General features: G+C 38.5%; 3 protein-coding genes and 2 long non-coding RNA genes across 30 annotated transcripts; 3 read left to right on the top strand and 2 right to left on the bottom strand.

Moving 5' to 3' along the window:
• Positions 1-7213: 7213 nt before the first annotated feature.
• Positions 7214-13168, bottom strand: LOC110940346. Of its 21 annotated transcripts, none has more exons than XR_002593038.2 (13): positions 12977-13168; positions 12658-12888; positions 12291-12402; positions 11294-11389; positions 11070-11181; positions 10799-10874; positions 10661-10713; positions 10333-10558; positions 9999-10154; positions 9403-9890; positions 8537-8769; positions 8310-8444; positions 7214-7479 (listed from the first exon to the last, which is right to left on the bottom strand). It is a non-coding gene; the product is annotated as an uncharacterized LOC110940346 (long non-coding RNA). The 21 variants fall into 21 exon arrangements; XR_002593037.2 differs by lacking the exon at positions 10661-10713 and having other exon boundaries at positions 9403-9465; positions 9768-9890; XR_002593044.2 differs by lacking the exon at positions 10661-10713 and having other exon boundaries at positions 9403-9436; positions 9768-9890.
• Positions 13169-16905: 3737 nt separating this feature from the next.
• Positions 16906-19354, top strand: LOC110938737. 2 transcript variants are annotated; one of them, XR_002591639.2, is made up of 6 exons: positions 16906-17043; positions 17132-17240; positions 17311-17415; positions 17822-17959; positions 18566-18696; positions 19013-19354. It is a non-coding gene; the product is annotated as an uncharacterized LOC110938737 (long non-coding RNA). The 2 variants fall into 2 exon arrangements; XR_002591640.2 differs by lacking the exon at positions 17822-17959 and having other exon boundaries at positions 16909-17043; positions 19013-19352.
• A 1859-nt stretch (positions 19355-21213) lies between these two features.
• LOC110940345 (translation initiation factor IF3-4, chloroplastic) lies at positions 21214-26442 on the bottom strand. Of its 5 annotated transcripts, XR_002593031.2 has the most exons (13): positions 26229-26442; positions 26032-26125; positions 25059-25952; positions 23514-23553; positions 23361-23420; positions 23227-23279; positions 23042-23097; positions 22838-22871; positions 22322-22394; positions 22140-22232; positions 21896-22066; positions 21443-21549; positions 21214-21338 (listed from the first exon to the last, which is right to left on the bottom strand). XR_002593031.2 is itself a non-coding variant. In XM_022181897.2 (12 exons), the coding sequence occupies exons 3-11, from the start codon at positions 25298-25300 to the stop codon at positions 21914-21916; spliced, it is 804 nt and encodes a 267-aa protein (XP_022037589.1). In that variant the 5' UTR covers positions 25301-25952; positions 26032-26125; positions 26229-26442; the 3' UTR covers positions 21214-21549; positions 21896-21913. The 5 variants fall into 5 exon arrangements, 4 of the variants coding, with proteins under 4 accessions (XP_022037589.1, XP_022037588.1, XP_022037591.1 ...); XM_022181897.2 differs by having other exon boundaries at positions 21214-21549; XM_022181896.2 differs by lacking the exons at positions 21214-21338; positions 21443-21549 and having other exon boundaries at positions 21738-22066; positions 25059-25307; positions 25677-25952.
• A 22114-nt stretch (positions 26443-48556) lies between these two features.
• Positions 48557-49903, top strand: LOC110938736. The gene is made up of 2 exons (XM_022180858.2): positions 48557-49179; positions 49248-49903. The coding sequence occupies exons 1-2, from the start codon at positions 48659-48661 to the stop codon at positions 49804-49806; spliced, it is 1080 nt and encodes a 359-aa protein (XP_022036550.2). The 5' UTR covers positions 48557-48658; the 3' UTR covers positions 49807-49903.
• Positions 49904-53650: 3747 nt separating this feature from the next.
• LOC110942947 (probable carboxylesterase 18) lies at positions 53651-82197 on the top strand. Its single transcript, XM_035989881.1, has 3 exons — positions 53651-53716; positions 79918-80502; positions 81775-82197. Exons 1-3 carry the CDS (start codon positions 53651-53653, stop codon positions 82195-82197), a joined length of 1074 nt encoding a protein of 357 aa, XP_035845774.1.
• Positions 82198-144179: the final 61982 nt, after the last annotated feature.

The following is a 144179-nucleotide window of genomic DNA, read 5'->3' as shown; positions in this document are numbered from 1 at the left end:
AGTTGGAGGAACAGCAACTGCAACATGCGTTACAACAATCTCAAATGGAACGCATGATACAGCTGCAAGAAGAGGAAAGGGCCCACAGACAAGCGTGGGAGGAAGAGGATGCTAGACGCCGGAATGCACAGGCAGAGTTGGACCAACGCCGATGGGGGGCGTTGGCTTTCTCCAATCAGATGGCAATTAACAATTTCAAGGTACTCCATGACCAAGAACGCCATCAACGAGATTATCAAGCCGGGCTTCCATATGCTGAACATTCGGGGTGGACTGATTACCCCAACCTTCCTCATCCGCGAGGGCCAGCCGATCCAATCCCTCACTGGCCCGAAGCAGTCGGCTCGAGTTTTGTTCCCATGCCATACCAACCGCCACCCCAACAAGAGTCAAGCCCGTTGGATAACTATAGGGATATGCTTGAGGCCCTTACTGGTTATCCGTACCAGCCGAACCCGCCCGTGAACCCCAATGAGAGATATCAGCGGTAGAGGCAAGGTACGTTTTTTGTTGTTGTTGTTGTATATTATTAGTTTAGTTTCGTTTTTCTCATTTTGATTATTTAAATTGTTGCCTAGTTAAATGAACTTTGTGGGTGTGTTCCCTATATAACCCTCACGAGACCGACTCGTCCTCCCGAGCTATCGGGAGGTTTAAAGGGCTTGTTGCATACGCTAAATGCAACCGTGATTCCTACGAAAGTGAGTTAGGATTGTTATTGTTGTAAATTATTTTTCCACATAAAGTTAAAGGTACAATAATGTATGGCTTGGTGATAATTTCATAAAAGTGGTAGAACTAGGTAACTAACAAGTTTTGATGGTTGTGAGAAGCATGCTTCTACACGAGGGTTAAGATTTGTAGGTACGCTATGTTCGTGAGACGACCGCTTGATTGAAAAGATGAAGAGCACACGAGGAACTAATGAAAAACCAGGTGCATACGTTTCTTTTTACCTTTGATTTTTTAGTTAGCAAATAAGTGGATTGTATTTTGTATTCTATTTTCCGGGGTGTAATTTTGGGGAGGTTAGCCGTGTCACATCCCTTGTGCTTTACAAACTCTAGTTCTTACATATTGAGGACAATATGTACCTCAAGTGTGGGGATGGGGGAGTAGTAAAAAATTTTCGATTTTGACCCGTTCATTTAAATACTACACATTGAGGACAATGTTTACCTCAAGTGTGGGGATGGGGGAAAATTTCAAAAATTTTTCAAAAATGTCTTGTTTTCAAAGCAACCTCAAAAGCACAAGTAATCAAGTCAACGAGGGATGTCACAAACCATTTGGTCTTTTGTCATGGTCAAGTTCAAATTAATAAGCATATCGGGTATTTAGTGGGTGGTTATTTGAGAATAATTCGCCTAAGGAACTAGCAATGTATGCATATCACATATCATACCCTTATACGTGAGGTTTGAGCCTTTCTACATCATAGATTCACATTTACATGTTTCTTTGTTGAGTGGGCCATTAGTCGCGTATTGTAGAACTTGCAACTTTTGATACATTCGAGACTATAGACCGAATACAAGCACGAGAATGATTAAGGCATTAGGTAAACCTTTTTCTTTTACACCATTTGCTTACCTTTACCCAAATGAATCCCCTAGTCGCCCACTTTGAGCCTAAACCTTTCATTTGACCACCCTATAGCCATGACCGTAAACCTTTTTCTTTTAAACCCGTGTGATGGAAATTCGATTTTAGGATTATTTGTTTGTTTAGTGGTGGTTTATAGATTCAAAAAAAAAAAAAAAAAACAGAAAATGTTGCGAAAAAGAATGAAAAAGCAGTGAGAAAAACACAAAAAGATGTGCTAGTAGTTTATTGAATAAAAGGCGAAAGTTTTTGCCCATGTTGGATGTTTATAGTTTGCTTTTACTTAGGATAGTCTGTTGTAATAAAATTCGAATTTTTCATCACCATAGCCACTTAAAAATATCCTATTCCTACCCTTCGCCTAGCCCCGTTACAACCCATCAAAGACCTTTTGACTTGTGCTTAGTATTTGTGTTCGATAGTGGAGAATGATTGAGTTGCAAGCCTATGCGGGTACGTGTTCTATTTGGTTTTGAGCGATTAATTGTTGAAAAGCTAACACATTACACATGTTAGCAAACTTTAAGCCGAGTGGAGAGCACATTGTGAGGGATATGCATGATCTGTTAGTTTTACGGGCGGGTTAATCTTGGGTAACCATGTGGGTATTTAAAGCACGTCACCGCTAAATACATTGAATATTGTAAAGAGTTTGAACTTTAGTATGACATTAGACCTTAACCCTTGTCTCGGGAATGGGATGTATATTCGTTGTTTGACCCACGTGAAAGTGAAAAGCAGATTTGCTTGAGGGCAAGCAAAAGACAAGTGTGGGGATGTGATACGTGGTTGAAAACCGGTGCTTGTAATCGTTTAACTTGATGATTTTACATAAGTTTTAGTTCCGAATTGCCTACTCCTAATTAGATTTGTGTTTTGCAGGTTTATTGGAGTTTAAGGAGCTTTCGGGAGCTTTACGGGTCACCGGAGCGAAAACGGAACCACCGGGAAGCGACACGGGTCAACCGGAAGCAAGGAATGCGAAAAAACAGAAAGATAAACACCCAAGCACCGTCGCCGACGCCCACTTGGGCCGTCGCCGACGGTTTTCATATATCTCCGTCGCCTAAAAATGTCCGTAGACAGGAAGTTAGGCCGTAGGCCAAAAGTAAACAAGTAGGCACCGTCGCCGACGGGGCTTCAGGCCGTCGGCGACGGCTCATCAATTGTTTGATCGCGAAATTATGTGTTTGGGGGTTTAGAACGAGTCAATTGGGGTTGTTGGCCATCAATTCGGGAGTTACAACTTATTTGGAGTTTGAAAACAGGTCTTGGAGCCATTATTCAGGGATCCTTTATCACCACTTCATCTCCAATCAAGATTCCATCTTCTCAACAACCCGAATCATCATCCAATTCCAAACCCTAGCTCATCACCATTACAATCATTCAACCATTCGTCCATCCACCATAATCACTCACCTAAAACCCTAATCCTCATCCATCAATTCACCTTCAAGCTTCATGATGATCCAATTCACGCTTCCAACATCCGGTGATCAAGTTTCTTCGATCATGCTTGGCTAATTTCTTGGAGGTGTCACCCCGGTGTAGACTTTTGTAAGATTTAGGGTTTATTATGTTTTGTTGATTGTTTTGTGACAACTTGAATTGCGTTTGAATCTTAGACAATTGTCCTACGTTGGTATTGAATTTGCAAACTGTCGAGTGAATGATTAAATTTGACTTTGTGAAATGAATGCACGTATTTATGCTTTGTCTTTTGGTAGGATTTGTTAGTCCAAAGTAACGAAGTGTATCATGGTCCGTTGTTTACGACGTTGATAGCGATTGACACCTAAGCTTTGTGATTGCGACCCGTTAACGAACTATTTCAAGTAAAGCTAATTAAAATACATAGTAACCCTAAGTCTTGCAATTGTTGAAACCGGGTGTGAGCCTTGTTTTCTTATTATTGTTTAAACAATCATTTTCACTTCTTGCATTTAGTAGTTAATTTAGTTAATTGCTTTAGTAATTTCAATTCACATCTTTCAATCAAGCAAAAATATACAAAAACAATATAGCAAGCTTCATAAAAGTGACAACTATTCATAATTCAATCAAATCCGCACACAAACCACATACTCTTCGTGGTTCGACCCCTTGCTACCACTAGCTATTTGTTAAGGGTAATTAGGGTATATAAATATTATCTTTGACCGGAGCGCGACACTTCGATCAGGTTTCGTGGGAGATTGTTACTAAACGTATTAAAGAAGGTGGGTTACGGATAGCGCCTCTTGAGGTCAATAATAATGCGATGTTAGTCAAGTGGTTGTGGAGGTTTCTTAATGAGCCTAATGCGTTGTGGAGAAGAGTAGTCGTTTCCATTCATGGCTCTGCTAGGGGTTGGGGTATTGCGCCTATTAACAATGCCATTCCGGGCGTTTGGAAAAAATTGCGTTACTTTCTGGAATAAACATAAGGTAGAGGGGGTCGGCCTAAACGGTATTATTCGTGGTAGTCCCGGGAATGGGAGGCAAATTAGATTTTGGTTGGACACATGGTTGGGGAGTGAGCCGCTAAAAGTTACTTATCCTACTCTCTTTGCTCTCGAGAAGTCTAAACGTGTAATGCTTGCTGCTCGTATGAAGGTTATAGGGACATGCCGTGTTTTTTATTGGGATTGGGTTAGAGTTCCGATCACTACTGAAGAGGTCATTGACAAACAATCGCTAGAGGCTCAATTGCAGGCTATTAGCTTGGACGGTAGAGAGGATAGGTGGGTTTGGTCTCATGGCTCGAATGATGGGTTCGAAGTAGCCGCTGTCAAGCAATGGTTGCGTGGTTCGGATAATGGTGCATCTACTTTCGGGTTTCATTGGAGTTCCTGGGCCCCAAACAAATGTAATATTTTTATGTGGCGCGCGTTTTTGGATCGCCTTCCAACTAAGATGGCTCTTGCTCGAAGAAACGTTGCCATTGATAACCAGTTTTGTGTTTGGTGTGAGGCGTATGAAGAAACTATAGAGCATGTTTTTACAGGTTGCGTTTTGGCTTTGGGGGTGTGGAATGCGATTTCTGTTTGGTGCAACATACCTAGACCGTTTGTTTTTCACGTCAAGGATTTGGTGGATTTACATGATCATAGTGGAGTGCCGGGGGTCAAGAAAACGATCATTCATGGCATCATTATCATTGCATGCTGGAGATTATGGCGAGCCAAGAATGATAAGGTCTTCAATAGTAAGGCGTCTAATGTGGTGGATATGGTTGAGGATATCAAGACATTGGGGTTTTTATGGTACAAACATAGGTTTAAGGGTGGGGTAGTAGACTGGAACCGATGGTGTTCCTTTGATGTAATGTAATTGGTTGTTTTGTATTTTCTTGGTGTTCGGCTTCTTTCTCCGCCTTGGAGATAGTAGTTGGTTTTGGTTGGTTTTAATGAAGTTCATTTTTCAAAAAAAAAAAAAAAAAAAAATCTAACCATCAACAAAAAAAGACAGGACACAACATAAAGAAAAATTAACGGTGCGTGGCATCAAAGTTTTAACAAAAATCAAATGTTTTTCAACTGCTAGCTATAGAAATAGACAGAGAACACAATATAACTTCTTTTTTAATGTTGATATTAATGTTTGACCCGATCTGACCCGGCCCGAATCGAATCACTGACGTCCGACCTGAACATACACCTCGAAACTACGCGATAGAAAATTTTTTTTAGGCACGTTACCTTCCGACCCCCCGAACTTTTTTTTCAAGCTTCGCAACTAGATACCGGGGTATAACCATATGGTGTAAAACTACAGTTTACTCACTAATTTATTTGTTAAAAATGTGAGCAACTTTTAATACAAGTCACCTTCCAGGTAACACAAACGATGTCACAGAACTTATAGATGTTATTGGTGTTTGCATGTTTGGTTTATAAACTATTGTTAACCGGTTCGATTTAAAAATTTCATAAATTCATGACTGCTTGATTCAACATGGCTTATGGAACAAGTTGAATAGACTATAAGCACCCACCCTAATTTAAAATACTACTTTAGACACCGGAAAAAAAATAAGCGACCCCATTGACCAAATGATGTACAATTATAACTACCAATTGGACTAATTATCACATGCTCAATGTGTGTATTTATATAGATACTAGGAGGGTGTCTGCGCGATGCGGCGGGACGACACTTTGCATTGGAACACTCGTTTCTGTTAGTTTTCTTATTCGTATAATATTTATGATAACATTATTGTGGTGGATATATGTCATAAGTTTACACATATGTAAAAGTTTTGTTTTTTTTTTCAATGTTGCAGAAATCGGCCTAGGCGGCCGATTAATCGGTGCTAGGCGGTGAGTTATTGACTAATTTTAGCTAGTCGGTCCAATTAGGCGGATATGGTCAAAATCGGTCTTAGGCGGTCAAAATCGGTCCCAGGCGGTCAAAATCGGACTAATCGGTCCATGTTTTACAACCCATTAAACACAGAATTTGACCAATTTTTGAATCTAGCTCATTGTTTTACAGCCCAAATATTACTTATAAACATATTTTAACATTTAATTTTAGGTATTTTAACATTTAACCCCATCTATCTTTCACTAGTTTACATATGGTTCCTAAACTTTTAAATTTATTAATAAAAAGTATAAAGTTATCTCCTAAACTTGTAAATTTATTAATAAAAAGTATAAAGTTATCTATATATATAAAAAATTTGTAAAATTATACTTAAAAAGTCCAATCCGATTAATCCCGATTAATCCCTATTAATCCCGATTAATCCCTAGGCGGTACCTCACCGCCCGACTAGCGCCTAGAGCCTTCTACAACATTGTTTTTTTTTTTTTAAATTAACTAGGTTATTACCCGGGATTGCTTCACGGGCTAGAGAAAGTACTTATATTGTTACTATTTTTTGTTAATGCATAAACTTGACGGTAACTTCAAGTGTTGTAGCTGCCCAATCTTCCTAACTAATACGGGATCTCTGTTCAAATAAGGTGCATAAAATTGTTGTACTCTACATATGTTTATATTGTTTTCTTGCATTGGTTATGTGTACTCTAACCAATAAATCCAAGACCAACATTTTGAGGAAAGACTGTAGCCTTTTAAGCATTATTATGACCATGAACAACATGAATCCCATAGATTAAAAATATCCCTAAACGTGTTGGTAAAAAACCCTTTTCGAAACCGTTAACCATGTTAACCCATGCCTCAAGGGTTGCTTGTATGGATGGAACACTACCTCCACCACCTAAGACACTCCCTTAGATCACAAGATAATTGAATCAATATAGAGTTTATATAGTAGTGCCGAAACGGTCCGTTAATAAAACGAATATTATTTTTACCCTGCCGTGTTGCGGGAAAGGGGGTTACAATTTAGGCGCCTATGTTCGAGTTGTGTTATTGACAATTGATTTTTACCACTCGGCAACAAAATTTCCTAGATGCGACTATAAACTGTAAAAATCCAAGTATTACGATTCAACTCATACCAAACAATTACATGCATATATCCTACACAATTTGTCCCAAAAATATTACTCTCAGCACATATCATTTCCATTTATTTCATTATTGGCATGAAACAGGGTAGAATAAAAGGAGTTAATAAGTCGATCATTCTTACAACCACATTTGCATTGACTTCATAATTTAACCAAAAAATCAAGAAAAAATAGAGGTAAAAAGAACAACCTTGACAATATTATGTTACAGCAAGAATATTTGCCAATAGAGCTTAGATCTTACTTTTTTGTATCCTCATATTCGGTAACATGGTTATAATCATAATTTTATAAGATTGTCTCAAAAAGATAGGCTGCATCTTGATCGATTTTCTATGCTCTGGGCACTCTCATATTCCACAGCGATACCAAACTCATCCTGAAGCACTCACAATCTCATCCTGCGAATAAGATTCACAAAAAAACAGATAAACAAACAAGATAATAGTGAAACTATAACATAAAGTTTATTCATTTATTAATTTGGAGTTGGTGTGTCGAGTGAATCAGCTTCTAGTGAAACAAACTTTGATTGCCCGGTAAGTCGGTAACTGAAATTTCATCATTTAGAGCCAACCTTTTTCACGGTCTCTAGCTTGGCTTGCAAAAATATGCATGAAATGAATTCGTAGAATGCTGACTCAGGCTGGGCCGGAGTCAGATAGATCAGGCCCAACATAAGGGTACTCTCGTCAAATATACATCAACATTAGAGAGAAAAATGAATATACATGGGTTTGTGTTTTATCTCAAACGGGTCCAATGAAAGCAAAAGGTCAGCTAAATTGAGAATGGGTCATATGAGTTAAAAGTCGCCAATTTTTTAATGCATATTAGCTACTACATATCTTTTTTTCTAAAATATTGAAGTTATTATTGTAAGAAAACAATAAAACTATTCTGGTAATAATAGTTGGACAAAAAGAAGTGTTTAAGAGGTGACCCGTTTGTTAGCTAACTGGTCCGATTGACCTGTATTGATCTTAATAGAGATGGAAGAACCACTAAAAAGATAAAAGGTTCATTTCGTGCATATTCCAGAATCACTTAAAACACTAACTTGAAGGAAACCACCGCTAAATTGAGAAAATCGATCTGATTTGGGCTTCGTTCTCATTCGTGTATGGTCCTTTTGTTTGTGTTTTTCATAAACATGTGCTATTATCACGAATTCTGGTAACATGTGTAACAATCAGCCAATCAAAAAACACATTATGTTGATATTGCTTACAAAGTTTCAAAGATGACCAAGCTGTCATGGTTGCATTCTTTTCAGCTTACTTCTGGTTCACCCGTAAATGTACCACGACATGCTTCCTTGCTCCACATACCAAAATTCTGTCTCTTTGAAGCTATCCAATATTTCCTGTAATAAACGAAGAAACGGAATTTTGTTAACAATCACAAATTTAAAGAGAATCATATCTTGATGTGAGGAAAAGGGTGTTTTGGTCTTACCAATAAGAGGGGAGCGCGTCGAGCTTCTTTAACGCTGGAAGGTTGATATAAATATCCGACCTTGGTCGGCTAGACATCATCTCCATGGCTTTTCCGTTCTATAAACTATGTGACATTGGGATAAATTCAACGATGTAATCATAAACCGAGAGTAAGCAGTTCATCTCCCGTTTCCACATCATCTTCTTCTCGGGATGCAACGGCTCTAACTTTTGATGTTGGCCAACCATTGACTTGAGAATAACCATTGATATATCAGTCGTTGAATTCAATTACATGGAACCAATAAAACCAAGAATCTAGCTTTTGACGGACACTTAAACAAAGAACTAAATCATATAAATCTTCTTGCTCAGCAAATACTCTCAACCATCCATCATGCACTTTATATGCAAATCATCAAAATATGACTCATTTCATAATAATATTAACTAAAATGCCAAAATATTTAATAAAAAGTTTAATAATACATACAGTGAAATCCATAAGCTTAGGGTATAGCTTCTTCATTAAGTTGACAAGTTTCCCAGTGAACCCTCCCATTGCTCTCTCTCTATGTGTGTCTAGCTTCTTTCTTAGTAAATTAAATTTCTTGTACATATGAAAATTGTAAAAACAATCATAAAAGTGAAGAATTAAGATTTTAAATGACTAATTATCAATTCTGAAACTAATGTTAGAAACATACTTCAAACAAACTGGAAACCCTCAACATTAATCATCACAAACTTGAGAATTTTTGTCACTTCAATTAACTATAAGTCAATCCCTTTACTTTCTAAATCCAAAATTGACCCAATTATTTTGACCCATCTAGCTCTAAAAGGATAGAAAAAGCCAACTCCACAAGACAAATCTATACACACCTTAAGCAAGAGCCAAGAGGATTGATGTATCCAACTGAAACCAGTAATACATGCATTTTTTCCCTGCAAAAGTGTTAGAAAATGCAAAAAAAAATATGCATGCACTACCATTATCAGTGAAGAACAGTTTACAACTTCATTATCTATCATAATTTGTATCTACAATTGCATATCATGGAATATGAACCAATAGAAACAAAACATCTTTTAAGAGATAGTGTCGTCTGACTTTTTAAGGATTCACAAGTCTTGATATTTGACCCATATATACCCAAATTATCCGTATTAGTTTCAATATACACATAAGTGACGGCTACAGCTACGACCCATTTCGACCAAAACAATAGGTCTAAGCAGTATATTACCTCACTAATAAAAGTTATCTTCTCAGTAAGTAAAAAAACCCTAGCTTGCCACTGTCGTTGTAATGTTGTTGCACTACCAATCATAGAAACCCTATTGAGGGCTTTCTTCCCTAACAATCAAAGCTACAAAATAGTACAGAGGTAAACCACGCAATTGTAAGTCACCATATAAAATAAATCTGGAAACACAACTCAAGAACCATAAACTAAAATGAATGCAATTGGACATACCTATTGTTCGGACCAATGTTGTGGTTTAAAAATTTGACTGCAGACCTGCATCGGAGTTGCCGGAACCAAAACTGGACATCCGACCATTCCCGAAACCCTCCATCAGTTAGCTAGTGTTTGTCTCAGTTGTAAACCATCAAACCAGCAGCTAAAGATCTGCCAATACCGCGACAACAAAGTTAACATATAAGAACAAAAAATACTATTCATAAACCATCTATATCATTCCACACTTCAAACACAAAAATCGAAAAAAGAAAAAAAAGAGCATTATAGAAAGCAAAACAATCATTCAGCTTGACATTTCATCGAACACTTTGAAGGCAGTATAAACCTCTTAAAAAGCTTTGGAAATGATATCATCGTGAAGAGCAACATATTTTCAGCAAAAATAACAACTGTACAACCTCGGTCCACCCATTTATAGACAGGAGCAGTGGCACGAGACCGGATGTGAACACGCAGACATCACATACGTGAAGTGCTAAGGTATTTATGTAATACTTTTTATATTTCTGATCGGTTATATCATCCCATGCAATTAGGTAGGTATAGCTTTGCTGCGATACAAAACATAGCACAAATGTAATTAGATTATACATATAATTGAATAATATATTTAATGCAAAAACAAATATAAAAATTAAAAAAAAAGAACATACAAGATGAATATAGTCAATACCGGCCTATCACTGAAAACACCTTTCAGCGCGGCCTACAAATCGGCCTAGTCGGTGAATCTTTAAATTCAACATGAAAAAATAAAAAGAAGCCAAAAATACGAACAACATAAATGTTACCTGGAGCTGATAAGTTGAGTAAGTAGAGTAAGAGAACTCCATCAGGAGGTAGCTCATCAAATACGGTGGCCAGAACCTGTCATCGAGAGCAAAAAACAAAGTCACATGCCTTACAACTTGACAACCTACATACTGTTATTGATTTTAATGTTTATAGAAAATTTAAAGCATAAGTTTATAAAAAATCTCCTGATACAAATTTCTTACAACACAACTTTACGTGGGTTAGGTAGCAATATAGAATCAGAAATCTCCTGAGAATAATTAACACCTTGACCACTGGCAGAAGCGGTTCCACTTAATTTGTAGAATGAACCATCGGATTCCCATTCTGTACACTAAAGCATTCTGAAGTTGTCAAGAGTGAGCTCAGAGAACTTGACCTGATTAAGAAATTTACAGGGCATGATAAAATTCAAAATGCAGTACAGTAAACGGAAACCAAACAATGTATTCAAAAATACAAATTTCTTGTTGCTACTGAATTAACCCAACCTCATTAGGATGGTAGTTGCAAAGATTTGCTAACACAGTAGTAACCGTGGCAAGATTGGACCAATTATTTTCACAGTATGATACTGATGATGAATCCTGAAGGATGATTTTATATAAAGATTCAGCAATTTGATGAGCATTATAAGCTAGTGTACACTGATTTACAACTACTCGTAGGCTATAGGCTGCAATCTTTTAATTTGCAGAAGAACATATATCAGAATGTGAACTCACATAAAAACATGAATTATGAAATATAAACTGGACAAATTATAAAAGTAGAGGTAAGACTTCCGGACCAGTTAACATTATGTTCGATACCAAACGGGTTAAACGGATACGACTGTAAAAAAGCTATAATCTCTAGACCAGTGAGTTACAGATTCATAAACAATATTAGTATGTAAATACACACAATATCAATTTATTTAAGCCACAAATTATCTTAGACATTATTACCAAGTAAAATTGTTTACAAAAGAATAGTATAAATGTGCAGGCCCAAACAGTCCTACATAGCACAAATGAATCCTTTTCCCCACCACTACACAATCAAACCAATAAGTTCAATATAAACCATAATCAAATATGTAAACAATAATCAAATGTACAAACCAAAATTGGAGAATAAAATCATAAGAATATAGAGAGATTACTACCATAATCAGTTATAAACACAAAATTGAAGCAATTCATACCTTTGGGCGAATCTGTAACAATTCTCTTATTGAGCATCGCAAACATGGACGATTAAGTTAACTTTATTATAAAGACTGTCTGAAGTAAAAAAATTAGAGATTTAATCGTGCATAGAGATTTAATCGTGCATATATATAGTCTATGAACTTGTGTTAACAATACACCAACAAACATCAACACCAACAAATTTTTAAACCACACATATAAACACATAACAATGTATCATGCCATTCTAAAAATAAAAAAAATCAACAAATAATATTCCATGTCATTCAATAAACCACACATACAAATGTACCTTTTTGGTACCTCTATTTAACACCTTTTACTTGTTGCAAATTAGTGGCTGACAACATGAGTTCCATAGGCTTCCCTGAGTCAAGCTCGTTTTTCCAAACCTGTTGCATACTCTGTTTTTTGTAACGAAACATGCAATGTACAGAAAAATTAGTGAATAGCATGCTACTACTTTCTATCTTTTGTTCCCATCCCATAGCCATCCATTTTGACTTTTCAACCCAACATTGTGTTTACTGTAAAAAAATAATAATCAAAACATTTCGTAAATTTGAGCACAACTTTTTAACAATTAATGAAATTGAAATATAAAGGATATGCATTCTTAAGAACCCTAATTCAATTGGACAAAAAGGATCAAAACTTACCGATACCCGGCCGAAACCACAACTGGTCAAAGTTATGTGGTGGAACCCTAGCCGCCGCCGCGTTAAACCACACCCATCATAAGACCACAACCGGAGAAACCCTAAATCAACCTATGCCCTTGTCATCGTTCCTTTTCAGGCCACCAGCACCATTATCCTTGTAGTTGATTAAACAATCACAGTTGTAGAAAAATTGAGATGGTGAAAGGAATAAAAAGCCATACCAAAAACCTGGAAGTTCGTCGGAGGAAGAAATCAGTGTAAAACGGAAAAAGAAAACTTACGGTTTAAGAATCCGAAAAGAGGATACAGAAGATACCAGAGAAAGAACAAATATTGACTCGATTGAAGATATCAATCGCTGGAGAGACACTTCAACTTGATCTTCGTTTGTTATTCTTCGCAAGACACTTCGATTGCTGGACCGAATTCATATTATTGATGAGGATTCAAAGAAGAATTTTGCAATTGATAATGGGGATTGAAAGAAGGATGGATTGTAACATGCGGCTGTTAGGGTTTCTTGTGATGATAAATTATATATAGGGTCCGAGTACATGGGTTCGGGTTGCTCAAAATGGGGTCCGCGTGAAGGAAAAAAAACCCAGATCATTTTCCCGCCAAAACCAATTCTGAGAAGCCCTAATAACGCGCCACGTCAGCCCAAATCTTCTTGTTTATTATATATAATAGATAATCAAAAGACAAAAAATATTGTTTTTTTATGAAAATTAATAATCAAAAGACAAAAAATAAAAGATAAGTTGTTATAATTGTAAAGTTTGTTTATTTTATTGGTTAAATGATAAAGTATAATTTTATTCTTTAAAGTTCATAACTTTTTCTAAATATCCACATAGTACCCATCCAATAAACTTTAAGTTTAAAATTTTTGTTTTTATAAAAATAAAAAATAGTATTTGACTCGTAAGTACGTTTAGAGTTTTAACTTAAATTGTTAAATTTCGGTTTTTTACAAATATAAAAAATTTATATGTTTATAAAATTTCAATATCTGTTTTTATAAAAAAATAGGATGATAAGAGTTTATATCTTTATTAACTTTATATCATATTAAGTTCAAATTTTTAGTTCCTAACTAATCTTATATGTATGAGTCTACTTTTAACTAATAATCCCTAAAAATATGCAACACAATCTACTACTATGTATCTAGTCAAGTTGGTAAATAATTATTTTAGAACTGACTAATATTATCTATAACAATATAGTTGAACTTATAATTCCTAAAAATTTGCAACCCAGTTTAGAATTTATCTAGTAAAAATTGTAAATTTCTGGAGTATTTTATTTATATTACTTGTTATAAAAATGTTTATAAAATAATTAATTTTTATTAACTTTATATCATAGTAAGTTCAGGTTTTTAGTTTAGCTTTAAAGTTTATTACTTTATTACTTTTTAATTAAGAAATGCAAATTATTAGATTAATATCCAAGAATAACTACAATATTTTATAATTTCAGTTTGACTATATCTAACTGCAATATCTATTTATTGCAACTTTAGGATATTAACTTATATAAGTTCAGTTGACTTGTAAATTTAGGATATTAACTTTATTTTAAACTTTATTAGTATGGTTAATAACTGCATTATATTAACACTAAAGATAAAGTTCAAATATAAAATAAACTTTATTCATACGTCTAGGTCAAACATAACAACTGAAAATGAAAAAAAAAATATAAAAACACTTGATATATTTCATATTAGACTGCATGAAATATGTTCCGCTTCTGAATTGATACTCGACGTATTTTTAATCGGGTTTTCTGGTTTGTGCTTGAATCGGCAGTATCTTCTAATTCCTCTTCTTTGTCATTGTCCTTAGAATCGTCTAAATTAATAATCTCACTCCATTTCCATTAAGAGAGTCTCTTGGATCTCTTCCTTTGAGTCTCAAACTTCCGATCCCTATGAATGACAAAAATTAAATACAAAAGTTAAAAAAAGATTAAATAAACCTTAAAATTACATATTTACTAAATTCACATTGAAGATTAAACTTGTATGGACTAAACATTGTACCATAAGAAAATAATATCAATACTTTTATCACCATCATCCTGCAATAAAACACACATATAATAACATAACGAACATGTTAATATGAAAGATATACGCAAAAATAATACTTAAAAACCAGCAAAATCAATACCTTAGAAGCTTGTTCGACAAATGTGTTGTTTAAATTGGCATGTTCATCATGCAACTGAATCTGAAAAATCAAATAAGTTAACATTCACATAAAAGTAAATAAAAGAAAAAAAATATTCACTGTTGCGATATAACAAAACTGACCTTTCGCAAGAATTGAATTCAGATATGGTTCCATTTTTTTTTAACTTTGTTTAGCAATAGATATAGGAGTGTCCTGCTATATTTATAGTAGTAACTATAGAACTGCATTAGGGTTTAATTTTAGATTTTCCACCCATTTATTTAGGAAGTTTGTTGTGGTTAGTTTTAAGTTTTTATAAGATATATCTAAGTATAGATATTAGGCAGTTTTAATAAAATAAAATGTGACAGAAAATATCTTCATTTTATGTTACGGTACTTTTAATTCCTTTTGTTTTTGTTTGCATAGATGGAGCCCATCTTTGTAGATTAGGCACATTAGATCACAAGTATTAATTACTTGTACATTAACGCATAATCGACTTGTACCTTTTAATTTGTGCGTCGATATTGAACAAGACAACTACCGAAACGTCGACAAAAATGTGTAGGTTGTGATGCTATCTTTGGATTTTTTTTTTAAACAGTATAGTTTATAAGATATGTCAAGAATACTTAAAAAAATGATAAGTTTGTTATGGATGAGTGAATTGTAACTAATTATCTATAATTTTGTTAAAACCTTAGGGATTTAAGTGTAATATTTTTAGGGGCTAAAAAATAAATAATGTTTAAAGGACCAAACTACCCTCATTTTAGTGGTCTTTCTATAAATAAAGAGGGGGAAAAGTTCTTTTTTTTTTGTATCTTAAAATGCCCCTCTCTCATGCATTATAATATAGTATAGATAATCTTTTGCCAATCAAATTTTATTTTTCTAACTGCTGATGATTAATTTAGCAACAAGTTTACTTTATACAAAACCTTTTAAGGTGTTAATAAATTCACTCTCTTTTCTTTTATTTTTATTGGTTACACTTCCCCTTAAAATTTTAAAATAAATACAACCAAACCTTATATTTTTTATTTTTTATAAATTGCTTGGGCTTATGGCTCAGTGATTATGGAAATGAGAGAAAGACTTCTGGCCGAATGGTCTCGAGTTCGATTCCTGATCCACCCGGGTTTTACCGGCTCTGCATTGTCGTGCCCAGGGTGGGTGCAGGGTCGGGTTTTTCCCGGAACTGGTGACATGGTGGGCTAGGGGCTCCGTACGTGCAGGTTGGGCTGCCGCAGGCTACTTTTCGGCCAATGGGTGCCGCGTACAAAGTACCCGGTGATTCTTATGTTGGACGTTAAAAAAAATTACTTTAGGAATTCATCTTTTTTCCTTAACCTAGTTCTTTTTTTTCTTTACTAAATCTAATAGATTAAATATCTATACTATATTATAATGCATGAGGAAGGGGTATTTTAAGATACCAAAAAAATAAGAACTTTCCCCCCTTTATTTATAGAAAGACCCCTAAAATGAGGGTAGTTTGGTCTTTTAAACACTATTTATTTTTTAGCCCCTAAATTTATTACACTTAAATCCCTGAGTTTTAACAAAATTATAGATAATTAGTTACACTTTTCCCCCTCCACAACAAACTTATAATTCTTTTACGTATTCTTGTCATATCTTATAAACTATAATGTTTAAAAAAAAATCCAAATATAGCATGACGACCTACACATTTTTGTCAACATTTCGATAGTTGTCTTGTTCGGTATCGACGCGTGAATTAAAATGTACACATAAATAATACCTTAGTCAACAAGTGATTAAAACCCAATGTATGGGTGGGGATTAAGACCCGACATACTTTTAGTTATCATCACAAATCAAATATAGATTAAAAGCTAAAAGCACTATATTTTTAAAACTAAAACTGTTATTGAATAATTAATTAATTTTTTTTAACATTTGTTAGTAAATATAAACTAAACTTCCTACTTTAAAGGAGTAACAAACTTCCTACTTCCTACTTCCTACTTTAAAGGAGTAACAAAATTATGTAGTTATTCAAGCGGGAATTTTTTTTTTTAAATTTAAACTCTCAATTGCAGTACTAAATTTTATCATGTAAATCTATACTTCTATATCTAAACGACGTACATTAATCGACAATCATCAACCGGAGAATGGACAATTATCAATATATCCTCATTAATCGTAGACTTCAGCTTCGATTTTGGTATGGTATCATCTATATTTCCTCATTTTCTTGCCTCTCGGTGTTAAAATACGAATCTATTCTCATTTTTCAGATTTGATTTGTGTAGGTATTTATAAAACAACCAGTGGCAGTGACACCATTGATGCCCTGGCCAATCTTACCCTTAAAAAGCTATTAGTTTTTGTTTCAGTCGACTTGTATTTTCATTTGATTTGGTAATTTACTCTTTATTATTATTTTATTATTTTTTTTTTGCTAATGATTTAGGAATGGTGCCAATAACAGGTTTACAAATTGGGTTCCTTGTAATGGTCTATTGTTACTCTTGTTTGAGAATCAGTTTCTAAAGGAGGTCATCCATCCAATCCGAGTTGTGTCACGGGAATATTGGTAACTTTTCTATATGCCCATCCAACACACTCATTTATCATGAAGTTACATTCGTTCAAGACTCCATTAACTATCTTGCATGCTTATGGTTTTATATTGGTATCCATCATTTGGGGTTTCAGTTTTCTTTACATTGCCCACCAGGTGTTTGATAAATTCCCTTAGTGAAGTTTTGTTTAGGAATTCATTGATGTTCTATAAATCATATACACCATTTGCTAGGTTCGGTTCCTTAGATCAGCTGTGTTGGTGCTCAATATGAGACTAATAAATTGTTGCTCGAACAGTTTCATTCCATAGGATTTTTTATATCCGATGTAAAATGAGAAAAAAAGTCAAAATACTGTTTAACTTAGTTCCCGTTTCAAGAATTTAAAATTAAATATTGATTTTTATGTATTTGTAGATCTAATAATGAACAAGCACAACTACAAAACTATGTTAGTCTGTTATGTCAAAGAGAAAGAGTCATTTCACATTGGACCTGCATCGAGTTGGTCAACTTGATTAGTTCTCGACTTTTCAAATTAATTTTTGATGCCAGGTAACTTGGTTACATTGAAAGCTTTAGAGTATTATTAGCAACTGAATCTTCTTTGCACTTGACGGTTTTGCTGGAACTATTTTTAGTTGAATCTGATTGCTATTTTGATAAACATCTAAATTTGTTTTGTTCTTGAATAGTTTTCTAGAATCTACTGATAGAAACTGCTACAAATCGCTTTTTTTTAAGTTCTTGAGAAACTTTGGTAAACCAACTCTCGTATAACTCTAATATAGATAACATGCGCTCCTTAAAGTAACAAACTTTCTTAAGGGATGAAAAGGGATCTTGATTGTTTAGGTAGCTCAAAAAGAAAAAAAAACTAGGGTCCCGAATTTGTACTTTGTTTTGAGCCGTTAAAATGGTTAAGTCGCCTCTGTCACAAGGCCTATGGACCACAAGATCAAAATTTTAGTATCTGGGATGAAATTGGCACTACACAACACTAAATGGTTCACACTATTAGACTATATACATTTATGTAGCTTCTTGTAATTTAGGAAGTGATCAATGTTCATGTATGTTAGGTAGTGGTGCTCATTGTATATAAGCATTGGTATTTTACCTAAATGAAAATTATTTAATTCATGAATTTGTATAATGCAGGCAATAGACCATGCAGGTCATGATAAAGCAATTGTTGTTAGAGTTGGAAGCTGTTGACAAAGCTACCGGGCAACTTGCTAGACTTCTTTGGAAGGCAGAGTCATCCGGTTAATTGTTTGAACCTTCTTAAGGTAATTATATTTATTATTTCTTACAGATTAACCTTGATTTATCTTCGAATTATAGATAGTTTGACCTATCTAATTTATTATTTATCTACGAATGGGTTTAGTCATGTTTGGTTTTATCTATAACGGGTCGAACGGATAAAGTTAAAAATATGTGAAAATAGAAATGAGTGAAAAGGATCCCAAGTTGTTTTAAATGCGAAGTCCTCCTAAACGTTTTGTTGAAGGCCTACATCATTATTAAATTTTATATGATTTGTGGTTGCTTTGAAATTCACAGATCTAAGCCCCAATTCTTCTATTTTTTTCTTGAAATCAGATTGGAATCACGAAACCTACTGGTTTTGCTTTCAAAGGTCTGACAGGTAATGAGGAACAGTTTATCCACAGCCATCCTCCTGCTCTAACTGTCACTGCACGGAGGCAAGAGCTCGAAGTCGTTCCTGATGCACCTAAAGACGTACCAAAGGTTGTTAATTGTTTTAATAATTTATTTCTTAATTGTTTGAACTGAATTTGTTGTTTGGCAGATTTCACGAGCCACATGATGTGGAATCATGTTGTAAATGTTGACGCGTTGCATTGTAATACTTCGTTCGACTAATAGAAAACAAGTGGCGCGTTGTAAATTGTTGTCCCCGCCGCATCGCGCGGGCACCTTACTAGTAATATAATACACAGCACATTAAATTGATTGGGAACTAAAATCTCGAGGAGCACCACTCGAGCTAAACCTCAATTTCCCAAACACAAAATAATGTTAATGAAAAGAGTGAACTGCCAAAATGGTTTCTGAAGTTTGATCACTTTTGTTATTTTAGTCCAAAACTCAAAGCTTTTGAATCTGGGTCCTTATGGTCTCAATTTGTTTGCCATTTTCATGCAAATTAAAATCTGGTCAGATTTTTCAGTTAACATCCAGTTTTTTGTCTTTTTTCTCCCTTTTATGGAATGGCAAAATGGTCTTTTAACATTTTATTATAAATTATAATAAATTAAAAAAATTGACCATTTTGCCCTTTATTAAAAGGGAGGAAAAAGATAAAAATGTTGGATGTTAACTGAAAAATATGACTTGATTTTGCTTTTGGATGAAAATAGCAACAAAATTAAACCACAGAGACCCAAATTTAAAAGGTTCAAGTTTTGGACTAAAGTGGCAATAGTGAGTTAGTGACCAAACCTCAGGTACCTGGCAGTTTGCTCTAAGGCTGGAAGGTGTGGAGACGCCTTCCCTCCACCTCAGCCATCTATAGCACCCAAGGGGCTCCATCACCACACCCAGCATTTTAAGAGGGGGCGCCATGGTTGAGGCGCTACCATGGTAACGAGCAGATTAATGTGTTCAGGTGGGGCCCACAACATGTCATCCAATCAATTGTTGTTTTTTAATTTTGTTTAATAGGGGCTCCATCCACACCCTGCAAATTAAAGGGGAGCTCCATGGTTGACGCGGATCCTACGTGGCCTGATAAAGCCCCTAGGGAGCTCCAACTACACTGTCCAACCTAATGAAAAAGAACATCTTAAAGATAGCCAATGAATTACTGTTTTACACTAAGTTAACAAGGTATGCAGATCATCTCATACCAAAAAATGATTCAGTAATAAGTTAATATCTCATGTTATCATTTTCATATAGTAATTAACAAAGAATTCTTTAGATACATTACTTTCAATGATTAGGCTATAGGGTGTGGTCATGACTTTCGGGGTCACTATCACCCAAATCCATCATCCGAAATCACTACCCTAAGGGTGTGTTTATGACCCAAACCACTATTCTCTTATTTTAATTTATTATTGTAAAAAGAAAAAGGAAATATTGAAAAAAGAAAAAAGAGGGTGATGCAGCAACCCATGCCCCTCACACTCTTCAGCCTTGTAGGTAGACTGTTTTCTGAAGAGAGACTGTTTTCTTGGTGATGTGGCGCTTAACACACAGGATGGATCCGGGGTTGTGGCAATCACAACAGGGAGGTCTCCCCTCTCCCTTTACCAAATTAAATCCTTTTATGTTTCTCGGGTTGTAAATCTTTGTAAATTTAGAAGAATAGTGTTGTGAATTAATAATGTAAAAGCCGTGGCGAAAGTTTTAAAAGGGTTGAATTTGAAAAGTTTTAAACTTATAATTTTGGAAGGGGTATAAAAAGTTAGAAGAGAAGGTGCATTTAGCCACACCAAAGGTTTTATCGAGAGATTCATTAGACTATATAAAATAGAATAAAAAAGAGAAGTGATTCCAAGATTCTGAAATTGGATATATATTTTATATGATAACTAAAACTGAAAATCAACTCTAATCAACTCTAACCAACACCTACACCTGCCACTATTTCTCATGCAACACATGGTATGGTATTGCTTAACAATGAAGGACTTTGTCAGCAAGTCAAATATACTTCCCACCATCTTTTTAAACACTTTCGTACAATGACTTCTTCAAACATCCCCCCCCCCCCCCCCAAACCACACACACACACACACACCCAAATATAAAAAATAAAACAAACATAAATCTAATAAAAATCTTTGCGTCGGGTAAGCACTTCTGGCACACCAAAAATTTATGTGAGGTACTCAAAAGATATGCATGAATGAATAGGAACCCACGCGCTAAGCACATCTCCACGTAGACGAAATCCCTAAACATTTAACGCGTCATAATATACTACCATGCAGACACAAGCACGTGTGACTTATGAAATTGAAACTATGACCAATCGACCATATCATCGTTAAAATATACCTCAAGGGTTCCTACAAGATTTCCCCTTATTCAGTTGAACACATGATATCCGTCAAAGCCTTTTAAAATTCTGTTCTCGAGCATTAAACCGATTTACTGAGCTAGCCCTGCAAAACATAACAAGACCTAAACCACCAATTCATAACTCAACATGTAATGGAACAGGGATACCACTACCTAAACTTCTAACCTCGACACCACAAATCTACGAGATCCACACCATATAATTAGTTGATATGGCAATCCAACATATGCAAGTAAATACTAAATAGTTACAAGCTGTTATACAAAGGAATGAGCTATAAATACAACACATATGAAGATTTCTACTATTGGTATGAAGTGTAAATAATATTCTTTGCATGGACATTATATATATGATACAAGTTACAAACTATACACGATTGGGAAATACCCGTTGACTCGATTTATAAACAAATTGAAGATTAGCACCTCGTTTAATAGTCGTACTCATACGCTTGCTGTTGCTGACACTTCTGTCTCGGTTGACTTGGACTTTCTTTTTTTCTTTGGTGGTTCTTTTTGTACAACAACAACCTTGTTTGGAATCAATACCATGAACATGTTCCTGTCTCTCAAATTTTTACTTTCCTCAATGCCTAGCTGCAACATCATTCATCCATCAGAGGGTATATTAAAAAAAAAAGTTGTTTCAATGAAAGGGAAAATTGGGTACCTCCCCGATGTCATTGCGAAAACGGTTCAATAGCTCAATAGCATTTTTTCTGAACTCGTTTTGACGACCCTTTAAATTCACTATAACCTTAACCTGAGATCGGTTACCCACAAATCAGGACAATATGGAAAGTAAGAAATAATATATGATAGAAATTTGAAAAAAAAAAAAAAAAAAAAAACCTTGTCACCGTCCTTGAGAAACTTTTGAGCAGCTCTCAAACGTACAGAATAATCATGCACATCGATGTTGTAACTGTCAAGAATAGTGATATAATGAGGCAATTTCATATATACAGCTGAAAACTTGCATGATATCATATTTGCCTGACCAAAATAATTAATGTCAAAATACACATTCCAAATACTTAAATATTCAAATTTACCCCTTTCATCAAATACAATTTATAATATGACCATTATACCCTTCTCTTTCTCCTTACACTCCAAACTCTCATATCGTAATGCAAGCTTTAAGGGTAGGGTATAAATGTCATAAACTTGTAAATGGGTATACATGATATTATGATTATTTGTTATGAAACTATGATTTTGTACAAAGTTTTGAGGGGATATATGAAATGATCCCTATAATATATGATTAGCAAAACAGCCCAAGAATACTTTTTAATCTGTTTGTAATGATGTTGTTCTTTATATAAAGAATGTTTGCTATCCTGTAAAACAGAATTTTCTTACCCCATTTTGAGCTCCTTCTGATCCATGCGAAGTGCTACAATTAAAGAACAAACTTTGCTCAGCATATACATATACATACACACATACATATATCTATATATACATATACTCTTTTAAAAAAAACTGAAACCTATGCACGAAACAAAATCATAATAAATAAAGAAATAGTTGAAAAGTTGCACACGAGATAGAGAAGGCATCAACCAGCACTTTTCTTCTGCTGCTCTCTCTTCTTCTTTTGCTGTTCGTATCTATATTTGCTGGTGAAGAACATTGTTTAATCGATAATCAAGACGATGCCAAAAATTGGACGAACAAAAGGCAGCTAAAACATAATTACCGCAAGTAATATTTTTATCAGGAAATGCACAGAAGAAGATGCAACTTACTTGTAATCCATCAACTTGACAACAGGTGGATCTGCATCTGGAGACAATATAACCTACAAAAGGTATAGTTCAAAAGGATTAATAATAAAAATAATATAAAAAAGCTAATGCAAGTATTTGAATAATATGCATACAAGGTCAAGTTCAGCATCTTCAGCCATCTGAATAGCAGCACTTTTAGATACTATACCGACCTATCAAAACAAGTGGATCAGTCCCACCAACAATCACATAAACGTAGACATGAATTACCCGTAGAACAGCAAAAATGGTAGCAGAAAACTCACCATATTTTGCTGATCATCTATCAGCCTCACTGTATTTGACCTAAATTATCCAATGAAAAAGATAGTACTTCATACTAATGCAATTAGAGTGCAAACTAAGTCTGCTTTACACACACTTTGGAATTAATATTATCCTGCTTACAATCATACAATTCCTATAAGCAAAAGTACCAACTTTATGCTTATGCTCATGGGATGAATTTCAAATTCAAATAAAATCCTTGGTTTTAAAAAGCGGGAAGCGCACCAAGGCGACAGGGTCGAAAACCAAGGCACAAAGCGCAAAAGCGTGCCACTTTTGGTGAGCAAGGTGCAAAGTGTTTATGTATGATTTTGTTATATATATTTCATAGGTTTTTAGCATCCTCTATCTAAAATTTAGCTATAACTATGCTTTATTTATAAACTATAAATTATAACTTAATATATAAATTCCTTACATGTACAACCTAAAAAGCATATTGTACAACATCCTAGTGCATAAAAAAATGCCATGTACATGAGGCGAGTGGCTAACCTGCGCCTTATGCCAAATTTTCGCCTGAAAATCGCGCCTCACCTGTGCTTTATGTACAACACTCGCCTTATGTCGCCTGAAGCGCAAGAACATGCGCCTGAGGTTACATTGCGCCTAGGCGCGCTTATTATTATCAAATCTAATTTGGCTATTTGAGGATCATTTGGTTCAGATTCTATCACTCTATACAAGCATAATCTCCCAAACATATAATACTGGAAATTGGTTATAAACTGGCAGGACATCCTACAGTCATGGTGCCTATAGGCTTATGTACTCACGCTCAGATTCTTCTGTTTTAGCACATAGTAATTTCTAAAGGATGATTAAAAATTGATTTACAACTTCACCAAAATTGATATCTATACTAAACTTATATAGCAATTACTAAAATATCGGATATCGGTCAAGGACCGTTATTTGAGATCTAGGTTATCTAGGTGAGATATCGGTAATTTTAATATAATGCAGAATTTTTATATATAGCAATTTAACACCAATAATTCAGTGATATATCAATGATACATCGGTTATATCGGTCAAATATTGGTGTCTGGTGATATATAACCGGTCAAATATCGCCGACAATATCGTTACCGAGACTGATATTTGACACGGATATTAACTGCATAGATTATTACAACAGAAGGTGTTTTTTATGGTTGAATATACACCAAGGGTGAAGGGAGTGGTTAAACAGGTGAAAGTGGCAAACTTCAAAATCGACCAATCAGAGTGTGCCATATCAATCAGTGTGAAGAGTTTAAACTTTGGCGAAAAGTGTTGGCAGTGGTTAAACAGTTGAAAGTGGTAAACTTTATATATATATACACACACATCAACACATACACACACACATCAATCATCATCATTCTCTCTTTCCCGATCGGTGATGCCTCCCCGCTATTTCAAGTTTGCCGAGCGGCAAAGGAGGCCGGCGGCGGTGTTGCCGCGCGGCAAACTCCTTTGCCGTCGAGTTCACCGCTCCACTCCCTTTACCCTAAGAAATGGCAAGAGCGTAACAGTACCTGATAGTGGAGAGATCTAGGGCTTGATCATCGTCATTCTCCTGAGACTGAGAGCGTCTGGAGTCTTCCAGACGTGAACTACTTCCTCCTCCATACCGGCACGTGATCCGATCGCTGCAGGCCACGTATAATTTGGGGAATTGCAGGCAGATACCGGAGAATTTGGACTGCAAAGATTTTATTGTTATTGGTTGTTTGAAAGGCGGTACGATACAGGTGGTGGTGGTGGTGACTCTAGCCATACAGTTTCTGCGATACAAAAGACGGGGATTTAGGAGGGACAGGTGGTGGTGGTGGTGGTGGTGTTGTAGTGGTGGCCCCGGTGGTGGTGGGGCAGACGTTATCCGTTTTTCTTTGGCTTCAGAATGGAGGCATTGGGACAAACTAATAAAGTAATTATCATGTAACGGGCCAATGACAATTCAGTGAATTTCAAGGATTGTCCTTTATTTTTATACTCATTTTCAGACGTTGTCCTTTATGTTTAAAATTGATGAGTTTTGTACTTTATCTTTTAAAATTTATCACGTTTTGTCCTTTTGACATAACCCAGTTTGATTTTTCAGTTAAATGTGGTCATGTGAGGGTAGATCTGTCATTTAATGCCTCTTTTAATACCTAAATTATCATCTTCCCCAATTTCATTCTTCATGAACCCTAGTTAAAAAATTCCCCCAAATTAAAATCTGACTTTCCACCCAAAACCCAGTTCTTCTCAAGTGATTCCCCAATTGAAGATTCAAGACTCATGAACGCCCAATAGAAGAAAACCCTTGCTGGTAGTTGAACTCCGGGCCCGCTAACTGAAGTTCACAGCTGATACAACACTCTCCTAACACACCACTAAGATGCTTACATGTTTCTTCTCGTCTGATATGCATGTGCAACAAGTCCCTAACATTTAATGGTCTATGTTATAAGAAATACTGGTCAACAGTTATACAAGCGGATGCTATAGAACAAAGAGACTTACAAATGATCGGTTATAAAGAAGAGGTTTAACACCTTTCCGTCTGGCGTAGTCATGACTTTTGAACCTTGAACTGTTAACTCGAGCTCACACAGCACTTTCGTGACATTTATAAATATGCAAATTCCGTATCAAAACAAGTGAAAAAAGTTTTATAAATGTGAACTGAAATCTAAAGGATAAGATTAGCACATGGTTACCATGTACTAGCCCTTGGAGGTTGAGGGAGAAGACCTTTAACACATACAACAGAGGCGATTTGGAACGATCAGGTAACTGGCTCAGAAAAATCGGTGTTCATGAGTCTTGAGTCTTCAATTAGGGAATCACTTGAGAAGAACTAGTGTTTTGGGTAGGAAGTCAGATCTCAATTTGGGGGAAGTTTGTAACTAGGGTTCATGAAGAATGAAATTGGGGAAGATGATAACTTTGGGTATTAAAAGAGGCATTATCTACTCTCACATGACCTTCACATGACCACATTTAACTGAAAAATCAAACTGGGTTATGCCAAAAGGACAAAACGTGATAGATTTTAAAAGATAAAGTACAAAACTCATCAATTTTAAACATAAAGGACAGCGCCTAAAAATGGGTATAAAGATAAAGGACAATCCTTGAAATTCACTCTAATCTTAATCTTATCAACAACTTTTGGTAGATACTAGTGGCGTCTCTGAGAATTCACGTAGCTTTCCGCAAAATTCTATATGTATCTATGAGATCGAGTATGGAATTCTATATGCTTTAACGAATTTTTTTTTATTTTTATTTTTTAAAATCATATTAGTATTGGGTTGAGCCCAATAAACCTAATGTTAAATTGAGTAAATTATAAAGCATAAAAAGGTATTTGATAATGGGCATCTATATTGGATTTGTATGTGTTTACAATTTTTTTTTAAATAACACACACACACAATATATATATATATATATATATATATATATATATATATATATATATATATATATAGGGGGCTGCTAAAATGAGAACCACCCCGAGTTGTAAGAACCGCGAGAACTACACCCCAAGGAGCGCCGTTCGCCGCGATTTTTTTTTTACAAGTAGATGTGTGCATTATAAACACGGCCGTAAAAAATCACGGCGAACGGCGCTCCGTGGGGTGTACTTTTTTACACCTCAAGTTTGGTGTTTTTTAATTTTTTTTCTTTTATCTTTTTTTTTTCACCAAACTTGAGGTGTAAAAAAGTACACCACACGGAGCGCCGTTCGCCGTGATTTTTTACGGCCATGTTTATAATGCACACATCTACTTGTAAAAAAAAAATCGCGGCGAACGGCGCTCCGTGGGGTGTAGTTCTCGCGGTTCTTACAACTCGAGGTGGTTCTCATTCTAGCGGCTCCCTATATATATATATATATATATATATATATATATATATATATATATATATATATATAGGGAGAGGTTCATTTGAGAAAAATCTTCTTGAAAGAAGAAAAATAAATTAATCTAGGCCTTATATTGTTTTGATCAATGGTTGTGAATCAAGATATAATTTTTGTTTACTTTTAATTAATGCTTTAATTAATAAGGGTAGGATAGACATTTTGATGTAGAATACTAATAAATATTAAAAGGGTTACTCAAGTCTTATTAATGCCACCATAATTCCCTCCTTCACCACCATTAATGTGTTGTTCCTACGTCAATTTTATTAGAAGTGACCAAATTATTTAAAAGTGTTAGGGTCCTAAACATATTTTATTATGAGTCGCAAAATTATTTAAAAGTGTCCTCATGTACCTTACACCAAAACATTGTTTTTATGGTGTAGGAAACGTTTAATATGTAGGATCATGTGCATGTGCATTATTGTTTTTATTGTCTAAGGTGCAAAACTATTTTATAGGATGACTCAATTAATGATTAGGGTTCATTAATTTGAATAGAAAAAATAAAGAATAGACTCATTAAATGATTTATTCAAATTACTTTTATACCCTTTATTTTTTTGCTCTTAATTTATAATTTCTTCTCATTTGAACTCTCCACTATACAGGGGCGGAACTAGCATTCAACGAGCCGTAGCACGGGCTATGGCTCAACTTCGTATCAGTAGTGTATTTTTTTCGTAGGTTTTATACATAGATACCCCTAAACAACTACGAGGATACCCCTAAGCAAATGTTAGGATACCCGGTTGACGGAATTGCAGCGGCATGTAAAAGGGTAGAAGATGAAGATGTATTAATTAATATAATAAAATGAGCCTTGGGATAATAAATGGAAAGGCAAAAATACTATACAAAAGTCAAAAGTCACATTTGATCAACTCTTCAGCATTTAGTTTATTTTATTTATTGTTATTATCTCAAGAGATTCCCTCAATATCTTGAACGCATATTTTTTTCACAAACATTACTTATACATGATATTTTTTTCTAAATAACCAAAAAGCATAACAAGTTAAAAGTGAAAATAATACATAAAAAATATTAAAATAGTTCTTTTTTAAATTAATATACAATTTAATAAATTGTCTTTTTTGTTTAAATATAATGAAATATTATATAAACAAAAAAAATATGAATATTTTATCTAAAAGATTATACGAATATATGAATAAGAAAGTTTTTAAACTCTAATTATATGAAACTAAAGATAAAAGTTTTAGATACGATTCATTCTAAAGTCTAGGATTTCTAATATTGAAAATTCATACCGTATAAGATTACATGCTTTAACAAATATCGAAGAACAATGAGTTTTCGGTTCTTTGTGTTGTTGAAGATAATTTTATAACAAACTAAATATTATTTACAAAACTTCTAAATAACATTTAATGTTTTATAAAAAAAAAATTGATAGTGTTCTCGTGTGTGTGGTACCCCATTAACAAAACAAATATACTCAACGTGTGCTTTAAAATGTAACATTATAATTATATTTGGATTCTATAATTAAATTGCTTTCATTCTATTACTTTATTAGAGAGAGACACTATATTATAAAGTATAGATTAGAAAAAAGTTGAATAGAGAGTGACAATATATTACAAAGTATGGATTAGAAAAGGTTGATTAACAATTTTGTTTTTTAATACTAGTTTAACAACATCATATTAATAAATAATTTTAATTATATCTTATCTAAAAATATCATTTTATAATTTCTAAATCTTATATATTTTTTTTTTATATAACTTGTGTAATATACGAGTCTACAACCTAGTCGCATAGGGCCCCTAAGGGCTCTCGAATTCTCAGGGATGAACCTAGGTAAAAGAAAAACTTAAGGGCCCATTTTTACTAGCCGGTACAGGTGCTCTCAAATTCTCAGGAACGGGTCTAGATAAAAGGCTTTTAGGATACCCCTGTAGTTTTCTTCTAGATCCGCCACTGCCACTATATATATAGGGTAAGGTTCATGCGAGAACCACCTTTATTGCGAGAACCGCGAGAACCAATGTGAACACAACCTAAAATAGCTAAAAAAAACATAACCCCCCCCCCAAACCTAAACCCCCCTCCCCCACCCCCTAAAAACCTAAACACCCCCCCCCCCCAAAGCTAAAATGCTAAAAACCAAACCCCCAAAAAACCTAAAAAATCTAAAAAAAAAATCTAAATTTTTTTTAAATTTTTTTATGTTAAAATCGCTACTTTTAGTAGAAAAAAAAAACAAAAATTAAAAAAAAATTTGGCTACTAAAAGTAGCGATTTCTATACAAAAAATATTAAAACAAAAATTGTGTGTTTTTTAGCTATTTTTAGGCATTTTTGGTTGTGTTCACATTGGTTCTTGCGGTTCTCGCAATAAATGGTGGTTCATAACAGATCATTGTCATATATATATATATATATATATATATATATATATATATATATATATATATATATATAGGCATGGTTGCAGAAATCGGCCTAGGCGGCCGATTAATCGGCGCCTAGGCGCTAGGCGGTCATCTACTGCCTAATTTTGAGCTAGGCGGTCAATTAATCGGTCATGGTCAAAAATCGGTCAAAATCGGTCCTAGGCGGTCAAAATCGGTCCTAGGCGGTCAAAAGTCGGATTAATCGGACAATATTAGTCGGTCAAAATCGATAAAAATCGGTCCTAGTCGGTTCTAGGCGGTCCTAGGCGGTCAAAATTGGTTAAAATCGGTCAAAATCGAATCATACTATCTGAAACTTGAAGTATTTATGTGGATTTTGAAGTATTATTTTTATATTATTGGGTATATATATAAAATTTTGAAAAAATACATATAAAAATCCCATTCCGATTAATCCCGATTAATCCCGATTAGTCCCGATTAATCCCTAGGCTGTACCTCACCGCCCGACTAGCGCCTAGCGCCTTCTACAACATTGTATATAGGGGAAGGTTCATTGGGGAACACTGAAAAAGTGGGGAACAGCGGGGAACCGACATAAACGAACTCCAATTGGACTCATTCCAGCGGCGTTGGAACAGGCTCGTCGATCCCTAACTAAGATCTCTTAACCCTAAATCCTAACTCCTAAACTCTAAACCCTAAAGCTAAAAAATAAGGCTAAAATCTAAGCTAAACCGTAAAATCTAAACTATAAACCCTAAAAGCTAAACCCTAAAGGCTAAACCTAAAACTAAACCCTAAGGCTAAACCTTAAAGTTAAACCCTAAACACTAAAGCTAAACCCTAAACCCTAAAACTAAACCATAAAGCTAAACCCTAATGCTAAACCCTAAAGCTAAACCCTAAAAGCCAAACCCTAATATATTTAGGGTTTAGGGGTTATGATTTAGGGTTTAGGGTTAAGAGATCCTAGTTAGGGTTCGACGTGCCGGTTCCAACGCCGCTGGAATGAGTCCAATCGGAGTTCGTTTGAGTCGGTTCCCCACTTTTTTAGTGTTTCCCAAAGAACCTCACACTATGTGTGTGTGTGTGTATATATATATACATATATAGAGTAAGGTTCATGCGAGAACCACCTTTATTGCGAGAACCGCGAGAACCAATGTGAACACAACTAAAATAGCTAAAAAAACCTAAAAAAAACCCTAAAAAAACCTAACCCCCACCCCCCAAAAACCTAAACCTCCCACCCCCCCCCCCCAAAAAAAAAAACCTAACCCCCCCTCCCCCCAAAAAAAAAAAAAAACCTAAACTGTAACATCCGACAAAATGGGCACCCCAAATACGACCCGTTTTGAAAATCTGAAACCTAACCTTTGAAACTGTAGAATTTTTCATGAATTTAAAATAACTGATGCGAGATTTTTATTTAGATATTTATTTGGTTAAAAATCAATATAGTTAATAATTTAATTAATCTAATTTAAAAGTTTAATTATATGTAAACTAGTTAGTTTGTTAGATTTTTTTATAAAAAAAATGAGTTCTTAAGGTTGCATAACCTAACCAAGTAAATTTCTATGGTTAGTTTGTTAAAAATAATAAGTTATAAGTTAATAACTTAACAAACTTAACCTTTCTAATTAATTTGTTTTAAAAGAAGTTTTCGTTAACTAAGTTATAACTTAGTTAGCTTAGTTAGTTAAACTCCAGAGACTGTTTGTGTTAATATTGAAATTTGGAGAAAAAAAAAAGAAACACAAAATGGTAGACCGTGGGACTCGAACCCGGATCTCACCGTTAATCAAGTGAACGCTGTACAACCCTAGACCATGAAAACGGCTAAAGTAGAGGTCATCATATTGTTTGTAAAATATCAATTCTAATTTGCTAAGAAAATGTAAATAGATAATTAAAACTATAATATAGTAATTATAGAATGTGATATTTTGATTATGTCATGATTTTTTTTATTCTATAGTAATTCACTAATTTGCAAGCATCACTACCACACTAACATGGAGGTGATAGTGAATGGGTAGGCACGAACAGAAAAAAAAAAAAAAAAAAAAAAAAAAAAGTAGTCAAAGTCAAGATTTCTAAAGTTACAATATATTTCCTTTTGAAACAATCATTGCCGCCAAAAACGTCTGCAACTATGGAAAGCATAACCAACTTCTCGTAATTATCAATAATTGATTCAAGTTTCCTTAAGAGAATGAAAATCACAGCCTGTAACAATCATCGGCCCGACCGTAACAATCGAAACCCATTTTAAAACGTTCCTTTTCCTTGTGATTGGCCACTGACTTCTTGAGTTATAAACTAGTTCCGCGTTTCCTTTTCGACGTCAACCATGAATCTAGACTACAAACCGAAATCATTCATCCTTTGTTTTTTTTTTCGGAAACTTTATTCAATGGAGCTATAAATTGAGGAACTAAGTTTCTACATTCCTGTCTCACATTCTCTCGACACCCTCACGAAACCAAACCGTCCATAGCCACCGGTACGTTTTGCCACCCTCTCACCGGAGGAAGCTTGCACTTACCGGAAACACGAAAGCAACCGGAAAATCCAGTCGTCGCCGGAGAACCTTCAACTTGCCGAAGCTATGAGAACTCGTCGGAAAACATCAGTGAAGTGAGTGGTATACATCCTATCACAGATCTGCGAGATACTCAGCAGATTATTCTCTAGCTCAGCAATGTAGTTAACTCTCTCAAACGTCACAATCCCATTGGATAACGTTCCTTCACCAATAATCCTTCCTCCTTGATTACCCGCAAAACCAACATAACCTCCATTGATATTCTTCACATCATATAACAATGCAATCTTCCCTGTCATATGTCGAGACGCTCCACTGTCCATAATCCAGCGTGAAACCAATCTCGGAAGATCTTGCACATATAACAAACATGATTTAAAACTTCAATAAGGATGCCGATTCATGCTTCACGATCAAGGAAGCTCCGACAATTCAAACTGCTTAGTCAAACATCGTGGCCACCCAAGCCTCATCAGTCTTGGGTGTAACCTTGACAGTTTTAACTCTCGCAACTTGAATTTTAAAGTTTTCAGCCTTCAAAGGTGGAAAATTTGCATCACAATCAATTTTAATTGAATCCTCAGAAGGTAAAATCTTTTTCTCAGTTTTCGGTTTCCAAACTTGTTGAGATAATGCAACCCGTTTGTAAAATTTGTCATTTTTTGTTACCGACTTCTTTACGGGTTCATTTTTCACTTTGATGTTGTCATTTTTCACACTCTTTTTCTCAACAACGATTTGTGCTTTACCCTTCACCTCAACTTTCTTCTGTTGAGTCTTCACAGTTTCAGTCTTAGGCTTCACGTTGGTACACTTTCGTGCAATGTGACCAACTTGATTACATCTGAAGCATGTTCGAGTATCAACCACTCGACTTGTGCCTTCAGACTGAGCCTGTGAAGCTCTCTTCTCAAAAAATTCTTCATTCGATTTTGAAAAAAATTTTTTCTCTTCATCAGCAAGTGAACTCGAACTGTTCACAAACTTTTTGTTTTCAACAAACCTTTTGTTTTGAACATTTCCTCTCTGATAATTCTTACCACCCTGATAGTCACCCGACCAATTGTTTCGTTTGTTATTATAAAAACGCGGTGGAACACCAGATTTCTTGTAGTATGATTTATCTTTCGCAAAATTCATTTGTCTCTTTGTTTGACTCAGATTGTTCACTTCTGACAAATCAACTTCAACCAACTTGAAAACATTTGTCAATTTGTTCATATTTACATTCTCAATTAGAAACTCTGAATCTGAAAACAACTTATCAGAACCCAACATCTTGTACATGACAAGATTCGATTCTTCATTTAAGTTGTTCTTGGACTTTTGTTTCGGAATGTATTTGTCCAAGAAACATCCATCTTCCTCAGTAGTGTCACTGTCCGTTTTTAGCACATTTTCAACAACACTTTTTACAACATCATGTTGGACACTATCGTCATCGAAAGATGTGAACGTGACATCAATTGAATCCGGAAGTTTCATTTCACTTTCTTCTCCAATTTCAACCAACCCATTGCTTTTTCGTGTAATTTTCCAAAATCGGCAGTGGAACTCTATGAAAACCCACCCCGGTTCCATCGGAATAAACATCTTCGCCAGCTTTGTTTTTCCCGATGGGTTTGGGAACAATGTGTTGCAAAACAAAACTTGCGGAGCTGTAACTGTTAAGCTTCAACTGGATTCGCTCGTTTTCAATTACAGCCTGTTGAACTTTAAGTTTGAGTTTCGCGATTTCATCCAGTTGTTGGTTGATTGATTCTTCTTTTACTCTAAGCACTGCTTTTAGTTGAATGTTTTCTTTATAAGTTTTACCATTTCGATCATCATTATCTTTCATTGTGCTTTTGAGTTTTTCAAACTTCTCAGAAATCTGACGGTTTTCAAGAATTAACTTTTCATTTTCTTGTTTAATTCTTTCATGATCAATTTTATCATTTTCAATTTGGTTAGTTAATTCTTTTATCCTTTCAGTTCAGGCTTTAACCCTTTTGTCACGATCAAGAATTTGATCCTCAATGCTTCTGACTTTTGCTGTCAGATCATCAACTTTCTTTCCGTTGAGATACGTGACTGTATTACAAAATTTGCACTCTTTGATGCAATTTTTGCAATCAACATTTCCATCAATTTTCTTACCTGACACATTTGTTGACAAGTTTGAACTAACCTGAGCTTTTTGACTCAGACACGGAGTTAGAGTCTACCTCAAGTGCCTTAGCAGCCAGCACTTTGTCAGCCATTTTTCTGAGGTTTTCAGCAGTTAACTCCTGCGTTGTGTCAATAACCCCAGTATCAATTTTTTTTGACTTCTCTTTCTCTTCTATCTCCTTCTTCTCTTTCTCTTCTTTCTCTTTCTCGTCTCCAGTTCCCCACCATTTATTCTGCCAATAATCATCCTCATCTTTGAACTCCTTGATTATAGCTTCCAGATCAAGAGTTTTGTCATCGACCGCAATATTTCCATCTTGATCAAGATAACACTCCCTGTCCGGATCCCATCTTCTTGCTCTCTTCGCTTCCAAATAGATACCAGATATTCTAATTATTCTGTTTTCAGCCAACATTTTTCTGTATTTATACTTCTCCTCTTCAGTTTGGTTATCTTTCCACGGAACAGGTTCATTCTTTGCCATGAAAGCGTAACCAACCGCATCTTCTTCTGGTAGAACCTCTTCACTCCAATTTACCCTTCATTATCGTAAATCACCGCAAGAGCTCTAGATTTCTCTCTGTTGTCTTCAACCTTCTTCAATCTAGGCGGCTCAGACTTATTCTAATGATAAATTGCCTTCTTGTAGTAATCCTCTCTGAATGGGTTCTCCGACTCATCAGCATATGCGTTTCTGCATTCTCGCTTGAAGTGACCTTTCTGTTTACACTTGAAGCACGTCACCTTGGACTTATCAAACCCCAGCTTGATAGATGGACCACCAATTCTCTTCCTGCCGGTTATTTCCATGAAACGCTGTGCTCGACGAACAGCACTGGCCATGCACCACCTTATGTCAATTAGTTCCATTTCTTCAGGATCTATTTGATCATAGTCCTCTTTCGTTAGGTTGGTGTTGCCTATCTTCCCTGCTACTAACCCTTCATATGACTCTAACACAGATGCCAGGAAAATCATCTGTTGTTTAGCAGACTCCTCGTCAAAATTCTGAGCATTCTTTAAGTCTATTGCGATGTTGCATTGAAAACGATTCTTTCCATCAGAATGACTTGCAGATGATGAAGATCCACTGTGATAACCACTGTGATTTCCACTGCTTTGACCACTTTGACTTTCTTTGCTAGTTGTGGACACGTTCTCAGCAGAAAACGCAGTCTTGGGAGAAGTTGCTTTTGGCATCATGCTTTTTGGATAATACAAATCCAAATTCTGCTGGTAGGATGAGTGATTGACTTTGAATGTCTTCTTTAGTTCCAATTTGTGACTTTCGAGTTTCTTAATCAGCAAATCTACAGTCAACACTTCTGGCTCTTTGATAGTATTTTTCAGCATCAGCGCATAATATCGCCAATCCATTTCGTCTGGTAATGAATCAAACAATTTGTCTACTAGCTCATCTTCAGGATACTTAATACCATGTCTAGCTAGTTCCAGCTTCAGGTGTCCAAACCTCTCAATCATTTTTGAAACTGATTCATTCTTTAAACACCCAAACATATCAAACTCTTTCCTAAGTAGTTTCATTTTGTTTTTCTTGATTTCTTCACTACCTATACATTTCTTTTCTAGCTTTTTCCAGAGATCTTTTGCATTTGAATAATCGATCAATGAGATTATGTCTTCCCGGACGGACTGAAATAACAATGCCACACATTTTTGCTCAGCCACAAATGATTCAATCTCCTCAGCTGATGTTAAAATTTCACCTTTTTTGTTTCCATTGTGATAACCGTTTTTTAGACTCTTCCAACTGGGAAATGCAAATGCCATCAACCAATCTTCAAACTTTCTTGACCACCGACTGTATTCCTCGATAGCCATTAGCTTTGGAGGTTTATTGAAGGTTCCAAAGGCACTTTCAGATTCCCAAGCTTCCGTTAACTTTTTCTTCGCATTTGGCGGGTTCTCATTCGCATTGCTAGACGAAGTATCATCGTTTCCAGAATTTCCAGAGAATGCGTACATGTCGCTAAACGGGTTCAAGAAAATATCATCCATCTTGAATGTACCTGCAAAATCAGCAAACACTTAGAAAAATTTTCGAAGTTTTGAAAAATGTACACTTGAGTGAAATCAGTATATGACTGATAAGTGAAATCAGTAAATGACTGATAAGCTAAATTAGCTAATGTCCCTAAAAGCTAAATCAGCTAATGTCCCTAAAAGCGAAATCAGAATGTCTCTAAAAGCGAAATCAGAATGTCTCTAAAAGCGAAATCAACTTTTAATGTCTTTATGAGCGAAATTAGGGTGACATATGAGCGAAATCAAGAAACTTTATGTCCTTTCGAGCGAAATCAAGCACTTAATGTTCCTACGCTCGAAATTAGGATGTATCTATAAGCGAAATCAGGCACTTATAAACGAAATCCTTCGATGTCCGTAAAAGCGAAATCAGGTTTAGCCAATTTTTACCATTTTTAGTCCGTATTTTAACCTGATTCTTTCTAGGGTTTGTTATTACTATGTTTTACACGTTATATTCAAAATTCAGGCCATTTCAACCATAGGAACCAATTCAAATCGAAAAAGTATGAGAGAAAGTGAGTAGAAGTAAGAGAATCTGGTAGAATCAAGCTGTAGTAGTATGAACTCCTCGTCCTGAGCTCTGATACCACTTGTTGGACCGTTCTATGACACGAAAAGTCAGTTAAGGCAGTTCATCTTTGCGTATAAAGGTGGAATCAATGTACACAAAGTAACAACAGCTTCTCCTCTTTAATTCCTTCTCTATTGATGCTTTCTGAATGAATTTTGACAGAGTTTCGTTACCAAGCATATGACTAGGTTTCGCTCCAAGTTACAAATGAAGACACACATCAGGGTATTTATAGATCTGCTGATTTCGCTCATATGACAGACCTTATGAGCGAAACCCCATGTGACGAATAAGCTAAACCCCCATATGAAAAATAAGCTAAATCCTATGTTCCTATGATCGAAACCTACTCTAACATATGTACACATAAGCGAAATCCCAACATTAAACCCTAATTTTGACTTTCAAGCTCCAATCTTGACTATCTTGACCTAAGACTTAATGCAAACGTAGTCAACAGATATTCCGTGCACCAACAGTCGGGCCTAGTCGAAACTAGTCGGCAGCCAAAAATCGACGATTCAGGCAAAAACCATTTATGTTCCGGCCAAAACCTCTAAATTCCAGCCAGCTTCCAACCAAACCATGTCAATTCCAACAATTAATCTTGTATACTTAAAAAAATGAGTTGATTAAGAGTTAAAACCTAGCTACTTCAAATATTAACCTATAAAATGTGTATATGTATACATAAAACTGAAAAGTACATATAAAAAACTCAATCCGATTAATCCCGAGTAGTCGCTAGTCCCCACCTCACCAGCCGACTAGTGACTAGCGAGTTCTCCAATCTTGATATTATCCTAAAAATCACTTTTTCTATATCCTTTTCAATTAAATAATACTTTTTAATACTTTTATCATTACATTTTCTCTCTCTCTTTTACGCACAGTCACTTTCAAAATATATTAAAAAGTTATAAAGAGTGAACAGTGTCACATCAAATTTACAGATGAACGGTAACGCTTTTTCTCTCCTCTACTCACAACCATTTTTCATAAAATAAAAACCTCCCTCACATAATTTGAGGGGTTAGATATGTTTTAATTTATGACTGGATGATTAGTATTAATTTATACGATCAGGAACATGGACTAGGGTTTGAATAATTACACGTTACGAACCTTTGATTAAATACTTGAATGCTTAATATTTAAAACATTGTCTGTATAACTAGTTAATGTGGATTAGAACTTTGTAAAGTTCGATTTGCGTAATTGGATTGGTGATGACTTTAAGCGATAGTTGTATTTATTATATTAAAAAAAACTTGCTTCGAAGTGTCTCGCTATGAAAGTTCCGGATCCGGTGGGTTTAGACGGAAGTTTGGATATGTTAGTGCTAATTCGGTAGAAATCTCGTAAGAATAGTCATAAGCTCGGAAGCACGGAAACGCCAATTAGGTGTCGTCTCCCGTCCCGGAGACTGCTAGGGGACGGAAACGACACGAGGACGACCAGGAAACGTCTTCGGCATGTTGGGTACAGCGTGGAAACGTGCTGCAGAAGGGGACGGGGTTTGGGGACGTGCAGGAAACGTTTTCGTCAAGTTTCCTTTTATTTTTTTGTTTTAAAAAAAAGATTTTTTAATCCTATTCTAAAATAGTGCCCCCTCCTATTCAAACATACCAAGCGACGATCAAGTTTTAAAACCCTACACTCCCTCTGCCGATCCTCTTCTTCTTCTTCTTCTCTTTTCCTATTCAAACTCCAAAATTGTGGCTTCTAATGAAGAAACACAAGGATCATCATCATCTATAGATGAACCTCTATTGTGGGATTATGTGGAAAAACTAGAAAAGCAAGGTTCAGGAGGAACTTGGAAATTCAAGTGCAAAGTTTGTGGTGAAAATCGACAAGGATTGTATTCAAGAGTTAGAGCACACTTGCTCGGTTTAAAAGGTATGATTTTGGTTGTTGTTTAAAACTAGTATGTGTGTAGAAAAGGTTTTAAGGCAGTGTGTTGTTATTCTCAGTTTCCTTATCATAGATTGCGTACTACTTTAACCGTCATTAAGGCGCATGAATCCAAAGAAGTTCGTACCTTTCTACAACTGTTTCAATACAGAAGTAAAGCCAGTAGCTTGATGCGATATTGCAGGCTGCAACTATTTTTGCTGTGAAATATGCTTAGCTAAGATGCAAATAAATTACTTAAAAATATTGGGAATTATTAGCAGTTGGCTCTTAAAGTCAACATAGGCATTTGTCATCTTAGTGATGAAGGCATTCATGTTGACTCTTAAAGTCAACATAGGCATTCATGCTCTTTTTCATTGTTGACTATCTAATGATTAGTTGATTATTGTTGATTTGTATAAAAGGTAGTGGGATTGCTATCTGCAAGAAAGCAACACAGAGTGATAAAGTTGCAATGAAAAAGTTAGAAGATGCATATGAAGAGAAAAAAACAATTCAAAAGCGAAAGAAGTCGGGTTGCCATGTGAAGCTGGCAATCCCTTAAAGAGGAGAAAACCCGCTTCAAATCCTATTCAAAAAGCTTTTGGTGTGGAAATAAGGGACCAACTTGATGAGGAGATAACAAGGATGTTCTATACTGGAGGTTTACGTTTCAATCTTGCAAGAAACCCGCACTACCATAGGGCTTTTCAGTTTGCTGCAGAGAACAAAATTGAAGGGTATGTACCTCCTAACTATAATAGGCTTAGAACAACCATGCTACAAAAGGAAAAGGAGAATGTGCACAAGTTATTGGAACCGATTAGGTTATCATGGAAAGAGAAAGGTGTGTCTATTGTCAGTGATGGTTGGACAGATCCTACAAGAAAGCCTTTAATCAACTTCATGGCTACCTCAAGTAATGGTCCTTTATTTCTAAAGGCGGTTAATTGTTTTGGAGAATTCAAAGATAAGTTTTTTATTGCTAATCAGATGAAAGAAGTTATCAACAAGATTGGTCATGAAAATTTTGTGCAAATCATCACCGACAATGCATCAACTTGTAAGGCGGCTGGAGAGATTGTCACGAGTGAGTTTACTCGCATCTACTGGACACCATGCGTGGTACATACGCTTAATCTTTGTAACACCCCGAAAATATAAAACTTTATATTAGAATTATAAAGTATAAAATAAACGAGAATAAACTGACTAGGACTAGATAACCCAGTTAGATACAACTTTGTGAAACCAAATAAATGGATAGGAACTCCTAAATTAATACACGAAACAATAATTGAGGGACCTAAGTTACAAAGCTGGAAACTTGGGTGATTATAATCAAAATAACACACACCAAACACACACTTAGGTGTGTTTGGTCGAACAAGAACACAGGGGGTGACACAGGCTCCCCACCAAACCCTAGTGCATGTTAAACTTGATCAAATTGAGAGTTCAAATCAGCTCCAAATCGATTTTCAAGCACGAATTAGTGATCACCTTGTTGAAGGGATCATAAGGTATGCAGAATTTTGATGTTTTGATCCATCTTAAATTATAGGTTAATTGTGAAAAACTGAAATTGAGCTTGATTATGTCTTGCATGGATGAAATTAGAAGTAATATGACATCTAGGGATAAACCCTAGATGATTTCTTGTTAAAATCTAGCATTATACTTGTGGGGTTTATAATCACCATTGTAGGTGATTAGTGAGTTTGTAGAAACTAAATAAACACTAGAATTATGGTTCTTATTCTAGTGAAATCTGAATTCATGTGGTGAATCTGAAATTATTGATGTTAAAATTTAGTATAGATTTGTTAATTGAAGTGAATGTAGATGAAAATAACATGTCAAGAACCTAGTAATGGTTATGTAATCTGACCCGCTAGGTGTTTGTTAAAACGCCTAAGTGAGGAGTAAAACGTTAAAGATCGGACAAAAACGCAGATTTGAATATCATAATGAATTGTCCGATTTTTGGTTATAAAGGGTTCTAAATTTGGTTGTGAATGGAACTCTATAGGTAAAGAATCCGGGTCGTCAAGTGGACAAGCCGGAGGTGATACACGCTTGAAAGGTGTGCTTTAAAGGTACGTAACCATGGTTTTGTTACATTATGTTTGTTATGTATTTTTACTAATAGACTTGAATTTAGAATAGATTATGAATTTGGATGTCTAGTTGAAGTGACGAAGATCACTAGATAAGTAAATGGTTTAAATGTTAGTTAGAACAAGTTTGGTATGTTGTAAAATGGTGGTTCCCATTAAACAACCAAACGGGTCAAACAATGGTCGAATTTTGTAGTGTTGAAGTGATTAAAACATCACTCATTAAAATTGAGTTATAAAAATATAATCCATGGAATGGACATGATACGCTAAGATTGACAAGCCCGGGAATTGGTAATTATGGTTAGAAACCAATGTCGATAAATTACGCTAGTATGTAACTTGACCCGTTACATTAAAGGAATTGTTGTTAAAGTATGCGTAGTTGCATTGTGGATTAGAACTTGTGTTGCTTTTAGTGACCGTGGTCGTTACTTGAATTAATAGGGTTAGAATTGATAAGGAACCGTTTGGTAGTCATCATATTGGAGGATTCCCACAAGATGAGCCAACGGGTCGAATAATAGTGTAAATTGTAGTATTAGTGTCTCAATTCGTTAGCAATGGCGACATTAATCATAAGAGCATTAAAACATGGGATTGGTAAGGAAATGCAAGTGATGCTAAGCCCTGGATGATGGGCATAAGGCGCCATAAGCTTACTAGTGAAATGGTAGTAAAAAGGGTAAAGTTAGAACAGGTCGAATAAATGCATAGTGACATTTAGCCGTCCGGCCCGTAAATCGAATTTTCGGTATGATAATTGTAATAGGCACGTCGATAATGAATTTACAGATGTGTAGGAAAAAGAATCACCTAAAACAGACTTACGAGTCAAAAGTTATGGCTAAACGAAGTTGAAAATCTGAATTTCCGGAGCTGGCAGCAAATGCAGGTCACAAACCTGCACTTGCTGGAAAAGCGTTTCTCCCGCGCCACGCGACAGGATCCTTTAGATCCCCCCCGACACGCGATAGGTGCCGCGATACGCGGCATAATGAATAGAACCTGCCGCGACACGCGGCAGGGTAACTTTTGAAATTTTATTTTATTTTTCATGTTTCGATGACGGAACTTGTTTACATGTACTATATCAATGTCAAAACTAACATTCTTAGTGGTTTTGACCTTAGGTGACAATGGGGATCTTACGGATGGCGATCAAGCAAGTTTTTGAAGAACCGAACACACTTTAGAAGCTTCCGCGATATCTAAACTTTATTAGAACATGTTTTGTATGTAATCAAATTGCTAACATGTTATGTACTTTTAGACTAGTTGATGGTTAACTAGTTATGAATTCTTAAAGCCTTGTGTTGGTAACTTACCTTATAATTCCGTAACCTTTTATTTAAAATCTTCTAAATCTTGAATAAATTCAAGTAGTAATTAAAAGGGTGTTACAAGTTGGTAATCAGAGCTCAAGGTTGTCAACAAAGTGTTCGGTTCAAGCTTGATCGATCGTCCGGTAAGAATTAATTGCTTTAGTAGACTTATTAGAATACTAGAAAATGGAAATTTGATTTGATATGCACGGGAAGTGCGTGTTTACACACCCAAACCCGGAAAAGTGCATTAAACATAAATGGTTTAAGCAAGTGGTGAACTTGGCTAAATCAAAATGAATGACGCATATGTTATAGATGAAATGTTTAACAATTAGTATAAACATTTCAGTTTCAAGATGACGGAAAGATGGGAGGAGTGTATAAATACGCTCGAACCCGGAAAATACACTAAGTAAGAAAGGTAAGGCAAGATATGTACTTGACCAAACCGAAAAAGAATAACACATTACTTATGATTAAGTGAGTGTGATATAAATTTCCGTATAGTAAGATGGAAATAAATTAAATAATTATTGATTAACCATTATGGATGTTTCAGTTAAAGAAATGTCTGGAGTAACCGGAGATGATTCGACATCTCAATTGAATGAACAAATGAAAGCTAAGATTTCCGAGGCAGTCGGAAAAGCTCTAGAAAATAGTCTATCACAGTATATTGATAGATTACAAACCACAATCGTGCCGGTGGTGGACGATATGATGGCTGAATTGAAAGACAGCATATTACAAGAAATAGAAGAAAGGAGGGTGTTGGATATGAATCCAAGTTCTGTAAAGAAATCCAAGTCTAATAAAGCTCCCAAGAAATAAGTTACTAAAAGTGTGTTACATCAGTGTAGATTTTGTGGAAAAATTCACAAGGGCACATGTGGTAAGCCAAGACATAAAGAGTCTAAATGTCCAGAGAGGCTTGGAACCAAAGACACAACCGACACAATGTCTAATGCCCAGAAGTCAAGGACAAGGTCGTTTTATATAGCAGCCACAGAGGCTAAAGCTGAACCTGATGTCATTTCAGGTATATTTCTTGTAAAATTAATTTAACACAAATTTTATTCGATATGAATGCGAATGATAGTTGCATAAGGGCATATATGGGTAATGAAATGGGTGAATTATGTAAAAGAAATACCTATATAAATGTGTATATATATATGTATATAAGAAAATAAATAAGGGTGAGCATGTGAAGCCGAGACAAAAAGTAATCCCGATGAAAATTGCAATGGGAAGGTGTGCGCGTGCACTCGAACCCGGGAACTTAATGAAGTGAATAAATGTGGTAACAGGAAGGAGTGCAATTACGCCCGAACCCGGAAATTGCAATAATAATAGATGGCGAAGACAAGGTTATAGATTTGGCCGAACTAAATAAAACGCGTAGGATGCGTCATTTACATCAACAAACGATGTGGATAAACTTCATGCAACGATAAACAATAATAAAATTTAATGAATTAATTTTGTTATTGTTTCAATAAGATTAAGGTTAAAGATGAGAAATTAAGACGCGGACCGAGAATATCCGTGAAAAAGAAGTTAAATGAATGATACGTATTATTCGTTACTATGAATAATAAATTATCAATAAATGCAAATTTAGAAACTTGTGTATGGGTAACCATCCAAGTAATACATTATTAATCAAATCCTCATAAGGAAGAACGATGATCGCAGTAATGGATGTGATTGGGTAAAAGCCTAGTAAAATAAACTTTATGAAAGTGTTAGAATAAGAACGGGTAAACCCCAAAAGCCGTATTACCATAATAGTAGTTTACCAGATAAGACTTAAGAAATGGGCTTTCGGAACATTAGTAAAAGAAACAGACCTAAGGGTCGCTAACAACAGAAAGGTGGTGTTCGGAACGAACAAGCAAAATGCTTGATAATAAAGGTAAAAGGAAACCGGATGTCGGGAGCGTGCTACATTAAGGTAATAAGCCCAAGGGAAGGGATAAGAATCAAGGTAAATAAAAATATAAACCAATAAACAAGAATGTTAGGGAATAAGGGTAAAGTTTGACTATCATAAGCGATGAAGTACACACGAACAAGTCAAACAAGACGAATGAAAGAATAAAAGACTTGGAGGAATAAGGGCGATGGAATGCGCTAATACTACTGAATAAATCGAAACGAAGTCTTAATGAATGCCGGAATGGCTGCTTTGATAATGAATTCGGTAAAATACCCGATTGATGGGTAGGAATACGGATATCTACGTAAACCAAGGGAAAGTGTCGCAGATTAAAGGTCAAAAGACTTGGATTAAGAATTAGCACTAAGGACAATAAAATTTCGCAAAAACAGAAATTTTGATAGTTAAGTTCAACTATTTTAATACTGGACGGACCGAATAAAGTATAATACTTGATATTCCAAGTAAGCGCAACCCGAATAAGGAAAGTGCGAAGTATTACTGAACCAATGAAACTGAAGTATTAAAAACATTAAGATAAAGAACCCGGGTAACGAATTGAAAGGAAGTATGAGCATAAACCAAATAACGGAACGAGTGGGATAAACCGACGTGAAAACGACGTAAGAAGTCATAGAATCGGAAAGACAATCCGAAAGAAAATGAGTATAGCCTTAGACTACGGTCAAGGTCAGATGAGTTTCAAAAGCGAAAATAAATTATTCTAAACATAAAAAGGGGGTGCCTTGACGCCTTATGTGTGTATATATATATGTAATTAAATAAAGACATAAGTAGAGGATGATCTACGGGATCACTATAAACTTCGGGTTATAAACAATATAAAGGTCTATGGGGCGAAAATGACCCTCGGGTCACAACTAAAAAGAAACAAACCAGAGGATCTCATCTTGAAAGGGGGAAGATCTAATAAAATAGCCTACGAGGCAAAGTGAGGGAACCTACGGGTCACTTGGGGTTAAGCATGGGGACTGGTTACAATTCCCCGCGCAATATAATAGCGGAAAAGAATAAATTCTTGTCGTCAATTCCTGGATATGAGTAATTGACACAAGTTAAAGAGATGGACGTTAAACTAAAATTCAGTTTTAGTAAGAAGTGGCGTTTGACAAATATGAATATTATTGAGAAATTAGAAAATAGTTAATATTGAAGAACATAGGCCTCAACACTGATAGGTGTGAGACGCTATGTTCGAGAAAAGATTCTTGATATTGAAAAGCTTATAAAAACTTAAACATGACGTGATGCGATGTGATCACAGTCACAAGAGTGATATAGAAATACAAGATATAATCATGTCGTAACATGAGTTACGGGATAGGAGATCATGAACTCATGTAAGGCCGAATATGGCAATGTGGGAGACACGAATAACAGAGTGTGGAATGACGGTGATTAATCAATCTAGCCGACAAGACCTTCCAGAGTCAAAATAGTGACGTGACTTATACAAAACACTTGCCAGTATAAGACTAGTATGGGGCGAACATGTTAATGAACTCATACTATCGAGTAGTAAATTGATAACCCGGTCAAAAGGGTGATAAGGATAGGAAATAAGTGATAAAAGGTTACGGTCCAATAGGACATGTGCCTAAAAGTCGCACATGTCAATAAGAATAAGAACCTTATGCCGGAAAAGAAAGAATGCCTTGAAAAAAAAAACGAAACTAAGAAGGTTAGGTTCAAACCAAAGGCCTACTCAAAGGAGGTTTCGGGGACGAAACCCTTTTTAAGGGGGGTGGACTTGTAACACCCCGAAAATATAAAACTTTATATTAGAATTATAAAGTATAAAATAAACGAGAATAAACTGACTAGGACTAGATAACCCAGTTAGATACAACTTTGTGAAACCAAATAAATGGATAGGAAGTCCTAAATTAATACACGAAACAATAATTGAGGGACCTAACTTACAAAGTTTGAAACTTGGGTGATTATAATCAAAATAACACACACCAAACACACACTTAGGTGTGTTTGGTCGAACAAGAACACAGGGGGCGACACAGGCTCCCCACCAAACCCTAGTGCATGTCAAACTTGATCAAATTGAGAGCTCAAATCAGCTCCAAATCGATTTTCAAGCACGAATTAGTGATCACCTTGTTGAGGGGATCATAAGGTATGCAAAATTTTGATGTTTTGATCCATCTTAGATTATAGGTTAATTGTGAAAAACTGAAATTGAGCTTGATTATGTCTTGCATGGATGAAATTAGAAGTAATATGGCATTTAGGGATAAACCCTAGATGATTTCTTGTTAAAATCTAGCATTATACTTATGGGGTTTATAATCACCATTGTAGGTGATTAGTGAGTTTGTAGAAACTAAATAAACACTAGAATTATGGTTCTTATTCTAGGGAAATCTGAATTCATGTGGTGAATCTGAAATTATTGATGTTAAAATTTAGTATAGATTTGTTAATTGAAGTGAATGTAGATGAAAATAACATGTCAAGAACCTAGTAATGGTTATGTAAAAATCTGACCCGCTAGGTGTTTGTTAAAACGCCTAAGTGAGGAGTAAAACGTTAAAGATCGGACAAAAACGCAGATTTGAATATCATAATGAATTGTCCGATTTTTGGTTATAAAGGGTTCTAAATTTGGTTGGGAATGGAACTCTATAGGTAAAGAATCCGGGTCGTCAAGTGGACAAGCCGGAGGTGATACACGCTTGAAAGGTGTGCTTTAAAGGTATGTAACCACGGATTTGTTACGTTATGTTGGTTATGTATTTTTACTAATAGACTTGAATTTAGAATAGAGTATGAATTTGGATGTCTAGTTGAAGTGACGAAGATCACTAGATAAGTAAATGGTTTAAATGTTAGTTAGAACAAGTTTGGTATGTTGTAGAATGGTGGTTCCCATTAAACAACCAAACGGGTCAAACAATGGTCGAATTTTGTAGTGTTGAACATTAAAATTGAGTTATAAAAACATAATCCATGGAATGGACGTGATACCCTAAGATTGACAAGCCCGGGAATGGGTAAATATGGTTAGAAACCAATGTCGATAACTTACGCTAGTATGTAACTTGACCCGTTACATTAAAGGAATTGTTGTTAAAGTATGCGTAGTTGCATTGTGGATTAGAAGTTGTGGTGATTTTAGTGACCGTCATCGTTACTTGAATTAATAGGGTTAGAATTGATAAGGAACCGTTTGGTAGTCATCATATTGGAGGATTCCCACAAGATGAGCCAACGGGTCGAATAATAGTGTAAATTGTAGTATTAGTGTCTCAATTCGTTAGCAATGGCGACATTAATCACAAAAGCATTAAAACATGGGATTGGTAAGGAAATGCAAGTGATGCTAAGCCCTGGATCATGGGCATAAGGTGCCATAGGCTTACTAGTGAAATGGTAGTAAAAAGGGTAAAGTTAGAACAGGTCGAATAAATGCATAGTGACATTTAGCCGTCCGGCCAGTAAATCGAATTTTCGGTATGATAATTGTGAATTTACAGATGTGTAGGAAAAAGAATCACCTAAAACGGACTTACGAGTCAAAAGTTATGGCTAAACGAAGTTGAAAATCTGAATTTCCAGAGCTGGCAGCAAATGCAGGTCACAAACCTGCACTTGCTGGAAAAGCGTTTCTCCCGCGCCACGCGCCAGGATCCTTTAGATCCCCCGCGACACGCGACAGGTGCCGCGATACGCGGCATAATGAATAGAACCTATCGCGACACGCGGCAGGGTAACTTTTGAAATTTTATTTTATTTTTCATGTTTCGATGACGGAACTTGTTTACATGTACTATATCAATGTCAAAACTAACATTCTTAGTGGTTTTGATCTGAGGTGACAATGGGGATCTTACGGATGGCGATCAAGCAAGTTTTTGAAGAACCGAACACACTTTAGAAGCTTCCGCGATATTTAAACTTTATTAGAACATGTTTTGTATGTAATCAAATTGCTAACATGTTATGAACTTTTAGACTAGTTGATGGTTAACTAGTTATGAATTCTTAAAGCCTTGTGTTGGTAACTTACCTTATAATTCCGTAACCTTTTATTTAAAATCTTCTAAATCTTGAATAAATTCAAGTAGTAACTAAAAGGGTGTTACAATCTTGCATTGAAGAATATATGTTCACCAAGGAATGTGGGAACCAATCAAACAACATATGATGAATACAAATGGATAACAGAAGTTCACATGGATGCGGTTGCAATAAAAAACTTTATCATGAACCATAACATGAGACTCTCCATTTTAAGCAAGTTTACTCCTCTTAGATTGCTTTCGGTTGCTGATACTCGTTTTGCTTCAATTGTTGTGATGCTTAAGAGATTCAAACTTGTCAAACGGGGTCTACAAGCTATGGTCATAAGTAACGAATGGGCTTCTTATAGAGAGGATGACACGGTGAAAGCTAACTCTGTTAAAGAGAAGATTTTGGATGACGATCGGTGGGATAAAGTATCATACATTCTTAGTTTTACTGAACCGATATATGATATAATTAGAGTTTGTGAGACCGACAAACCATGTCTACATTTGGTGTATGAGATGTGGGATTCAATGATTGAGAAGGTGAAGGCCGAGATCTACAAGAAAGAAAAACTTCCCTTATCTGCTCGTAGTATCTTTTATGATGTTGTGCATCAAGTTTTAGTAGCTCGGTGGACGAAGAATAACACTCCTCTACATTGTTTAGCACACTCTTTAAATCCAAGGTATATGATTTAAAATTACATGCTTGGTTTCTATTATGTATTTATATCTTTACTTTTAAATGTTGTAGATATTATAGTGACGCATGGTTACTTGAGGATAGTAAAAGACTCCCTCCTCATAGGGATGGAGAAATTTCACAAGAGAGGAAGACTTGTTTTAAGAGATTGTTTCCTAATGATGATGAGCATGATAGAGTCTTGGAGGAGTATGCTTTGTTTTCAATGAAGGCTGGTCCTTTTGAAGATTTAACATGTATTACAAAGATGGATACTATGGAACCCAAGTCATGGTGGGCTAACTTTGGTGCTCAAACCCCTCTTCTCCAAACTTTAGCTTTTAAATTACTTGGACAACCTAGTTCGTCTTCATGTGCTGCGCGAAATTGGAGCACCTATGCATTTATCCACTCGCTTAGGAGGAACAGATTGACTACAAGTCGTGCTCAAGACTTGGTTTACATCCACAACAATCTTCGGCTTTTGTCTAGGGCCCCTAATGATGTTGTAAATATGTGGGATGTGGGTGGAGATGCTTTTGACTCGATGGAAGATGTAGGATTTTTGGAGTTTGCTGATCTTTCATTAGATGAACCAGAACTTGAAAGCGATTTGCTTGTTAACGTTTGATTAGATTAGGAAGATATGAGATTTTTGAACTTTACATCAATATATAACTATTTTGGGGTTTTGTGTTACATTATCTTTAATATATATTTATTTTTTACATGTTTTTATTCCCGTACCCGTCCCGTCCCCGCTTATTTAATTTTTTAGTTTTGCCGTTTTCCGTTCCCGTACCCGTCCCCGTCCCCGTACCCCGTTCCCTTACCCGTCCCAATGCATCATAGGTCATAAGTAGAAGGTTCCATTTATACTGAAAGAGCATACATCACTTTACAAGCTGAAGAGAGCATCATGCAATCTCTCCAGCATATCCCATAAATTCCAAAACTCAACAAATTCTAACACATAACACTATATATATATACATGTGGTTTGGTGAGGATGAACAAGTCCGCGTGGATTAAGCTTGTCCGTACGGATGAGTTCTCATCCTCTCCAACATGTCATGTGTTCGTTTCTAACTCGTAACTATACAATATTCAACACACGTTCTATCTATAGCCTATTCGCACAGTGGCGGACACATAATATATGCACTAACAAATTTCCCCCTTGTACGTCATTGTCGAATCTTGATCTTCAAATATGAGAGTCGTGTTTGAATATTCTGCAACTTCAATCAAGCATTGATATCTTCAATTAATTCCCCCTTGAGTGATGATTCGGGCTTGCATTTTCTCCAATACTTAGATTTCAAAAAACAAAAACCCATAAAGAATAACTTTAGATATATTAGATTTTTCATTATGTATTTGGAATGCTGATAATGTAATGTCGTTTTGTGTACTTTTCTTAATTATATAAAATTTAGTTTGATTATCTTTTTTTGTACGACCCGACTTGACCTAAATCAGACCGTAAAAATTTATAATATAACGACAAACAAAGTACCTCTAAAAGTTTCCACCCAAAAAAAATATTTCCTTAGTCTACCACTGGTTTACTACTATCATTATTATTATGTTTTGTCAGTTTATTTTTTTTAATTATGTTAGTCACATTTTATGTTAGCTGGATTATTATGATATTATACACGCAAAAAAAAAAAAGTTTCTGAGAGAGCAGGTGTGGAGTTAAAGAGTAAATTGCCAAATGGTCCCTGAGTTTTGGTCACTTTTCCCACTTTAGTCCAAAACTCAAACCTTTTGAATCTGGGTTCCCGTGGTTTCAATTCTGTCGCCATTTTCATCCAAAAGCAAAATCTTGTCAGATTTTTCAGTTAACATCTAGCTTTTTTTGTCTTTTTCCTCCATTTTAATGAAGGGCAAAATTGTCAGATTTTTTTAATTTGTTATAATAAAATGTTAGAAGACCATTTTACCCTTCATTAAAAGGGAGAAAAAAGACAAAAAAAACTGAATGTTAAATGAAAAATCTGACCAGATTTTGATTTTGAATGAAAATGGCAACAAAATTGAAACCAGTGACCCAGATTCAAAAGATTTGAGTTTTAGACTAAAGTGGCAAAAGTGACCGAACCTCAGGGACCAATTTGGCAGTTTACTCGGAGTTAAATGTCATTTTAGTCCCTGTAGTTTGAGCCATTTTGCGAATTTAGTCCAAAGGTTTCGTTTTTTGTTTGTACGTCCAAAAAGGTTTCACCGTTGCCATTTTAGTCCACTGGGTTAACTTCACCTATTATTTCTGTTAATGAGAAGGGCAATTCGGTCATTTTATATGGCTGAATTACCCTTCTGGTTAACAGAATTACATATAAAATGACCGAATTGCCATTCTCGTTAACAGAAAAAATGGATGAAGTGATCCCAGTGGACTAAAATTGCAACGGTGAAACCTTTTTAGACCCACAGGCAAAAAATAAAACCTTTGAACTAAACTGACAAAGTAACTCAAACCACATAGACTAAAATAGCATTTAACTCGTAAGTGTGTACCTCTAAACTCTACCGATACTATAAGCGAGATTTTATTGAGTATTTTTGTTTGTTTGTTTGTTTATTGAGCCTCGTGTGAGTCCTCGATTGCCCGGTCAATTCTTTCGACATATTGATACGTGACGTTTTATTTTATAATAAAAAATAAAGTTACAAAAGGACTAGTGGTTCGCTATGTGTAGTCATTCTCAAAAAAAGTCATACAATATTCCTTGCACCTATCGTTCAATTCCTTCTTCTCTATCATCCATCCTCAAAATCCTGATCCATCATTAATCATTTACATCCATTAGGATTGTTTCAGACACTTGAAAATGCTAATCATCTCACGACCGCAAATTTGGATTAGTGTTTGATCGTTCCTTGTTTGTGTTTATAACGAATGATTTATTTATGTATAGTTATAGTCATATTATGATGTAAACTTAGTGGTTGATTTTGAATGCAAGAGTGCTCTAATATAATCTTTCCAAACGTATAAATTCTAACCATTCGTGTAACTTAGACCATGTGTAAATGGACTTATGGTTTTATTATTTTTAACCATCAGGTCATAGAGTGCACGCTACATCACTAATAGCACAAAACCACTTTTTTTTTAGATTTGTGTGTAACTGTTTCACAAATTTTAACTACTCGTTACCTGTTAAAATAACACTTAAATAAAATTAATAAAAAAAAAGAAACAAAGACTACTCAATATTTTTCAATGGGTCTCCAATTTAATTCATATTACGCATATGGTTGCAAAAGTCGTTAGGAGCTCCCTAGTCGGTTGACCGGGGAGTTGAGAGTACTCGTCCTAGGCGGAGAGTACACGAGGAGTACTCGGACATGCCAAATTATAAAGAAATTAGTTTTCAGAAATTAAATATATGTCAAATAACATAAATTTACTAATAGATATAACAAAACACGTGAAATTGATATTCATTCTTTAATATTATAGGCATAAAAATTACGGGTTATTTTATTTTAAGTCAAACTCGGCCCCAGTTGACCTACTAGATCCGATTTTGGCTGATGTTGACCGCATTTGATCGATTCCGAGTAATTAATCGGAGTTGAAGAAAGTCGCCTCGGCAGCCTACCTTGTAGCGACTACTCGCGAGGTACCCGAGCTTGGAGACCTTGTTTTACAACCATGATTATGCCTCTTTTAACTTTGGATAACGCCCTATATGGTAGGGGCACAACTTTAACATCAATCATCATTTTACAAGTTGGGCATGTGGTCCTTACCACCCATTAGTGTATGTGTAGTGGGGCGTTATATGCCCTCATAAAGCCCCTATAAAGCCCCAAATACCACTACGAGGGGCTTTATGAGACAAAAAAAGGTGGGTGGCACTATATATATGGCGCCTGGTGGGGGAGGATTTAAAAAATGGACCAATAAAAAAAGCAAGTGTTTTTTTAATTAATTAATAAAATTGAAAATTAATAGTTAGGTAATAATAGGTAGAGACTTTATAACTACGGACTCTAGTGATATAACGTCCCATAAAGCCCCTGTGTGACGTAGCACGACACGTGTCGCATAACGCCCCACAAGGGGCTTTATGGCAGGGAGGGTTAAGTGTGTAATAGTCTTCTTAATCCATACCATTCACTATTAGGCTAATATAGATCGACTCATCTCATATCTACCTTCAACATATAAATATTTATCATTAGCATAGCACGTAGTTACAATAGCTTCCAATAAGCTTTATTTCATCGAAAAGTAATCAAGTTTCTAAATACCTTTGAAGTCAATAAAAAAATGCCTTAAATTTAAATAGAATCTTGCGGTGTTTCTATTTATCATCGGGCCTACGGGTTAACTTGGCGAAAAGTAGCATATTTGGGGTAGGGGTAAATCAAGCGCACGTTCACATGATGGCCTCAGTACTAATGTCAAACCCGGCATCTTCCCGTTCAAGCATTTAGGCCTTCAAGTTGGTGCCAATATGAACTTGATAAAAAATTGGGACCCGGTTGCGAATATGTTCAAGAAACGGTTAGCTTTATGGAAGGTAAATACCCTCTCGTTCGGAGGTCGAATAACGTTGGTGAAGTCGGTTTTAAATGCTCGACCAACCTATTATTTCTCATTGTACAAAGCTCCTTGTCATGTGATCAAACAATTGGAAAGGCTTCGCAGAGAATTTTTATGGGGGGTATCCCCGATTCAAAACAAAACAAATTGGGTGGCTTGGAAAAGTATTATGACGCCAAAGGATTTTGGGGGCTTGGGGTTCGGGTCGCTTCGAGAAGCAAACATGGCAATGTTGGCGAAGTGGTGGTGGAGGTTTAAAGTGGACCAAAATAGTTTATGGAGAAAAGTTATATGGTGCCTTCACAATAATTCGAGAACTTGGAACTTCATTCCGGTAAAATTGTCTGTACCTGGGCCTTGGAAGCAAGTGGTAAAAGTTTCGAGTGATCTTGAAGCTCTCAATATTAATATTTCCAACCTTTTTCGCGGTACTCCAGGCTGCGACAGTGTCATTTATTTCTGGTTGGAACCATAGCTGTTGGAAGACCCTTTTTGCAGCAGGTACCCAAACCTTTTTCTGTTAGAGCGTCAAAAAAATGTTTTAGTCTCGGATCGGGTGATGGTGGTAGGTGGCGAAGTGACGTTGGAGTTCAACTGGGTGCGACAGCTGGTACACCCAACAGAAGTCGCGGAATTCCAGAGTCTTTCTGCTGCAATTGGGTTCGGGTCGGGGGTCGACAAGTGGGTGTGGAAACCTGATCAGTCGGGGTATTTTTCGGTTGCGAGCTTTCGCCGTTTGATTGAGCGGATGACTTTCTCAGATATGGGAATTCAGTTTGAATGGAATGCCTGGGTACCTCTAAAAGTAAATTTTTTGGTGTGGCGTCTCGCTTTAAACCGGCTGCCAACTGCAGAAAATTTGGAGCACAGAAATATTATTATTGAAAATGTGAGGTGCAGTTTATGTGGTGAAATGGATGAGACTTCCTCTCATCGTTTTGTAGAGTGCCATGTAGCTCAGAATGTATGGGATTTTGTGATGGTGTGGTGCAAAATTAGGCCTTTTTTCATTCTTGAATTAAAGGACTTGATTAATGTTCACAACGGATACCGGGGATCAGCAAGGTGGCGTAGAGTTATTTGGTCAATCATCTAGGTAACCATTTGGGTGGTGTCGAAGTCTCGGAATGAGAGTGTATTTAGACACAAACAAGTGAATTTGGGGAGGATAAAGGAGGAAATCAAGACGCTAAGTTATCTCTGGATAAAGAATCGGGCTAAGCGCGTCACTCTCTCGTGGGAAAATTGGTGTAATTAACAACTATGAGCGTGTAATTTTGTTTATTGATTTTTGGTGGCTGTAATCATCTCGGTTAAACGTTTGGTTAACCGGGTTTGTTTTATTCAATAATGTGACATTTGTGCTTGTAATCATTGTGAACAATTCAGTTATCAATGAAATAAAGTCATTTGATCACAATGTTTGTGTAACACCTCGAAAATTTACGTCCAATAATGCGTTGACACGTGTCATAGACTTTGGGTATGTGAAAATATACTTTAGAGGGACTAAAGTTGACAAACAGTGAAAACTATGGGACGTAAGGGTCCAAAGTGTCAACAATGGATAAATAGACTCTATAATAACCCTACATGGTGTTTATAACCCTAAACGGATAGATCATGGAGCATACGAAGCGGAAAATGCACGAAAGTGAGGAATTACAAACTACAGGGACTAAAAGTGTCAACATGTTGAATTTATACCTCTGAGTGATCTTTTAGCAGCCCCAAAGCTTTGTAATGCTAGAATATACTCACTAGAATATGTGGTAAAAATTTCATGAAGTTTCGTTATCGTATGAGAAAGTTATGGCCAAAACCGTACTTGAGGGGTTAAAAGCGTCAACGTCGAATTTCATGACTTTTCGGGTGAGCGCAAAGTTAACCGAGGACTTTACCATGTTGGTAAATGTCCCAAGGTTCCTAAAAATCAAGTTTGAGGGTTTACGGGTCAAGATAAACGGCAAAAACCTCGCGTGCGAAGAACAGGGACCAAACTGCAACATTTAACAAAGTTGTGAGGTTCTGCAGACCCCAGGCGGCCCGCCTGGGCACCCTTAAGCGGGCCGCGTGGCCTGCCCAGCTCCAGAATTTCGCGAATATTAGTTTTTGGGTCGGTTTTGTGGGTTGTATACAGCTGGTTTCACCTCCAAAACTCACCAATAGACTTACATGCAACATGGGACACCTGTGGCCTTCTCCTAACACCTGCAACACCTTAAATTAGATCAAAATTCTTCATTTGAGGGCACTTGAAGTTGTAACCAAGAACACTTGAACATTCAAAGTTCACAAGAACAACTTCTGGAGCTTCCTGGACGACAAGGCACCTTCATAGTGATAACTAAGCTTCATTAGGACTCTTGTAAGCATTCATAACCTTTTATAATTCGTTCTAGCTTTGATTATTAGCCGAAAGTCAATCCGTCGTAGTTATAGTTTGACTTTTCGATTAAACGAAAATGGCTCAGTCATTTCTCAAATTGAAAGTACCTACAAGTTGGTATTTATGTGGGAAACAAACCCTCAAAAGGGTATTCTCTGATTCCCACTCTAAGCATGCTATTTGTCAAGTCAAAGTTGTTCTTAAAAAGTCAACAGAACTTGTTTTTGCAAAATATAGCATAAATGGTAATGTAGATGACATGTAATCAGTTTGATCATCAAAAATAACTTTATAATAATATGTTTTATCATGATCAACCCGACATACTTTAGTATAAGCCCGGATTGGAACTGAAAGTCTTACAAAACGACTTTTTCTTTGACTCTCGATTCGGATCCGTGCATGCATGTTTGAGATCTGCATTAGAGCTTATTTTAGACCATTTTTATTTATGTGTAACTCTCTGGAATTTTGCAAATTGATTCCATGCTTAACCGATTCATATGCATGTTTCCGATTTATGCTTAAAGTTGACTATTTTGCCCTTTTTGTTATAAAACGTGATTTTTGGAAAAATGAAAGAGTAGAAACCTTTATTACTAATTTATAAACTTGCACCAAAAATTTGATATCAGTTGGAGGTCCAGATTTCGAGTTATGGCCGATATCGTAAAACTATAGCTTTACGTTAAATAAACGGCGCATTTAGCGTATAACCTATTTAAGGCCACTTTTTGATATAAAACTTTTCACCCACTGATGATATATAATATTTTGGGATTTTTGAAGATTTTTATTTAATTTTTGGCTGATCGTATCATAGGTCTCTAAGTTGATTCGGTTAATACCGGTTTTGACCTTTTAAGCCATAAAATGAGTTTTATGCATCCTTTTGACCCCAAACCTTTTTCTACTGACTTTATTTGTTAAATTATTTTGAGCATTCTGGAAATATAAAAATCTCAGCTTTCTTTTGAAAACCCGGAAACGGCTCTAAATCGCCTTTCTAAGCGTTTTTAACGCATAGTATGCGTTATACCCATATTAAACATATAAGGATTATACCTACTGATGTATTTAGCATATTTTTATAAAATAACAGTAAGTATAAGTTTTTGAACTCAGATTTCCATTTTTGACATTTTTAGCCCTTGTGAAATTACCAAAATACCCCTACGGCGCATAGTTTGATTTTAAATGATAAGTTTTGTTTACGGGTCATACTCTACTGTTATAATGTGTCAAATTAAGTATATTTACTATATAAATCAGATCTGTAACTCAGATTTCCAATTTGACTCTTTTATAATCTTTTAAATGACCAAAATGCCCTTATGAGGCGTAAATTGAGTTTAAATTCATTCGGGGCATAATAGAACATAACTTGCTGATATTATAACACATTTAAAGCATATTATCTCAGGGAACTTGCATATGACTCTTGTGGTTACCCGTAACGCTCTTTTAGCGTTCGGTTCGGTTTATGTAACTAGTTTGCATAAATTGGCCGAAACGGGTCAAACGCTATCATTTTTGTCTCAAAATCCAGAATGTATTTAGCATACCCATATTATACAAGTATTCAAACTTGTCGGGTCTAAATCACGTTCTATCCGGTCTTCGCTTAATCGTGCGCTTGAGCCGTATCGTCCTTAAAACTAACCGGTCTAAGCTTAGGCTTAAATAAAGACCCGTTAGGAATCTAATAGGATATTATAAACCTTTGTTCCAGAATAGGAGGCCCAGTAAAAGTTACCCTCACTTGCCAATTGTGATTCATACTTACTCAGGTAAATGCTTTTAACTTATTTTCCCTATACGGGCTTGGGGTAAGGTATATAAAATACCGCTTGGTCCGGCATCGAATCATTTAATCGTATAGTGGTTAAATCCATTGAGATGACCCTGTTTTGAATGTGTTTTATTACTTGAAGCCTTTGGGGGGTTAATGACCATGTCCCGGATATCCTTGGCATTATCTTACGAGATGGCCACGACCAGAGCACGGGGTGTAGGCGTACACCCGTCAGTGTATAACTCTATATTGTGGTGTGTCTATTAATCTTTAACCCGGTCTGCGAATCGGGCTACTGAACGCGGAGTAACATGTAAATCCATTACAAGATTATATTGCATAATTATCCCAAGTTATAAAAAAATATTTTATGCCATGTGCATTTAAATCAATTTTCAATCATTTTCAAAATGAGTCAGTTAAATTGTATTTACCAGTGTAAACTGACGTATTTTCCCAAAAGGTTAAGTGCAGGTACTACACGTACTAGGCTGGCTGTCTCCTAGAGCGTCCACAATAGTCTCGCAAGCTCGGACGACAATAAAACTGTTGAACAATATCTTATTTCATTTTGATCCGCCTGTGGACCCTTTACATCCCGTTTGTAATACTTGATATTACTTTATATCGGTTTGTAATATATTTATCTTTTGCTTCCGCTGTGCATTTAAATATTGTGTTGTTTGACTATGATGATATCAACTACGTCACTATACTCCCCACCGGGCCCACCGGTGACACGTGGAAATTCGGGGTGTGACAGGTTGGTATCAGAGCCAACATTGAGTGAATTAAACACTAGCTTTTGTGTTTAATCTCAATGACACGATAGCACATTCTTTAACCTTCCGAGTCTAGACTTAACATAGGAATACTCTCGACTCTGTTCAGAGGTTTGTTACTTTCAATTATATATATTTTAACATGTCGCCAAACAAGGAGCTGTAGTGAAATTTCTCCCCAGTTGAAGCCTAGGAAGGGCCGAGCTCCGTATTGCGACTAGGATTAATGTACCACCGAGAAGAAGGCATTCAGAAATAAAATAATGAAGAAGAGACTCCTTTTACTGAAGATCGTTTCCTTAGAAGTCTTTATAACAGTATTTATCTTTTGGTCCCTTTGAGGACAACATCATTTCTTTTAAGTTCCTTTTAGGACAATTCGGTATTTTTATAATCATTGGAATGCTTTATCAAAATTTCATTTATTCAATATATAAGAATATAATATATGAAATAAATTAAAGTAACATTCCTTTTGCAAGATCTACCATTATTATAAAATGACAAAATCTAAAAGGACAAGACCTAGCCTCGTGTCATGTTAAGACCCGGCCAAGATGGCAGTTCCTCAATTGAGATTCAGATCCTTATTAACATTTCAATTTAAAATTTGTTCTGCGTTAATTATAAACTCAGAATCTTAAGAGTGAAACCTAGCCTTCGGATCAATTATAAGACCGGGCCAAGATGGTAAGACCTGTTTAAAAGATTCTTATCCCTGTTAACATCTGAAAACATGTTAACACTCCTGGCAAACGTGGTTCGATAAAATCACATAAATCATCCCTAGAATGGGTTATTCCAAACCTTCCTTATTAAAATAATCATCCCTTAAGGACGAAGTGCCACGGGCTATAATACACTGTCCGATTGCGACATCGACAGTTGTGATCTTATGAGATTCCCCGTCCTAAGGGGGTGAGCTATGCTCAAAACCCTCTAGACGATAATCTGGTCGTCATGTCATTATTATGACCGCTAAACAACAATTGATTCCAAATTAAAGTACTAATCCTGTCGTTATGTCATTATTATGACCGCTGAATGACAGTTGATTCAAATTAAGTGCTAATCCTGCCGTCATGTCATTATTATGACCACTGAACGACAGTTGAATAAATTAATGGCACTGATCATGGCGTCATGTCATTACTGTGACCGCTGAACGTATCGTCAGTGCAATGACTATATGTCTTAACATCTTACGAGATGTTAATTGATATGCCCACGGGCCAGAAATTTTAATAAAGACAGTCGTAACCTACAACTCCCTGTCAAGAAAAGGCAAGAACACGTTCAAGCCTAAATACCTTAATTCTACAAAATCAAGGTTGGTAGTATAAAGTTGTCCCTGTGACTTGGTTTTTGTGCCATAATTATATTTTATTTAGGATAATTATAATGAAAATCCTGAATAAAATGGATATCATTCTTTTCCTGCCGGTATAAATATTAAAAGAGAATCTTAAAAGGTTGACCTAGCTTGAATGTCATTGGAGGCCTAGCTAAAATGGTAAAACCTGTTTAAAAGAGATTCAGATCCTTATTAGACACTTGAAAACGTGTTAACACTCCCGACAACAGTGATACGATAAAATCACGATTGTCATCTTTATATTAGGAGCTTCCAAACCCCTTTATTTAGCCTATATAATCAATAGGAATCATGTCTAACAATCGTCGAACATGATGTGCACATCTAAACATCCACCTGGGATGTATACCTACGGGCAAAGATGCATACATGAAAACGATAGTTTTATTTCATAACTTCTTGTCAAGACAATGAATTATGAAATTTTCCGATCCAAAGGAATCATTGATTATGTTTTAAAATTTCCCTAGTGACAAGGCATCTGTGCCATCGAAAAAGTCCTATGGAACAAGCCGTTGTGCTATATAAGATGTCACTATGACATTGACAGTCGTGACTTATGTCCCCTGTCTAGTAAGTATAAAGGATTTTACTCCATTTAAACGCCAAAGATGGTTTATTTAAAAACCTAGGCAAAACATGATCAAATAAACTTAATACTATCTATTGGCCTATATGGTTTGTTTGCACCATGGCTATTTAAATTATCAAGTTCGACAATTCCCCATAATTAAGTAAGCTATTACTTCTTGGTTTGTAGCCTTCGAAGCATCATCATGGCCGACCCCTCTGAAACTCCCAATCATCCAGTTAATCAGAATGATGATGCAAGACTGAATTTAACGAGCACCGAGTTACAGGCTATGATAGATATGGCCGTAAACAACGCTGTGGACCGTGCGTTGAAGGAACACTAGCGAAAGTCCGATGACACCCCGAGTAAGGGTTGTAAAAAGGGTAAGGCCAGTTCAAACTATAGCCAGTTCAAGCCAAAGGAGGCAAAACCCGAGTGTGAAACCTGCGGGAAGAAGCACTTTGGAAAGTGTTTCTATGAGCAGACCAAGGGATGTGTCATCTGTAAAGAGGTGGATCCCGAGACCCATGAATGCAAGGACTCGAAAGACAACCAGCAGTTAGGTAAAAAGACCAAATGCAAAACCTATAAGAAAAACCACCTCGGGAAATGCAGATTTGAATCCCGACCTTTACTCTGTGGAATTTGCAAGTCCAAGGAGCATAAGACTTTGGATTGCAAGAAGTTGGGAGACGCAACCTGCTACGGTTGCAAAGAAATAGGGCACATCAAAACTAACTGCCCGAATAAAACCAAGAAGCCTGGGGAGACTAAGAAGAACAACGCTGGAAACTCTCAAATGGATGCTCAAGAAGCTAATCAGGATGCCAATATCGCAACAGGTAATTCCTTTATCATTAACGCTCATGCTAGAGTATTACTTAATTGAGGATCATATAAGTCTTTCGTAGACAATGGATTTTATAAATCTTTAAATCTACCTGTTAAAAACTCTAAGCGTTAAGCATAAAGTAGGATTGGCCAATGGTACCCCAGAAACTGTTTCAGCAATATCAGATGGATATATCCGTTAGGAACCATTCTTATCCTCAACCCTTGTTTCCGCAGTATAGGAACTCGATATAATAATAGTAATGGATTAGTAATCCCGTAACCAAACCTATAGTAGAGGTAATAAGAAGCAAGTAGTTATCGAGATTTTTATGTTAAGCCCTTGGCAATTCAAGGAAGACTCATGGTAAGGACTGCCTGAGCACTTGTTGAATCTGGTATTTAATACCAAAGCTTCGAGTAGGGAAAACTCGTATAAGGCAAACAACAGTCGCAATGCTGGAGATGCGACAAATGTTAACGGTGCATCAAGAGTGAACCTCCATGTTAAAGGAGTTAATCTCCAAAACCAAAGTTAACACAGTTGATAGAAAGGTTATGAGAAAACACATGAGATGATTCAAGAAGCCAAATGTTGTTTACTCTAAAACACATGTCGCTACTCAAAATAAGAGCTTTATTCATACTCCATATGCGAAGAATGACCCAAATATAATCATATGCGGCAAGGAGCCCATTCTTTTAGGATGTACTTAAAAAGTACTTCGTCTCTTAGGATGTACTTATACAGTATTGGGATGGTCCAAATTTTAAGGACCTTATTAGAAAAACCTGGTATCCGTTTTGCGAAGTGGAAAAGATGGAATAAGAATTTTTCCGACCCTCATAAGGGCTATAAACTATCGGCAGTAGGTTACAAACATTGATTCATTGGTTGAAATAGTGCTCTTATTCGGCTAACCTAGAATTTAAGCATAATGCACTATATATATATTATGATTTAGCATCAGCAATAAAAGGGCACACTAAGGTTTCAAAGCCTGCTTACTATGAATCCATTATGGATCCACCTCAGCTACTCACGTTTTATAGATTAAGGAATAACCAGTCAAGATCGAAACTGCCCTACAAATTGTCAAAGATCTTATAGCTAAGTTTAAAAGGATTAAGAATGGAGGTGTTTAACCTTCCTGATGAATAATTAGAGGCAGTTCACATTAATAATGACGCCAGATAAACCCTTATTGTGATTCTTTTGGTTAAGGGTTACGTTTGGATTCAGGTACTGCTAAGTCTCTCATAAAATTTTAAGCTTAGCAAACTTTTAGAAAATATCCCGTAAGAACCCCAGATATTAAGTGTAAGGTAAAACTTACAAGCAAGATCGTAAGAACCATTTCTTCTGTTCCCATCAGAAACCTTCAGCCGTAATTTTTTTTTTTTTTTGAAGTATCTTCTCTATAGAGGAAGTGCGTCGGCATATACAGTTGATATCTCCTTGATCTCAATCGATTGCGAATACCAGATGGCATGATAAAAGCGCCATATGGGGATTTGTGTATCTTAACATGTTCCATAGATTGCTTCCATGCCTGATCAGTATGGAGGTTTAATGCATGGGACCACAAAGATATCCCGATGGCCATATGGTACTAAAGTCAACTAATGGTATTCAAAGAAGATATCCAGAATGGAAGTTTTCATGCAAATGTTCCCGATTAAGGAAATTCGTGGACTTATAACATAAATGTGTCATTTATATGACTCGAGCAATGATGGATGAACTGGAGCCTGAGATTCGGAAAATCTCTGTAACCTCATTGTATCTTGATTTTCCCTGTTTACCTCCTGAGAGGCAGGTAGAATTAAGATTCATATCCCATTTAGGGTTGTATCTTTATGAATCTCCAAGTCGGCTAGTACCATCATTGGATAATTCGAAACCCCAATTAAATAAGTTTTGAAAATAAAGAATTCATATAGCCTAACCCTATATTCTAAGAATTCGATATAGTTAATTAAGAAAGACGGTTCATTTTACTTATGCATTGATTATCGCAACTCTAATTAGGCAATAATTAAGAACTTCCATCAGCCGCCCAAGATCGTCGATTTATTCGACTGACTGAAGGGATTAGCTATCCCTTAAGATTAGTTCTAAGCAGTGATTGGAATAACCATCACGCCTTAAGATAAGCTTTTCGATAATAGTTGTTATATAAGTATCAATGCTGCTCCTTTGGGAGACCTTGTATAGATAAGATGTTAAACATCTATTGCTAGACAGAAAATTGGTAAGTCCAATTATCAGGATCTAAAAGTTGCCTTGGAAACAACGAATAAGATCGAGCAAATCCATAACCATCTATAAGTTGCCAGTATTCGGCAGAGAATCAAGGATTCATGGAAATAGCAAACCTCCTAAGTTCTTGTTAAGAAATAAGGTTCAACAAAAGATATCACCCTGGAAAGGTGTGCCAATCTGTTAATTGTCAGGCTAGTAAGCTCTGAATATATGAAATCATTCGAAGTAATCGAATATATCAGGATCAAATAACTTATGAGCTAAAACCTATTTAAGGAGCTTGGTGGAGCTCGCAATGTATTACACCCTAAGGATTAAAGGATATGTTTCGCCAATAAGTCAAGAAGCACTATCACATAACGGTTGGCAGACAGACGGACAGAGTGAGCGTACCATCCAAACATTGGAAGACATGCTTCGAGCATGTGTGATTGATTTAGGTGGCAGTTGGGATAACCACCTACCCTTGATAGAGTTCTCCTATAAAAATAGCTACCATACTAGTATTAAGGCTGCGCCTTTTGAGGCCTTATACGGTAGGAAGTGTAGATCGCCTATATGTTGGGCAGAAGTTGGAGATGTCCAACTATCAGGACCAGAAATCGTTTTCGAGACGACGGACAAGATCGTTCAGATTCGCGATCGTTTGAAAGCTGCCAGGGATAGGCAGAAAAGTTATGCGGATCCAAAGCGCAAAGATTTTCACTTCGATGTAGGTGATAAAGTGTTACTTAAGGTATCGCCCTGAAAGGGGGTGATGCGATTTGGTAAGAACGGCAAGCTAAGCCCGAGATACATAGGACCTTCAAGATTGTTGAACGTGTCGGGTCAGTTGCTTAAAAGTTAAACTTGCCGGAAGAACTTAGCGCTATTCATAATGTGTTCCATATCTGTAATTTGAAGAAGTGTTTCGCTGACGAATCACTGGTCATACCGCATACAGATATACACATAGATGAAAGTTTAAGATTCGTGGAAAAACCATTGTCGATTGAGGATCGACAGGTGAAGAAGCTTCGGAAGAAGCATGTACCTATTGTTAAGGTCAAATGGGATGCCCGTAGAGGTCCCGAATACACATGGGAAGTAGAATCCACGATGAAGGAAAAATATCCTCATTTGTTCCAGTAAATCTCGAGGTCGAGACTTCTTTTAAGGGGGTGAGGATGTAACACCTCGAAAATTTACGTCCAATAATGCGTTGACACGTGTCATAGACTTTGGGTATGTGAAAATATACTTTAGAGGGACTAAAGTTGACAAACAGTGAAAACTATGGGACGTAAGGGTCCAAAGTGTCAACAATGGATAAATAGACTCTATAATAACCCTACATGGTGTTTATAACCCTAAACGGATAGATCATGGAGCATACGAAGCGGAAAATGCACGAAAGTGAGGAATTACAAACTACAGGGACTAAAAGTGTCAACATGTTGAATTTATACCTCTGAGTGATCTTTTAGCAGCCCCGAAGCTTTGTAATGCTAGAATATACTCACTAGAATATGTGGTAAAAATTTCATGAAGTTTCGTTATCGTATGAGAAAGTTATGGCCAAAACCGTACTTGAGGGGTTAAAAGCGTCAACGTCGAATTTCATGACTTTTCGGGGGAGCGCAAAGTTAACCGAGGACTTTACCATGTTGGTAAATGTCCCAAGGTTCCTAAAAATCAAGTTTGAGGGTTTACGGGTCAAGATAAACGGCAAAAACCTCGCGTGCGAAGAACAGGGACCAAACTGCAACATTTAACAAAGTTGTGAGGTTCTGCAGACCCCAGGCGGCCCGCCTGGGCACCCTTAAGCGGGCCGCATGGCCTGCCCAGCTCCAGAATTTCGCGAATATTAGTTTTTGGGTCGGTTTTGTGGGTTGTATACAGCTGGTTTCACCTCCAAAACTCACCAATAGACTTACATGCAACATGGGACACCTGTGGCCTTCTCCTAACACCTGCAACACCTTAAATTAGATCAAAATTCTTCATTTGAGGGCACTTGAAGTTGTAACCAAGAACACTTGAACATTCAAAGTTCACAAGAACAACTTCTGGAGCTTCCTGGACGACAAGGCACCTTCATAGTGATAACTAAGCTTCATTAGGACTCTTGTAAGCATTCATAACCTTTTATAATTCGTTCTAGCTTTGATTATTAGCCGAAAGTCAATCCGTCGTAGTTATAGTTTGACTTTTCGATTAAACGAAAATGGCTCAGTCATTTCTCAAATTGAAAGTACCTACAAGTTGGTATTTATGTGGGAAACAAACCCTCAAAAGGGTATTCTCTGATTCCCACTCTAAGCATGCTATTTGTCGAGTCAAAGTTGTTCTTAAAAAGTCAACAGAACTTGTTTTTGCAAAATATAGCATAAATGGTAATGTAGATGACATGCAATCAGTTTGATCATCAAAAATAACTTTATAATAATATGTTTTATCATGATCAACCCGACATACTTTAGTATAAGCCCGGATTGGAACTGAAAGTCTTACAAAACGACTTTTTCTTTGACTCTCGATTCGGATCCGTGCATGCATGTTTGAGATCTGCATTAGAGCTTATTTTAGACCATTTTTATTTATGTGTAACTCTCTGGAATTTTGCAAATTGATTCCATGCTTAACCGATTCATATGCATGTTTCCGATTTATGCTTAAAGTTGACTATTTTGCCCTTTTTGTTATAAAACGTGATTTTTGGAAAAATGAAAGAGTAGAAACCTTTATTACTAATTTATAAACTTGCACCGAAAATTTGATATCAGTTGGAGGTCCAGATTTCGAGTTATGGCCGATATCGTAAAACTATAGCTTTACGTTAAATAAACGGCGCATTTAGCGTATAACCTATTTAAGGCCACTTTTTGATATAAAACTTTTCACCCACTGATGATATATAATATTTTGGGATTTTTGAAGATTTTTATTTAATTTTTGGCTGATCGTATCATAGGTCTCTAAGTTGATTCGGTTAATACCGGTTTTGACCTTTTAAGCCATAAAATGAGTTTTATGCATCCTTTTGACCCCAAACCTTTTTCTACTGACTTTATTTGTTAAATTATTTTGAGCATTCTGGAAATATAAAAATCTCAGCTTTCTTTTGAAAACCCGGAAACGGCTCTAAATCGCCTTTCTAAGCGTTTTTAACGCATAGTATGCGTTATACCCATATTAAACATATAAGGATTATACCTACTGATGTATTTAGCATATTTTTATAAAATAACAGTAAGTATAAGTTTTTGAACTCAGATTTCCAGTTTTGACATTTTTAGCCCTTGTGAAATTACCAAAATACCCCTACGACGCATAGTTTGATTTTAAATGATAAGTTTTGTTTACGGGTCATACTCTACTGTTATAATGTGTCAAATTAAGTATATTTACTGTATAAATCAGACCTGTAACTCAGATTTCCAATTTGACTATTTTATAATCTTTTAAATGACCAAAATGCCCTTATGAGGCGTAAATTGAGTTTAAATTCATTCGGGGCATAATAGAACATAACTTGATGATATTATAACACATTTAAAGCATATTATCTCAGGGAACTTGCATATGACTCTTGTGGTTACCCGTAACGCTCTTTTAGCGTTCGGTTCGGTTTATGTAACTAGTTTGCATAAATTGACCGAAACGGGTCAAACGCTATCATTTTTGTCTCAAAATCCAGAATGTATTTAGCATACCCATATTATACAAGTATTCAAACTTGTCGGGTCTAAATCACGTTCTATCCGGTCTTCGCTTAATCGTGCGCTTGAGCCGTATCGTCCTTAAAACTAACCGGTCTAAGCTTAGGCTTAAATAAAGACCCGTTAGGAATCTAATAGGATATTATAAACCTTTGTTCCAGAATAGGAGGCCCAGTAAAAGTTACCCTCACTTGCCAATTGTGATTCATACTTACTCAGGTAAATGCTTTTAACTTATTTTCCCTATACGGGCTTGGGGTAAGGTATATAAAATACCGCTTGGTCCGGCATCGAATCATTTAATCGTATAGTGGTTAAATCCATTGAGATGACCCTGTTTTGAATGTGTTTTATTACTTGAAGCCTTTGGGGGGTTAATGACCATGTCCCGGATATCCTTGGCATTATCTTACGAGATGGCCACGACCAGAGCACGGGGTGTAGGCGTACACCCGTCAGTGTATAACTCTATATTGTGGTGTGTCTATTAATCTTTAACCCGGTCTGCGAATCGGGCTACTGAACGCGGAGTAACATGTAAATCCATTACAAGATTATATTGCATAATTATCCCAAGTTATAAAAAAATATTTTATGCCATGTGCATTTAAATCAATTTTCAATCATTTTCAAAATGAGTCAGTTAAATTGTATTTACCAGTGTAAACTGACGTATTTTTCCAAAAGGTTAAGTGCAGGTACTACACGTACTAGGCTGGCTGTCTCCTAGAGCGTCCACAATAGTCTCGCAAGCTCGGACGACAATAAAACTGTTGAACAATATCTTATTTCATTTTGATCCGCCTGTGGACCCTTTACATCCCGTTTGTAATACTTGATATTACTTTATATCGGTTTGTAATATATTTATCTTTTGCTTCCGCTGTGCATTTAAATATTGTGTTGTTTGACTATGATGATATTAACTACGTCACTATACTCCCCACCGGGCCCACCGGTGACACGTGGAAATTCGGGGTGTGACAGTTTGTTTGTTTATGTTTGATGTTTTTCATGTTTTGACTTTTATCCAATTTCAAACTCTATATCGCTTTCTTGAGAATTATACGCAAACTGGTGCGTAAACGTAATCAGTTAAATGCGACAGATACTCCGGAACAACTTATGCTTAACATACCTTAAATAACCTTTACATAACTTAGAAATAAGTTTTGAAGGCTTTGGTATGGCAAAATCAAGTTTATTCGCTTATAGGGACTAAAATTGACAAACTGCGAAAGTATGCCAATTTAAACTGTAACGAACATTCCGGAACTTGGCCATAAGTTAAACACACCCTAAATATCCTTTACATAGCTTATAAATAGGCTTTGAGGGGTTCGGTGTGCTAAAATAAACTTTATGCTCATTCAGGGACTAAAAGCGTCAAAAAGTGCATAAGTTTGCATTTTCGCGCATAGCTTACGTTCTGAATACATCCAGACATCCAAAAAAATTTATGTAATCATTAAAATATTATGTCTTAGTAATTGGCTTGTCAAAAATCCGTTCGTCGCGCAATTTGGATCGTTTTTGCGTCCGTTACGACTTCCGTCGTAATTAACCGAACAACGCAATCGTACGGCCAAACGAACCGACATCCGGCATACTTTTGAGCATGTTTCATGTTCCCTATACTTTAACATCCTTGTAGAGCTTAGAAATAGGTTTGACGGGTGTTAGAAGTGCCAAAACACGACCATACGCGCACAGGGACCTAAACTGCCAAAACTGAAATTTATGCTGGTCTACAGGGTCCTTACGGACCGTATGGGTGTGCTTACGGTCTGTATGCCATGCCCAGATCAATAGAATGCTTTCCAGCCATTTACAGCTGTTACCCACCTTGAGCACATGGTTTTTGGGTTCCTATGGGCTGGTTTGTGTGCCCATCAAGGTACCAAATCAGAATGCGGCAAGTGTACGGCTTAGATCGTGCCCCCTTCTCCAAGAAACGATCTTAACGGTAGTGCTACACCTATAAATACCCCCATGCCTTGCCCATTTCCCTCACATTTGAATCTGATTCTACACTCTCTAAGTGGAAGTATATGCTTCCTACCTGAGAGTGAATTGGGTTCGAATCTTGCGGGGACCATCTGTAAGTATTCTTTCACGTTTTTCGTTCGTTTTAGCGTTAAAGTCAAACTGTGTTTGACTTTCTGCATTGACCAGTTTATGGTCAACGCGAAGTTCGTTTGAACTTCATAACGTGAGCGTAATCACGATGGTTATAGTCCCTAGTAACTATACCTACTGATTACCATGTTATCTAGGCTCAGTGACGAGTCGTAGTTTCGGCCAAAATGCGTTTTCTCGCGTATTTTGTAACCAAACTACTCTAGGGTATTAAAACCGTTTGTTTTAATACCAAACCTGTTTTCTAACTTAACTAAACATGTTTTAGCATGTTTAGCTCGTCACTTTTAGTTTTGTGCTTATTTAAGGTCTTAAAAGTAAGCGATCTAATCAATCGCTTATACTTTCGAACCCAACCCATTTGGTTGACCATTAGGATCCGACCAAACACTTTGGGTGACCATAGTTGTATAGGGAATAACCTTACGAGGTTATACCTTATGGTCACGTCGTTTAAGTAGTTGCATGATAAGTAGTTTCTATGCCTTAGGAAAAATTACCAAAATACCCTTTTTGCCCTAAAATTCATTTTAAGCCTATGTAACATAACTTTTGACATCTAAACTGATTTAGCAACAATATTAAATATATCAAGGCATATCTTTCTTGTCATAGGGCTACTTAGGCGTTCCAAACACATTTTACGCGAACGGCGCGTTAAAGTAGCATAAGCTACCTAAGCGGGTCGTAATGGGTCAAAAGCATTTAGGATAGGTTTCGTTTTAGTATGTAGGCTTTGTCAAACCATATTACATAAGTTCCCACACTTATTTGGTTTACAAACCCTCGTACTACCCGATCCTCCGATAGGTCCGTTTATTAATGTAGATACCTATATTAGGTGTCGTTTGAATCCGTGATCTTCTAGCTTGCTTGGCGGACTTCTAGCTTGCTTGGCGGATATCTAAAGTCTATTGAGCAATCTCAAGTGAGTACATAGTCCCCTCTTTTACTGTTTTTCAAACGTTTTGGGGTGAAACACATGTGCCTAGTTGTTACTTTCATGTTTTCCATGTATTTATATCATATACTTGCTATGTTCATTAGCACACTTATAGTACATGATTTCATTATGTTTTGCTACGTATGTTTACTTGACATGCTAGCACATTGTTTTACATTACATTTCTTTTGCTATGTATGTTCATTTAACATGCTAGCACATTGATTTACATGACTTAACTGCTTTGTATGTTAACTTAGCATACTTAGTACATTGTTTTCATACAACATGTTTACATTTGGTATAACATTTGGTTTGCATAAACGGAACTTATATACATTCATTAACATTAGCTACGCCGCTCGGTAGTAAGTAATGGTACTATAGGACTTGACAAATCCCGTTCCTGACATCCTAGGTTTATTTGGATGAAAGGAATGACTGAATCTGAAAATATTTCTTTTGATAACCTTTACTTAGGGTTATCCGCCTGTCTCAAGGCTTGAATGTATGCGTTAACTTACCACATAAATGTTTGTATCACTAAAACATGCTTTTACTTTGCAAAACATAACTTTTTGATATACTCAAAATACCTTGTTTTGTACATTTATACATTTGGTTTAAGTGAACACATTTTACTTAACATACATAACATTTGTTACACATACATGACTACATGACTACATTTTGGACTTTTAAACATATGACAATGGTTTACACAAGAACATTTGATGGTTGGTTTAAACATGGACTTTATTCATTGGTGATTTGTTTAAGTGACTTATGTAACGAGACGTGTGTAGTATGATACAAGCATGGTGGATACGCCACTGGTACTTCCTATATATAAGTGCTTGTATTATATTACATGTCGTAGCGTTACTTAATTCATTTAGTTTGAACTTATACATTTTAAGAAAATAACATATTTTTCACAAAACTTTGTTTTACAAAAACAACTTGTTTTATACAACTTATTTTTACTTGGTTATTCATTTAACCATACATTACCCTTCTATCTATACATATCATTTTTATCACTTTTCAAATGATTTACAAAACAAAAACATTTTACAAGGTTCATGACTAACTTTTATTAAACATTTTCTAAAACCTAAGTATGAATCCTATTTTCACAAAAACCTATGTTACTCACAGGCATTTTTATGCTGACGTACCTATTTTCACATGTGTTTCAGGAGCCGTTGCTTAGGATGATGATCGTGACACTAGGGCGGACTTGGGCCTTAGTGACATAAAATGAAGAATAGACTTAGTTTAATTATGAACTCATGTTTCTTTTATTTTAAGACAATATAACTCTTTGGTTCTTGTTTTGAGAAAATGAAATTCCACCTTTGGTTATGAATAAAATATTATTTTAATTACCATGGTTGTGGAACAATAATTCTGTTACAACACTCCCCGATGTTTCCGCCACGATTTGATGTTTTATAGGGAATTAGGTTATTAGTAATGCTTTGACCTAGACGATAACCTTTCTAGGACCCCAACACAAGTTGTCTTGTGTTTAGATCTTAAAACATGCACTTCACCTATCCTTAGGTGATCACTAAAAAAACAAGAACCCAGTTTTCTGAAACGATTTTTGAAAAAAAAACAATCTTCTGTTTTTAAATGATTTATTATATGGTTTTGAACCCTTTTGATTTTTTTTCAAATTGATTTTGAAATTTTATCATTTGTTTTTGAATGATTCTTTTGGCCTTGTGCCTTCAAGTTTTCAAAATCTCGTCAAAGTTTTGGGTTCTAAATAGTGTGAACACGTGCAAACTGGAAGGGTGAATGCCTGTACCCTGGGTTTTCTGTCTAAGGCTAGAGTGTTCGTACAAATCCACATAATCGGACCAGTCACTCTTACTTGGGAACTCCTGGGGTGAGTGTTCACTTATAGGAGAGCATGTCTTCGTTAAGCAATATTTTTGGACCCATTTACTTTGACTAGTCACCGTGTGTAGTTTGTCTGCTTTGTGATACAGACAACTGACCACCATCTTTGCCTTTGTTGATTTTGTTTCCTGTCGTTCTTTTCATCTAATCATCTCACTCGTTTCCTCTCATGTTTCCTCTTTTTAGCATGCCTCCTCGTCGTGAAAACCCGTTAACAATTGCCGAAATGGCAGACATTCTGGCACAACACATGGCTGCCGCACTCCCAAACATTATAGCTCAAGTGAACCAAGCCAACAACAATCAGAATGCTCCTTGTAACTTCAAGAGTTTCAATTCGGCTAAACCACTCAAGTTCAGTGGTACCGAAGGGGCAACTGGGCTCCTTCAATGGTTCGAGAGCATTGAGAGTACATTCCGCCACGTTCTGTGTCCTGAGAATCGGAAGGTCGAGTTTTCTTCAAGCGTGTTTCAGAAGAGGGCGCTTACATGGTGGAACAGGGTTATGAGAGACCGTGGTGCAGAAGTTGCTTTGGCACAAACATGGGCTGAGCTGAGAACTCTTATGATGAGGGAGTTTTGTCGTCGTCATGAGCTGCGAGCGTTGGAGAGGGAGTTTGATGACTTGAAACAAGAAAGTGGTGAGCACAGGGCGTATACTGATAGGTACGAGGAGTTAAGCTTACTTTGCCCAACAATGGTTACCCCACTCGATAAGGCTATCGAGAGGTACATCGATGGTCTACCTGACTCCGAGCAAGACATCGTTACTGGTAGTAATCCTACCACTGTCCGTCAAGTGATCGAGTTATCTGCGACGTTGTCTGAGTCGCAGATTCGAAAGGGTAAGTTGCACAGAAAAGGTGACAAGAAGGGTAAGAAACAGGAGTCTGACAAGAAGGATAACAAGAAAGGTAAAAACAAGAAGGGAAATGATGCGGGATCTTCAAAGGGTTCTAGGAAGTGGAAGGCTTCCCAAAACTATGCCGTTACTGCACAGGCTCAAGCTGCACAAAATCAGCCTGCGCAACAACCTGCCAAGAGGCCTTATCTTGGCAATGCACCTTTATGCAACAGGTGTAACGGCCATCATCAGCCGCACCTCCAATGTCGTCAATGCACCAACTGTGGCAGACCTGGTCATCTTGCTGCCACCTGCCGTATTCCTGCCAATCAGAATCGGGCAGCTCAGAACCCTGCTCAACAAGTTGCTCAGCCTCTTACTCAGCAACAAGGTCAAGCAACACGACCTCACTTCCCACCAGGCTCTTGTTACAACTGTGGGGATCTGACCCACTACCGTAACCAGTGTCCAAGATTGGTGAATGCGAATCCAGTTCAGGCTCAGGCTCGAGGACGAGCTTTCAACATGAATGCACAAGAGGCGCAAGCAGACAATGATGTGGTGAACGGTACGTTCTTTGTTAACAATCAACCTGCGTCTGTTCTTTTTGATTCAGGGGCCGATAACAGTTTTGTGTCGTTGTCTTTTGAGCCCTTGCTTCGCGTGTCTAGAAAGAAACTAGGTAAGCCTTTTACAGTCGAAGTTGCGAGTGGTGAACCCGTTGTTCTTGATTCTGTTCTTCGCAACTGCCAGTTGAACCTTAACAACCATCTTTTTCCTATTGACCTCACGCCTATGCAACTTGGAAGCTTCGACATTATTGTGGGTATGGATTGGTTAGCCAAACATCACGCAGAGGTAGTTTGTTTTGAGAAGATCGTTCATGTGCCGCTCTCGTCAGGTGAGATCCTACAGGTTCGTGGTGAGAAACCTGCTAGTAGCCTCAAGCTTATGTCTTGTTTTCAAGCTCGGAAGTATCTGTGAAAGAACTATGTGGCCTTCTTGGCACATGTTACAGCAGATAAGGGCCAAGGTAAGCCTATGCAAGATATTCCTGTTGTTCAGGATTATCCGGAGCTGTTTCCTGAAGAGTTACCTGGTCTACCCCCTGCACGCCAAGTCGAGTTCCGTATTGATCTTGTACCTGGTGCAAATCCCATTGCCAGAGCTCCATATCGTCTTGCACCGTCTGAGATGCAAGAGCTATCTAAGCAGCTTCAGGAGCTTTCTGACAAAGGTTTTATTCGTCCTAGCTTTTCACCTTGGGGTGCTCCCGTTCTCTTTGTCAAGAAGAATGATGGATCCTTCAGAATGTGTATCGATTATTGTGAGCTGAACAAGCTCACCATCAAGAATCGATATCCTCTACCTCGCATTGATGATCTCTTTGACCAGTTACAGGGTGCTACTTGCTTTTCGAAGATCGATCTTCGTTCTGGGTATCATCAACTTCGTGTGCATGAAGAGGATATTCCCAAGACAGCGTTCCGCACTCGATCTGATATCCAAGCACGCATTTCTCAGGCTCAACATGCTTGTGTTTCACAAGATTTGATGGGTAAGGAATTACCCTATCACATTAATCCTGATCTTATGCTGAAGGAAGATGGATCGTATTATTTCATGGACCGTTTATGGGTCCCAAGCCAAGATGACCTTCGCACCTTGCTTATGGACGAAGCCCATAAGTCTCGCTATTCTGTTCATCCTGGTTCAGACAAGATGTATAAGGATCTTCGTACTCGGTATTGGTGGCCTGGTATGAAGAAGGACATTGCCTTGTACGTTTCAAAGTGCCTTACTTGTCTCAAGGTTAAGGCTGAACACCAACATCCTTCTGGTCTTTTGGAGCAACCAGAGATTCCAGTTTGGAAATGGGAAAACATCGCTATGGATCTCATTACTAAACTTCCGCGCACAAAGAAAGGTCATGATGCCATCTGGGTAGTTGTTGATCGTCTTACTAAGTCAGCGCATTTCTTGCCAATCCGTGAGGATTTTTCTGCTGAAAGGCTGGCCAAAATCTACGTGATGAAATTGTATCTCGACATGGTGTTCCTTTGAACATTATTTCTGATAGAGATGCTCGCTTCTCTTCTCGTTTTTGGAGAACCATGCAATCTGCTATGGGGACCCAACTTAATTTGAGCACAGCTTATCATCCACAAACAGATGGCCAAACTGAAAGAACAATCCAGACTTTGGAGGATATGCTTAGAGCTTGTGTGATCGACTTTGGTGGTAGTTGGGATTCACATCTCCCATTGATTGAATTCTCCTACAACAACAGTTATCACTCCAGCATCAACATGGCTCCTTTCGAGGCTCTCTATGGTCGAAAATGCCGTTCACCAGTCTACTGGAATGAAATAGGTGAGGCTCAGCTTACTAGACCTGACCTCATTCTAGAGACAACTGATAAGGTTAAGAAAGTTCGTGATAACCTTCAGACAACTCGAAGCCGTCAAAAGAGTTACGCGGACCGACGACGCAAGCCCTTGGAATTTCAAGTCGATGATCGTGTATTACTTAAGATCTCACCTTGGAAAGGTGTGATCAGATTTGGAAAGAAAGGAAAACTTGCACCTAGATACGTTGGACCATTCAAGATCGTCGAAAGAATCGGGAAGGTAGCCAACAGACTTGATTTACCTCCTGAACTTGGTAATGTTCATCCAACCTTCCACGTATCCAATCTCAAGAAGTGTCTAGCTGATGAGAACCTCCACATACCGCTTGACGAGATTCGTGTTGATAAAACACTGCATTTTGTTGAGAAACCTGTGGAAATTATGGATCGTGAAGTCAAATGGCTTAAACGCAAGCGCATTCCTTTGGTTAAAGTTCGCTGGGAATCTAAACGTGGACCTGAGTTTACTTGGGAATGTGAAGATCAAATGAAGGCAAAGTATCCGCATCTATTCTCACGAGTTTCCTCTATACAAATTTCGGGACGAAATTTCCACAAGTAGGGGAGACTGTGACATTTGTGCTTGTAATCATTGTGAACAATTCAGTTATCAATGAAATAAAGTCATTTGATCCCAATGTTTGTCTGTTTATGTTTCATGTTTTTCATGTTTTGACTTTTATCCAATTTCAAACTCTATATCGCTTTCTTGAGAATTATACGCAAACTGGTGCGTAAACGTAATCAGTTAAACGCGACAAATACTCCGGAACATCAACTTATGCTTAACATACCTTAAATAACCTTTACATAACTTAGAAATAAGTTTTGAAGGCTTTGGTATGGCAAAATCAAGTTTATTCTCTTACAGGGACTAAAATTGACAAACTGCGAAAGTATGCCAATTTAAACTGTAACGAACATTCCGGAACTTGGCCATAAGTTAAACACACCCTAAATATCCTTTACATAGCTTATAAATAGGCTTTGAGGGGTTCGGTGTGCTAAAATAAACTTTATGCTCATCCAGGGACTAAAAGCGTCAAAAAGTGCATAAGTTGCATTTTCACGCATAACTTACGTTCTGAATACATCCGGACATCCAAAAAAATTTATGTAATCATTAAAATATTATGTCTTAGTGATTGGCTTGTCAAAAATCCGTTCGTCACGCAATTTGGATCGTTTTTGCGTCCGTTACGACTTCCGTCGTAATTAACCGAACAACGCAATCGTACGGCCAAACGAACTGACATCCGGCATACTTTTGAGCATGTTTCATGTTCCCTGTACTTTAACATCCTTGTAGAGCTTATAAATAGGTTTGACGGGTGTTAGAAGTGCCAAAACACGACCATACGCGCACAGGGACCTAAACTGCCAAAACTGAAATTTATGCTGGTCTGCAGGGTCCTTACGGACCGTATGGGTGTGCTTACGGTCCGTAAGCCATGCCCAGATCAGCAGAATGCTTTCCAGCCATTTCCAGCTGTTACCCACCTTGAGCACATGGTTTTTGGGTTCCCATGGGCTGGTTTGTGTGCCCATCAAGGTACCAAATCAGAATGCGGCAAGTGTACGGCTTAGATCGTGCCCCCTTCTCCAAGAAACGATCTTAACGGTAGTGCTACACCTATAAATACCCCCCATGCCTTGCCCATTTCCCTCACATTTGAATCTGATTCTACACTCTCTAAGTGGAAGTATATGCTTCCTACCTGAGAGTGAATCGGGTTCGAATCTTGCTGGGACCTTCTGTAAGTATTCTTTCGCGTTTTTCGTTCATTTTAGCGTTAAAGTCAAACTGTGTTTGACTTTCTGCATTGACCAGTTTATGGTCAACGCGAAGTTCGTTTGAACTTCATAACGTGAGCGTAATCACGATGGTTATAGTCCCTAGTAACTATACCTACTGATTACCACGTTATCTAGGCTCAGTGACGAGTCGTAGTTTCGGCCAAAATGCGTTTTCTCGCGTATTTTGTAACCAAACTACTCTAGGGTATTAAAACCGTTTGTTTTAATACCAAACCTGTTTTCTAACTTAACTAAACATGTTCTAGCATGTTTAGCTCGTCGCTTTTAGTTTTATGCTTATTTAAGGTCGTAAAAGTAAGCGATCTAATCAATCGCTTATACTTTCGAACCCAACCCATTTGGTCGACCATTAGGATCCGACCAAACACTTTGGGTGACCATTGTTGTATAGGGAATAACCTTTCGAGGTTATACCTTATGGTCACGTCGTTTAAGTAGTTGCATGATAAGTAGTTTCTATGCCTTAGGAAAAATTACCAAAATACCCTTTTTGCGCTAAAATTCATTTTAAGCCTATGTAACATAACTTTTGACATCTAAACTGATTTAGCAACAATATTAAACATATTAAGGCATATCTTTCTTGTCATAGGGCTAGTTAGGCGTTCCAAACGCATTTTACGCGAACGACGCGTTAAAGTAGCATAAGCTACCTAAACGGGTCGTAACGGGTCAAAAGCACTTAGGATAGGTTTCGTTTTAGTATGTAGGCTTTGTCAAACCATATTACATAAGTTCCCACACTTATTTGGTTTACAAACCCTCGTACTACCCGATCCTCCGATAGGTCCGTTTATTAATGTAGATACCTATATTAGGTGTCGTTTGAATCCGTGATCTTCTAGCTTGCTTGGCGGATATCTAAAGTCTATTGAGCAATCTCAAGTGAGTACATAGTCCCCTCTTTTACTGTTTTCAAACGTTTTGGGGTGAAACACATGTGCCTACTTGTTACTTTCATGTTTTCCATGTTTTCATATCATATACTTGCTATGTTCATTAGGACACTTATAGTACATGATTTCATTATGTTTTGCTACGTATGTTTACTTGACATGCTAGCACATTGTTTTACATTACATTTCTTTTGCTATGTATGTTCATTTAACATGCTAGCACATTGATTTACATGACTTAACTGCTTTGTATGTTAACTTAGCAAACTTAGTACATTGTTTTCATACAACATGTTTACATTTGGTATAACATTTGGTTTGCATAAACGGAACTTATATACATTCATTAACATTAGCTACGCCGCTCGGTAGTAAGTAATGGTACCATAGGACTTGACAAATCCCGTTCCTGACATCCTAGGTTTGTTTGGATGAAAGGAATGACTGAATCCGAAAACATTTCTTTTGATAACCTTTACTTAGGGTTATCCGCCTGTCTCAAGGCTTGAATGTATGCGTTAACTTGCCACATAAATGTTTGTATTATTAAAACATGCTTTTACTTTACAAAACATAACTTTTTGATATACTCAAAATACCTTGTTTTGTACATTTATACATTTGGTTTAAGTGAACACATTTTACTTAACATACATAACATTTGTTACACATACATGACTACATGACTACATTTTGGACTTTAAACATATGACAATGGTTTAGACAAGAACATTTGATGGTTGGTTTAAACATGGACTTTATACATTGGTGATTTGTTTAAGTGACTTAAGTAACGAGACGTGTGTAGTATGATACAAGCATGGTGGATAAGCCGCTGGTACTTCCTATATATAAGTGCTTGTATTATATTACATGTCGTAGCGTTACTTAATTCATTTAGTTTGAACTTATTAATTCATTTAGTTTGAACTTATACATTTTAAGCAAATAACACATTTTTCACAAAAACATATGTTACTCACAGACATTTTTATGCTGACGTACCTATTTTCACATGTGTTTCAGGAGCCGTTGCCTAGGATGATGATCGTGACACTAGGGCGGACTTGGGCCTTAGTGACATAAAATGAAGAATAGACTTAGTTTAATTATGAACTCATGTTTCTTTTATTTTAAGACAATATAACTTTTTGGTTCTTGTTTTGAGACAATGAAATTCCACCTTTGGTTATGAATAAAATATTATTTTAATTACCATGGTTGTGGAACAATAATTCTATTACAACACTCCCCGACGTTTTCGCCACGATTTGATGTTTTACGTGGTCGGGGTGTGACAAATAAAATCTTTGTTTGCCGTCAAAAAAAAGAACACAAATTAGTTGTTCGGTTTTGATAAAAAAAAATTATAAACCAAATCGTTAAATTTTGTGACCCCACTGAATGAATTTAAGCCAGCCATTGCAGATTAAAATAAAAAAGTTAACAACTCAGAATTGTGTATTTTGATCCGTTCCCCCTATACTTATTTCCATGGAAGCTGCACCCAAAACTCCGGCAACTCTCTCTGTCCTGGAAAACACGAATTTTACTTTGGTTGTTTTCCACCGCAACACACGCTGCAAGACGAAAAGACGGCACCGTCAACCGCCGTCTTCTCAATTTCATACAGTTCCGGGTCCCACCGTCCTCCAAACCTATCAACCGCGTCAAGACATACGACGTCGTCGTGGATCCAACTCGCAACCTCTGGTTCCGCGTATTTGTCCCCACCCAACACTCCTCAGACGATCTCCCGCTCATCGTTTTCTTTCACGGTGGCGCGTTTGTTTACTTCGCCCCGGACGTGAAGGTCTATGATGATATGTGCCGCCGGATGGCGAGAAAATTGGCTGTGGTTGTTGTTTCAGTTGATTATCGTCTTGCACCGGAGTATCGGTACCCTGTGCAACATAATGATTGCTTTGATGTGATGAAGTTTCTTGATGATGAAGAGAATAAGTTAAAATGGTTGCCGGAAAATGTGAATATTTCAAGTTGTTTTCTTGCCGGTGATAGTGCCGGCGGAAACATAGCTCATCATGTTGCTCAAAGGGCTTGTGAATCCAGTTTCCGACAACTTAAGGTACATCAATCGTTAGATTAACAAGATTGTATGATTAAGCCCGATAGTGTTCGGGTTAGACTCCCTAGAAGTCTTGTATATTGTTCTACATACATAAACGATAAACCTTTATAACCTTACCGGTAACGAGTAATTTAGTCGGTGGCGAAGCTAACTCATTAATTTAGATGTATTATAAAAAAGTAAAAAAAATTACCGTGCAATCATACAATAATAAAAAAACACGATAATAAAAAATTATTTTGGGGCTTAGGCTCATCATCATCATCATACTCAGTAAATCCCACGAATAGCAAAGCAAAGGTAGGGTCTGAGGAGGGTAATATGTAGACAACCTTACCTCTAGGAATAGAGGGGCTGCTTCCAGTGAGACCCCCGGCTCGATAGTAGTTTTGAATCAAGCCTTGGACATAAGGCACATAACACTCAGCAATCGGGACAAAGACCGATTAGTGCATGTACCCTTTTGTCTTTCAGCTATCAACGCCAACACATGATGCATGATTAACCGTCCTCAGTTTTTAACGTTATTTTCATGAAATTTGTAAAATAACGTTAAAATTAGTGCACTTTTACTTTTGCCCCCGATGGCCCACACATATATACATTATACTCGCATACCGCAAGCGGGGCGTATTTTGGGGCTTAGGCTATGTTTATCAATTCGGCATCTTTCAATTATATCATACTTAATTTCGGGCATAACTATTGTAAAAGGTTTGGGCTTAAAAAAATGGAATTTTAATTTAATAAATTAAAGGTTAATTACTTTTTGAGTCTCTATGTTTTAGTGGTTTTAACCACTTGAATTCAAAATAAAAAAGTTTAACGCCTTAAGTCTCTAACCGCTCATTTTATAACGTTTTGAGTCCAATTTTTTAACACTTGTACTTTAATTTTGGATTCAAGTGGTTAAAACCACTAAAACACAGGGACTCAAAACGTTATAAAATGAGCAGTTAGAGACTCAGGAACGTTAAACTTTTTTATTCTGCACTCAAAAAGTTAAAACCACTAAAACACATGGACTTAAAAAGTAATGAACTCATAAATTAAAGTATCATATTTTTTAGAGGTATCCTTTATATAAAAGAAAAAAAATCACTATAAAGATGGGGTTGCCCGTGATACCATTCCTTATACTATACCTCCGCCACAGAATTTAGTTGTTCGATGTCTCTTTTTCTCTATAAACCAAACCCTTTTGTTCAAAATTTGATAGATTATCGTGTATAATTCCTTCATTCGATCCAACTCGTATGATGTGTTAAGGTAATTGGCTTGGTGGCGATTCAACCATTTTTTGGCGGAGAGGAGCGAACAAATTCGGAAAAAGAACTCGAAGGAGGCCCTGTGTTGTCGTTGGAGCGAACATATTGGTATTGGAATGCATTCATGCCAATGGGCGAAGGCTACACCCGCGACCATCCAATCATCAACGTTAGCGGTCCAAAGGCGGTGGATATATCACAAATGGATTTTCCGGCAACCATAGTGGTTATGACAGGGTTTGATGCTCTAGTAGACTGGCAAAAAAGGTACTATGAGTGGCTGAACAAGTCCGGCAAAGAAGCTTATTTGGTGGAGTACCTAAACATGTGTCATGGTTTCTACGTTTTCCCGGAGTTGCCAGAATCCGAGCAACTATTATCCGAAGTGAAGGACTTCACTCACAAGGTTATAGAAAAGCTTTGAAACAATGACTCAGGATTTTATTGCATGGAATCATTGGCGGACCCAGGATTTTTGGACAATTGGGTCCCATTTTTCCGGTGTTCAAATTTTTTGGATCGGTCGTTGTTCGGGTCGGGTCGAGTCGAGAAACATAATAGAAAACAATATGATAACTAAATTACAAGTTTCATTTACTACACATTCAGCGAAATATAGGTGAGAAAAAATTGAAATAGGAAAAAAAAAAATAGAGTGATTAATTTAAAATCAGGTTTAAGAAAAAAAACACAAAAAAAACGAAACAAACAGGTATCAAACCCAGGACCTTTTGTATGTAAACAAGGGGTTTTACCACTGCACCAGGCTCACTGTTATTGTTATGGGGTCCAACTAAATTATTTTATAGGGTTCATAGAAAATTTTATATACCGCTTCTACTACTTTTTAAAAAAAGATTGAGGTCTGGGAATCCCTTTCCGCTTAACTTGGGTCCGCCCCTGCATGGGATGAAATGGGAAGATATGCATAACTTCTTAGGAAATTTGTGAACGTACACCTCCTTGGAAATGATCTTGAATATTATATATATATATATATAGGAGATGTTTTAAATGAAAACCATTTTTATTGTGAAAACTCGAAAACTAACTAAAAAAAGCCTAAAAAACACACAAATTTTTTTTTTCAATTTTTTAATAAAAATCGCTGGTTTTTATATATAAAAAAAACCTTTTTTTCAAATTTTTTTTTTGTGTAGTGCACATGTGTAATAATACACATGTGTAGTACACATACACATGTGTAGTATTACACATGTGCACTACACAAATTTTTTTTTTTTTTTTGAAAATTTTTTTTATATAAAAAAACCTGCGAAATTTGGTTTGCAAAAAAAAAAATTGTATGTTTTTGTTGGTTTTTTTTAATTAGTTTTCGAGTTTTCACAATAACTAGTGGTTTTCATTTGAACCTTCCCCTATATACATACATATATATATATATATATATATATATATATATATATATATATATATATATATCTCTTGTATAAAAACTAGTTTTTGCCCCGTCTAGGTTACGGGGCATTAAGCCGAATATTTCTCTCTCATAACATATACGTCTTTGTTTCGGTTACTTGTACATACCACTTATAACATGATCTCAGAAAAAATTACACCGAGTCAACAAATTAAAACAAAACACTACAATACTTTTGCAAAAAAATAAAAAATAAAAAAGACAAAAAAAATAAATAAAACACTACAATACTTTTATAGCTTTTATAGCTGTCTGGCACTATTTCCCTCTATGGGTAATGGAGTATATAGAATAACATTGCACATAACACTTAAAAAGTAGCTATGTTCAAATAAATTATTGTTTCGTTCATCTATGCTACAGAAATTGACTTTTCGACAACGAACATGATTGATAATTTAAGGCTTTAAGCCACAAAAAATGAAATTTATTTTCACAAAATTTCGTCACTGATCTCTTCTAGATCTACTACGAATAAGATTTGCGATAGCTAGTGCCTCTTATAATCTGTAGGAAATTATAAAGATAATATCCTTAAAAGATTTCTTTGTTATTTTTGGTTGAAAACAATTGTTACAGACCCAAGCCGTCAATGCCAGAGACACGAATGTATGCTGGTTTTGGGCATGGTTACTCGGTTTCGAGTTTTGAAGATCAGAGGCGTCTCTGAGAATTCACGTACCCTGTTCGAGATTGAAAAAATGTGCCCTTCTGTTATGTTTTGTTATTATTTAAAAAAGATCAAATCAGTATTGGGCTTAATAAATCTAATTCCAAGTGGGCTAAATTCTAAACCATAAAAATGATTTTTAAATTGGCATATATTGAAAGTGGTATGTGTTTACTATTTAAAAAAAAATAACATATACGTATTGGATTATTTTTTTAAATCGCATGCCCCTCGAAATTGTGGGCCTTGTGCGGAGGTCCTCCCCACACACCATAAAAGCTTCCCATGTTGAAGATCTTTTAAGATAAAAACAGCTACTCAACAACTTAAAAATTTTTGAATATATTGCAGATGTATTATGAAGTTTTATTCTATCATACATAATGAAGCATATCCTTTTAAGTTGTATCAAATCATTTCATGTTACTTTTATTAAGTTAATTTCAGGTGCAAACAACCTTATCCTACAAAACGTACGAAAGACATGAAAAAGGAAAAAAAAATGCGGTGGCATTTTTCGTAATTATTTGCTCGTAGGGTAATTATCAAAATTATTCTACAAATGATCTTGTAGGGTAATTTTATAAAATATTCTTGTATGGTAATTTTGATCCTGTAGGGTAATTTTGTAAAAAGTTCTTGTAGGGTAATTTTAAAACTTGCAAAGTAATTATGATACTCTACAAAATTATCCTACAAGATCAAAATTATCTTATAAGATCAAAATTAGCATACAAGATCATTTGTAGAGTAATTATGATACTCTACAAAATTACTCTACAATATCAAAATTACTCTGTAAGAACATTTTAAGTTGGGCAATTTTGATCCTTATGTAGTTATACACTTATTCTCAACTCTCTTGAGAAGTGGATCAGTCTTCGTCTTCATCCTTCAGATCTTACCCCGTCTCTGTGTAACTTTCCCGTGATTGTTCATTTGGAGCCCTTCCATCTGTTCGATACGAGCATTGTTAGCGGAGTCCGGAACTGATCGGAGTGATTCTTTGTTTTCCTTTGGTTTTGTCTGGGATATCCGGCTCTTGATTGCTTAGTAGGTCTGAGATTGGTCGCGGCTATTGATATAGTTCAGCTTGATCGATTCGAATCCTATTAACCTATTAAAGACCCGTGATATCATTCTTTCGTGTTTTCTCTCTATGGATCGACGGGGAAGGAGGGGTCATTATGGGAGGCAAGATCCGGCATCGTTGCAAGAGTTACGTAGGAGGAAGCAGGAGGAGAAAAATAAGATTAAGAATTCGCGTCAATACAAAGACGATAGTTGGAATACTGTTCTCAGCAGATATGAATCAAGACAGGAGAAGAAATTCGTCAACAGGTTAATTAGACTCCGCAATGCTACCTCCTTTTATATATCCAATCTGCCTGATTCATGTAATCGGACAATGTTGTGGAAGGATTTTGAATACTTGGAGAATCTGGAAGATGTGTTTGTTCCGTTTAAAATGATAGAGCGGGCAATAAATTCGGTTTTATCAAGCTTTAAAACGTAAATGAACTGACAAGTTGGATATAGAGAAATTAAAAGAGGTTAGAATCGATGGTGCGGTGATTGATGTAAATCTAGCAAAATTTGATAGAGATGGATCTAAGATCGAAAAGCAAAACACGGGGGAGAGAGTCTCGGTCTTCTCTAGACTCAAAGTGGTGGAACCCGAATCTGAAACTGTTAAACATCCAGGTAAGGTGGTATGTAATATCAGGAGAAAAGAACGTATAGATCAGTCGTATGTCCGAATAGGAGTGTCATTACTGAAAAGATTATTGAGCTACCCCCAATGAACGTAGAGACAAAGAAAAAATGGGAATATAAGTCTCTGATTGGCGAAGTCAAGGATATTGACATTCTTAATGATCTTAAAACTCATCTGTCGGGGATTATGGAGGAAGGTCTAGAGTTAAGATATTTGGGAGGACTTAAAGTGATGTTATGCTTCAGTAGTCCGGTGGAAGCAGAAGAGTTTCATGTCCTTAAGGTAGAGGAGTGGGAAAAGTGGTTCTCCGGGCTCTACGTTTGGGAAGGAATCCCTCCTATTTTCGAGAGAGTTGGGTGGATAAAGATTTTGGGGGTGTCGCTTTCTCTTTGGGACAGACATGTTTTCAATAAAATAGGAGAAAGCTGTGGTCGTCTACTAGTAAAATCGGAAGCTGAGGCAATCGACGGAAATATGGCTGAAGAACGTTTGGCAATTTTGGTTTAATCCGGGAAGAGAGTAGCTGAAGAAATTCAGTTAAAATGGAAGGATCAGGTTATTAAGGTTTGGGTGGAGGAGATTTCGGGACAGTGGTACTCGGCTTTTTTGGAGTCGAAAGAGTCGGAAATCTGCTCTCCCGGTAGATCATCGGTTTTTGGAAAGACTCCAGCATCCGACAGGGAAGAAACGAAAGGTTGCATGGCAGACTCTCCAATTTCTTGCATGGGAAAATCAACAGCCACTTCTCCCCACAATTTCGAGGTACACATGCAATATAAGGGGGCGCATAGGGAACAGGTTCAGCAGTCTTTCGAAAATAATGAGGAGAGAGAAGAGATGGGACCCGAAGTGCAAATGGGGGAAAATGATAGTCCAATTGATGAGCCCAATACTAATTCTCCTCGGCCCAGCTACATCACAACCAGGCCCAAAAGAGTTGTTAACCCAAATTCCCGGCCCGCAACTATATTATTCCCGACTTGAATCAGGGTGTGGAGAACTCAAGCAACTCTGACCGTTTCATTATAGAAGAAATTTTCAGGATGGAGAGAGAGAGAGAGAGAGAGGGTGTCACACTCCAACCGATGGCGGAAACATCGGGGCGCGACACTAAGCGTTCAGATTGCTCAAGAGATTCCACAACACTAAATTGTTTCAGTATTAATTAACTAATTTCATGCAAAATTGTCTAAACATCAATCACCATCACGAAAGTATCAAATACATAACATTCAAATATTGTTCAAAATTCTTGATTTAACTAGATGAGTTTCTAAGCATCATCCTAGCTTGTTTCTTCAGTGTCCAAACTTATCAACCTGCAACATGTATTAAAATACTATCAACAAAATGTTGGCGACTATACAAGTTTGAGTACATAATAGCATAATAGTTTAAAACGTTCCAAAACTCGTATCCGCCATGAAAACATGTAACAAGTTTCACCAAGCTAAGCTAACGCAGTCCCTACGTAACACGCATTTCCAATGCAATTAACATAGCAATCCCAAGAGTCAAGCGGGAGCTATAAACGTTCATTGCCTTTCCCAAAGTCTAACGGGAGTGTCACACCCCAACCGATGGCGGAAACATCGGGGCGTGGCACTGAGCGAAACAGATTGTCCAGAAGTTTCCATAACAACTATGATTACCAATTATTTAAAGCATCATGTCCCATACCATGACATAAAAAGTAACATAATTATTGCAGACAAAATCAAGTCAATTGTTCTGTTCCGGGACAACTCAGATTTCAAATACAGACAATTCGTCTATTCGTTTCTAGACCTTTCCTAGCCTCGATTTCACAGCAAGCCAAGCATTTAAACATCTTAAGCACCTGCCACATACGTTAAAGTAAAAGTTAATACATATAGTGTAAAGGTGAGCATACAAGTTTAATAGATATAATAGAGTTTGAAATCGTTTACGCATAACCAGCACGTACACAGAGTGAAATGAAGCACGTAAGTTATCGACATGATCCTATCAATACCAATGACTGCGGGTTGACTGCCCAAGGCAGTTCGTAATACACACTCACACTGTGAGCCATGTAATTACTTGTCCTTAACAACCCCTGAGTGAACAGGTGCTGAGTCCAAACTATAGTACTATCGTTGCTAAGGCAGGTAGACAGCAATCCATGCGTAAACATAACAAACAAGCATTCATTAAGTCACGTATAACATGAGGTAACGGTTAGCGTTAAAGTATTGCGTAGTGCGTTCGATGTGATTTAGAATAAGTAACCTATGTAACACCCAAAAGTGCATAAAGCAAAAAGGGTTCGAGTATACTCACAGCGATGATGGATTGAAGGGAGCGCTAGAGTGAGATTAGCCTGATCAGAATGATAGCATAAACAATAAGCGGCGCGTAAAACGATGCAAAGTGTCAATGGATCAGACGGTAATCCGATCGGGTGGCAATCCGATCGGGTGGCCGGTCGATCGGGTGACAGTCCGTTCGGATGGTCATCCGATCGGATGACCATTCGATTAGATTGTTACCTCGTTTGGGATGGATGTGTTTGTGTGTGATGGCTTAACTTTGAAGTTTTCGTTGTAGCATTTTAAAAACAGAGAAGTACCTATACCTTTCAGGTCGGTCGATCGAACGTCTGTTCGATCGGGCGGCAATCCGATTGGTAGAACACTTTAGTGAGAACAAGTTCACAGCAGTTTGTCACTCGATCGTATTGCAATCCGATAGGGTGGCATCCCGTATGCATTGAACATGTTGAAAATTGTTTAAGTGTTGAAGTCCAAACATCACATGGTCGGGTGGTAATCCGATCGGGTGGCAACTCGATCGGACGGCAATCCGTTCGATGTTCAAAACCTCAAATGTTGAAATAAAAGTTAAGTGTGGGACCCAAGGCGTAAGCCGATCGGGTGGCTGTCCGGTCAGGTGGCAATCCGTCCCAGTCGACCTGATCATCTTCTTCACTTGGTTGTTTTTGATAGTTTGTGTTTTCTCGAGGCGATTTGATAACGTGCCGAGCAACAGAACCTCGTCAAGCGCCAAGTAACCCGATCGGACAGGAATCACCCTAGTCTGGTCAGTCCGTGGTTCGATCCGGTGGTTCATGCTTAACCCGAAATCCATAGTCTCTTAGATAGAATCCAGATCTGGAACTAACACACCACTAAGAATGAGTAGAAGGTCAGAACAAGCTCCGATTCTATCGATTTTGAGTGCGTTGTGTGTAAAAGAGTTGAAAGAAAGTTGGAAACCATCTTTCAATCCTTTTCTCCATGAATATGTTCAGATCTATGAAAGATCTTTGTTTATTTATGTGGAAATCGTCCAGATCTAAGTTGTTCTTGGTGGATTGAAGCCAAAACATGAAGTTCATATGAACACCATGATGACATCATCATGGAACATCTCAAATCTAATGATTTCACGGTTAAAAGTTAAGATTCAAAAGATAGAAAGGTGGAGGAGTGCGTGTAGGTCAAGAAAGTACAAGATTTAGGTTGGAAACTTACAAGAATCGCGAGAAATCGGAAGAAATAGAGGTTGGAGCGAGCTGGTCGAGTGAGAGCTGTCAACATCAAGGGATGTTGACATATGGGGGTATTTATAGGGTTTCCATAAAGGAAAAGGGGGAAAGTGGCTGGTCGATCGAGTGGCAACTCGATCGGGTGGCAGCCCGATCGGGTGGCAACTCGGTCGGTTGGTCACTCGATTGGTGTGATCGGCGCGACAAGTTTTGTTGTTTCGATTCGCGTGTTGAGCGTTGCGATGCGATAGGGTTTCTCATTCAAATTACTTTTAATCCCAACTAATATATCTAACATATAATTATCATAATTAACTTGCGTTTAGCATTTGCGATTGAGTTGTGATTGCGTTTTGATTAATCACGACCACATAACATAAATAAACATGCACAAGTAACACATAAGAAGCACACACCCGTAAAACAATATCCAAAACGCGTAATTCGAGTTGCAATGCGATTGCGATAAAGCGATAAAGCATACGATAAACATCGATTAACCTCGATTATTAATAAGTACACCACATAATACAACTAACGTAAAAACATAAATAAACCATCTACAAGTCAAAGAGGTCAAAACAGTAATTGAGCAAGGAGTGACAGATCGCAATTAGCAATCTTTTCTTCTTTTGACTTCAATGTTGACTTTGACTTTGACTTTCAAAATACGGGGTGTTACAGCCTCCCCCTGTTTAGGGAATTTCATCCTGAAATTAGGCTTCAGCCGTAACAAACAACTACGGGTACTTCGCCTTCATGTCGCTTTTGAGTTCCCAAGTGAACTCTGCGCCTCGTTTGCCTTCCCAGCGGACCTTCACAATGGAAATGCGCGAGCGTCTGAGCTGCTTGGTTTGGCGATCCATGATCTCGACAGGCTTCTCCACGAAGTGTAGTGTTTCGTTTACTTGAAGATCCTCAAGAGGTACAAATAAATCATGCTCAGCCAGGCACTTTCTGAGGTTAGACAGATGGAAAGTCGGGTGAACGTTGCTAAGTTCCTCCGGTAGTTCGAGTCTGTAGGCCACTTATTCGATCCTTTCCAGAATCTTAAAGGGTCCAATATATCGAGGCGCGAGCTTTCCTTTCTTTCCGAATCTGACCACACCCTTCCAAGTTGATACCTTTAGGAGTACATGGTCGCCAACATCAAATTCAATGGGCTTGCGTCGTCTATCGGCGTAACTTTTCTGACGACTCCAAGCTTTCAGCAGGTTGTCTCGAATTTGGAGGATTTTGTCAGTCGTTTCTTGTAGTAGCTCCGGACCGGTTAATTACGAATGCCCGATCTCGTGCCATACAATAGGCGATCGACATTTTCTTCCTTATAGTGCCTCAAACGGTGCCATTTGAATGCTGGAATGATAACTGTTATTGTACGAAAATTCGAGTAAAGGCAGGTAAGCGTCCCAATTACCACCGAAATCTATGACACACAAACGGAGCATGTCTTCAAGGGTACGAATCGTTCTTTCAGTCTGACCGTCGGTTTGGGGATGAAAAGCGGTACTTAGATTAAGCGTAGTACCGAGCGCGGCCTGAAACGTTTCCCATAGACGCGAGGTAAACCGAGCGTCACAGTCAGAGATGATGTTGCGAGGCGTCCCATGTCGACAAATGATCTCGTTGGTGTAGATTCGGGCTAATCTTTCTACCTTGTAGTCTTCCCGTATTGGCAGAAAATGAGCAGATTTGGTCAAACGATCAACGACAACCCAGATGCTGTCGTGACCTGATGGCGTACGCGGAAGTTTCGTTATGAAGTCCATAGCTATGCTCTCCCACCTCCACATAAGGATCGGGGGTTGTTCAAGCAAGCAAGAGGGTCTTTGGTGCTCAGCCTTGACTTTCGAGCAAGTCAGGAACTTCCCAACGTAGAGAGCGATATCTCTCTTTATGCCCGGCCACCAGTACTTGTAGCGAAGGTCCTGGTACATTTTATCGGCGTCGGGATGAATGGAATATCGAGATTTGTGGGCTTCGTCCATCAAAATCTATCGTAAATCGGTCCGTTTTGGGATCCAAATTCGGTCAAGATAATGGAATATCTCATTCAACTTATTCACAAGCTGGGCTCCATCGTGATAGATCCTTTCCTTCTTTAAAGTTATCACACCCCAACCGATGGCGGAAACATCAGGGCGCGGCACTGAGCGAAACAGATTGTCCAGAAGTTTCCATAACAATTACATTTACCAAATATTTTAAGTAACACGTCCCATACCATGTCATATAAGATAAAATAATTATTACAGTACAAATCTAGGCAAATTGTTCTGTTCCGACAACTCAGGTTTCAAAAGTACAAACAACTATTTGTTGGTCACTAAGACTCTTTCCTAGCCTTGATTTCCAAGCAAATAGACACTTTAAGCACCTGTCACATATGTTAAAATAAAGTCAATACACATAGTGTAAAGGTGAGCATACAAGTTTGATAGTAGCATATAGAGTTTGAAATAGTTTACGCATAACCAACACGTACACTGAGTAAAACGAAGCATGTTAGTTATCGACATGAACCTATCGATACCAATGACTGCGGGTTGACTGCCCAAGGCAGTTCGTAATACATGATCACCACTGTAATCCATGCAAATAATTGTCCTTAACAACCCCCGTGTGAACAGGTGCTGAGTCCAAACTATAGTACTATCGTTGCTAAGGCAAGTAGACAGCATTCCATGTGTAAACATAACAAACAAGCATTCATTAAGTCACGTATAACATGCGGTAACGGTTAGCGTTAAAAGTATTGCGTAGTGTGTTCGATGTGATTTCGAATAAGTAACATATGTAACACCCAAAAGTGCGAAATCAAAAAGGGATCGAGTATACTCACAGCGGTTGATGGATTGAAGGGAGCGCTTGAGAGTAAGGTTAGCCTGAATAGTTTGATAGCATAGCAATAAGTGTCGCGTAAAACGAAAGCAAGTGTTGGTGGGTCGAATGGCTTTTCGCTCGGATGGTAGTCCGATCGGACAGCCGGTCGCTCGGATGGCAATCCGTTCGGACAGCGGTCCGGTCGGACAGTAGTCCGGTCGGATGGCTGTTCGAGTGGATTGTTTCTTCCTTTGAGAAGAATGTGTTTGTGTATGATGGCTTGACTTTTTGAAGTTTTAGTTGTAGTATTTGAAAACATTGAAGTACCTCTACCTTACAGGTCGGTCGATCGGACGGTCGTTCGATCGGCCGGCAACCCGTTCGGTTGGGCACTTCAGTGAGAACAAGTTCACAGCAGGATGTCACTCGTTCGGATAGTAGTTCGATCGGGTGGCATTCCTAGTGCATTGAACATGTTGAAAATTGTTTAAGTGTTGAAGTCTAATGGTCACACGTTCGAGCGGTTAACCCGATCGGATGGTAGTTCGATCGGACAACAACTCGTTCAACGATCAGACTTCAAATGTTGGTGAATAGTTTAAGTGTGGGACCCAAGGTGCAAGCCGTTCGGTTTGGCCATTCGATCGGATTGGTTGTTCGATCGGACAGCAGTCCGATCGGACGACACTCCGTCTTGGTCGACCTGTTCGTCCTACACTTGGTTGTTTTGATTGTTTGTCGTTTTATCGAGGTATTTTGATAACGTGCAAAACAACAGTAACCTTCTCACTACTTGGTAATCCTGATCAGACAAGAATCACCCAAATCCGGTCAGTTAGCTTTTCGTGACGGTGTTCCATGTTTAACCCGAAATCGGTAAACCTCGTGGATGGAATTCAGATCTCGAACCAACACTACCACAAGAATGAGTAGTATGTCGACACAAGCTCCGATTCTATCGGTTTGAGTGCATTGAGTGTAAAAGAGTTGAAAGAAAGTTAGAAAACCATCTTTCAATCCTTTTTACGGTGAATATGTCTAGATCTATGGAAGATCTTTGTTTGTTTATGTGGAAATCGGTTAGATCTAAGTTGTTCTTGGTGGATTGAGGCCAAAACATGAAGTTCTTCAAGAACACATGATGATGTCATCCTAGAACACCTTGAATCTTGATGATTTCATAGTTAAAAGTTAAGATTCAAAAGATAGAAAGGTGTAGGAGTGCGTGTAGATCAAGAAAGTACAAGATTTAGGACGAGATCTTACCGGATTTGAGAGAAATCGGAGAAAAAGCAAGGAGAGCGTGCTGTTCGGTCAGAGAGTTTCCAAAAGTGGAAAGAATGAAAGTGACAGGAGGTATTTACAGAGTTCCAAAAGAGGAAAAGGGCTGATCGGTCGGCCAGGCAGCTCGATCGGACAGCCTGTCCGATCGGACGGCAGTCCGAGCGGACGGCTGGTCGATCGGCTGGTTGCCTGATCGATCGGTCGCCTGATTCGAGTGTTCGGTGCGACGAATTTTGCTGTTTCGATTTCGATTGCGAGCGTTGCGATGCGATAGAGTTTCCTAGTCAAATTACTTTTAATCCCAACTACTCATATCTCGCGCTATCTCTTCTCCACTAATTATCATACTATATCAACATACAATCATCCTTATTTCGTATTCGTTTTGCAATTACAATTTGATTGCGATTGAATTCGATTGCGATTCGATTGATTACCACTCATAACATAATTAAACATGCACTTGTAACACATAAGGCAAACACACACGTATAACAATAACCAAAATGCGTAATTCGAGTTGCGAGCGCGATGTTGATTAGATTAGTTCGATTAGCGTTTAATTGACTTTATCGCATTGTTACTTCCTATTGTTCACAGTCGTAAGGCGATTCATAGCGATAAGTATACATCGATTACTGCAATTCTTAACAATTACTCCACCTAATAAAACTAAAGCGAAAATAAAATATACTAATCTATAAGTCAAAGAAGTCAAAACAGGAATTGAGCAAGGAGAGACAGATTGCAATTAGCAATCTTTTCTTCCTTTGACTTCAATCTTGACTTTGACTTTGACTTTCTAAACACGGGGTGCTACAGCCTCCCCTAGTTGAGGGAATTTCGTCCCGAAAATAGGCCGAAGCCGTAACAAACAACTGTCGGTACTTCGTCTTCATGTCGCTTTCGAGTTCCCAAGTGAACTCTGCGCCTCGTTTGCCTTCCCATCGGACTTTCACAATAGGAATGCGTGAGCGCCTGAGCTGCTTGGTTTGGCGATGCATGATTTCGACGGGCTTCTCCACAAAGTGTAGTGTTTCGTTTATTTGGAGGTCATCGAGCGGTACAATTAAATCATGCTCAGCCAGGCACTTTCGAGGTTTGACACATGGAAAATCGGGTGGACATTACTATGTTCCACCGGTAGTTCGAGTCTGTAGGCGACTTTTCTGATCCTTTCCAGAATCTTAAAAGGTCCAACATATCGAGGCGCTAGTTTCCATTTCTTACCGAATCGAACCACACCCTTCCAAGGTGTTACCTTTAGGAGTACGTAGTCGCCAACGTCAAATTCAAGGGGCTTGCGTCGTCTATCGGCGTAACTTTTCTGTCAATTTCGAGCTTTCAACAAGTTTTCTCGAATTTGGAGGACTTTGTCAGTCGTTTCTTGCAATAGCTCAGAACCGGTTAATTGCGAGTGACCGATCTTGTGCCATACAATAGGCGATCGACTTCTTCTTCGTATAAAGCCTCAAATGATGCTATTTGAATGCTGGAATGATAACGGTTGATATACGAGAATTCGACTAACGGCAGGTAAATATCCCAATTACCAACGAAATCTATGACACACGAACGGAGCATGTCTTCAAGAGTACGGATCGTTCTTTCAATCTGACCGTCGGTTGGAGGGTGGAATGTGGTACTTAGATTAAGCGTAGTAAATCGGGCATCTTGAAACGTTTCCCGCAGTCACAAGGTAAACCGAGCGTCGCGGTCAGAGGTGATGTCGCGAGGCATCCCATGATTACAAACGATCTCGTTGGTGTAGATTCGGGCTAATCGTTCTACCTTGTAGTCTTCCCGTATTGGCAAAAAGTGAGCAGATTTGGTTAAACGGTCAACGACAACCCAAATGCTGTTGTGACCTGATGACGTGTGCGGAAGCTTAGTTATGAAGTCCATAGCTATACTCTCCCACTTCCACATGGGGATTGGCGGTTGTTCGAGTAAGCCAGAGGGCCTTTGATGTTCAGCTTTGACCCTTGCACATGTCAGGCACTTCCCAACGTAGAGAGCAATATCTCTTTTCATACCCGGCCACCAGTACTTGTAGCGAAGATCCTGATACATTTTATCGGCACCGGGATGAATAGAATACCAGGATTTGTGGGCTTCGTCCATCAATATCTGTCGCAAATTGGCCCTTTTAGGGATCCAAATTCGGTCCAGGAAGTGGAATATCCCATTCGATTTATTCACTAGCTGAGCTCCATCGTGATAGATTCGTTCCTTCTTCAGAGTGCGTTAATTAAAACATGCATGCTGGGCTTCGCGGATGAGGGTTTCGAGGTTGTATTGGGCTTGGGTATCGCGAATGCTGAGCAAATAACTCCGTCTGCTGAGAGCGTTGGCAACGACATTTGCTTTGCCTGGGTGATAACGAATCTCACAATCGTAATCGTTGAGAAGTTCTACCCATCAGCGTTGACGCATATTAAGTTGTTTCTGATCAAAGATATGTTGTAGGCTCCTATGATCGGTGAAGATCGTACACTTTGTACAATACAGGTAGTGTCGCCAAATCTTTAACGCAAAAACAACCGTGCCTAGCTCGAGATCATGGGTTGTATAGTTCTTCTCGTGGATTTTGAGCTGACGAGATGCGTAAGCTATAACCTTGTCTCGTTGCATAAGAACACAACCAAGACCATGGTTGGAAGCATCATAATAGACAATGAAACTGTCGTTCCCATCGGGCAATGTGAGAACAGGAGCATTGCAGAGCATGTGTTTGAGGGTTTGGAAAGCAGACTCTTGTTCAGTTCCCGAAACAAAAGGCTTGTCTTTATGCGTGAGAGCGGTAAGCGGCACAGCGATCTTTGAGAATCCTTCGATAAATCGTCGATAATAGCCCGCTAGTCCGAGAAAAGAACAGACCTCAGACGGGTTCTTAGGTGTAATCCAACTCTTAACTGCTTCAATCTTCGCAGGATCAACGTGAATACCTTGACTATTTACAATGTGACCCAGAAACTGAACCTCCTTTAGCCAGAATTCACACTCGGAGAACTTGGCATAGAGTCGATTCCCCTGGAGTAGTTCGAGAACCAAATGTAGATGTTGCGCGTGTTCGAATTTCGATTTGGAATAGATCAAGACATCGTTGATGAACACGATGACAAAATGGTCGAGATATGGTTTACACACGCGATTCATCAGATCCATGAAAACTGCGGGTGCGTTGGTTAAACCAAAAGGCATAACAACGAACTCATAGTGGCCGTAACGAGTGCGAAAAGCGGTTTTGGGTATATCCTCCTCTTGAATGCGTAGCTGGTGCTAGCCTGAGCGTAGATCGATCTTCGAAAAACACGTAGCACCTTGTAGCTGATCAAACAAATCATCAATGCGAGGTAGGGGATAGCGGTTTTTGATGGTTAGCTTATTCAATTCCCGATAGTCGATGCACATCCTGAATGACCCATCCTTCTTTTTGACGAAAAGGACTGGCGCGCCCCAAGGAGAGGTGCTCGGGCGAATGAAGCCTTTCTCAAGTAATTCCTGAAGCTGACTCGAGAGTTCACGCATTTTGGACGGTGTGAGTCGGTAAGGAGCTTTGGCAACAAGGTTGGCTCCAGGAATGAGGTCGATACGAAAGTCGATATCACGACTTGGCGGAAGTCCAGGAAGATCATCAGGGAACACCTGAGGAAATTCATGGACCACAGGAACGTCTTTTACTTCTGTCTTTCCTTTCTTTTCCTTCTCCGCTTCTACAATGTTAGCCAAGAAAACTCTGTATTCCTTGCGGAGATACTTTCTAGCTTGGACACATGACATGATTTTGAGACCCTTCGAAGCAGTTTCGCCATAAACACACAATAAATCACCATTCGCGAGCGAGAATTGGATCATCTTATCAAAGCACACAACTTCAGCATGGTTTTCGCGAAGAAAGTCCATGCGTACTATGACGTCGAAACTTCCGAGTTGCATCGGAATAAGGTCGATTGGGAAGATGTGATTGTTGAGCTCAAGAGTACAATCACGAAGAACAGAATTAACGGCGACAGTTCTTCCGGTAGCGACTTCAACATCGAATGTTGAGGGGAGATGAGAGCGCTTACGACTAAGGAGCTTCTCGAATTCAAACGACACAAAGCAATTATCGGCTCCAGTATCAAACAAACACGATGCATAAATACCATTCACAAGGAACGTACCATTGTCCACGTTGTTGTCAGCCTAAGCTTGGCGCACATTGATGTTGAACGTTCTGGCGCGGGCGGCTTGTTGCTGTTGTTGCGGCTGTTGCTGCTGATGAGGCTGCTGCTGCTTGGGCTCTTGTTTCACAAGTGGTTGGGTTCACCACATGCGAAGCAGACTCTGGCGTTGATCATGGGTGCCTGAGCCGCTTGATGGCCTTGCGGGGCTGGGAGTAGAGCTTGATGAGCAGTGGCAGGAGCTGTGGTGTTGCGGGGACCAGTACGGCAGTTGACAGTGAAGTGGCCGTACATGTTGCAGTGGGCGCAAAAACGACAGGCAAGACCCACCGGGTGATGATAAGAACATGTTGGGCAAGCCGGATGGGGGCCTGTGTATGCACGCTTTGCTGGCGGTGCATAAGTAACTAGTGCTGGATGGTGGTGGGACTGCTGCTGAGCCGGTACGGCTTGAAGAGGAGCAACAGTGGTGGTGGCAGCATAGTTCTTGTTGCTGGAGCTGCTGTTGTTGTTCTTCTTCTTTCGGCGCGAGGACTTTGATGGTTGAACGGTGGCGGTTTCAGTGGTTGGTGCGGTGGTAGCTTGATGCAGAGACTTGGAAGCTTTACCCCCAAAACCAGCTTTCACCTGCTTGTCGTTGATTTTAGCGGCAAGCAGGTAAGTTTCTTCGATCGTTGCTGTCTTTGCGGGATGAACAAAATCAGCAACACAGTTGGGTAGTGCTCGGATGTACTTCTTGATAGCCATGTCAGACGTCTTCACTTGATCGGGACAGATGATGCTGAGCTGCTTAAAGCGAGCAGTCAGGGCAGCGTTGTCTCCATCCTTCTGCTTTATGTTCCACAACTCGTCCTCCAGCTTTTGGCGTTCATGGGGAGGGCAGAATTCGTCCATCATGATGGCCTTCAACTCTTCCCAGGTCAGCTCATAAGCTGCATCATTCCCGCGTTTGTTTCTCTCGGCCGTCCACCAGTTTAATGCGCGGGACTGGAAGACACCGGTAGCGTTTAAGGTACGGAGATTTTCAGGATAACCGCTCTGGCGCAGAGTGACTTCGACGGAATCAAACCATTGAAACATAGCCGTTGGGCCATCTTCTCCAGTGAATTCCTTTGGACCGCAAGCCTTGAACTGCTTGAAACTGAAAGCTGTCTTGGTAGCAACTTTAGGAGCTTCGGTTCAAGACTCCTCAGACGATTTGCTAACGTTCTCGTAAATTTCACTCACGATCTGGGGCACAACCTTGGCCACTTGTTTAGCGAGGATGGCAGCAAGGCATTTGTCCCTCTGTTCTTGGCGAGTGAGTCATGGATGTCGAGGTCCTGATGATGGTCCAGTTGACATCGTCTGCAACAGACATCGTCATAGGCCTCTGTTAGGCCCTATAGGTTTATGGATTAGTAGGTTTATAGGCTAATGGACCAAGATTCTAGAAAGTGGGGGTATTAGAGTGGGCTTAGGGATAATGGGCCTAGGGTTTTGGGGGAAACCCCTTACTATAAATAGGAAATGAGAATTAGGGGCTAAGGGTTGGTTGATTTGTTTTAGAAACTTGTATTAGACAATTGATATTGTATGCAAGTTTAAGCATTCAATTCCACAAATCTTCAAATCTTCATCTTTATTGTTCTTGATTTCTTGAAGATCATCAAGTTTGGATTCCGCCCATCCTTGTTGATCGTTTGATATCGTTGTTTGATCCGTATTTTCGGGACTTACAATTGGTATCAGAGCCATTGAAGTCTTTCAAAGACTCGGTTTTGATATCGCTCGAAGACCGAGAAGAAGTTTTGCATAGTGTCGAGGGTTGTATGTTTGTCAAAGGAGAGATCTCCGGTTTATGAAATCTGATTTTCATCCACGGATCTGAAAATATAAAGATCTGCCGGAGAACCGAGTCTTTGAAAGACTTCAATGGCTCTGATACCACTTTTTAGTCCCGAAAAACCCGTGATATCACTCAACGGTTCGATCGAATGCGGAAAGTAAGATCAAACCGACAAGAACAAAAAGAAATATTTCATTGAATAACGTAGTGCTGCTGCTTAGATCGCACACAGTCTCAAGGACTGTCTGGTACGATCTTCGAGAACCTTGCACACAATCCCTAGGATTGTCGGGTACAAGGTTCTCTATTGGGGCTACATGAGGGCACAAATGGAGAGCTCTACTACTAACAATCTAATCAAGACTATAAATAGGAGCATCTACCCTATTGGCCCACATCGCCTAGCCCAAGCCCAAAACTAATCTAAACCCAATTCAACCATAAATTAATACAATAAAGATAAGCATAAAACTTTGGACCTAACAAAAGTACACGAAGATCCAAACGGCTCCAAAAACTTTAGATTGGGCTTATAACGGTGTAAAAGCTCAAAACATGTTTTCTTATATTTCTTGACGGTGAGCACCCGGTTCAAAGTATAGCATGCTGATGCAACTGCTTCACTCCAGAAGAATATCGGTAACTTGGAATCGGCAAGCATCGTTCGAGCTGTTTCAATCAGGGTACGATTCTTTCTTTCAGCTACTCCGTTCTGCTGTGGAGTGTATGGCGTGCTGAATTCATGAAGAATCCCTTTCTTGTTACAGAACTCGAGCATTCGATTATTTTTGAATTCCGTTCCATTATCACTTCTTATTCTTCTGATTGGCAGCTTATACAACGTCTCCATCTTCTTGAATAGAAACATTAGTGACTCAAACGTCTGATCTTTCCTCTCCATGCACACTACCCACAAAAACCTTGTAAAGTCATCAGTAACCACAAGACAATATAGGTCACCACTGATACTATTCACATTAACTGGCCCAAAGAGATCCATGTGGAGTCTCTCGAGCGGTACTCTGATAAAATTCAACAGCTTCTTTGGGTGTGACTTCTTTATCTGCTTTCCTTTCTTGCAAGCTACACAATCATCATTCAAATGAAAATTTTTCAAATTCACACCTTTAACCAAATCATTATGAACCAGAAAATTCATTTTTCTAACATGAATGTGGCCCATCTTTCGATGCCACATGATCCACTCTTTTTCAGTAGCTTTGGTTTTTGTCACAAAACATTGTTTTTGATGATTTGTTGGTGTTGCGACACTCATGTCAAGAATGTATAAATCATTTTCTCCTGGAGCACGCAACAGCACCATATCATCAGGGATTTTAAACCCAGGTTTTAAGACAAGACATTCATTTTTAGTGAAATGTACGGTAAAAGATTTGTCACAAATTTGAGAAATACTGAGCAAGTTGTTTTCCAGTTCATTTATATAATTCACTTTCTCAAATGAAATCACTCCATTCGTTAAGGTTCCTTGACCAACAATCCTTCCACCCTGGTTTCCAGCGAATCTGACGTATCCACCATTGATAGATTTCACATCATAGAGTAACGCCAGCATTCCAGTCATGTGTCTAGAGGCTCCGCTGTCCATTATCCATTTGGAAATTATCGACCTAGGCAGCACCTGCAAATATTATAGAAATTCACTCAAACAATGATGCCCATGACTTCTTAACAACTGAAACACTACCAAAAACTATGTCACACGTCACATCAACCTTTGGAAAGTCAAAAATGACATTTGGAACATCAGTTTTTACTTTTGGTTTTACTTCTTCCTTTTTAATGGGTGGAAACTCTTCAAGAAGTTTATCAAGTTCAAACTCAAGCTTTTCTACATCATCTTTAAAACCTTTTGTTTCATTTTTCAAAATGTTCTCCATCTTTTTCTCCTCGACCGATGATTTTGATTTCACAACCCAAGAATGATTTTCAAAAACTTTCGTTTTTGGATAAATCTTTGAAGTCTTGTGAGTCTTTGAAGATTCACCAACCTCAACGGTCGATTTCGGCTTATCTTCTGACTTCAGAGATTCACCCCTCTTCAAAATGCGTATTGGTGAAATCATAGGTTTTTTACCCTTTTTATCAGTTGGAGATTTTGGTCGGGGTTTTTGCACAACAGGTTTTTCAAAGACGGGTTTTTCAAAAACTTTCTTGCATTGTTTGGCCATGTGACCTATCTCATTGCAGCGATAGAAAACTCTTTTGTCATACTCGACAAAAGTTGATTTGAACGACTCTTCTTTCAGTTTCTTCGCTGCATTGAAATCATCAACAGCTTTTTGACTAAAAATGTACTCTTTTTCAGCATCAACACTTGGTCCAGCGACAAAAACATCATTCATGTTATCCTTTGGCTTGAAATTTTTCTTAGTCATTTTCTTCTCAAAACCAATTCCTTTGTTTTTAAAATTGTTTCCATTTTTCTTGTTGTTACTTTCTCCCTTCCACTCTTTTTTACCCGAGTTGTTAGATCGTGACATAACAAATGAATTTTTGGGTTTTGAAAAGAACTCTTTGTTGTTCACCTCAACAATGTCAATTTCGACCAATTTGAACACTTTTTCAACATTTTCAATCTTTGCATTCTGAAGCGGATACTCAAAATCAGAATAAAGCTTGTCAGTTCCAATCATTGTATAAACTACCATGATCGGATCATCATTCGCTAGTTTGTCTGATTTTGGTATGAATCGGTCTAAAAAGTTACCCTCTTCTTTAGAATCAAACACAGAATTCTCAGAATGAGTTTTCATAATCTCAGCCTCAGAGTTATCACTCTCTTCGTCTAACACTTGGTCGACAACAGTCTTGATGACTTGTGACTCATTGTCTGTGTCGGACGGAGAGAATGTAACATCAATACTCTCCGGTAACTCATCCTCAATTGTCCTCAGTTTGAGGTTCAATGCAGCTTCCACCCCATCTGGATACTTCTGAGTGTAATGATTCCACATTGGGGGTGGAACACTGTTAAAGACCAGTGTTGCATTTGGTTGTTGTGGAACAATCTGCTCAATGACATAAGAAGATGCAACATAGATCATTAACTTTTTATCAATTCGTTCATTCTCAATTTTGGTTAACTCTAACTCTTTCTTTAATGACGCCTTTGTGTCAAGATGAAAATTGACTTCCACTTGTTTATCAAAAATTGTTGATTTTAACAACTTTGTGGCTTTATCATTTTTAACACTTTCTTTTTGAATCATCTTTATGGATCTAGCCAGTGTGTCATATGCCTCTTTTACTTGACTTAGATCAAAATTAATCATATCAGCGTGTTGTTTCAATTTCTGAAACTTTGTGTCCTTTTCGAGACACTCCATGCATGGTTTTGAACAGTTTTGGCATGGGGTTTCAGAGATTGAACCAATCTTCTCGACAATCATTTCTTCCTGATTAGTTTTAACTTCCTGTTTACCGACACCATCCGACTCTGACTCAGACACTCCTTCAGTTTTGACCTCCTCAATCCCTGACTCCTCATCAGACTCCTTTTGTACTGACTTGGTACCGACAGACTTTGGTTTTACAGGTTCTGTGTCTACCTCTTTCAGTTTTCCCATTAGAGCCTTGTCAGCAATCTCCTTCAATGTTTCTTCGGTCATCTCTTTGGTTACATCGATCATCTCTTCAACAGAATCTTTCTTCACCTCATACCGTGGACATAATCATGTTGCTGGCTCTTCGAAGAAACCTGCAAAAGTATCAAACACTTTAGGAGGCATGATTGATTTTAAAGAACTGTCTAGTACCTCCTGTTCGGATTGATAATAATAAACTTCTGCAGCAATCTCCTCAAGATCAGCCACATTTTCCACAGAAACATCTTCATTAACCACTTCTGGCTCAACAACACTCTCTGATTCTTCTACAATCTCAGCCATCATAGCTCTTCCCTCACTTCCCGGGATGTATTTATCCCAGCTAAATCCCTCAGCTACCTTCTCGTCATCTTGATTGACTATGAGAGCTTTCTCTGGCTTGTTCTCAATCTGAGGTCTTTGAACGACTGGTTGTTGATTTGGCCTGTGATAGATCGCCTGTCTGTAGTAGTCGTTGGTAAATGGATTCTGGTGATTGTTGACCTCTCTGTTTGGACACTCTCTCTTAAAATGTCCTCTTTCTTTGCACTTAAAACAAGTTACTTTGGACTTATCAAAACCGAGCTTCTGATCTGGTCCAGAAAGACTGTTTCTACCAGTAATTTCCATAAAACGCTGCGCTCTTCTTACCAAACTAGCCATACCCCACTTTATGTCAATAAGCTAAGCTCCTCCGGATCTATTTGATTGTAATCCTCCTTGGTCATATCAGGATTACCGATCTTTCCCGCCACCAAACTCTCATATGACTCTAGAACGGAAGCTAATAGTGCAATATGTTGCTTTGCAGCTGTTTCAGTAAACTCATTCCCGTTCTTGATGTTGACTGCAATATTGCATTGAATCCCAAAAAATATGCCTGATTGTTCGAGCTAGACGAGCTTTGAGGTGACGTCTGTTCAGAAGCTTTGAAATTTGGCTCGTAGCTAGCAAATGGTGAAGGCTTGTTGTTGCTTGGAGTACCAGACGACACACCCGATGTTGAATCTGCGCTGAACGCTGTTTGAATCTTCGGGCTTTGATTTGTTGGTGCTGGAATGCTGCCTTTGTAATAAAGAGACACATCCTGTTGAACATTCGCAGAGTTCATCTTTTTGATCTTTAGTAACTCTAACTCATGGGCTTCAATTTTCTCTATGAACGAACTAAGATTCAGATTAACAAAATCTGAATTGTTCTTCAACATCATCAGGTAAGTACCCCACTCATCATATGGCAATGCATCAGCCAATTTATCGATCCACTCCTCATTGGTCTTGGTTATAGCCAATCTCTTCATCTCCATTACTAAATGGCAGTACCTTTCAATCAATTGTTTTGTAGTCTCACATTTCATTCCAGTGAAGATGTCAAATTCTTTCTTTATCAAAGCCTTTTTGCTTTTGATCATGGACACGCTCCCTTGAAATTTTACTTGCAACGACTGCCAAATAGATTGTGCATTATCCTCATGCTGCAACAACACCAAAATATCCTCCTTGATTGCCTGCTGAAGAATGCTTATCATCTTTTTCTCAGCTTTGAAATCATCTTGTTCAGTTTGCGTCAAACTTCCAATTCCCTTCTCTAAACCCAAACCATCTACCGGTGGAACATACTTCTTCTCAATCTTGATCCAGCACTCAAAGTGATTAGCTTGTACCCAGTTTTTGAATCTCCCAGACCAACCTGCATATTCATCTAGATTCATCAGCTTGGGTGGTTTCTGCATCGTTCCCAACTCATTATCCATATTGACATTCGGAACAATACTGGCTGGGTTCTGTGCTGCTGTCATTCCACTGCCGGAAAACATGTTGTAAAAATCTTGGTTGTCCATTTTTACGAAATCAGATTACCGAAAAATTTTTAAGTTTTGAAAAATAAACAGGTCTCTTTAAGTGAAAACACTTTCTACACGAAATGAACTTCAAACGAAATGTCACGAACGAAATGGACTCTCACAACAAAACCGTAATTTCAAGCTGAATTAGGTTTTCAAGCGGAATAGGTCTTTTTCAAGCTGAATTAAGTTTCAAGCGAAATCAGTACTTTCAAGCGGAATCAAGTGACTATTCAAGCGAAATCACCAACTCAAGCGGAATCAGGTGACTTTCAAGCGGAATCACTTATTTCGCTTGAAATTACTTCAATTTTCAAGTGGAATCAGATATTTTCAAGCGGAATACCTTATTTCGCTTGAAATAACCACAGATTTTCAAGCGGAATCAAATATCTCGTTCAAGCGGAATAAGGTTTTTAGTCCATTTTATCAGTTTTAAGCCGAATTTTGATCTAATTCTCTCAAGGGTTTGTTAAAATACAATTTTACACACAATACTAAAAACTCAGTCCATTTTGTCCGTTCAAACGTCCAGAAATCCAAAAAAAATGTAGAAAAATTCCCTGATTCAGGTATATTGGCTCATAACTGGCTCTGATACCAATTGTAGGATCGATTTGACGATCAAGTGAGTCAATTAATGTCAATAAACCACTGTTTGAGTGGCGGAAACAAACAAACAGTGTTAAATCAGAGAGAATTGAGTAGAAAAACAGAGAATATCACTTTAACACACGTTTCTCATTAATATTTCACTTGAAAATCCGGCAGCAGTTCGGTATACAACTTGTGATTCCGTGCCAAATGAGAAACATACAAACCTATATATAGGATTATAGGCTTCTGATTTCGCTTGAAATGACACATGTCATTTCGAGCAGAATTACAAACATTTGATTTCGCTTGAAATGACAAAGTGTCATTTCAAGCGGAATTACATGAATTTACATAAAATTACAGTTTAGACCCCTGTAAACCCTATACAAACATGACCTAGACAAAGACATAGGCTTTAGACATCGTGCACTAACATCATCGGGAATGGTGCAGATCAACCTGTATTCTACACATTTAAACACGAATCTTTGCAAAACCTTAACATTTTCTCAAAGGAAATTCATACTTTTCAACTTTTCTTCAACCTTTCTTAACTTTTTACTCTACTCGGTGGAATCTGGATCCAAAATAGGCCTAGGACTTGTTCCTTAGTCTGGAGTCGGCTCGATAACGAATTTCCACCAGAAAGATGACCGATTTACGGGTCAGACATGAAACTCCGTCAAGAACAGTTACCCTGATCGAACGGGGTGGTTCCCATCCGATCATACAAGCTGAACCTTGGCAGGTTTCTGTTGTCTTGATACGTTATCATGTCATCTCCGTTAAACTCGAACTTATAAATTTTACAAAAGTTTCAAAGGAACAAGATCACAACAGTCGAATGATCATCCGATCGGACGATCATCCGACTAAACGACCTGTTCCCTGTAGCCTTTAACACTTAAACGATTTGAATCAAAACTTCAAACTATCACTCGGATAGACATCCGATCCAACGATCATCCGACCGGATGCCCATCCGATCGAATGACTTGATCTTATACTACAACGAAAACTTCAAAAGTTGAAACAATTTGCAAACTCACCACTGATCGAATGACCAGTCGATCGAATGATCATCCGATCGAATGGGGTCTATCTGGTTCGCACAATGTGACATTCTGTTCAACACTCATACTGATATACTATAATCAGACTAACTCCAGCGCTCCCTTCGATCCAATTAGTCGGTGTTGATACTTAGAACCCACTGTGAGTATACTCGATCCCTTTTTGTTTTAAACACTTTTGGGATGCAACATGTATTCTATAAACATGACACTTGACACTTGAAACTTATTTGGAAACATACTCTATCCGTAGTAAATATGGAAACAGGATACTTGTGAAACTTGAGACTTGTATGCTATGTGACGTTTAATCCTTGTATGTGACATGTCTTAACAATTATGGTACTATGCATATGCTATAGGTTGTAACGCCCCACCTGCTATTCTCTTTGGGTATTGTTAAGATCAAACTGTAACACCCCGTGTTTCGAAAGTCAAAGTCAAAGTCAACATTGAAGTCAAAGGAAGAAAAGATTGTTAGTTGCGATCTGTCACTCCTTGCTCAATAACTATTTTGACCTCTTTGACTTGTAGATGGTCTATTTATGTTTTTACATTAGTTGTATTATGTGGTGTACTTATTAATAATCGAGGTTAATCGGTGTTTATCGCATGCTTTATCGCTTTATCGCTTATCGCAATCGCAACTCGAATTACGCGTTTTGGATATTGTTTTACGGGTGTGTGCTTCTTATGTGTTACTTGTGCATGTTTATTTATGTTATGTGGTGGTGATTAATCAAAACGCAATCGCAACTCAATCGCAATCGAATTGCAAACGCTAAACGCAAGTTAATTATGATGATTATATGTTAGATATAATAGTTGGGATTAAAAGTAATTTGAATGAGAAACTCTATCGCATCGCAACGCTCAACACGCGAATCGAAACAACAAAACTCGTCGCGCCGATCACACTAATCGAGTGGCCAACCGACCGAGTTGCCACCCGATCGGGCTGCCACCCGATCGAGTTGCCACTCGATCGAGCTGCCACCCGGTCGGGCTGCCACCCGATCGACCAGCGACTTTCCCCCTTTTCCTTTTATGGAAACCCTATAAATACCCACATATGTCAACACCCCTTGATGTTGACAGCTCTCACTCGACCAGCTCGCTCCAGCCTCTATTTCTTCCGATTTCTCGCGATTCTTGTAAGTTTCCAACCTAAATCTTGTACTTTCTTGATCTACACGCACTCCTCCACCTTTCTATCTTTTGAATCTTAACTTTTAACTGTGAAATCATTAGATTTGAGGTGTTCTAGGATGATGTCATCATGGTGTTTATATGAACTTCATGTTTTGGCTTCAATCCACCAAGAACAACTTAGCTCTGGACAATTTCCACATAAATAAACAAAGATCTTTCATAGATCTGAACATATTCATGGAGAAAAGGATTGAAAGATAGTTTCCAACTTTCTTTCAACTCTTTTACACTCAATGCACTCAAAACCGATAGAATCGGAGCTTTTTCTGACCTTCTACTCATTCTTAGTGGTGTGTTAGTTCCAGATCTGAATTCTATCTAAGAGACTACGGATTTCGGGTTAAGCATGAACCACCGGCTCAAACTACGGACTGACCGGACTAGGGTGATTCCTGTTTGATCGGGTTACTTGGGGCTTGACAAGGTTCTGTTGCTTGGCACGTTATCAAATCGTCTCGAGAAAACACAAACTATCAAAAACAACCAAGTGAAGAAGACAATCAGGTCGACTGGGACGGATTGTCGTCCGATCGGATTGCCACCCGACCGGACAGCCTCCCGATCGGCTTGCACCTTGAGTCCCACACTTAACTTTTATTTCAACATTTGAGGTTTTGAACATCGAACGGATTGTCGTCCGATCGAGTTGCCACCCGATCGGATTACCACCCGACCATGTGATGTTTTGACTTCAACACTTAAACAATTTTCAACATGTTCAATGCATACGGGTTGCCACCCGATCGGATTGCAATCCGATCAAGTGACAAACTGCTGTGAACTTGTTCTCACTAAAGTGTTCTACCAATCGGAATGCCGCCCGATCGAACAGCCGCTCGATCGACCGACCTGAAAGGTAGAGATACTTCTCTGTTTTTAAAATGCTACAACGAAAACTTCAAAGTCAAGCCATCATACACAAACACATCCATCCCAAACGAGGTAACAATCCAATCAAATGGTTACCCGATCGGATGACCATCCGAACGGACTGTCACCCGATCGACCGGCCACCCGATCGGATTGCCACCCGATCGGATTACCGTCCGATCCATTGACACTTTGCATCGTTTTACACGCCGCTTATCGTTTATGCTATCATTCTGATCAGGCTAATCTCACTCTAGCGCTCCCTTCAATCCATCATCGCTGTGAGTATACTCGAACCCTTTTTGCTTTATGCACTTTTGGGTGTTACATACGTTACTTATTCTAAATCACATCGAACACACTACGCAATACTTTAGCGCTAACCATTACCGCATGTTATACGTGACTTAATGAATGCTTGTTTGTTATTTTTACACATGGATTGCTGTCTACCTGCCTTAGCAACGATAGTACTATAGTTTGGACTCAGCACCTGTTCACTCAGGGGTTGTTAAAGACAATTAATTACATGGTTCACAGTGGTGAGTGTGTATTACGAACTGCCTTGGGCAGTCAACCCGCAGTCATTGGTATTGATAGGATCATGTCGATAACTTACGTGCTTCATTTCACACTGTGTACGTGCTGGTTATGCGTAAACGATTTCGAACTCTATTATATCTATTAAACTTGTATGCTCACCTTTACACTATGTGTATTGACTTTTACTTTAACGTATGTGGCAGGTGCTTAAGATGTTTAAATGCTTAGCTTGCTGTGAAATCGAGGCTAGGAAAGGTCTAGAAATGAATAAACGAATTATCTGTATTTGAAATCTTAGTTTTCGGAACAGAACAATTGACATGATTTTGTCTGTAATAATTATGTTACTTTTTATGTCATGGTATGGGACATGATGCTTTAAATAATTGGTAATCATAGTTGTTATGGAAACTTCTGGACAATCTGTTTCACTCAGTGCCACGCCCCGATGTTTCCGCCATCAGTTGGGGTGTGACATATTGGTATCAGAGCCATAACTATAGGGAAATAGGAAAGACTCGACCTAGTCCGGGTCGATGTCTTAGAAACGACCTAGTCTATAGTTAGGTACCAACAGACCGACTTGTGCATACCCTCTAGGGGTTTTGTACAAGCTTACCTGCTATTTCTCGCCTACGCTACACTATCACTGCACTTTAATTTTCAAAAATGAACGAGTGATTAGGTCGAGATTAGGTGTGAAAGCCGCAAACTCTCGACTAAGTTGCTTGTCCGCCCTGAGTTTTATCTATAAACACGAGAATTTGCGTTGAATTAGGAGTGAAATCCGTACTTTAACGCAGGTTTTCGTCTCCATTTTTATTAAAATAGGAACAAAGTTGTTAAGACAAGGATGAAACCCGAATCTTGACGACTTATTCCGCCCTATTTTGTTTTACAAAACTCTCACCAAAGTCTCGACGGACTCCAATGACTCGAAGTCACACTGTAACTGGAAGGATGCATGCCATTCGCCCAAATTCGAGGCTAGAGCACAGTCCCGAAGGTCAAAGTGTGTACGAAAGGTCTTTGTGAATAGTCGAACCACTTTGGGTATTCGACGTCTAATCCGCCGTAGACAATCTATCCTTGATTTTTATGTGTATCGATTCTAAGCTCGCTACTGTCGACTCTGATATTCTTCGATTTTATGTGGATTTTATGTGCATTATGTGATTTTATCTGCTTATGTGTTTCAATTTTTGGTGATTTATTCGCTTTTCGCTTTCGCATTGATCGACACACACGACTCACACTACACATCTACCGCAAAACGCTGACAAAACGCTACTATTTGTGGAACCACCATACGCCATGTTGCTCGCTATGTACTCGCTAATCTCAATCGCTATTCTCGAACGCTCGCGGATTGTGAGTGATGGGTTTCTGTATTCTGACTGCCTCTTGTGCTGATATGCTTCTGTGTTTCGTGCTTCTGTGCCTTACGTGCTTATGTGCTTCTGTGCTTATGTGAATCTGTGATTATGTGCCTATGTGTTTACGTGATTAAACGTGTTCCTGAGCTTTAGTAATATTAGGCGTGTGAGGTGAGATTCGATTATATTGTGTCTGAGTCCTATGGCGATGTCTGTTGCAGACAATGTCGTCATCTGGACCCCGTCACTCACGCGCTACTCGCCAGAGCCAGAAAGACAAACGCCTTGCTGCTCTCGTCGCCAAGCAAATGGAAAAGGTTGTTCCTCAGATCGTGAGTGAACTATACGAGAATGTGAGCAAATCGTCTGAGGAGTCCAGGACTGAAACTCCTAAAGTTGCTTTCAGCTTCAAGTAGTTTAAAGCTTGCGGACTGAAAGAATTCACTGGCGAAGATGGCCCTACGGCATTGTTTCAATGGTTTGATTTGATCGAGGTCACCCTGCGCCAGAGCGGTTGTCCTGACAATCTCCATACTCTAAATGCTACTGGCGTCTTCCAGTCCCGCGCATTAGACTGGTGGACGGCCGAGAGAAACAAACGCGGAAATGACGCAGCTTATGGTCTGTCGTGGGACGAGTTGAAGAACGTCATGTTAGAAGAGTTCTGCCCTCCCCATGAGCGCCAAAAGTTGGAGGATGAATTCTGGCACATTAAGCAGAAGGATGGTGACAACGCTGCTCTAACTGCTTTCTTCAAGCAGCTCAGTATTATCTGTCCTGATCAAGTCAAGACTGCTGATATGACGATCAAGAAGTACATTCGAGCTCTGCCAGATTGTGTCACACATTTTGTGCATGCTTCAAAGCCAGCAACAATCGAGGAGACTTACCTGCTTGCCGCTGAAATCAATGACAAGCGAGTCAAATCTGGTTTTTGGGATAAAGCTTCGAAGAACCTGCATCAAGCTACCACCGCACCAATCGTTGAAACCGCCGCCACTCCGCAATCATCGAAGTCCTCTCGTCGCAAGAGGAAGAACAATAACAGCAACTCTAGCAACAAGAACTGTGTTGTCACTACCACTTCTGCTCCACTTCAAGCTGTACCAGCTCAGCAGCAACCACAGCACCGATCAGCTCCAGCACCAGTTACTCAAGCACCGCCTGCTAAGCATGCTTACACTGGTCCCCACCCTGCTTGCCCGACATGTAATTACCATCATCTGGTGGGTATCACCTGCCGATTCTGTGTGCATTGCAACATGTACGGCCACTTCACCGCTAACTGCCGTACAGGTCCTTGACAAGCACCAGTTCAAGCTACTGCTCATCAAGCTCTGCTTCCAGCTCCCCAAGGCCAACAAGCGGCTCAGGCACCCGCGGTCAACGCCAAAGTCTGCTTTGCGTGTGGTGATCCCAACCACTTCGCAAACATGTGCCCGAACAGGGTTGTGAAACAAGAGCCCCAGCAGCAACAGCCTCAGCAGCAACAGCAACAAGCCGCCCGCGCCAGAACTTTCAACATCAATGTGCGCCAAGCCCAGGCTGACAACGTGGTAAATGGTACGTTTCTCGTTAATGGTATTTATGCTTCGTGTTTGTTTGATACTAGAGCCGATAACTGTTTTGTATCGTTTGAGTTCGAAAAGCTCCTTAATCGTAAGCGCTCCCATCTCCCCTCAACGTTCGGTGTCGAAGTTGCCACCAGAAGAACCGTCGTTGTCAGTTCACTTCTTCGTGATTGTACTCTCGAGCTAAAAAATCACATCTTTCCGATCGATCTCATTCCGATGCAGCTCGGAAGTTTTGACATCATAGTAGGCATGGACTTTCTTCATGAAAACCATGTTGAAGTTGTGTGCTTTGATAAGATGATTCGATTCTCGCTCGCGAATGGTGACCAACTGTGTGTTTATGGTGAAACTGCTTTGAAAGGCCTCAAGATCATGTCATGTGTCCAAGCTAGCAAGTATATCCGCAAGGAATACAGAGCTTTCTTGGCTAACATTGTAGTAGCAGAGAAGGAAGAGAAAGCGAAGATCGAAGTGAAAGATGTTCCTGTTGTTTATGAATTTCCTCAGGTATTTCCTGACGATCTCCCCGGTTTACCTCCAAGTCGTGATATCGACTTTCGTATCGACCTTGTTCCTGGAGCAAACCCTGTTGCTAAAGCTCCTTATCGACTCGCTCCGTCCGAAATGCGCGAACTCTCGAGTCAGCTCCAGGAATTTCTTGATAAAGGCTTTATTCACCCGAGCACCTCTCCATGGGGCGCGCCAGTCCTTTTCATAAAAAAGAAGGATGGGTCGTTCCGGATGTGCATCGACTACAGGGAATTGAATAAGTTGACAATCAAGAATCGTCATCCCCTGCCCCGAATCGATGATCTGTTTGACCAGCTACAAGGTGCTACGTGTTTCTCAAAGATCGATCTACGCTCAGGCTATCACCAGTTACGCATTCAAGAGGAGGATATACCCAAAACCGCTTTTCGCACCCGTTACGGCCACTATGAGTTCGTTGTTATGCCTTTTGGTTTAACCAACGCACCCGCGGTTTTCATGGATCTGATGAATCGCGTGTGTAAACCATTTCTAGACCGCTTCGTCATCGTGTTCATCGATGATATCCTGATCTATTCCAAGTCAAAAGCCGAACACTTGCAGCATCTATGTTTGGTTCTCGAGCTACTCCAAGGGAATCGACTCTATGCTAAGTTCTTCAAGTGCGAATTTTGGCTGGAGGAGGTTCAATTCCTCTGTCATATTGTTAATAGTCAAGGTATTCATGTCGAACCAACGAAGATTGAAGCTGTTAAGAGTTGGGTTACGCCTAAGAACCCGTCTGAAGTCCATTCTTTTCTCGGACTAGCGGGCTATTACCGTCGATTTATCGAAGGGTTCTCAAAAATCTCCGTGCGGCTTACCTCTCTCACACATAAAGACAGATCCTTTGTTTGGGGAACTGAACAAGAGTCTGCTTTCCGAACCCTCAAGCATATGCTCTGCAATGCTCCCGTCCTTGCTTTACCTGATGGAAACGACGACGTTATCGTCTATTGCGATGCCTCGAACCTTGGTCTTGGTTGTGTTCTCATGCAACGAGACAAGGTTATTGCTTACGCATCTCGTCAACTCAAGATCCACGAGAAGAACTATACAACCCATGGCCTCGAGCTAGGCGTGGTTGTTTTTTCATTGAAGATTTGGCGACACTACCTTTATGGTACAAAGTGTACGGTCTTCACCGACCATAGGAGCCTACAACACATCTTCAGCCAAAAAGAACTTAATATGCATCAACGCCGATGGGTGGAACTTCTCAATGATTACGACTGTGAGATTCGTTATCATCCTGGCAAAGCAAATGTCATTGCCGACCCTCTAAGCCGATGAAGCTATCTGCATAGCACCCACAATATTCCCGCCCAGCATCACCTCGAGACCCTTATCTACGAAGCCCAACATGCTTGCTTTACCGAGCGCACTTTTGTAACACCCCGTGTTTCGAAAGTCAAAGTCAAAGTCGAGATTGAAGTCAAAGGAAGAAAAGATTGCTAATTGCAATTTGTCTCTCCTTGCTCAATTCCTGTTTTGACTTCTTTGACTTATAGATTAGTATATTTTATTTTCGCTTTAGTTGTATTATGTAGAGTAATTGTTAAGAATCGCAGTAATCGATGTATACTTATCGTTATGAATCGCCTTACGACTGTGAACAATAGTAAGTAACAATGCGATAAAGTCAATTAAACGCTAATCGAACTAATCTAATCAACATCGCGCTCGCAACTCGAATTACGCATTTTGGTTATTGTTATACGTGTGTGTGTGTGCCTTATGTGTTATTGGTGCATGTTTAATTATGTTATGAGTGGTAATCAATCGAATCGCAATCGAATTCAATCCCAATCAAATCGCAATCGCAAAACGAATACGAAATAAGGATGATTGTATGTCGATATAGTATGATAATTAGTGGAGAAGAGATAGCGCGAGATATGAGTAGTTAGGATTAAAAGTAATTTGACTAGGAAACCGTATCGCATCGCAACGCTCGCAATCGAAATCGAAACAGCAAAACTCGTCGCACCGAACACTCGAATCAGGCGACCGATCGATCAGGCAACCAGCCGATCGACCAGCCGTCCGCTCGGACTGCCGTCCGATCGGACAGGCTGTCCGATCGAGCTGCCTGACGTGATGTCGTGGTCACAATAAAATTTAATCCAATTACTACTAAATAGTTTGTGGCATGTGGGTATCGAACACAGGGAGTTTGTGGAATATGTGTTATTTCAATGTTTATCTAAGTTAACTAAAATTAAACTAATTGCAAGAAAAGTAAAATTCAAGAGTTGGTTTGATTGGATTGGTTTTAAAAACTAAGAATACTAATTAATTTGCGAAATGAAAATTTAGTTTGTAAACAATTTGGAGACGAATGATCATCCTAAGTTTCCGGTTTGCTTCAACAATTGTGCTATCATCCACTAGAAAGAACTACATAGACATAGTTCATGCATAATTACTTATTGTGATGAAAGGGAACTAAGTACTCAGATTCCTAGAACGTGAGGTTGTTACCCGATGACCAATCAACCCTTACCCAATCCTAACTTTACCCATGATATCTCGATTGCCAACGGCACCAAGAACGTATAGTTTCAAACTAGAACATCATAAGAATCAACACTTTACAAATAAGCAATCACACACCATGATAAACAAGACATAGATAGAGTTTACCATTCTAGAAATTATGGAATCAAAACATAATTGTCTCATGCAACCTTCAACCAAGGATGACCATAAAGTTTTTAGCCACACATGGCTTCAACAAACATCATCATGAAAAATGTAGAAGCAAATATTGTTTTCAAAGTTCACCAACAAAAACTAGATAAAGATGTGATGATTAGATGGAAAAAAGATCTCTTTCTCACTTCCCAAGTGCCTCTCAAATACTTCCCAACTCGTGCTTGCCAAGTAGTAACCGAAATTGTATCATTAAAGATCATAATTCCCCATCAAAAAGGCCAATTAATGCGTAGGTTACTATTCTGGATCAGTCGGCGCCGTAAGCTACGCCAGATGGCCGTAGCTTACGGCAAGCAGTGGGTCAACGGGTTTGCACGAGTCAGCAGCCCGCCGTAAGCTACGCCGCCTGCCGTAGCTTACGGCGGCCATCAATTCTTTACGGCACGAGGCCCCTGTCCTACGGCGGGTAATTTTTGGATGAAAAGGGGGGCCGTAAGCTACGGCCAGGCACCGTAGCTTACGGTCCTGAGCTTTACTTCTTTCCTAGTTCTTCACCCAAACTTCACTTCTTTCACTTTTTGACTCCAATAACTTCCAGCATTCCGTCATACCTCCTTAAAAGCTACATCTTGGTAGCTTTAACACCTGCACAATCCAATATAAAATGGTTATCTAGTTCAAGCAATTAACCGAATAAAGTGTAGAATATGCGTTGTATTAAACCTTTTAAGGGTTGTCCTACGGACCACCCGTCACATCCCCACACTTACCCGTTGCTTGTCCCAAGCAACCAATTCAAAAACTATTTTTAACCATAAGCGACCAATCATGCGAACCAAGCTTAAGTGCCATCCTTTTACTAACTTTCTATCATACCACAAAACACACCCCTCACAAAAACTCTCGGTGACAAGAAAATTTAGCATGTTATGCTAAACCACTCAATGCGTATATGTGTGTGTGTGCGACAATAAGCTTGTATGAAAATCAAATTTCCTCCTAACCAATATCTAACATGCTTATGAATCAAAGGAACTTACGGGTTGTAACGGGCTAGGTGCAAGGGTAGGAAAATGGTGGAATACATATGAGAGAGTAATTGATTTGACCCGGTTTTATTTCCACTAAACAAAGCAAACGACTATGTCCAAAACATCATAAACTTCTAAACTACTACTGCAACTACTAACTTCTTTTTGTATTTTTCTCATATTTTTTTTAATAAACATCCACTCAACAATATATACAAGAACATCAACATCTCATACTAAATTTCCTAAACCGGGTAATCTCAAAAGGTAAAGTTTTGTAGGACGTAGGCTCGGGTCACAATCGAATGGCTTAAGGCTCAACATGGCTTTCTAAGGACCAAACCCCCACCCCTCACAATACCAAGCTCATATATGTAAAGTATGAGGTCCAACCCCTAATTCCCACACTCTCACACATCTAGACGAGGCTACCTAAAAGCCCCTTATCATTTTCATAAGCATGCTAACTCTAGGATTTAACAAGAATTCGTACACAAGTTCTATTAACACAAAACACACACCGCCACTCAAAACAAAGAACTATCTATAATAATCATATGTGGCTCAAATTCTCACCAAGAAAAGACTAGGAATGGGTATCGGTGTGTCAAGTGGAACAATATCAAGTTTTCAAATTTTGACAATTTTCGCTTGGCTTCACAAAATTTTTTAAAATTTTTAAAAAAATTCCCCTCATCCCCACACTTGGGATACATTGTCCCAATGTATGGTTTTGAGGAAAAGATCGCTTTTAACCAACAACATTAGCTTTCGCTAATACTCTCAAATCCCAAATTTCTTTTTATATTTTTTTTTATTCTAATTACTAGAAACACCACCAATCCTTCACAACCCATAAACTAAACACATCAAAACACCACCCAACCGTCCAACCAAAAACTTAAACATGAATATATACAAAGGTGCACAAGATGAGAACAAGACACGACCTGATTAGTAAATTAGCAGTGTTGATAGTGATGAAGCTGCGGTAATCGGACTGGTTCAAAAACACCTCTTAGATTCGCCGATATCTCAACAGGGATGTTGCCAAACATCCCCACACTTGAATTATTGCATCCGCGAGGGTTGAAACGTAATAACCTGCCAAAACACAAACACAACACCAAAACAAAACCAAACAAAGCAAAACAAAATAAAACAAAACACAAATACAATACTCTACATCCTCGGGCTGCCTCCCGAGAGCGCTAAGTTTAAAGGTCTTCAGCCAGACCATACCTGATATGCGTTAAGGTGGTCTTAATGCACATTTACCTTTTTCGTTGCTGATGTAAGCACGGTGTTTGATTCTTCTATCGTGTGTGTGCTTTGTCACGTCCCATCTTTCTTTGCAAAATTCTTTAAATCCACATTTTCCTACCGAATTTCCAACAAATGCTCGGTAGTTTACTCTCCACTTCACTACTTCGTTTTCTATGCCCAACAAATCCAAACTCTCCCATAAACATAACTTATAAATGAAATCTCCCACATCATGAAGTGCCACCTTCCTAATTTCTAAACATGCATCCTTAACACTCTTGGTTTCCATAACCACCACAGCCGGAGAGTTGTAATCAACTTTGATTGGTTCATCAAGTAAAAGGCCCTCAACTTTGCTCTCCATAGGTGGTTCCTCCACAATAATTTCAATTGTATATTCCTCATTTGGCCCTAATAATTCAGTTTCAAGTTCGGGAGGACTCACAACCTTTTCTTCTACATCACCCATAGGTGTCATTTGTTCAATCTGCACATATATCTAGTGTTGTTTTGCTTGACGTTTTTCCAACATCGACGTCCCTGGCCTCATCTTTTTCACCTCTTTTGGTAACAAATCATATTTCCATTCCAAAAGTTCTACTCGTTCTTCCATTGACAAATGAGGTTTTGTTAATTCTTTTTCAACATGAACCATGTGTCTCTTTCTCATCATCTCGTCAAGACTTTCAGATTTATGTGACTAATAATGCAAAGTAGGTTGTTGAGTTACACATTCATAACCATACTGATCAAATGTATACTGAGCATGATAATAATCTTGATCGTACATCTGAGGGCCTTCATATGAAAGTTGGGAATATTCATCATAATAATCATCGTAATCGTACTCCTCTTGGTAACTCATTTTCGGATCAAATGCCAAAGGTGATAGCTTGTGAGAGCATCTAGTACGCATGCACCTGTCAATACCTGCACACTAACACACCCAGCATAAACCAGAAAAATAACAAACTAAAAAGGATAAAAAATAACACACGTTGCGCACTACTCCCCGGCAACGGCGCCAAAATTTGGCGTGATGTCGTGGTCACAATCAAATTTAATCCAATTACTACTAAATAGTTAGTGGCAAGTGGGTATCGAACACAGGGAGTTTGTGGAATATGTGTTATTTCAATGTTTATCTAAGTTAACTAAAATTAAACTAATTGCAAGAAAAGTAAAATTCAAGAGTTAGTTTGATTGGATTGGTTTTAAAAACTAAGAATACTAATTAATTTGCGGAATGAAAATTTAGTTTGTAAACAATTTGGAGACGAATGATCATCCTAAGTTTCCGGTTTGCTTCAACAATTGTGCTATCATCCACTAGAAAGAACTACATAGACATAGTTCATGCATAATTACTTATTGTGATGAAAGGGAACTAAGTACTCAGATTCCTAGAACGTGAGGTTGTTACCCGATGACCAATCAACCCTTACCCAATCCTAATTTTACCCATGATATCTCGATTGCCAACGGCACCAAGAACGTATGGTTTCAAACTAGAACATCATAAGAATCAACACTTTACAAATAAGCAATCACACACCATGATAAACAAGACATAGATAGAGTTTACCATTCTAGAAATTATGGAATCAAAACATAATTGTCTCATGCAACCTTCAACCTAGGATGACCATAAAGTTTTTAGCCACACATGGCTTCAACAAACATCATCATGAAAAATGTAGAAGCAAATATTGTTTTCAAAGTTCACCAACAAAAACTAGATAAAGATGTGATGATTAGATGGAAAAAAGATCTCTTTCTCACTTCCCAAGTGCCTCTCAAATACTTCCCAACTCGTGCTTGCCAAGTAGTAACCGAAATTGTATCATTAAAGATCATAATTCCCCATCAAAAAGGCCAATTAATGCGTAGGTTACTATTCTGGATCAGTTGGCGCCGTAAGCTACGCCAGATGGCCGTAGCTTACGGCAAGCAAAGGGTCAACGGGTTTGCACGAGTCAGCAGCCCGCCGTAAGCTACGCCGCCTGCCGTAGCTTACGGCGTCCATCAATTCTTTACGGCACGAGGCCCCTGTCCTACGGCGAGTAATTTTTGGAAGAAAAGGGGGGCCGTAAGCTACGGCCAGGCACCGTAGCTTACGGTCCTGAGCTTTACTTCTTTCCTAGTTCTTCACCCAAACTTCACTTCTTTCACTTTTTGACTCCAATAACTTCCAGCATTCCGTCATACCTCCTTAAAAGCTACATCTTGGTAGCTTTAACACCTGCACAATCCAATATAAAGTGGTTATCTAGTTCAAGCAATTAACCGAATAAAGTGTAGAATATGCGTTGTATTAAACCTTTTAAGGGTTGTCCTACGGACCACCCGTCACTGCCTGGCTGATCGACCAGCCCCTTTCCTCTTTTGGAACTCTATAATTACCTCCTGTCACTTTCATTCTTTCCACTTTTGGAAACTCTCTGATCGAACAGCACGCTCTCGTCGCTTTTTCTCCGATTCCTCTCAAATCCGGTAAGATCTCGTCCTAAATCTTGTACTTTCTTGATCTACACGCACTCCTACACCTTTCTATCTTTTGAATCTTAACTTTTAACCGTGAAATCATCAAGATTCAAGGTGTTCTAGGATGACGTCATCATGTGTTCTTGAAGAACTTCATGTTTTGGCCTCAATCCACCAAGAACAACTTAGATCTAACCGATTTCCACATAAACTAACAAAGATCTTCCGTAAATCTAGACATATTCACCGTAACAAGGATTGAAAGATGGTTTTCTAACTTTCTTTCAACTCTTTTACACTCAACGCACTCAAACCGATAGAATCGGAGCTTGTGTCGACATACTACTCATTCTTGTGGTAGTGTTGGTTCGAGATCTGAATTCCATCCACGAGGTTTACCGATTTCGGGTTAAACATGGAACACCGTCACGAAAAGCTAACTGACCGGATTTGGGTGATTCCTGTCCGATCAGGAGTACCAAGTAGTGACGAGGTTACTGTTGTTTTGCACATTATCAAAATACCTCGATAAAACGACAAACAATCAAAACACCCAAGTGTAAGACGAACATGTCAACCAGGACGGAGTGCCGTCCGATCGGACTGCTGTCCGATCGGACAGCCAATCCGATCGAATGGCCCAACCGAACGGCTTGCACCTTGGGTCCCACACTTAAACTATTCACCAACAATTGAAGTCTGATCATTGAACGAGTTGTTGTCCGATCGACCTACCATCCAATCGGGTTAACCACTCGAATGTGTGACCATTAGACTTCAACACTTAAACAATTTTCAACATGTTCAATGCACTAGGAATGCCACCCGATCGAACTACTATCCGAGCGAGTGACATCCTGCTGTGAACTTGTTTTCACTGAAGTGCCCAACCGAATGGGTTGCCGGCCGATCGAACGACGGTCCGATCGACGAACCTGTAAGGTAAAGGTACTTCAATGTTTTCAAACAATCCACTCGAATAGCCATCCGACCGGACCGCTGTCCGACCGGACCGCTGTCCGAATGGATTACCATCCGAGCGACCGTCTGTCCTATCGGACTACCATCCGATCGAACTGCCATTCGACCCACCAACACTTGCTTTCGTTTTACGCGACACTTATCGTTATGCTATCAAACTATTCAGGCTGACCTTACTCTCAAGCGCTCCCTTCAATCCATCAAATGCTGTGAGTATATTCGATCCCTTTTTGCTTTCGCACTTTTAGGTGTTACATACATTACTTATTCGAAATCACATCGAACACACTACGCAATACTTTTAACGTTAACCGTTATCGCATGTTATACATGACTTAATGAATGCTTGTTTATTATGTTTACACATGGAATGATGTCTACCTGCCTTAGCAACGATAGTACTATAGTTTGGACTCAGTAAACGTTCACAAGGGGGTTGTTAAGGACAATTATTTGCATGGATTACAGTGGTGATCATGTATTACGAACTGCCTTGGGCAGTCAACCCGCAGTCATTGGTATCGATAGGTTCATGTCGATAACTAACGTGCTTCGTTTTACTCAGTGTACGTGCTGGTTATGCGTAAACTATTTCGAATTCTATATGCTACTATCAAATTTGTAATCTTGCCTTTACACTATGTGTATTGACTTTATTTTAACGTATGTGACATGTGCTTAGAGTGTCTATTTGCTTGGAAATCAAGGCTAGGAAAGAGTCTTAGTGACCAACAAATAGTTGTCTGTACTTTTGAAACCTGATTTGTCGGAACAGAACAATTTGCCTAGATTTGTACTCTAATAATTATTTTATCTTATATGACATGGTATGGGACGTATTACTTAAAATATTTGGTAAATGTAATTGTTATGGAAACTTCTGGACAATCTGTTTCGCTCAGTGCCGCGCCCCGATGTTTCCGCCATCGGTTGGGGTGTGACAGATTGGTATCAGAGCCATAACTATAGGGAATTAGGCAGAACTCAACCTAGTTCGGGTCGATTTCTTAGAGACCTAGTCTATAGTTAGGACCCAATAGACCAACCCGCGCATGTCCAATAGGGATTATGTATGAGCTTTCTGCTATTCTTCGCCATTCTCGCCTACGCTACACTATCACTGCACTCGAATTTTCAATTATGAATAAGCGATTAAGTCGAGATTAGGTGTGAAAACCGCAAACTCTCGATTAAATTGCTTGTTTGATCTATATTTATCTATAAAACGCAAGAATTCGCGTTGAACCAGGAGTGAAATCCATACTTTAGCGCAAATTTTCGTCTCTATTTTATTAAAAATAGGGATGAAGTTGTTAAGCCAGGGGTGAAACCCTAACCTTGATGACTTGTTCCGACTTTTATTTGATTTTCCAAAACTCTCACCAAAGTCTCGACGGACTCCAACGACCTGAAGTCACTGAATAACTAAAGGGATGTGCACCAAACGCCCAAGAATCGAGGCAGAAGCACGGTCCTGAAAGTTAAAAGGTGTACAACAAGTCCTTGAGAATAGTCGAATCGCTTTGGGTAGTCAATGTGTAATAGCCGCAAACAGTCTATTTCTCGATTTTTATGTGTTTTCGATTCTGAGCCCGCAACTGTTGACTCTGATGATTCATTGATTTTATGTGTTTACATGTATTTATCTGTTTATGTGTTTAAATTTTGAGACTTGTTCAATTTTGCTTTCACTTCGATCGACACGCACGACTCGCACTGCATTTCTACCTCAAAACGCTGACAAATCGCTAAACCATGGACGACCTCATGCTATGTTATACGCTTATACTATACTACTCGCTATGCTACTCGCTATGTTAAACACGATCGCTATGTTCGACACTCGCAGACTTTAAATAATAGGTTTCTGTATTCTGACCGTCTCTGTGTGCATCTAGACCAGTTACATTCTTATATGTTTCCAGGCGATGTGTCCTACGTGCTTATGTGCTTCTGTGATTATGTGCCTGTGTGTTTATGAGATACATGTTACATTGCGTTCCTAAGCCTTAGTAAGTATTAGACGTGTGAGGTGAGATTCGATTATGATGTGTCAAAGAGAGCATAAAACTAGGGGGAGATTGTTAGGTCCAAGAGTTTTACGCTTATCTTTATTGTATTTAATTTTGTTTATTTGGTTTGGATTAGCGCTTGGCTTGGGTTAGGCTATGTGGGCCAATGGGTAGAGGCTCCTATAAATAGTCTTCATTAGATTGTTAGTAGTAGAGCTCTCCATTGTAATGATGTAGCCCCAAATAGAGAACCTTGTACCAGACAATCCTAGAGATTGTGTGCAAGGTTCTCGAAGATCGTACCAGACAGTCTTCGAGACTGTGTGCGATCTAAGCAGCGACACTATGATATTTAATGAAAATTTTCTTTTTGTTCATATGGATTGATCTTATTTTCCGCATTCGATTAATCCTAGAGTGATATCACTGGCTTTTCGGGACTAACAAGTGGTATCAGAGCCATTGAAGTCTTTCAAAGACTCGGTTTTGATATCGCTCGAAGAACGAGAAGAAGTTTTGCATAGTGTCGAGGGTTGTATGTTTGTCAAAGGAGAGATCTCCGGTTTATGAAATCTGATTTTCATCTACGGATCTGAAAATATAAAGATCTGCGGAGGTCGGAAGCTGAACCGCGCAGTGGATACAAGCTGGAAAAGTTTGGTCTGTCGGTGTTGTTGCGAATAACAGTGGAGGTAAACAGCGGTCGCCGGAGAAGTTAATGGTGATGAAAAGTTTGAAGGAAGACTGAAGATGGAAGTGTACGGTGACTGAGAACGGATGATGTAGGAGGATGATGACGGTGAACAAAGGTTGAAACACAAGGTGACGGAGACGATGTTCGGTGAACGGAGAAGATGGTTGAAAGCGGAAATGTTGAGGGTGGTTGTGTGTGTTTTTGTAGAAAGAAAGCTGATTTCCTGTGTAGTTTTGGTTTCAGATGGTATTCCGATTGTCTCCGGTGAACTAGTTTAAAGCGGCGGAACACGGTGGTTGAATATGGCGGAACGCAGTGGGTGACGAGGTGAGAAAACAGTGACATTTGAGGTTGGGTTTAAGGTGGCACATGATGTAGACCGGCGGTGATGACAAAGGATGTCAGGGGTAAGTAATGGACGTAGATGAGTGAACGGGAAAAATGTTTCAGGTTATCGCCGGTTGCAGGTCGTCGCCGGAAAAGTGCAGTGAGTATCGTAGATGGCGACTAAAGAACGGTGTTTTAAAGATGAATGATGACGAAGAAGACAGGAGGTCCCGGCGATGAAGACGAAGATGAAAGCTGGCAGAATATTGTTTAACGATGGCCGATGATGATGTCACAGCAGCATCAGCAAAGAATGTGAGAACATTCCATGACGGCTGCACATGATGTCAATTCAAAATTTTCTAAAACCCTAAGGAAGTTGAACCGTCAGATGATGGAGCTGATCGACGGTCAAGAATGTTGAAAAATGAGAGTGTTTATGCCATTGGGCCCACTGATGATTAGGATTATTATTTACAATTTACAAATCCTCAACGTCAACATCATCAGACCATGTGAGTTTCTAAATATGAAAATTATTCCATGGGGCCCACATAAAGCATTCTCATTGATTGGTAAATATGATAGAGATTGGTGATGCATGGTTGTTCGGCCCACTGCATCTTCAATTTATGGGCTACTCATGTTTTAAATTTCCAACATGATTGGTTTTTCTCTGAGCCCACACGTTATCAGGCATCGAATTTTAATTCAAATGAAGAATTTTGGGCCTCGCAAAAGATCTACTTCTTTGTTTTGGATATGTGCTTTGGTCTAGGTGTTAATGCAAGCCCAAACAAAACAAGTGGAAGCCCATGTCATACGACAGCTTTGCCTATGGCAGCTGCTACAGGCCACACAATTAATTGTCATATTTAGGATGATGGGTGACGGTTGGGCTCCATTAAATGAGTGGATGGTAATTTTGGTTTGGGGCCACGACTGAAGTTCCACATATTGGATCATTTTTATTTGGGCTGTGTCCACTTGGATTGGAAGGTTTATAGAGGGTGGGCTCGTTTACTGGCGGGCCACTAAAGGAGAAGACCCAAGGTTGGAGATCATCTAAACCGCAATAAAGATAGCATAAAACTAGGGGGAGATTGTTAGGTCCAAAGTTTTATGCTTATCTTTATTGTATTAATTTATGGTTGTATTGGGTTTAGATTAGTTTTGGGCTTGGGCTAGGCCATGTGGGCCAATAGGGTAGATGCTCCTATTTATAGTCTTAATTAGATTGTTAGTAGTAGAGCTCTCCATTTGTGCCCTCATGTAGCCCCAATAGAGAACCTTGTACCCGACAATCCTAGGGATTGTGTGCAAGGTTCTCGAAGATCGTACCAGACAGTCCTTGAGACTGTGTGCGATCTAAGCAGCGGCACTACGTTATTCAATGAAATATTTCTTTTTGTTCTTGTCGGTTTGATCTTAATTTCCGCATTCGATCGAACCGTTGAGTGATATCACGGGTTTTTCAGGACTAACAACTTTCATAGATGAAAATGGCAAATTCGGTGCTAAATCTAATGATGGTTTCTTTGTAGGTTACGCGAGCCCGTTGAAGAGGGTGTTTGTGCTATGCCTGGGAAAAGTAATTCAAGTTCAGCATTTAGACTGTCAGAAGCACACTGCTCCACTACAACTTCCCGGACAAAGATTCTTGTTCGATTACGACAAACTCTGGGAATCGTTCCAACTACCGATTCAGCCGAGTGATGAGGACTAGCAATTTTATATCAATATCAGCAGTCCATGTCACAAGAACAAGTGCCTAGACTGCTAGTAGTTTCTCCACCCACCGAGGGTACACACAATCACGAGGCTGGTCCAAGTGGAACTGCTCACGAACCACCAGAGGAACCAGCTCCAACATTTGACAATTCTGACGACTCAGAATCGGAATCTGGTCCGACTTTTGACGAGGAACTAAATGTTGAAACGACAGAAGCTGAGGATCACACCGGTGATCTAGACATTACGAACTTCCAATCGGAAGTTACTGTGCCTGACACTGCTATGCCACGAACATTGTCTTATCATCCATCAGAGCAGATTATCGGTGACCTACAAAGTGGTGTTAAGAAGAGAGATCAGATCAACAGAGCACTTACCTGTTTTTATTCACTTGTTGCTCCTTTACAGGAAGAATTCTCACTTAAATGTTTTATTTCGCAAATTGAACCTAGAACGTATAAAGAAGCTTTGACTGAAGATAGCTGGGTGAATGCTATGCAGGAAGAGCTGCAGCAGTTTGAGAAACTGGGTGTTTGGAGATTAGTAGATCTTCCTGAGAATCAGAAATTGATAAAGACGAAGTGGGTGTTCAAGTATAAAAGAGACGATAGAGGAGTCGTGGTTCGGAACAAAGCACGATTAGTAGTACAGGGATTCAATCAGCTAGAAGGCATCGACTATGATGAGGTTTATGCGCCTGTTGCTAGACTTGAGGCTATTCGGATCTTCCTGGCGTTTGCGTCATGGAAAGGATTCAAGGTGTACCAACTTGATGTGAAATCTGCATTCCTGTATGGAAGAATCAAAGAAGAATTGTATGTGGGACAACCACCGGGTTTCACTGATCCACTACACAAGAACAAAGTCTATCTTCTGGATAAGGCGCTCTACGGACTTCACCAGGCCCCGAGAGCCTGGTATGAGACGCTTTCCCAACATCTACTGGCCAACGGGTTCACCAGAGGGACAGTCGATAGTACTCTGTTTACAAAGGAAGTTGCAGGCCATCTCTTAATCGTGCAGATCCATGTCGATGATATCATTTTTGGTTCGACAAATGACGAGTTGTGTAAGGATTTCGAGAAGGTGATGAAAAAGAAATCCGAGATGAGTTCAATGGGGGAGATGAAGTTCTTCCTCGGGCTGCAGGTGGAGTAGATGCCCGACGGAATCTTCATTCATCAAACTAAATATGTGAATGACGTACTGGAAAAGTTTGATATGGCTCAATCCAGTTCAGCAGCAACCCCCCTAGCACAGAATCATGGAATATGTCCAGATGAGAGTGGAGTAAAGGTGGAAGAGACGTTGTATCGGTCGATCATTGGATCCTTAATGTATCTTACTACTTCTCGACCGGACATCATGTATCCAACATGTCTTTGCGCCAGATATCAGTCAAGCCCGAAGCAGTCACACCTGACAATCGTCAAACTAATTTTACGGTATTTGAAAGGCTGCCCAAGCATCAACTTGTGGTATCCTCGATCGGGTGACTTCTCTCTTACTGGTTTTGCTGATTCTGATTTTGGAAGCTGCAAGCAGAACGCTAAGTCCACCACTGCTGGGTGTCAGTTCTTCGGAACTCGACTTGTTACCTGGCAGTGCAAGAAACAAACCTCAGTAGCGCTCTCTACTTGCGAGGCTGAATATGTTTCAGCCTCCAGCTGTTGCTCTCAGATCCTTTGGATCCAACAGCAGATGCGAGACTTTGGTTTGCAATTCTTGGATACACCGATTTTCATGGACAATGAAGCAGCGATTAATATAACGAAAAACCTGGTTCACCATTCTAAAACCAAACATATTGAAATCCGTCATCATTTCATCCGTGATTGTCACGAGAAGAAATTGATTCGGATAGAACATATACACACCGATGATCAGAAGGCTGATTTCTACACAAAACCGTTTGATAAAAAGAGATTTAACTATCTTTTGAAATCAAATGGGATGAAAAATTTGCTTTCTGGGAGGGTAGAAGAATGTGAAGCCGAGGAGGACGGCGATCTGATGTGATCTGCGTTACGTTGTCAAATTTTCTTTACAGTTTATTTTCTGCTTTCGATAAAACCAAAAACTAAAAAATATGTTTTTGTTTTTAGGGGGAGAAAGTTTGCAGAAAAATACAAAAACATGATAAAATTTCAAAAGCGAAAGTTTGCAGAAAAATACAAAAACATGATAAAATTTCAAAAGCCAAAAACAATAGAAAATTTGAAAAATCCAAAAAAAAAAAAACATTGGAAAATTGAAAAAGAGTTTGTGTATAATAGTGGAAATGATAGTACATCAGCTAGACAGATACAGTACGCTAAAGATATGTAATGTTTAATATGCGTTAAGTAGTCTCGCTGATGATGTGCCGATAGGTTTTTACAAAATTAGTAGATTTGTTTGGGATATAAACATAAATAATTATAGGAACGTTATACGACCTGACGAGTCGATAAGAAGAGTGCTCAGACTGAATCAGAGGCGGAATTCATTGATTCAGTCTTTGTTTAGCTTGATTTCACAATTTAACGTCTCTTTTATTGATCTTCTAACAGTATACAAGCTCTGGAGACAAACCGGCAGGGCTTCGCCGTACCATACAAGATTATAACTCCACTTCTATTGGTTTCGCTCAGATGACCTATATATAGGTGACATGGTTTCGCTTATACGTACCTGACATATAAGCGAAACTACCAATCTGCCATATAAGCGAAACTATATGATGACATAAGAGCGAAACTAATCCTAATGACACATAAGCGGAACTATCTTAGTGTCATATGAGCGAAACCATGACTAAATCATGATTTCTTGCAAAATGCTCTGCACAAGCTTTACTCGTAAAGCCTGCCCTCAGCATAAAAAGTGATAACACATTGCAAAATGCTAATCATGTGTTGTTGTAAAAAAGATTCCCTGAAGGGAACACACCGAAAGTCGAGCCGTCATCTCTCTGCGGAACGGAAGTTCTGACCTGAGCTCTCACGGCCTCGCATTCACCCCATTACAGATATCATCTAGGTATACTCACCTGTAAGACTGAATACTGGGATCTGGATACGGGAGTATATACTGAGGTGGTACACGCGTAAAAGTTAAAGATCTTAAAACACTAAATCCGTATCCCGAATAGATTGAAAGTTGTGTAAAGATTTAGGAGGAGCAGTATATCGATAATCTAAGCGAACTGTTTAATGCTGAGTATGAAATCTAAGCTTAACGGTACTTGTGTCTTGTCGGAAGCTGATATGATCCCCTAACACGCTCACAAAAATATTGTGTGTACAGTTTTCTGCTTATCATATTCTAAAATCCAAAAAGATTTTTATTTTCATCTTATTTTCGACAACGTACGTTGGGGATCAGATGATCAAAGTCTTATGTGCAGAACATGTCTGAATCATGAGGGTTGGGTAAGCAGAAGATTTGGAAAAATGACTGGTATGTGTTTGAAAGTTTGAAAAGTTCAAAAGTTCATTAATTTGAACTAAATTATGTTTCAGAAAGTAAGCAAACTTCATAATCTGGTCAACCAAGGTCACTGACTTGGACTTGGTAGGCTGAACAGTTGACCAAGGTCATTAACTTGGACTTGGTGAACTGGGTGTGTCGGTAAAAATTGAAAAAGTTAAAAATTTGAAATTTTTAAAATGTAATTTCGCTTGAAACGGCTGATTCCGCTTGAAAAGGCTATACTGCTTGAAACGTGACTCTGCTTGAACTGCATCAATGTCCATTTCAAGCGAAATCAGGTGGTCTATAAATAGCCAGCTGATTCCGCTTGAACCACTCATTGTTCTTATTCCGCTTCAAAGGTATGACAAAGGCGATTTCGAGCGAAATCACAAAATCTCCGATTTACAGTCGTTATTCTGTCCGATTGTTGTTAGATTACCTGTTTTTAGTTGGTTTGCTCAACTATAAACATGGGAAAGGTGAGAAATCTGGTCGATTTGACCCAGATCTTGTTTGTTATTGTTTATCGGTGATGAACAGAACTCCTAACGTAGATCTAGGGTGTGTTTGTTGATTAAAATGAACAAATAACATATATGTGTGGTCGGAATGTGTTGTAGAACAGTTTTAGGGTTTTGATTGAACCAGATTTGATGTTTCCATTTGAATGTCGATGAACAAGATGAACAGACTTAGATCTAGAATGTTTGTGTAGGTTAAAATGGATAAAAATCACATCATTGTGCTCGGAATTCACTGATGAACAAACCCAGATGTTTAATTTCATCATCAGAAAAGATTTGAAAATTTGTTCATGATTCCGCTCGAATTATGTGATTCCGCTTCAAACTAAAACAAATGATTCCGCTTCAAACTGATTTAAGTGATTTCGCTTGAACGACGTTTCTATTTCAATCTGTTGATTATGCTTCAAAGTTATATTCCGCTTTAAATAAACTTTTCTTGTAAAACAAATGATTTCGCTTCAAACTGACTTAGGTGATTTCGCTTTAAATGGTCATTTCACATAATGTGTTATTTCGCTTGAAATGTTGTTTTATTTCAAGTGATTTCGCTTGAATGATGTTTGATGATGAAATTTTTCAAAGTGTTTGATTGTTTGTATTGTGTTGATTTTCAGGCTTCAAGATTCCAAAGTTGTCTGATTTCAGGAGTATTCTGGAGTTTATGAGGAGAGTGCCAATTCAAAAAGCGTTGACGAATCAACAACTGGTGTTTAGATCTCATATCAAACATTTTTGGAAGCACGCAACATATGATGAACAAAGCAAAGTGATTAATAATCGATTATTATTTCAGAGGCACTTGTACGTGAAGTATTGAATTTTCCTGATGATGTAAATTCTCTGACGAAATTCCCTGAGAGGATGGTCAAAGGCTGTATGTTGCGGATGGGTTATGATGGTTCTCTAAACAGTGCTAATTACTTGAAGTCAAAGTTTACAAAGCCTTACAAGTTTCTTATTCACTCGGTACTGCAGACTCTAAGTCATTGTAAAGGAGGTTATGATGCTATGAGAGACTATCAGATGAACATTGTGACAGCTCTTGTATTGAACAAGAAGTACAACTTTTCACACATTGTGTTTCATTATATGGTGGAGAACATTACGTCAAAGAGTAAGACTTGGATGTATCCAAGATTTGTTCAAATGATGATAGATCATGCATATCATGACCTTGAAAGAGATGAAAATAATGATCTGTTGGTGCTATCCCACATGAGTAATAATTCTTTGAAACAGTTAGCCAGATATCATCCAAATCATCCTGAGCCAAAGAAGAAAGCTGAATTTTTTGGTTTCATTAAAGATCAGAACTATCAAGACCCATATCCAGTCAATCATCAGAACTGGAGGAATGAGGAAGAGGTGAAAGAAGCTGGCTATGCAGATGAATTAAAGATACTTGAAGAATTCAAAGGAACTCGAAATGATTGGTTCGTAAAAGAAAAGAAAAGAAAAAGAGGGGCAGGAAAGCTACTCCTAAAGCACAAATAGAAGAGGGTTCGTCTTCTCAACCTAAAAAGCATCAAAAGAAAGTTTCTAAAACTATGCTTATTGATGAACCTGATGAAGAAGAACCAGAACCTGAAAAAGAGGCTGAAGCTGAAAATGAAGCAGAAGCTGAAACTGTAGTGAATGTGGGAGTTGATGTTCGTCTATCTCCTGATTCTCAAAGATTGCTGAAAGATCTAAATGTTTTTAATGCTTAGAAGGAAAAAGCAGCTGATGATGAAGAAGGTGATGACATAAACAAAAGTACTACAAGCTCATCAAGTTCTTCTGAAGATGAGATTGACGAGACTGAGCGTTTTAAGAAAGTCATGTCTGTTGTTGAGAACGAGAAACAGAAAAAGAGGAAAAGGAGTGATAAAGATGATGATGATGGAGACATTCCTTCTCAAGAAAATGTTGAAAATGTTCAAACACCGCCATCATCAGGTGGAAGAAAGAAAGCTGGTGCAAGAAAGAGGGTTGTTACTCCAAAGATGAAAAAGCCATTGAAGATCTTGCTGAAAAAGAAACCTACCCAAGAACCAAGTAAACCACCATCACCACCACCTGAACCTACACCACATCAATCACCAATACATTCACCACTTCATCAATCACCCCCAAAACAACCTACACCACCAAGACAACCATCACCATTACATCTCTCACCACCTCATTCACCACCACATATTCATACTGCTACACCACCACAAGAACAAACTTTACTTACTTCACAATAAATCTTCCAAACACCACCATTTACATAACCACCTATCCAAACAACACCTGGTTCTTTAGGATACAAAAATTTTCCAAACATTCCTATGAACATGGGTATGGGTCTTGATGAGATTGGAGATTTTGAGTTTGCGAGTAATGTACAAGTCAAGAATGTAGAAAATAAAGTTGATAATGTTGCGGTTGAAAACAAAAGATTGGCAGATCGTGTGAAGATTCTTGAAATGCGTGTAAAGAAAGCTGAGTCGGAAAACAAGTCCTTGCTGAAGAAAATAGAAGTAGATCAGACTGAAATTGATATTTTGAAGGTTAAAGTGGCAGAGCTAGAGGAAGAAAAGGCACGCAGAGATGAACAAAACAAGTACTTTGAGTTGAAAAACAAAGAACTTGAGGCTGCCAAGGCGATAAAAGAGCATGAGTTGTACATGATGAACAAAGTGATTGAGAATATGCTTGGTAAATCTATAGAGCAGAGGTTTGAGGAGATTGAGGTTGAAGAGCTCAGGGCGAAACGCCAAGCTGAACTTGATGCCGAAATGAAGTATAAGGGAAAAGGTGTTGAAGGCTCTGAAGTTGCAGAAAGATCAATAGTTCTATCTACTGATCCTATCTCTCCCATTCAGAATCCTGTTCCTATATCGGCTGTATCTACTATCTTCGAGGAAGATGTTTTACTTGATGATGTAATTACTACTGAAGGTGATGATGAAGATGATAGTGAAGAGGATGACGATGTAGAGGATGATGACGAAGAGGATGATGATGAAGAAAAAGTATTCTCTGCAAGCAGTCATAGTTCTGACAATGATAATGATGATGATGACGATCAGGGTGGTACGGGTGTTACTGTTACTGAAGCATCAAAAGAGCAGAATGTTGATGATTTGATGCATGATGATGCAAATGAAGATCATGATGATGATGCTGAAAGTGAGGGGGAGAATGTGGACGATAAGAATGTTGATGAAACTGAAAAGTTAATCCTTCGTATTGAGCCTGATGTAGAAGAAGGAGAAATCAGGCATACATATACTTTAGATGAAGTTCTGAAGATGTTTAATGTTAATGAAGAAGAGTTCAAGATTGATTTTGAGGAAGAATTGAACACGTTCGATATCAATCATCAACCTGAGTATGAGTACAAGTATGTTGAAGAGGCAGATGTCTATGATAGGGTTGAGGTTGAGGATTGTACTGATGAAGACAGTATGAATGAAGACACTTCTGAATTTCCAACTCTGATGGAGTTTTTCAGTCAAGAGAATAGAGATGAGCTGAGGAGAAAAGTTGCTGAGATTTTGAAAGATAAGAACTTCGATGGTACTACAAAAGATCCTCAGAAAGAAGAACGCAAGAAGTTGTTTAGAAACAGTAATGAAAGGAAGTTCAAGCGTCCTTTGAAGTTTTATCAGAGAGATAGAGGTGTTTCGCTGGGAGATATCATTAGCTAGGGATTTCTACCTCAAGTTAATGCATATGCTATTAGAAGAGAATGCGATGTACAGTACTTTGAACGTTTGTATGATATTATGTCCCTACCGTGGTGGGATGTAGAGGAGTTGTCAAAGGTGAGAACCTTGGGGTATCCGGTGAGAAAGAATGATGCTGCTATGTGGGGTTTAATAAAGTTTGAAGCTCTGAAAAACTTCAAGCACTGGAAGCCTCATTACCCAAAGAAAGTAAGAAAAGTTAATCCTGAAACTGGTAATGATGAGACGATCTTGAATGTGAAAAAGACGAGAGTGATGAAGAACATACCCGTGCCAAAGATGGAACAAGAGTTCTACAAAGGTTTTATAGGTTGGGTGTACAGCTGTATATCGACTGAGGCTGTGATAACCTACAGAGCTGGGAATGAAGTCAGAGAAATTTTTGTGTATGATCCTCTTTGGCTGGTGAACTGCTCAGCAAAAGATATAGAGTGTCTGTTTGTGAACAAGATATGGTTTAAAGCTAAAGACAGAGAGCAAGCGATGCAGTTTCAGAAAGTGGTGTCTATTTGTTTTCAAAAGGGTATCAATGCTGACAACAAATGGAACTCAAAGTGGTGGAAGCTTGAAAAGAAGGACAAGCTGAAGAGAGAAAAAGAACGTAAGGCACAAGAAGATAAAGAAAATATGCTGAGACATACTCTAAACCAGAGAATGGCAACTAGAGAGAAGGAAGCAGTGGAAGCGAATGAGAAGCTTAGGAAAATGTTAGCACGAAAGCCTAAGCAGAGAGAAGAAACTTTTAAGTCGCTGTGATTGAAGAGTTGAAGACCAAGACTGAAGACTCCGGCTGTATCCAAAGGGGAATTTGTTAGTGCACGATGTCTAAAGCCTATGTATTAGTCTAGGTCATGTTTGTATAGGGTTTATAGGGGTCTAAAGTGAAATTTTATGTAAATTCATGTAATTCCGCTTGAAATGACACTTTGTCATTTCAAGCGAAATCAAATGTTTGTGATTCCGCTCGAAATGACATGTGTCATTTCAAGCGAAATCAGAAGCCTATATATAGGTTTGTATGTTTCTCATTTGGCACGGAATCACAAGTTGTATACCGAACTGCTGCCGGATTTTCAAGTGAAATATTAATGAGAAACGCGTGTTAAAGTGATATTCTCTGTTTTTCTACTCAATTCTCTCTGATTCAACACTGTTTGTTTGTTTCCACCACTCAAACAGTGGTGTATTGACTTTAATTGACTCACTTGATCATCAAATCGATCCTACAGATGAGATGACGTCACTCACCGATTACATAGGCAACCTGTGATGATGTCACCTTCAAGAGTCCAAATCGACTGATCTCGTGAAAGAAACCAGTGATTTTGATGGAAGGAATGGTGAAGAATTGTGTAATGATGATAGAAGTACAATATTCATGGAGAAAACTTACAAGAATCTCTTAAAATCGAAAGAAAAGTGCCTTAGAACGAGTTGAAAGCTTATGGATCGGACGAGGCTGTCACATCAGTGAATAGTGATGTGACAGCGGGTATTTATAGTGTGAGAGCGGGTTACAATTAACAGAAAAGTTTCCATGTTTCAAGTTTGCGTTCAGGCTAGGTTCACGTCCAATAAGTTTCAAGTATCAAAGTATCAGGTATTAAAGCATCAAGTATCAAGTCTCTCGTTCAGTAAAGAATCCTAGTTTCTCGTTCAACAAGTATCAAGTATCTATTCTCTTGTTTAATAAGTAATCAAACATAACAAGTGTCAAGTTTCAAGATTCAAGTTTCAAAGTATCGAAAGAGTCTAGATTCAAGGTATCACAAGATTCAAATATCATCAGAGTCAAGTGTCATGAGTCAAGTTTCACAAAGTCTCATCGAGCAAAGTTTCACATAATATAACATAGTTAAAGGCTCAAATAGGCAACACTAAATAGTACAGGGACTAGACTTGCCAAAAGATAAAAGATTTAAAATGCTGGGCGTTACAGTCTCCCATCCTTTAGGAGATTTCGTCCCCGAAATCTAAGAGGAAGACTACTCGAAGAGCTGTGGGTACTTGGTCTTCATTTCACTCTCGAGTTCCCAAGTGAATTCGGCACCACGTTTTCCTTCTCACCGCACCTTAACGATGGAGATTTTACTGCGCCTCAACTGCTTGGTACCTCGGTCCATGATTTCGTCCGGTTTCTTTACAAAATGAAGAATCTCGTTTATTTGCAAGTCTTCGAGGGGAACCTGAAGTTCCTCGTCGGCTAAGCATTTCTTGAGATTGGATACGTGGAATGTTGGGTGTACGTTGTTAAGTTCATGTGGCAGGTCGCGTCGGTATGCCACCTTGCCAATCCTTTCGAGTATCGTGAAAGGACCCACATAACGAGGGGCGAGCTTTCCCTTCTTACCAAAGCAAACTACCTCCTTCCAGGGGACCTTGAGAAGAACTCGGTCTCCAACATTAAATTCCGGAGGCATACGCCTTTTGTCAGCATAGCTCTTTTGTCTGCTCCTGGCCTTGAGCAAATTGTCGCGGATTCGAAGAATCTTATCCGTTCTCTTGTATAAGCTCAGGACCAGTAAGTTGCTTGTCACCAACCTCATGCCAACTGATAGGAGATCGGCACTTGCGACCGTATAAATCTTCGGAAGGAGCCATCTGAATTCTGGAATGATAGTTGTGGTTGTACGAGAACTCAATCAATGGTAAATGCACATCCCAGTTACCACTAAGGTCGATAACACAAGAACGGAGCATATCCTCTAGGATCTGAATAGTACGTTCGGTATGTCCATCCGTTTGAGGATGAAAGGCCGTACTAAGATTCAAATGAGAACCCATAGTGGATTGAAACGTTTGCCAAAAACGAGAAGTGAAACGACCATCACGGTCAGAGATTATGTCAAGAGGTATGCCATGACGGCATATGATTTCATCGATATAAATTCGAGCAAGTTTCACCACTTTATAATCTTCGCGAATAGGAAGAAAGTGGGCTGATTTGGTCAAACGGTTAATGATTACCCATATACTATCATGACCGGTAGGTGTATGAGGTAGTTTAGTTATAAAGTCCATAGCGATACTATCCCATTTCCAAATAGGGATTTCGGGTTTTTCAAGAAGACCTGAAGAACGTTGATGTTCAGCCTTTACCTTCGTGCAAGTAAGGCATTTGGAGACGTACGCGGCAATGTCTTTCTTCATACCAGGCCACCAATAAGTCATACGCAAATCATGGTACATCTTGTTAGCACTAGGATGAATAGAGTATCGAGATTTGGGAGCCTCATTCATAACTAGCTCACGAAGTTTATCACGATCTGGCACCCAGATGCGATTAAGATTATATTGAAGTCCATCAGACTTTGTTTCAAGTTGGTCAACAGAAGCACCTCGTACTTCAACGATTAGACTACCTTCATTAGCTGACGAATACTGAGCTTCGCGGATATAAGCATGAAGATCACTAGTGATTTGACAACAGAGAATACTACTAACATGAGTTTTACGACTAAGAGCATCGACCACGACATTCGCCTTGCCTGGATGGTAGCGAATTTCGCAGTCATAGTCGTTAAGCAATTCCACCCATCGTCACTGACGCATATTCAGTTCTTTTTGGTTAAAGATGTGCTGCAGGCTCTTATGGTCAGTGAAAACCACACACTTAGTACGATATAGGTAGTGTCGCCAGATCTTTAATGCAAAAACAACTACGCCAAGCTCTAAATCGTGGGTAGTATAGTTTTCTCATGTGTTTTGAGTTGTCGGGAGGCATAAGCAATAACCTTGTCTCGCTGCATGAGCACACAGCCCAGGCCACGGTTCGAGGCATCACAATATACCACGAAATCGTCATTCCCATCAGGAAGGGCGAGAACAGGAGCATTACAAAGAAGATTCTTTAGAGTTTGAAAGGATTCCTCTTGCTCGGGACCCCAAGCAAAAGGTTTCTCTTTCTGAGTCAATGAAGTGAGAGAACAGCGATCTTTGAAAAGTCCGAGATGAATCGATGGTAATAACCCGCCAATCCCAAGAAGGAACGAACCTCAGATGCAGATTTAGGCGTACTCCAATTCTTCACAGCTTCGATTTTAGAAGGGTCCACATGAATACCTTGTTTACTAACAACGTGCCGTAGAAATTGTACTTCATTGCTTCAAAACTCACACTTAGAAAACTTTGCATATAAGCGTTCACCACGTAAAAGTTCTAGCATAAGGCGTAAATTTCGTTCATGATCAGCTCGGGTTTTTGAATAAATAAGAATATCATCAATAAAGACTATCACAAAACGATCCAAATAAGGTTTACAAACATGATTCATAAGATCCATGAACACAACGGGTGCGTTGGTCAAGCCAAAAGGCATAACCACGAACTCGTAGTGCCCATAACGAGTGCGAAACGTGGTTTTGGGGACATCTTCTTCGAGAACACGGAGGTAATGATAACCAGATCGGAGGTCGATTTTTGAGAAACAGGACGTGCCTTGTAGTTGGTCAAACAGATCAATGATATGAGGGAGGGGATAACGATTCTTAACAGTGAGTTTGTTAAGTTCATGGTAGTCGATACACATACAAAACGAACCATCTTTCTTCCTGACGAATAACACGGGAGCACCCCACGGAGAGGTACTTGGATATATAAAGCCTTTGTCGAGTAGTTCTTGCAGTTGACTGGATAATTCTTGCATCTCAAAGGGTGCAAGTCGGTACGGTGCCTTGGCGACAGGAGTCGAGCCAGGTATGAGATCCATATGAAAATCAACGGATCGGGGAGGAGGATTACCAGGAAGATCTTCAGGAAAGACATCAGGGAAATTACACACTACTGGAACATCGCTTACGCACTTTCCCTTGCCCTTTTGTTCCACTATGTGGGCCAAGAAGGCAAAGTACTGTTTACGTAAACACTTATTCGCTTGAGTGCATGACAACAGCTTCAGTCCTCTAGAAGGTCGGTCTCCATAGACGTGCAAGGTATTACCGGATGGGAGAGGAAAACAAACGTACTTCTCGTGGCAAGCGATTTCGGCATCATTCTGACGCAACCAATCCATGCCGATTATGACGTCGAAACTACCCAATTACATGGGTATGAGATCAATAGTGAAAACGCAATCGTTAAGAGTCAGGGAACAACCACAGAGAATAGAATCAACAAGGATAGACTTACCATCGGCAATCTCAACAGAGAACGACTTAGGTAGTTTAGAGCATGCATAGTTTAACAAAGATTCAAATTCTACAAACACAAAGCTTCTATCGGCACCAGTATCAAACGGTATCGAAGCGTAAAGGTTATTCACGAGAAACGTACCATTAATGACATCATTGTCGTTACGAGCCTGATTTGCATTGATGTTGAACGCCCGTCCTCGAGCACCTAGCTGTTGCTCCTGGTTTAGCTGGGGACATCGGGAACGAAGGTGAGTAGTGTCTCCATACTTGTAGCATGCTCTCACATTGTTTGCTGGTCTGGGGTTCTGCGGTGCTGGTAGAGCTGGCTGAGCCGGCAGAGCTTGTTGAACATGATTGACCTGATGGCGGTAAGGAGTTGTGTGACCATAGTGATTGCAGTTGGTACACAGACGACAAGCAGAGTTGGCCGGATGATGAAAGTTACAAGTCGCACACTTGGGATGCACCCCGGTGTACGACTTCTTGAGGTTCTCCGGAGCAGGAGGATTAGCAGCACCTGGCACGATAGCATTGCCAATAGGGTTTGCATTTACAGCAGGGACAATGGCATTGCAGCCAGAACCTTGAGATTTTCGTTTCTTGTTCTTGTTGCTACTTGGCTGCTGAGTGATTTGATTAGCAGGTTTCGATGGGGTAGAGTTTCCAAACTGTTTATCACGAACGCGGTTGTTCAAACTTGCTGCCAGACGGTAAACTTCCTCAATAGTGTCGAGCTGAGCTGCTTCAATGGCGTCACGCATAGCAGGAGGTAACCCATGGATGTACTTGGTGATCATGCGCTTAGGAGTAGATACCAAGTGAGGCACAATGATGCTGAGTTGCTTAAAATGGGTAGTATAAGCTAGGTTGTCGTCACCCACTTGTTTCAGATGCCAAAATTCATCCTCAAGTTTCTGCTGCTCATGCGGAGGGTAGAATTCAAGCATCATCATTTCCCTAACCCTTGCCCAAGGTAAAGCATAAGCTTCATCATTGGAGCGGATGTTCCTCTCATTTGCCCACCATTCGAGGGCTCTTCCTTGAAACATGCCTTTTGCACTCCTGGTCTTTAAGTGTTCTGGGCACTCACTGTTGATGAAAGTAACTTCGACGCTGTCGAACCATTCCAACATCACAGTCACCCCATCACTGCTCGTGAAAGACTTAGGGTTGCAAGAGACAAAGTGCTTGTAGTTGAATTTCACAGGATTTGGCTTCTCCGCTTTAGAGTCAACAGAGGAGGGAGGAGTGTTTGATCCCTAGATCTTAGACACGATCTTGGGAACAATACGTGCGATCTGGTCGGCCATAAAAGACATCATCTTTTTCTGAGTGTTGGCCTTTGACTTCTTGTGTGGGTTGGAGAGACGACTCGACGACATCTAAAGAGTCAGAGGAAGAATCGGGTAAGACTCGATCACAAAGTTTCGTCTGAGTATCATGGTTTCACGAACACATAGCATATCATAAAGTTTCACATGTTCACATAGAATACTCGACTTGTTTCACCTTTCACAAAACGTTCAATCATGTTTCACATAGTACAAAATGTTCCGCATTCTCATCATAGGCCCGCAAAACACCGAATCTCGCAAGGTACGTGGTACGAAAATTTGGTATCATGCTGGAAACACTTATATATAGGAAGTACCATCGGCGAATCCACCATGTTTTGACCATGTTACGTCTGTCTCGTTATTCGGTGTCATGTTACATTTTGTGTTTTGCCACACACCACAGTACACTCCATGACTTTCACGCGCTTTTACCAGTTACGTAGATTGATCAAGTTATTTCACATAGCATACTCATGTTTCTAAAAGCTTAATCAAGATTCCACGTAGTATAACATAACGAATAAAGCATCATAAATTTAGTTCGATCCTGAGAGATTATCATTAATGTTTTAGATTGTGGAGCTACGTGCGATTCGTGTAAAAGTCTGGAAACGAATAAAGCATTACGTTTAAAACCAAATGTAAAACTGAGATAACATAAAAATATAGGCTCATAAAACGTAAGATTGTTCCGGGTAGAGGAACGTTGACTAACCAAAGTAAATCAAACCCCTTTCGAATTGAGGCAACGTGCCTTGACTTACTTAGACAAATACGTCATCGATGTTAGGCCTGCGATATTTGTCCTTTCGGTCACTACACGTCCCTAATTGATTGGGAATTTCGAGACTCTGGCGAGACTGAAAATCAAGGAGTGGGACTAGTTATCTAGATGTGAGTTTCACCTCTAGCTTGACAACTTCGTACCCTAATAGTGTCGGTGCTTATCAATAGATATGACCTACTAGATTATTTTATAATATGAAAATTCCCTTCAAGGTTTGGATGTCACTCCTGACTTGAGGGTAAATATCGCGCAAAATACAAATGCTGCTTAGCAGTGTTTTCAAAACGTCCAAGTGTGTATTGTGCTAGCCTTAGGAAAGGCTTGTAATGTTTAACAGGAATGTGCTGCTAGGAAGCATGTACGGTAGAATGCATAAGTTTTAAACAACCGATAAGAGTCAAGATTCCTAGAACTATAGACTAGGCAAAGCATTCCTACTTTTCCTAATTCCCTATAGTTATGGCTCTGATACCGATGGCGGAAACATCGGGGCACGACACTAAGCGTTCAGATTGCTCAAAAGATTCCGCAACACTAAATTGTTTCAGTAGTAATTAATTAATTTCATGCAAAATTGTCTAAACATCAATCATCAATCATGTTGGTGCATATATCTGTCGACTTCGTCTTGTATCGAGTCTTAGATTGCATTGTATAGATCAGGGCACGTTTTACGAGAAAAAAGGAAAGTGTATATGTGTTTTATGCTGATTTCGCTCCTAGGGTTGTATTAGAAGTGATTTCGCCCCAAAGTGTCAGTTGGGTGATTTCGGGCGAAATCACATGATGGTGATTTCGCTCCTATGGTCTTGTGACATCTCGGGCGAAATCCGAACACTATAAGTAGGTGTTCCATGAGCGAAATCTGTAACAGTGGCCTTGTATTCCACGCCGAAGTGCTGCCGGTGTGAAGACTGAGTGTAATTGTTGTCTAATCAATACAATCAGTAGTTAAAGTGAAGAATCGGCTGTTTCTAGCTTTGTTTCTTGTTTTCCGCACCTGAAACAGAGTAAAACTCCTCTGAACGACTCATTCGGGTCAGAATCGCGATCCTACAAATCACCATCATGAAAGTATCAAATACATAACATTCAAATATTGTTCAAAATTCTTGATTTAACTAGATGAGTTTCTAAGCATCATCCTAGCTTGTTTCTTCAGTGTCCAAACTTATCAACCTGCAGCATGTATTAAAATACTATCAACAAAATGTTGGCGAGTATACAAGTTTGAGTACGTAATAGCATAATAGTTTAAAACGTTCCAAAACTCATATCCGCCATGAAAACATGTAACAAGTTTCACCATGCTAAGCTAACGCAGTCCTATGTAACACGCATTTCCAATGCAATTAACATAGCAATCCCAAGAGTCTAGAGGGAGCTATAAACATTCATTACCTTTTCCCAAAGTCTAACGGGAGGTTTGATCTTAACAATACCCAAGAGAATAGCAGGCGGTGCATTACAACCTATAGCATATGCATAGTACCATAACTGTTAAGACATGTCACATACAAGGATTAAACGTCACATAGCATATAAGTCTCAAGTTTCACAAGTATCATGTTTCCATGTTTACTACGGATAGAGTGTGTTTCCAAATAAGTTTCAAGTGTCAAGTGTCATATTTATAGAATACATGTTGCATCCCAAAAGTGTTTAAAACAAAAAGGGATTGAGTATACTCACAGTGGGTGCTAAGTATCAACACCGACTAATTGGATCGAAGGGAGCGCTGGAGTTAGCCTGATTATAGTATATCAGTATTAAGTGTTGAACAGAATGTCACATCATTCAAAAGTCGAGTAAAAGTGTCTGACAGGTTTCCCGATCGGATGGTCATCCGGTCGGATGACCATTCGAACTAGATATACCCCATTCGATCGGATGGTCATCCAATCGGATGACCATTCGATCGACTGATCATTCGATTAGTGGTGTGTTTGAAAATTGTTTCAACTTTTGAATTTTTCGTTGTAGTATAAGATCAAGTCATTCGATCGGATGGGCATCCGGTCGGATGATCGTTCGATCGGATGTCAATCCGAGTGATAGTTTGAAGTTTTGATTCAAATCGTTTAAGTGTTGAAGGCTACAGGGAACAGGTCGTTTGGTCGGATGATCGTTCGATCGGATGATCGTCCGATCGTCCGATCGGATGATCATTCGACTGTTGTGATCTTGTTCCTTTGAAACTTTTGAAAAATTTCTAAGTTCGAGTTTAACGGAGATGACATGATAACGTATCAAGACAACGGAAACCCGCTAAGGTTCAGCTTGTATGATCGGATGGGAACCACCCTGTTCGATCAGGGTAACTGTTCTTGGCGGAGTTTCGTGTCTGACCCGAAAATCGATCATCTTGCCGGTGGAAATTCGTTATCGAGCCGAATCCAAACTAAGGAACAAGTCCTAGGCCTGTTTTGGATCCAGATTCCATCGTGTTGAGTAAAAAGTTAAGAAAGTTTGAAGAAAAGTTGAAAAGTATGACTTTCCTTTGAGAAAATATTAAGGTTTTGCAAAGATTCGTGTTTAAATGTGTAAAATACAGGTGGATCTGCACCATTCCCAATGAGATGACGTCACTCACCGATTACATAGGCAACCCGTGATGATGTCACCTTCAAGAGTCCAAATCGAGTGATCTCGTGAAGGAAACCAGTGATTTTGATGGAAGGAATGGTCGAGAATTCTGTAATGATGATAGAAGTACAAGATTCATGGAGAAAACTTACAAGAATCGCTTGAAATCGAAAGAAAAGTGCCTTAGAACGAGTTGAAAGCTTCTGGATCGGACGAGGCTGTCACATCAGTGAATAGTGATGTGACAGCGGGTATTTATAGTGTGAGAGGGGGAGTAAGGCAGTGGGATGGCATGGATCGGATGACTATTCAATCGGATGCCCATCCGATCGGATGGTCATTCGATCGGATGGTCATCCGATCGGATGCCCATCCGGACAGCCAATCCCCGTTTGCTAGTTTCCGACTTGGTTCATTTTGCGAGCTAGATTAAGCGTTGCGTTGTGTATTATTGTAGGTAACCATTACAATGGTATTACAATTAACAGAAAAGTTTCCATGTTTCAAGTTTGCGTTCAGGCTAGGTTCACGTCCAATAAGTTTCAAGTATCAAAGTATCAGGTATTAAAGCTCAAGTATTAAGTCTCTCGTTCAATAAAGAATCCTAGTTTCTCGTTCAACAAGTATCAAGTATCGAGTCTCTTGTTTAATAAGTAATCACACATAACAAGTGTCAAGTTTCAAGATTCAAGTTTCAAAGTATCGAAAGAGTCTAGATTCAAGGTATCACAAGATTCAAATATCATCAGAGTCAAGTATCGTGAGTCAAGTTTCACAAAGTATCTCATCGAGCAAAGTTTCACATAATATAACATAGTTTAAGGCTCAAATAGGCAACACTAAATAGTACATGGACTAGACTTGCCAAAACATAAAAGATTTAAAATGCTGGGCGTTACAGAGGGAAATAGGGCAGGAGAGGATACGACTACGGCGAATAGTAATCAAATGGAGAATCTTAATTTGAACACGAAGGAAGAGCAAATCCGTGCCAATTTTAAGGAAGAAGTT

Source organism: Helianthus annuus, chromosome 5 (assembly GCF_002127325.2).
Source record: "Helianthus annuus cultivar XRQ/B chromosome 5, HanXRQr2.0-SUNRISE, whole genome shotgun sequence".
NCBI classification, from domain to species: domain Eukaryota; kingdom Viridiplantae; phylum Streptophyta; class Magnoliopsida; order Asterales; family Asteraceae; genus Helianthus; species Helianthus annuus.
This window is presented reverse-complemented; position numbering and strand designations above follow the sequence as displayed.

Excerpts from the sequence above, each read along its gene's own strand:
- LOC110938736 (XM_022180858.2), top strand. The coding sequence starts at position 48,659 with ATGGATGCGGTTGCAATAAAAAACTTTATCATGAACCATAACATGAGA. Across the intron at positions 49,180-49,247 it reads GCACACTCTTTAAATCCAAG|ATATTATAGTGACGCATGGT; the intron begins GTATATGATTTA and ends TAAATGTTGTAG.
- LOC110940345 (XM_022181897.2), bottom strand. The coding sequence starts at position 25,300 with ATGGCTAGAGTCACCACCACCACCACCTGTATCGTACCGCCTTTCAAA. Across the intron at positions 23,554-25,058 it reads CTAGATCTCTCCACTATCAG|GTCAAATACAGTGAGGCTGA; the intron begins GTACTGTTACGC and ends TGGATAATTTAG. Across the intron at positions 22,872-23,041 it reads GCAGCAGAAGAAAAGTGCTG|CACTTCGCATGGATCAGAAG; the intron begins GTTGATGCCTTC and ends CTTTAATTGTAG.
- LOC110942947 (XM_035989881.1), top strand. The coding sequence starts at position 53,651 with ATGAACTTGATAAAAAATTGGGACCCGGTTGCGAATATGTTCAAGAAA. Across the intron at positions 53,717-79,917 it reads AACGGTTAGCTTTATGGAAG|CTGCACCCAAAACTCCGGCA; the intron begins GTAAATACCCTC and ends TTTCCATGGAAG. Across the intron at positions 80,503-81,774 it reads CCAGTTTCCGACAACTTAAG|GTAATTGGCTTGGTGGCGAT; the intron begins GTACATCAATCG and ends TGATGTGTTAAG.